At 41.4% G+C, this 143,094-nt stretch overlaps 1 protein-coding gene across 6 annotated transcripts; it reads left to right on the top strand.

Annotated features, from left to right (window-relative positions):
* The first annotated feature begins 31,032 nt into the window (after positions 1 to 31,032).
* PRTFDC1 (phosphoribosyl transferase domain containing 1) lies at positions 31,033 to 142,060 on the top strand. Of its 6 annotated transcripts, none has more exons than XM_024253878.3 (10): positions 31,681 to 31,826; positions 33,070 to 33,126; positions 42,258 to 42,364; positions 47,289 to 47,472; positions 118,382 to 118,447; positions 132,280 to 132,297; positions 133,691 to 133,773; positions 135,308 to 135,354; positions 139,225 to 139,301; positions 140,792 to 142,060. In XM_024253878.3, the coding sequence occupies exons 3-10, from the start codon at positions 42,261 to 42,263 to the stop codon at positions 140,837 to 140,839; spliced, it is 627 nt and encodes a 208-aa protein (XP_024109646.1). In that variant the 5' UTR covers positions 31,681 to 31,826; positions 33,070 to 33,126; positions 42,258 to 42,260; the 3' UTR covers positions 140,840 to 142,060. The 6 variants fall into 6 exon arrangements, 5 of the variants coding, with proteins under 5 accessions (XP_054378071.1, XP_024109646.1, XP_024109645.1 ...); XM_024253879.3 differs by lacking the exon at positions 31,681 to 31,826 and adding an exon at positions 32,036 to 32,149; XM_054522096.2 differs by lacking the exons at positions 31,681 to 31,826; positions 33,070 to 33,126 and adding an exon at positions 31,033 to 31,059.
* Positions 142,061 to 143,094: the final 1,034 nt, after the last annotated feature.

Below are 143,094 nucleotides of genomic sequence, written 5' to 3'. Positions count from 1 at the left end.
AAGTATTTTGAACTGGAAATAGTAACACGTGCCTTCTTGCTACTCTAAAGTGTCTCCGACACGTTGTTTCTGAGCTCCACAAATGCAAAAGATGTATTTTCCTGTGGCCCATGACATTTGCAGTTATTCCCAGTGAGAAATATTTTCAGTATTCATAACACTGTATATGATGAAAGGCTTCTATTTGGAGGAAGAAGAATTAAGAAGACAACTTACAAAATCAAGATGACAACTTGTAAAGGCATCATTGAGGATGATTAAGGAGAATAGCCTCCTTTCTAGCATACCAACTTCGATACTCTTATTTTATTCCACAACTCACTATGCATATCTTATTTAAATGTTTTTTTTCCTTTTGGTCCTTTCTACTTATCTATTTTGTGAATTCTAAAGTTACATTGGTAAGATTACATAATCTATTAAGCAATAAGTTTATGTTAGTAGAGCTGTTTTCAACCCAAAAATAAGAAAAATAGCTCTAAATATCTAAGAGGAAAAGGTTATTTTATGAAATTTTAAATTAGAAAAATTTGGTAAAATATATGCAACTATAAAATATCAGAGAAATAACAATTTCTACTGCTTACACTGGTTTTTATCCTCTGGAAAACATAAAAAACAAAATTTGGGAGTCTTTCAAGCTTTTTTCACAAACATAGAATTTGGAAGCCTTATAGAAAAGCTTATTTTGGTTACTTAAAGAAAAGTAGTTTATATACAATTATTTTTTGAAAATTCACTTGAAACTTGTCCATATGAGTATCTTTATTCCTTTATTAACTTAGGGCAGATATAAAATAAAGGATAAGATATGATAAATTCTCACTTATCAAGAATGGTTGGTTGCTATTTAGGGTAGGCTAACAGCTGTGACAGTATGCTCCAAAATGTATAATTACATAAACACATATTCAATTCTTGCTAACATAGCAGTACTTTGCTGTGAGCAGGTCAGCAGGAACCCTTTTCTGCAGTCACTCAGGTACCCAGACTTACAGAGTGGGTAGGATGCATCTGATCCAGAGTTAGGGAGAGGCACGTACAGGCCAGGCCTAGAAATGATGCATGTCATTCCCGTTTGCATTGCTAAGTAAGCAACTTAAGTTGCTTTAACAAACTAACTACAAATATCAGTTGCCTGATAAAGATACATTTTTCATGTACATCACTGTGCAATGTGACTAAGGGTAGGGGTGTAAGTCTGTTCCATGCAGTCACTCAGGGACCCAGTCTCCTTTTGTCTGGTGACTCTGTTGATCCAGGCAGCCTTTCTCTGCCAATTCAGGATGACATGTTTAGGTAAGTATTTTATTTGTGAAATGATTGCTATACATACTCATTTTTAAATAATTCAAAATCAGTAGCAATGCAAAAATATTCTGATTACTTTGGCCTTATGGATATTATGCTTTGAAGTCATGAGTGGGAGTTGCCTTAAGTGTTAAAATGAAAACTTTGTGGTTTTAACAGCTAATTCTTTTGCTTTCTGTAAATTTCTACTAAAGAATCTAGACTTTTCTCTATGGTCTACAGTGTTGTCCTAGATGGACATTGTTGCCTTTCTTTCACAGAGCCTTCAGAGGGAAACATTCCCATCCATTGTTCCTGGAAGGGTGATCCCTACCATGGGATCCCAACCTTGGATAGAGCCAGTTCAACCTCCCCCAATCCATACACATACATACCTAGGTCATCCTATCACCCAAAAGAGGGACAAACACCTGACTTGGACAGCTGGCCAGTGACTGATCAGATTCTCTCTCTCTTGAGAGCATGAATTAAGAGACATGGAGACTGCAGTCACTTGGGAGTAGACACCTGAAACTAAAAAGTCAAACTTCATTATGCAGCTAGTTTGACTTGGTTTCTCTTCCTGTTCAAAGGAAGAATGGGTAGAATAAAGATTTGATGTGGTCTGGGGCCTTGTCTATGATCTTTTTAGCTTGATTTCTTGAAATGCTGCTTCTTCCCTACCCACTGTAACTGGCATTCCCATAGTACTGAGGTACTAGAGACCTCCAAGATCTGCACACATGGTTCCCTCCACCCAGAAAACTGCCCTTTTCTTTCTCTTATCCTACATAGCTGCCTGGCAAATCCCTAGTCTTCATCAGCTCACATCACATTTCCATGACAATCCCCTTTGATTCCTCAGAATCTGGCCTTCCTTTATAGCACTGGTCATATTGTATTGTGCATATCTGGTTATTTGCCTGTTTTCCATGAAATTGCAAGCTTGTGGGGGAGAAGACACTGTATACCTTTTCATCTGCATTCCTTAGAATCTGCGTAACAGCTGGTATAGAGAAGGTACTCAAAAAATCCTTAATGAATAAAGTAATGGGTCGTACCCAAACATGTATTTTAATGATCTCTTGACATTATTATCATGACATATGTCAGACTTGGAGGATAGAGAATTTGACTGCTAAACCAGTTGATTCCATACCAATCAGTTAATACAAAATCAAGGTAGGAGGAGGCAATTTCACGTGGTGCTTAAGATCTCAGGTACTAAAGTCAGGTAGCCTCCAGCTTGCATTCCAGCTCAGCTGCTTACTAAGTATGCTACATAACCTTTCTAAGCCATGTTTTCCTTTTCTGTAAATGGGGTTGCTAACCCATTCCATGATCTGTAGAGTTATGAGAATGAATGGAACAATATGTGTGTAACAGCATAGTTCCTGGCATGTAGAAAGACAACTTAATACTATGACTTATTATTAAGAACTCTCAATTCCGTAGTCCTTTTGTCCAGTTGGTGCTAGGCCCATTAACATACCATCAATAGAATTTACCACACCCATAAAATCTGGTTGTAGGAGAGGACTTGTTTGAACCACTTAGAAGTTCTAGCCTGAGATTAGCCTAGCCTGGTTAAGCTCTTCAGTGGCACACATAGATGATAACTATATTTGGTAACTTTTATCTCTAGTAACTGGCACAAATTTGGCAATACTTCCTAAGTTACTCAGCACAGGCATTCAAAAAAGAAAGATAAGCTTAAATCAGTAATGATGCCAGAGAGTCACTGAGGAGAAAGGTCTGCAAGGTTGTGTCCAACAAAGCCTCATGGGTGATATTTATTAGTGAATTAATGTGGCCCAGGACATGACCTGATGGCCCATGCTTCACTGTTCTCAGGAACTCAGAGTCAGATGCACATGAATTAAAGTCTATGTGAGCCTGAGTTATTGCCTGGACATCGATTTTTAAATTAAGAAATACCTCTCAGCTAAATAAATCCCCATAATCAGTGCATTCTGTCCCAGTTGTCAAACTATGTGGGAAGATAAATCATAATCAAAAGGTACTTTGCGCCAGGTGCGGTGGCTCACGCCTGCAATCCCAGACTTTGGGAGGCTGAGGTGGGTGGATCACTTGAGGTCAGGAGTTCGACACCAGCCCGGCCAACATGGTGAAACTCTGTTTCTACTAAAAATACAAAACTTAGCCAGGCATGGTGGCACGCACCTGTAGTCCCAGCTACTCAGGAGGCTGAGGCAGGAGAATTGCTTGAACTTGGGAGGCAAATGTTGTAGTGAACCAAGATGGCACCGCTGCACTCCAGCCTGGGTGACAGAGGGAGACTCTATCTTGAACAAACAAACAAAAAACACCCAACAGGTACTTTGGCTAAAACAGAGTCAAGAGAAAAAAAATTTATTTTATAAAAAGCCTGTCAGCTGACATAGCTCTCTCGTTGTCATTCAACACATATTGACTGTCTGCCATGTGCCAAGAACTGTTCTAGTTGCTGGGCATATAATAGTGAACAAAATAGCTATGTTGGGAAGACAGAAATAATCACACAAATATAATGCATTTATAATTAGAAATTGAAATTAGTGTTTTGGAAGAAAAAAACAGGATGCTATACAAGAGCATACCAAGGGAATCCTAAATCAGATTTTGTAGGATCTGACATTTTAAATGAGACTGAAGAATTAGTGGAAGTTGGGAAAAGTTGAGAAGAAAAGGGTTGCAGATGGGAAAGAACTCCAAGCAGAGAGAGAAGAATGTGTGAAGGATCTGGGGCAGGAAACACTTGACGGATAGGCAAGGCAGCCATGGGGCTGGGGTGAACTTAGAAAAGGGGAGAACGGTGCAAGATGAAGATGAGGAGGAAAGCAGGCACCACTGATGCATTTTAAGCAGAGAGGTGGCACGAGGCAATCAGTATTTGGAAATTATCATTCGCTACGTGTACTGAAGTGGAAGATCAGATGAGCATGGGAAGACTAGTTAGTGGACTAGTTGGTAAAGAAGATAGTGGCACAGATCAAGGTTGTAGCAGTGCAGATAAAGAGCAGCTGTTGGCTTCAAGAAGTATTTAAGAGATAAAAATATAACTTGGTGATGGATTCAACGGGGGAAGAGGGAGGTTTCAGAATTTACAACCAAATTCTGATTTGAGCAGCCAGGCAGTGGGGCGGCAGGGGGCGGGGCCGCCATTTTCTGAACTGGGGAAACCTAGGGGAGGAGCAGTTTAAGAGAAGATATGGTGAAGAGATCAAGAATATGATTTTAAACATGTTAGGCTTATGACAATTGTGGCATCTAGTTGGAAATTTAGATCAAGAGATGGAAAGATGATTAAAAGAGTGACAGATTTGGATCAAAAGAGATGTGGGGTAGACCTGTATGTTTGGAGAGTCATCAGCCTGAATGAGATCACCTTGGGACAAAGTGAGAAGGCAATGAATGAGCTCTCAGCAACTATCATTTAGAGGTAAGGTGGGAGAGAAGGAGTCAGTAAATGAAAGGCCAAAACAATGAAAGTTTAGTGTCCAGAGAGGTCAAAAGAAAACCAGGAAGCCAAGAAAATTCGAGAAAGGAGCACCTTTTCCCTAAAGTAGATCCTTGACAATGGGAATGACATTCTCAACACCCTGGCCAAGACTTTCTCCTAGCTCTGAGTAGGACACAGGTCAACATCTACATTGGCACCCTGGCCTCTGTTTCATTATTTGTAGTCCAAACTCTTCCATTGAATCCTTTTCTCTCTCTAGATATGTTAATGCCATTAATACCAGCCACAACATTAGCATTGGAACCATGCCTATTAACACAGTTCACAGTAATATAGTATGAATACCAAATTGAAGGAAACTTTTCAAAAGGTCAAGGAAATTTTTTGGCAGTTAAGGAGGCCAATGCTGGTGAACATCATAAGTAATTCTCAAGAGAACAATCTAATTTCGCTCCTTTCCAAGTTCTTAGTAAACCTCAGGTGATTTATTCGTAAACACTGATTACTCCAAGTAAGTAAGAGACAAACACAGATCACGGGGAAGAAAAGAGCAAGACAATTTTTCTGGAGGGTTAGTTTCTTTCTGCTGAAATGTGCTATGGTTTAAAAAAAATCAGCAGGTCTGACTGACAGCAAGTTATGTAACTGTTGGAAAATCACTTAGTGAGCCTTAGCCTTATTTTCCTTATCTGTAATACAAAGAAACAGAACCAGATTTTGTCCAACCCTCCTTCTAGTCCTAATGGTGTATAACTATAAAACTCTAAGACTATTTCAAGTAACTGCAAACAAGAGTTTGGTCTCCAAACTGATCAGAATGCAGGAAAGCTCTGGCGGATACAGAACCAATGATTTGCACCAACACATATCAACCCAAGAACATCATTTGACAAACTAGAAAGAATGTTAAGTAAAACAAAAATTGTCACTAATTTTTCAAACTTTTCAGATGAAAACTTCCTTAACAACAGTCCTTGGAGGTTTTCAACCACAGAGTGTTCCTCTTCTAAGGACTTTAAATACATGGTCTCTCTAGGAAGCCAGTGCTATTATTTATAAAAAGAGAGAGAGAGAGAAGGAGAAGAAAAGAAGAAGATGGAGAAAGAGAGGGAGAGAGAGAGGAGAGAGAGAGAGAGAGGACAGGAGAGAGGAGAGAGGGAGAGGGATGGGAGAAGAAAAGTAAAAAAAAGGAATGACATATGTTCTTTTATCTAGAATGAGAGTTTCCAATGATAGAAGAACATTCTATGCTCTTAGGACAATGTCTGAGGCCACCAACAACAAAAAAAAACTATGTGTTCATAATTTTAAAAATTGTTGAGTGAAGCCAAAGGTAACAGCATTTTTTTTTCTTTCTACATAATATGCTTGATGAAAAGGAATTGAAGTTAGCAACAGAGTAAGTGAATACCAATTATAACTGCAAACTGAAAGATAGTGTTTCACAGGACTGGTGTAAAAAGGCCATGCACATACTAATTTTTAAAACTGCACACGCAGATATGGCCTGTAGATGTAGATTTTTTATTCTAAAGGAGGTGCCTATATAGGAAACAAGAATAGGTGGTAGTATATTTTTTGTTAAAACTGCCTTACCTTAGGCACTCAAGTCAGTGATGTCTGTGAAGCAAGAACATAAACTTATCTAAATGATATTGCTGATGTGAAAAACATGTGTGGAATTCTTTTGGAATAAAAAATATCCATCCCATTCCTGAACTTCTGCTACCAAGTTCTCCTTTCCTGAGATAACTAATGTTATCAATTTTTAATGTAACTTTTCTATAAATATTGTATAAAAACAAATGCATATATATACACACATACATAATAATTACATACGCATATATATATTCCTCTCACTTTTTAAAATTTAAATGAGAACATGCAATAACATTTGCCTTTTTCAGTAATGCTGTAAAGCTCATTTTTTATTAATACATATTCTTCATTCCTTTTTGTAGATACATAGTGTTGAATTGTGTAGGCGTATATAATAAATTTCACCAGTACCCTATTGATGGACATCTAAGTTGTTTTCATATTTCCTATTAAAAGCAATGTTGCAGTGAATGAGACTGAAAATTGCACTTGTTGATTGTATTAGGAACTATTTTTTACTTTGCTGTTTTTGCCTGTGTGTGATTAGGTAACGTATATACATGACCCAAAAGGTATAATTTACCCAAGGGTAAGTAGGAAGAAGACATCTTTCTTATGTCCCTTTCACATAAGCAACCACTATGACCAGCTTCTTATTGTTCTAAATTTATACATTCTATGCATATAAGTATCCATAGTATGAAAATAATTATACATATATCTATAGAAGAATTACACCTATTTGACAGATACTTGGTTTTCTTCTGTCACAGCCTACAGAGATCAGAAGACTCTTGTCATAAAAGGCATCATGTATGAGTGTAAGCCTTTATGTTAGGAATAGCTTTTTTATTATTTCATTCTTTATCAACCACACACCATCAATATTGTGGATCTCATTAAGAAAGCAATGCTTTCATTGATTTTTAATGCCTATGTTTTTATTCCGGATGGAAGAGGGGCTATGGATATGGGACACTCCCTGCCCTGTCCTTGGCCACACTGTATTGAATTTTCCAATTTGGATTCATTGGTAAATTCATTGGTTTAATCTGGATAAATGCTTTAAAAGAAATTCCCTGGCTTTTTTGCAGAATTATTAAGATGACAGGCAGCTGCCACCCACTTAGTAAGATGATGTTCAGTACTAACTAGTAAGAATGCTTTATAGCTGGGCGCGGTGGCTCATGCCTGTAATCCCAGCACTTTGGGAGGCTGAGGCAGGTGGATCACCTGAGATCAGGAGTTCGAGACCAGCCTGGCCAACATGGCGAAAACCCTGTCTCTACTAAAAACACACAAAAAATTAGCTGGGCGTGGTGGCAGACACCTGTAATCCCAGCTACTTGGTAGGCTGAGGCAGGAGAATCACTTGAACCCAGGATGCAGAGGTTGCAGTGAGCCAAGACCACGCCATTGTACTCTAGCCTGGACAACAAGAATGAAACTCAGTCTCAAAAAAAAAAAAAAGAAAGAAAAAAAGAATGCTTTATAGGTATAGATGATATAAACAGTGAGATAGACGAGTTAGGCTGCAAATTTTAACATTGCAACCATCTGAATTCTGCTTTCATTATCCCAGTGATGGGGTCTGCATTGGGTCGGCTGCTTCCTGTGTTTTGTGTTTTTCTCTTTCTTGGTTGTATTTTTCCAGTGCTGAGAGTCTACTTGTTTATTAACTCTCGATTGCAGGTTGCATGCAGAGAGACCCTCCCTTCACACACAATAAAATCTCCACTATACACTTACATCTCTCCATGCAAACTGTACGCTTCTCGCCTGAGTCCTTCTCTTCCATATGATCTTGCTGAAAGTACTTAGGAGCAGTCGTTTTAACCCACCACAATATTCTGAGTTTTTCCAATCAGTCTCCCAGGAAAGGGTAGAAAGGCATGTGGCTTCCCTTCTCTGACAGTGCATGTGACAATTTTACCAAATGTTTTGCCATGGAATAACAAGGTCAACAGCTTTACAGCCTGCCTAACAATCTTTCCCATCACTTAGACGTCACTTTATTCAATAACTATCATGAAGAATCAAATTATGACCCTTTCTAAGATGTGGAAATTCTATCAAGTCTTATCTTTCATAGGATTTTGTGCCAAACATTTAATGTAGCTATTGTATTACCTAAGTAGACATCTGTATTAGTCTGTTTTTGCACTGCTATAAAGATACTACCCAAGATTGGCTAATTTATACAGCGAAGAAGTTTAATTGACTCACAGTTCCACATGGCTGGGGAGGCCTCAGGAAACTTACAATCATGGTGGAAAGGAAAGCAGGAACATCTTACATGGTGGCAGGTGAGAGAGCGTGTGTAGGAAACAAAAGGGGAAGAGGCTGTTATAAAACCATGAGATCTCATGAGAACTCACTATCATGAGAACAGGAGAACAGCATGGGGGAAACCACTCCCATGATTTAATCACCTCCCATCAGTCTCTCCCTCAACACCTGGAGATTACAATTCAAGATGAGATTTGGGTGGGGATGCAAAGCCTAACCATATCAACATCATAACCACAGTTTGCTATTGTGTGCTCAGGGCCACTATTCACCACTAGAGTTAATCAAGACAAAGTTAACTGTCCAATTCAAGTTTCTTTCAAGCAAGCAAAACGAAAAACAGAAGGACCCAGCAGCTGTCTACTTTCCTTTCTATCCCCTGACTTTTCTGAGGCCAATACTGAGGACAAATCTTAATCTTGTGCAATTCCCACCCTTGAGCTGTGCTGTTTTGGACTAACATAGGTTTCTTTTATCTTTATTGGCTTTGAGAATGCAGTGCATTTTTTTTTTTTCTGAATAAGCTCGATGGCTCAACACAGCCAGCAGGCTTAGGCTTTAGGCCCAGAGCACCCTGGAGGCCACATGTGGTTTAATCTGGACAAATGCTTTAAAACAAATTCCCTGGCTTTTTTTCAGAATTATTGAGATGACAGGCAGCTGCCACCCACTTAGTAAGATGACGTCCAGCACTAACTAGCAAGAATGCTTTATAGGTATAGATAGTATAAACAGTGAGATGGATGAGTTAGGCTGCAAATTTTAACATTAGCTTAGAATTTGGTTCACCACCTCACTGTACCATTAAATTGCTGTAATTCTTTTGTAATGTACCCAAAATGTTATTAAAGATAGCTTTGGCACACCCTTTATGGAATTAAAATACAGTTGTAAATCCTGAAAGTCTGTTTTTTCTAAGTATATTTTATAACATAAAAATAAAATAATGTGCCAAGATTCTAAATCTTCAAAATTTCTAGTTATTTCAGTATTAACCAAGCAAGTTGATGACAACTGACCATTATACTTTTTATAAAGTGAAAAAAAAGTTTTCAAAAAGCAAAAATATAAGCCAAATGCCTTAATCAGAATAATCCACTTTGTAAAATCTGCATTATTATATTGTCATTTAGTCTTATGTTTCCAGCATTATCTCATAAGATATATTTAAATAGTATCTGGCATTGATTCTTCATAAGACGTCTACTTTCTTTAAGAACTATTGTATTTTCCATGTAAATACAATTAAAGTATAGTGAGTGAATTTTCAGACTGGTATTTTATTATTCCCGACTGATATTTGATTATTACAATCCCCTTAATACACATATTGGGGCTAATTTTCTTAACAATAGATTTTTAAACTATATAGAAATTGTTAGTTTTTTTAAAAAAATCACATCAGAATTCAAGCGTTCTAGACAATTTATTCAAATGTTTAAGAGAAAACAAATTCTAAAATTGTTAAATTCACTAATATTTTTCTGAGGATCTTATGGAGTTTGATTTCTGCCCCATTCTCATCTCATTGAACTTCTGCTCTCCTATAATATGTTCTAATATCATACATACTGTGCTTATTCAATTTTTTTACATGTCTGTATATCATTAAACGTAAAATGTCATGGTAAAAGATTACAGCCTATAATCCCAGCACCTTGGGAGGCCGAGGTGGGTGGATCACCTGAGGTCAGGAGTTTGAGTCCAGCCTGGCGAAAATGGTGAAACTCTGTCTCTACTAAAAATACAAAAATTAGCCGGGCGTGGTGGTGAACGCCTGTAATCCCAGCTATTCGGGAGGCTGAGGCAGGAGAATCACATGAACCCGGTGAGCGGAGGTTGCAGTGAGCTGAGATCACGCCACTTCACTCCATCCTGGGTGAAAGAACGAGACTCTGTCTCAAAAGAAAAAAAAGAGTTATCATTATCTTAAATCAAAGGAAAAAAAACTTCTAACGATTAATTGTCATAATGTTTCCTTCTCTCTTAGAATTTTATACTTGCTGAAAGAGCCCTTTTCGACTTGATACAATTTTTTTCATGTATTCTTATAATTTTTTTCATGTATTCTCATAAAAAGATTAAGGACAAGGTACAGTGGTACAGTAGTCTTCCTGTATCTGTGGTTTCAGTTTCTGTAGTTTTAGTTACCTGTGGTCAACATGGTTAGAAAATATTAAATGGAAAATTCCAGAAATAGCAATCCATATGTTTTAAACTGCATGCTGTTTTGAGTAGTGTGATGAAATCTTGCACCGTCCTGCTCCATCCCACCTGGACCTGAATTGTCCCTTTATTCAGCAGATCCACACTGTCTACACTCCCTGCCCATCTAGCAGCACTTAGTGGTCTCACTTAGTTGACCAGGCTGTCAGATCGACTGTTATGGTATCACAGTGCTTGGGTTCAACTCTCAGTTCACCCTCATTTTACTTCATAATGTCTCCAAAGTGCAGGAGTAGTGCTGCTGGCAACTCGGATATGCCAAAGCAAAGCCATAAAGTGCTTCCTTTAAGTGAAATGGTGAAAGTTATGGACTTAATAAGGAAAGAAAAAGAAATTGTATGCAGAGGTTGCTAAGATCTGTGCTAAGAATGAATGTTCTATCTGTGAAATTGTGAACAACTTGTTGTTTTAATTGTTCTATTTTATTATTAGTGGCTATTCATCTCTTATGTGCCTAATTTATAAATTAAAGCTTAATTTAGATATGTACAGAAAAAATGTATAGTATATACAGGGTTGAGTACTATCTGCAGTTTCAGGCATTCACTGGGGGTCTTAGAATGTATTCCCCGCTGATAAGGGGGACTGCTGTAATCCTAAAATATCCTTATATTCATAGCTGGACTTATCTTGATCACTTTCTCACTCACAATTGTCAGTGTCCATATTTTACCATATTTTCTGCACTGTCAGGAGTGTTACAACTTTTCACACAAGAGGACTCCAGCATTGTCTCTGGGATTTTGTTCCAAGCTACCAACTCCTCATCTGCATTTTGATATTGGTCTTTCCTCCTAAGACAACCACTTCCTTCAACTAATATCAAATTCTGCCACTCTGCTCAGTTTTGGCATCTTTCTGTATACATAAAAATGTTTCCTTTCCCAGGACAAATAGTAGTGCAATTATTATTATTATTATTTTTTTTTTTTGAGACAGAGTCTTGCTCTGTCACCAGACTGGAGTACAGTGGCAGGGTCTTGGCTCACCACAACCTCCGCCTTCTGGGTTCAAACAATTCTCCTGCCTCAGCCTCCCAAGTAGCTGGGATTACAGGCACCCGCCACCACACCTGGCTAATTTTTGTATTTTTATTAGAGATGGTGTTTCACCATGTTGGCCAGGCTGGTCTCAAACTCCTGACCTCAGGTGATCCACCCGCCTCAGCCTCCCAAAGTGCTGGGATTACAGGTGCGAGCCACCACTCCCGGCCTAGTGTAATCTCTTGTGAAGCTTTTTTTTTTTTTTTGAGACAGAGTCTTGCTCTGTCACCCAGGCTGGAGTGCAATGGCGCCATCCTGGCTCACTGCAACCTCCGCCTCCTGGGTTTAAGCGATTCTCATGCCTCAGCCTCCTGAATAGCCAGGATTACAGGCACCTGCTACCACGCCCGGCTAATTTTTTGTATTTTTAGTAGAGACAGAGTTTCACCATGTTGGCCAGGCTGGTCTTGAACTCGTGACCTCAGGTGATCCGCCCACCTAGGCCTCCCAAAGTAATGAGATTACAGGTGTGAGCCACTGTGCCTGGCCAAGACATTTTAAATGTCAGTTAAACCTAACATGCACAGAGCCAACAATAGACAAAACTCAGTTGAAATGACAATAACCAAGTTTGCTCCTCCGTGTATGATGTTGCATACATCACAACTGCCCCCTGGTTGATAGTGACTGTGAAACACCATTGATTTTAGAGATGTTCAAACATGAAAACAGCACATTGTAAGATAAATGGAATATGCTCTTCCACCAAAACATCCCACTGTTTCCTAGATGTTACCTTTTTTAAAATCTGTCTCAAATCCAGCTCATTGTGCAAGCTTTCATAATTAAAACCCCATTTGACACTTGGTATTGCTTACAGAACTCTATGTATCCACTACACAGTGGTATGTCACATTTGCTCCCTTCTTCACAATAAATGCTTATGAGCCAGGCTATAAGAATCCTTTTTGATATTGCTTGGGAGGGCTTTCCAGATAGGAGCTGGTATGATGCCCTCCTAGGAAGTTAGAGCTGAATTAAAAAGCAATGGGTGACCAGGTACTGTGGTTCACACCTGTAATCACAACACTTTGGGAAGCCTAGATGGAAGGATTGCTTAAGCCCAGGAGTTCAAGACCAGCCTGTGCAACATAATGGCACCCTGTCTCTACAAAAAATAATTTTTAAAAAATTAGCCAAGTGTAATGGCTTGCGCCTGTAGTCCCATCTATTCAGGTGGCTGAGGGGAGAGAATTGCTTGAGCCCAGGGTTTGAGGCTGCAGTGAGCTATGATTGTGCCACTGCACTTTGGCCTTGGTGACAGAGCAAGACCCTGTCTCAAAAAAAAAGCAGTGAGTGTCAAAGTACCCTCTTTGGTGGTTTGTTTAGTAAACATGTAGTTTGGCTGTTAGATGTGCAAACTTTTTTTTTGAGATAGAGCCTCACTCTGTCACCCAGGCTGGAGTGCAGTGGCATGTTCTCAGCTCACTGCAGCCTCTGCCTCCTGGGTTCAAGTGATTCTTCTGCCTCAGCCTCCTGAGTAGCTGATATTACAGGTGAGTGCCACCATGCCTGGCTAATTTTTGTATTTCTAGTAGAGATGGGGTTTCACCATGTTGGCCAGGCTGGTCTCAAACTCCTGACCTCAGGGGATCCTCCTGCCTAGGCCTTCCAAAGTGCTGGGATTACAGGTATGAGCCATTGTGCCCTGTCCCAAACTATTTTTTTTTCAATTAATAGAGACAGGATCTCAAGCTGTCACCCAGGCTGGAGTGCAGTGGCACAAATATGGTTCACTGCAGCCTTGAACTCCTGGGCTCAAGTGATCCTCCTGCCTCAGCCTCCCAAGTAGCTGGAACTACAGATGTACACTACCACACCTAGCTAATTTTTAATTTTTTTTTTATAGAGACAGGGTCTTGCTATGTTGCCCAGGCTAGTCTCCAACTCCTGGCCTCAAGTGATCCTCCTGCCTCTGCCTCCCAAAGTGCTGAGATTACAGGTGTGAGCCACCACACCCTTCCTGGATATGCAAATATCTTAAAGGAAGGATTCTGTCTACAATTCCTCTCTATCTATCATCTGCCTATTTAAAAGAGTGTGTAAATATGCATGCAGTCAGTTGGATTTGACTCCCAACCAATGCTTAATTTGTGTAGCTTAGACATTTGTGTGGAAATTTGTGACAGTGATTACCCTTCCATTTAATGGGAAAAAAAAATTGTTCCTATGGTAACTGTTTCAGAACAGTGCATACTTACTACACTTCTAAAATATGCAGCCCATCCTATGGGAGTACAGCTCATCTTGAAAGGATTTTCCCTCCTTCAATAAACATTGATTTTTCCTCCTCTTCATGTGATTTCAGAATAAAATAAAACTTTGTAAGAACTGCTAAAGAAGAGCTTCAGGAAATGAGAACCATGAATGGGGCTGGCCCCTGGCAGCTCTCATGGGGGAGCAAAAACACTGTCCTCAAGTGGTTTCTGGAAACACAAGCTGGTCCCTTCATAGCTGTATTTCTCCCAGACTCTTTTTCCTTTCCATGTATCATCATGTTTGCTGTGTTTGGGATGTTGCTATGCAAAATGATATAAAAGAGTGGGTTTTTTCTAAGGCAATCAAGCTTAGCAGATGCAAGTTCAAGATGATGCAAAAGTTTCGTAGAAAAGTTTTAGACTTCCTTAGGGAATGTTTTAGACTTCCTTAGGGAATGTCATAGAAATATTCAAGATAAGAGAGGATAAATATCGATGAAGGCCTAAAATGTCGTTCCACATGATAAAATTCATCAGCTACAGGGGCTTTGTAACTATGGACAGCACTTAAGTAGCCATTTTGAAACTGCTCTTATTTGTATTTTTGCAAACAAAGGGCCCCCTCCAACTTTTTTCTTCAAATTCACTGCTCTCTGTGAATTTTTTCCTTTAAAAACTATATCCTACAATCTTATTAAAGCAGAGAAATAAGTACACCAAACAACAGCTTGTAGTATTTGTTAGAAAAGTCAGCATCATGGTCTCCTTTTTCATTTTTTCCATGTTATATGATTTTTTCTTCAGAGCTCACTTATAAAAAGAGACCTATTGATTCTCTAGTTCTGTGATGGACATACAGAAAAAGAGTTATGAAACGTTCATAATATCTTAAGTACGTAACACCCATCCTGAGCAAACATGACTTACAGACTCTAAAACTGTGAGTCTTCACAGCCAAATGAGTAGCATGGGCTTACTTAAGGACTGAAAACATTCATCTTGCTACTTATAAAGTAGTCAAATGTGGCCGGGCGGTGGCTCATTCCTGTAATCCCAGCATTTCGACAGGCTGAGGCGATTGGATCACTAGAGGTCAGGAGTTCCAGACCAGCCTGGCCAACATGGTGAAACCTTGTCTTTACTAAAAATACAAGACTTAGCCGGGCATGGTGGCACATACTTGTAATCCCAGCTACTCTGGAGGCTGAGACAGAAGAATCACTTGAACCCGGGAGGCAGAGGTTGCAGTGAGCAGAGGTCGCACCAGTGCACTCCGGCCTGGGTGACAGAACGAGACTCCGTCTCAAGAAAACAACAACAACAACAAAGAAGTCAAATGCAATAGTTGGGAAAATAGAGACAGAATGAGTGATCACATGTGATTCGACTTCTGTCTCTCCAAAGGTAGCAAGCTCTGTGTACACCAGAGCCTTGAGTAACATACAGAGTACCTAGGTGAAATTACGGGTTTTCGAACAATTGGTCTGCTTTTGTCAACTCACTACAGTGTCTGAAATCCCACCATCAAATCTTTTCCGGCAGTACTGAATTCACTTAACCAAATATGCCAAGGATAGAAAGGCCGCAGCTGAAGGAGTCAGAGGCACACAAAGGAGCAGAAGAGGCAGTGTAGGGGCTGAGAAAAGTCGTGGGTGTGCAGCGATACTGTGCAAGGCAGGTCTAAGTACGGCACCACTGGAAGGATCTTAGACAACAAAGGATGCTTTCTAACACCCAAGGAGGATGTTAGCTCCTGGATGAGCAAGAGGATGTTGGCACCTGTGAAGGAGAGATTGGTTGAAGATTGGTAGATTCCTATTTTTCAAGTCTGCCTTGTTGGCTCAGCAAGACATCGAATTTGTGCCTTCTCAGACTTCACGGGCAGGAGCACCTCAGAATGGCTAGGCTTATGCTTTGTTTTCCTTGTGCATCAGCCCTGGAAAAGGACTGATGTCAGAGACAAAGGAAAAAGGCAACAGAGAGAGAGTTCTTTCCTCTGGGCCTGGGAAAACCTTGCTCCCTATGTTAGAATCAAAAGTAAGAAGGAATGACAGCCCAAGCTCTTACTTGCAGATAGGTTTTCAAAAATCTATCAGGTAATGACATTTCCTACTAATATTTTGCACTCTTTGCAGCATCCCAGTGATGATTTAACTGGTGGCCAGGACTACCAGCAGCCTGTACACACACGCACATCATACACACATATATACACACATATATACACACATATATACACACACATCATACATACACACACATCATACAGAAACATCATACACACATATACACACATATATACAAACATCATACACACATACACACACACATCATACACACATATCATACACACATATACACACATCACACACACACATATACACATACATCATACACACACATATACACATCATACATATGCACACATCATACACATACATCATACACACATATACACCCACATATACGCATACAATACACACACATCATATACATCATACACACACATCATACACACATCATATACACGCACATATGCACACACACATCGTACACACATACACATACACACATGCACATACCTACATCATATATACACATATCATACACACATATCACACACGTATACATACATCATACACATATATAGACACATATCATACACACACATATACACACACATCATATACATCATACACACACATCATACATACACACATCATATACATGCACATATACACACATACACACATCATACACACATGCACACATATACACACATCATGCATATACATACATCATACATACACACATCATACACACATATCACACATGTATACACACATCATACACACATATACACACATCATACACACATATACACACATATCATACACACACGTACACACACATGCACATAGGAGTCATTACTATCCAATCAAGGTCATCAAAGGCATAAAGGAGCGTTAGGATTACAGCGAGACTGATGAAAAGTCTGTTGTAAAATTTGTTTGAGGACCTAAACGTTGAATTAAGCAAAGAGTAACACAATGAGAACTATAAACCTTCACTGAAAGAAAGAGAAGAACTAAAATTCCCCATCCTTCCCCCACTACCTCCATGGTGAGTACTCAGCTCATTTGGGGGTTTATTCTCAGTTGTAAGAGCCAAAGCCTTTCATCATTTCTGGGCAGAACATCCATTAAAGGCAGACCAGGTGGTACCAGCTGCACCTGATGAAAGAAATCACACGGTTTCATTATGTAGAGTAATGACAGAAGAACAGGCAGTCTGGACCAGCTGGATCTGTCTCTGCCACTCTTTGGAGCATGCACACACACACGCACACACACATGCACATGCACACACACACACACACCAGAAAAAGAAGACTTGGGAGCTCTGAATTCGTGGAGGCCAGAAACTGAACCTGGTACCCATGGAATCTGGAATCTTTCTGGCCTATTATGATGTGCAAAGCAGCAGGTCTTGTTCATAACTGGCAGTAAATCTGCTTATTTAGTTAGGTAAAAAAATAAATAAATTGTTATGACTTTTCAAAGCCATGAATAGCCAATAAAGTGAAAAACAGAGACACTGCCACATTTTCTTCTCTGTTGTAGTAACAATAGCAAACATATATAGCTCTTACTAGGGTCTGTGTTATTCTAAGTGCTTAATCTAAATTAACTCAGTCCTCATAATAGCCTTATGATGTAGATATGATTATCATCCTCTTTTACTGATAGGGAAATTGAAGCATGGAGAGGTTAGGTAATTGTCCAAGATCTCACCATCAATAATTCGTAGTACAGGTGTTGATGGGTGAGAGTGTGGATACCCATAAATAAAGGAATATACTCAGATGCCTAAAAAGGTACAGGAAGTACTCTTCACTAAGATTTCACTTAATCTCCAGCATCTTTCTTGTACCATATTCCATCCGTTTAATCCTTACACATGTGGAGTGACACATTCTAACAGAGTGTGATTCCATTAAGAGAATAATGAAAACGGTGTTGGGGCACCGGGCTTGCAGCCCAGGCTGCTCAGTTAATGCTGGAAATTGTCTCAGAGAAAAGGTGTTTCTGATGTCCAAAAAAAGGCCCACAGCACTGGGAGAAAGAACTGAAGAAAGCAAGAGGGTATTGTGGTCTCAGCAAAAGTTGGTGCTGCTTTCAAAGTTAATGAGAAGGCTGCATGTACAACACATTGGGGTCTCTCCTTTATTAGCCACTTTATTATTAAGGCCTTTCTTTGCACACATTTCATTTTTTCTTCTTTAAATATAAAGGTGGCATTGATGCCAAAATGGCAATGTGTAAGTGACATATTTGATTTTCTGTTTTCTGGATGCAGCAGAGAGGTTCCAGTTTCTACTCTCCTTGCACTGTGCTTCACACTTATTCTTCAGGAGGGAGGTGATGAATCTGGATGTGTTCTTTGCAAAGTATTCTTATGGGCATCCTCTATTGAGTCAATATCCAAATACTATTGCAGGCAAAGCCAAATATAACTTATTTTCTCTGCCAGTTATATCTCTTATTCTGAAATTTTAATGTTCATACTTCATAAATTGTTTAACTAAAGAATCAGGTCAACCTCCCAAGTTACACAACCTCTACTAAATGCAAGAAACAAGACCAGGTTTCAGGTGGTTGTGTGGCTGCGGAATTCGTTTCATTATTTTGTATTTGACGTATTCTCATATAAAATCTTTAAATGCAGCAAGTTTATAGGCCCAAGACTTGCTGATTTCTGTAGCTCATTAATGAACAAGGAAAGAGATTCAACCAGTGTTGTTCCAGAAGAAAAATCAAGAGGAAAGTATACACTTTTCAATAACTAGAACTGCTCAAAAATGAAATGGAGTGCCCTGTAAAGGACTGAGTATCCATCCATAGAGGAATCCTTGCCAATATTCCTTCCACTCAACCCAAAGGCATTTCTAATTATATTTCACAGAAAACTTAATTTTCCATATTCGTAGACATCTAAGCACTTGGAAATTTAAAGAAATCATTTCAAGTAGTAAGAAATTGAGAGAGATAATTTGATGAAGCATGTAAGCTTTTCCTGAAAACTCTGCAGAGGTTTGCGTAATCTCTCTTTAGGGGTGGGGCTCAGAATCAGGGCTGGGCAAGTTAATGAGGGCTGTGGCCTCTGGAGGCCAGTGAACCAGACACAAGAGGAGAGGAAAGAAGGAAAAGGAGGAAACGCAGAAGAATAAAGTGGGTGGTGGTGATAGTGATAATAACATAATCATCACAACAGTCGCATCAATCAATTGCAGTTGTTCTCATTTTTCACACAAAGGAATTGAACCTTAGGGTTGTGAGTCCCAAGATCACACAGTAAGTGACAGAGGCAGGACATGGTAGATTTCAGGGTTGGGATTCCTGAATCCAGGTTTTCCCACAATAGCAGGACATGGCTTGTTCATCTTAGCCTGGATGGTTCTAATTTTTTTTTTTTTTTTTTTTTTGAGATAGGATTTCGCTCTGTTGTCCAGGCTGGAGTGCAGTGACATAATCATGGCTCACTGTAGCCTCAACCTCCTAGTCAAGTGATCCTCCCACCAAAGCCTCCTGAGTTACTGGAACTGCAGGTGTGCACCACCAAGGCCAGCTAAGTTATTGATTTTTAGTAGAGAAGGGGTTCTGCCATGTTGCCCAGGCTGGTCTTGAACTCCTAGGCTCAAACCATCTGCCCACCTGGGACTCCAAAAGTGCTAGGATTACAGGCGTGAGCCACGCTGCTCAGCCTGGACAGTTCTATGTTAAAGGCAGGTCTAAGAAGGGAAGCTCACTTCTGGATCCTGCTGTAAGCTTCATGAATTTAAAATATCATTACTGTGGATAGTCATAAGTACATTGCTTAGTCTCCCGAGAGTCATCTTCCTTTATATGAAATGGAAGTAATATCAATGAATCTTGGATGTCTATTAATATTATAAACTCCAAATTCCAATTTTGAAAGACTAGGAGAAAATGGAAATGATTGATTTTATATTAAAAAGAAAGTGCAGTTCTCTAATTTTGGCTTTGCATTTTGACCTGAGCTTCATTTAACTTACGTTTCTCTATGTTTGAAACAATTTATATTTTCTTTGTGTTTATGTTTTTATTCCAGGAAGCATGAAAGAAAGAACCCCCCACACACAAACTTTTCTCTCGTTATTCCCATATTCAAGAGAGCTACAGACCTACTGTCTATGGGTCTATCAGCTATGAGCCTAACATTTTCATTTACCTCCTAAAAACAGAGTAGGAAACAGCTGAGGTAGGTATAAAGGCTGTTACTCTAGGGCAGTGATGTTTAAGAATAGCAGGGGATGAGTTTGGGCTATCACCCTCTACCCCCAGCCACCAGGGACATTTGGCACTTTCTGAAGACATTGTTGATGGTTACAATTGGGGGTGCTACTGGGTTCTAAGGGGCAAAAGAAGCCAGGAATGTTGTTAAACAGCTTACAATACACAGGACAGTTTCACACAAAGAATCATGGAGCTCCAAGTGTCTATATTGCTAATATTAGGAAACCCTGATCTTTATAAAATCAGGTAAAATGCATGGCGTTTTACAAACCTGGGTACTTCCATTGGCAAAATCTTCTAAGCTCCCAAACCTAGAGAATGACAGCATGATAGAGCTGTCCACAGCTTTTGACAATGGATAGAGAAGCCTTTCCTGCATGCTCCATTAATCTTCAGACGTTCCTAGAATGTGCTGTGTGAAATGGGGAATGTTTCTTAGATCATTATTTCTACCATTTTTATTTTTCTCTAGGAAAAAGCAAACTGGCTTTTGGGAATTTTTGGTTGCCTGATGTTTTACATCATTTTTCATGGTTTGCTTTTAATGTCAAAATTTTTCTTTTTATTTGTCTTTTGCAAGAAAAAAAAGAAAATATGGAAGGAGATTTGGAAAAAACTTTTAGAACATGTGTAATGTCTCTAAGAATAAGAAAAATCATCAGAACCGTACGTTCCAGGTTTTCCAAACCAACTGAAAGAGGTTCCTGAATAATAACAACCTCAATAACCATTCTTCATATTTGCCATTTTAAAAAGTCTGCTACTTTTAAAAATCAACCCAGTTGATTAGGCAATTGGTCTGAACCTGAGAACTATGCCTAAAGCAAGAGCTCAGAAACACAGACTAGTTTTAAGACTTAGAAAATAAATGTTGAAAAAGAATACAGAAAGGTCACAGGTAACACTGCACACACAAAAACAGAATATAAAAGGTAATACGACTTGACTAACAAGGTGAAAGGTAATGAGTACAGAGTCCAGGTATAACTTTCACAATTGCTAAGGCATTCTGTCTATATTGCTTAAGCTTTGGCAAAATACGCAGACCCACAGAAAAGTCTGAGTCACCCATCTCTCATCCCTTTATTCTCTGGAAAAGGTGACCCAGGTGTCAGCTGTACTCTGTGGCTGATTGTAATGAACATGCTGAGAAATCTGAGAATGGAAAGCCAGTGACATCAATCTTGGAGTTAGAAAGAAATTATTATTTCTGGGTTCAGCATCTGGCCTTACCATGCAAACTAGATTTTTCTAGTCTCCTATTCTTTGAATTGCCTTAATTTAAAGTGTGTTGAAAAGTTCTCACCTGTGTGTGTGACTTTTAGGGTTGTTTGCTTTGTGTGTTTGATATGAACTGAAGAGAATCTGAAAGTTCTTTCTCAAGCCAAGAGACAAATTGAGATAATGACAATGTTGGCCTGAGCTTTAGGTTCAGAAGGATCATGATCATTTTGCTGAGCTAAGACGCAGAAGAGAATCTAAGGTAAAGTGAGTTCTAAGGCAAGAAAACCACTGACCACAGTAACCAAACAGCATATAAAATGGCTATGGAAAGAGAACACTGCTTCAACCCAAATGCCAAATTCAATGCCCACATCTGCATTGAGGGACAATTGTTCAACATGTATGTTACACTTCTTCTAATCCTTTTTACAGATGCTTAGAAAAATGTTTAAATGATTTTTAAAATTCGATCCATTTACATTTGTTCCTTAGAAATAAACTATAAATACTGAGATTTAGTGATGTAGTTATGTTTGCTATAGAGCTTATTTTAAGTATATTCATTGATTTTGAAGTTAATGTGTATTGTTGTCCTTCATATTTCAAACATTAAGAGCATCAAATCAGACTAATATTTTCTTCCTAATGTAAGATAAAAATAATAAAGCAATAATTTAAAAAATCGGGCTCTTAATTCAGAATCCATCACTATTTATACTAACTAGACAGATTTTCTTGTAATTTACTTTTGTTTTACATACCCACGTATAAATATATGATATAACATGTATAGAACGAGTTGATAACACAAGACATAAATATAATTTCATGGGAGAATGTTAGCTCATCTACATGATGAAGCTTTTACAGATTGTAGGTTTATTTTCTTAAACTGCTAACTGACCTGTTTATCATTAACAACACAGAACTTCTAACTGACCAGGAATTCCACTACAATAATTCTATTTTAATATTGGGTAAAAGGTTTTGAGCACTCCTTAGGTACTCAGCACTCTGAATACATTATTTTCTTTAATCCTCACGGTAACCCTAAGAAGCAGGAACTGGCATGATCTCCGTTGAACAGATACGAAAAATAAGGCAAAGAAAGTAAGAAACTTGCTCACGGTCAAAATCAGGTGGTAGGTGGTGGAGTCTGGTTTTAAAGCTGAGTCTGCCGAGTTGGAGCCAAAACCCTGAAACACAGCACCATAAACTTTTCATTAGTCTAGGTATTACTTTATGGAGTACAACGATAAAACCACATTGTTTTAAAATAGTGTATAGTAAAGAATGAATCACAAATTCAAACTGACTTTTTTTATTAGTTCCAATTACTATGCTTTTAACATATATTAGCTAATATTCTTTTCTCTCGAACCTCAAAGTGTTTTCACAGTAAAATTTAATTCACTTTCAGTGAAAAATCTTATAAGATTTACTGTATTCTTCTGTTGAAAAAAAAGACACTAATATTGTAAGCTAAATTTAGCAATATATATATCAAGAGCCTTAAAATATTTATACTCTCTAACTTAGAAATTCCATTTCTGGAGAGTTTATTCTCTAGAAATAGTTAAAATGCATATAAATGGTTTATTACAAATACATTTATTTATATATTTATACAATCAAAATTTGGAAGTAATATACTTATACTGGGGAACAGTTAAATAAGTGATGGCATTGCTATTTCAAATGATGTTTATAAGGAGTTTATTATACTATGGAGAAAACACTTGTGTTACATGTTTATTTTACTTAGAATATGAAGCAGAGAAGAAGGGAACAGAACTACAGCCTGTGCATTTAGTTACAACTAGGTAAGATAAACTTTCCAGAATCACAAAACTGGAAGAAGGCACCAAAATATGTTTAACATGCTTTTCTATTTTACTTCTGTTTTTCTATATTTTCCAGTTTAAAACAATTTGTACATACTAATTTAAAATGGAAAACTACCTTTGCACTGTCTTTTAAAAAGTTATAAACAGAATGGCTGAAACATAGCAGATTTGACCCTCTATGAGTCATGTTCAACTTGTCATGGATCCTACAGTCCCAACTGAGGAAGGGAGTGTAGGTAAGAGATGCCTAGTTAGAAAACACAAGGAATGGCAAGGTGTGGTGGCTCATGTCTATAATCCTAGCACTTTGGGAGGCCAAGGCGGGAGGATGGCTTGAGCCCAGGAGTGCGAAACCAGCCTGGGCAACAGAGTGAGACCCTGTCTCTATTAAAAAAAAACAAAAAACAAAAAATAGGCTGGGTGCAGTGCCTCATGCCTGTAATCCTCTGGGAGGATTAGGCATGGTGAGGGAGCACTTTGGGAGGCTGAGGCAGGTGGATCACTTGAGGTCAGGAGTTCATGACCAGCCTGGCCAACATGGTGAAACCCTGTCTCTACTAAAAATACAAAAATTAGCAGGGTGTAGTGGTGCACGCCTGTAATCCCAGCTTCTCGGGTGGCTGAGGCAGGAGAATCACTTGAACCCAGGAGGTGGAGGTTGCAGTCAGCTGAGATTGCTCCACTGCACTCCAGCCTGAGCAACAGAGCAAGGCTCCATCTCGAGAAAAATAAATAAATAAAATAATAATAATAAAATAAATAAAACACAAGGAACCCAGTTCCTTCAAGTGCAACCCATAGGACTATTAATGTGGGAGCTGCAATAGATTCCCACTGGGAGAGTTCCTTAAAAGGAACCATGAGCCCAGTATGCCCATACCTTTGTATGACTTTTAATACCACATCCCAGCTCTGCTTCTTGGTTTGCTGGGATATTCCACATGTTGGCAATGTCTAAAAACAAACAATTACCTTTGCAAGCTACCACACGGTCACTGAGAGAGACAAAAGGGAATTGCCACAATGAGATGGCTTTCATCTCTCTTGCTATTCAGAAGGCTGATTTTGTTCACACATGAGGGAGAGAAAATGGCAAAAATGGGAATGGGGATGGGGGATGGAGGTGGGGGTAGGGAGGTGGAAATAAGTTCCTTGTCTTCTAGGAAAATACCAAGTTGCATATCAACCTGAAGGATAACCCAAATTGCAAATCCAGGATATTTCACAAGATGAGAAAGGCTTTAGTCATTTTCATTTAAATTCCTATTATATATTTTTACAAAGAAAAAATATCTATGCACAGTTTGAAAACAGTATTATATATAAAATATTTAGTCCTTTTAGTGTATCTTTAAGAATATATAAAACCTCTTACTTGGAGAAAACATTAAAAACATAAATTTAAGCATTTCATAATACTGCAATATTTTTAAAACCTTTATAAAACACCTTCCAGAAAGGTTTGCATAGACAAAAAAAAAAAAAAAAAAAAAAAGCTTGGGAAACATTGCATTACATTGCATTTTGCAACAGTCTTCCTGAATATTGACAGTGCATATTGGCATAGTAAAGACTCCTAGAAGACCTACAACATAGAAGTTGGCTTAACTTTGCTTATTTAATTGTTTCTCAAACCTAATGAATCAAAACGCCATTTTCTTCAAACGTAAAGTGGATCAAACCCACAATTAGGGAAGTGTTGGTGTATGTAGATCAGTGTCCAATTTCTTTTACTTTCTCCATCTCTCCTACTCTCAAGCCACATCTCTCAACCTCTTTCCCAAGCTCCTCTCACCTTAACTCTAAGATGCAACCCATAACCTGGCAATCACTGGATCATGTCTTGGGATATTGCCAGTGGCTGTTACACATCAGCTCTGATCTGAAGAGAATCCATGTACAGCTAAGAGAATAAACAGCTCCATTCCCATTCTAGTTGGTCGTCTCCCCAGGACACCAGCCAAAGTTGCTGCTAAGAAGGCCCCCCTTTTTTTGTTTTTGTTTTTGAAGTGGACATCTTTCCTTTAGAAACTCAGCACTGGCTGAGGCACCAATTAATTTTGCATAAGCTGCCACAGGACCATCAGATGCTAATCCGTTTGTTCATAACCACAGAGTATTGTTTTAGGGTCACGTACGTAACTTCTGCCTCCAGCCCTGTGGATTTATTTACTGCTTAGTCCCTAGTTCCTGCAGCTGTGTCCTTTCAATGACTGCTTTATGATGGCCAAGAGAGTTGAGGTCGACTGCCAGGACTCTGAGATCTGGAGGAACACATGGACACATTATTCTTTTGCTCTGAAGCTATCCAATTCCTGTTCCGGTCAGATGGGGAGATAGTGGGAGGATATCTCTGAAACTGTTCAGCACTTACTGCTGATATTTCTCATGTCTGACATTATTGCAAGAGAACAAACTTAGATCTACCCTCTGTGTGTTCTTCAGTGGAAGGTGAATTACTAATGAAAGTGTAATAATACAAAACACAATTGAGTGTAGCCTTGGGTTTATTTGTAAGACCTACTCTGGAGACATTATTTTCTTTACTCCAAGACTACACATTGGATCCAGTCTGCTTCAAACAAGAGACCGGGAAAGAGGGGTTACTATGCTAATTGAATACTAATGAGGCCTTTGCTTAAGTTGGGTTTTGTTGCAATTATTTGCCACTACATTTCTTTTGTATTTATGTAGCGGGAAAAATAAAGTACTTCAAAGGTAGCAAGAGTCTTACTTAGCCTGAGCACTTGCAGAAAAAATGTCTTGCTACTCTTTCTTTTGTACTTGTAACATTTGTAAAGAGTTTTGTTCGGCACTATGGAAAAGCAAAATATCATCATCGTTATTACTGGCCTTTGTCCACAGTGGATTTCATCCAGATTCTAACCAGTGACTCTGTGACTAACAATCTGAGTCACTAAGTTTCAGATGTTTATGGATTTCAACACAATTCCCAGACTGAAAGTTTTTTTTTAAATTTATTTTCATGTTTCAAGACTCAGAAAGAATTAACTGCCTTTCTGTATTTCCAGTCTAGTGCAGAAAGAATTAAATGCCTTTCTGTATTTCCAATCTAGTGTCACTGAGTGATGGGCTAGGAGCAATTCAGTGGATAGATTGAACTGTTCCTTCAATTACAGATTTGTATTGACAAAAGTCAATTACCAAAATGTCAAAAAAAAAAAATTAGTATATACTTCCAGGACAAAAGTCTCCAGGCTGGCAGAGAATTCAGTGAATTATAAATATTTGTGTTTTCACCATGGTAGTGGCAAAGGATAATTACAGAATTTAAAATGCAGAGAATCACGGTGCTGGGAAAACTGAATATCCACACGTGGAAGAGTGAAACTAGACCCCTCTTTCTCACCATATACAAAAATCAACTCAAGGCCGGATGCAGTGGCTCATGCCTGTAATCCCAGAACTTTGGCAGGCCGAGGCAGGCAGATCACTTGAGGTCAGGAGTTTGAGACCAGCCTGGCCAATGTGGTGAAACCCCGTCTCTACTAAAAGCACAAAAATTAGTCAGGTGTGGTGGTGGGTGCCTGTAATCCCAGCTACTCAGGAGGCTGAGGCAGGAAAATCACCTGAATCTGAGATGCAGAGGTTGCAGTGAGCCGAGATAAAACCACTGCACTCCAGCCTGGGCAACAGAGCAAGACTCCACCTCAAAACAAACAAACAAAAAAAATCAACTCAAAATAAAGACTGACATGTAAAACCTGAGAGGATGAAACTACTAGAAAGAAAACATAGTGGAAACACTTCATGACATTGGTCGAGGCAAGGATTTTTTGGATAAGACCTCAACAAAAAGAATGAAATCCTGTCATTTGCAACAACATGGATGAACCTGGAGGACATTATGTTAAGCAAGAAAAGCCAGACACAAAAGGCAAATACTACATGATCTCACTTATATGCGGAATTTTAAAAAGTTGATCGCATAGAAGTAGAGAGTAGGATACTGGTTAGCAGAGTCAGGTGAAAGATGGGGAGGAGTGGCAGGAGTAGGAGAGGTTGGTTAGTAGGTACTAGGTTATAGTTAGATGAGAGGAATAAGTTCTGGTACACTAATGCAGTAGTCTCAACCTTTTTTGCACCAAGGACCTGTTTTGTGCAAGACAATTTTTCCACGGATTTTGAGGGGGGATGGTTTCGGGATGAAACTGTTCCATCTCAGATCATCCGGCATTAGTTAGGTTCACAGAAGGAGCATGCAACCTAGATCCCTCCCATGTGCGGTTCACCATAGGGTTTGTGCTCCTATGAGAATCTAATGCGGCTGCTGATCTGACAAGAGGCAGAGCTCAGGTGGGAATGCTCGCTGACACTCACCTCCTACTGTGCAGCTCTGTTCCTAACAGGCCACAGGCTGGTACCAGTTTGCAGCCCGGTAGTTGGGGACGCCTGCTCTATGGCACAGCAGAGTGATATATTTAACAATAATGTGTTGTATATTTCAAATCAGCTAGAAGAGACGATTTTGAATGTTCCACCACAAAGAAATGAAAAATGCTTGAGATGATGGGTATGCTAATTACCCTGAGTTGATCATTATGCAATGTATACATGCAGTGGAATATCACATTGTACCCCATAGATAATATGTACAACTATTATGTGTCAGTTAAAAATAAAACTAAAAAAAGAAATGTAAGTAAACACAATATAAACACTAAAAAAAAAAAATAAAATGCAGAGAAACTACTGCTAAAAGGTAATAAAGAGAATGATAGAAAAATGCAAGTATATTGACTGGTTATTAACTTTGCAAAGATGCACATCTTTATTCTTATAGCTCCTTCAGAGGTATATTAGAAAATGGACAGTCTGACCAGGGCCTACTTGAGGGTGGAGGGTGGGAGGAGGGTGAGGATCAAAAAACTATGTATCAGGTACTATGCTTATTACCTGGGTGACGAAATAATCTGTACACCTAACCCCTGCGACATGCAATTTTCCCAAACAAGCAAACCTGCATGTGTACCCCCGAACCTAAAATAAAAGTTGGAAAGGAAAAAAAAAGAAAAGGAAATGGACAGTCTGAGCTAAAATATCCCTTTTTATGAAAAATCTCATTATTTTAATAATTTTATCATTTTTCTGTATTCATTCTCATACCAGCTCTAGATTATCCCTAGACTATAACTATCCCTGATTGGTCTCCTTACATCAATCTTTTATTATTATTATTATTATTATTATTATTTATTTGTAGGGACAGGGTCTTGCTCTGTCACCCAGGCTGGAGTGCAGTGGTGCAACTATGACTCAATGCAGCCTCAAACTTCTGGCCTCAAGCAATCTTTCCAGCTCAGTCTCCCCAGTAGCTAGGTCTACAGGTGCCACACTACCACACCTGGCTAAGTTTTTAATTTTTTATAGTGATGTCGTCTTACTATGTTGCCCAGGTTTAGTCTTGAATTCCTGGCCTCAAGTGAGCCTCCTGCTTTGGCCTCCCAAAGTGCTGGTATTACAGGTGTGAGCCATGGTGCCTAGCCCCATCAACCTTAAAAGACAATTCCTTGTCATTTTCACATGGAATAATTTTACAAACATTTGGTCATACATTTTTACAGCATCTCAGGTTAATAATATCTTACAGTTTTATAGCATTTTGCAAAGAATTCTCTTGCATGTTATCTCACATTCATCTCATCATCATATGCAATAGAGAATAAATGTGTTGCTCCATTCTACAGATGAGAAAATTGATGTATATTACACTGATATAATTGGCTTAGACTCATTGGCTAAAGTAACATGGATTGTTACAGAAAAACAGAGGTCCTAGTCCAAAGCTATTCCACTAGACATGTGATATGGTTTGGCTCTGTGTCCCCACCCAAATCTCATGTTGAATTGTAATTCCCAGTGTTGGGGGAGGGATCTGGTGGGAGGCGATTGGCTCATGGGGGTGGATTTCTCCCATATTGTTCTCGTTATAGTGAGTGAACTCTCATGAGGTCTGATGGTTTAAAAGTATGTGGCACTACACCCTTCCTCTCTCTCTCTCTCCTGCTCTGCCATGGTGAGACGTGCTTGCTTCCCCTTTGCTTCTGCCATGATTGTAAATTTCCTGAGGCCTCCCAGCCTTGCTTTCTGTACAGCCTGCAGAACTGTGAGTCAATTAAACCACTTTTCTTTACAAATTATCCAGATCTCAGGTAGTTCTTTATAGCAATGTGAGAACAGACTAATACAACATGTAACAGAAATTTGAGGTTTAAAAAGAATTTTTGCCTCTAAATCCTCATAAAGCAAGATTAAGACTAAAGCCTGGACAGATGATCTGTTATTTCTGGATACCAGTCTTTGCAAATACTATTTGGGTTATCAAGTATTATTTTGTATTATGTTAATGCTCTCCAAAGTATCAAAGTGTAATCAGACCGCACAAAATATTATCAAAATATACAAATAAAGAAAATGAATTAGATTTTTAAAAACTATTTACTCATCATTCTGTGCCCTTTATAGGATGACCTATATAAGTCTATGTAGGATGTTCTTGAGCACACATTCATAAGATTCCTGTTGTCTTTCAAGCAAGTTACATTTTTCACTGTGAACTTGTTGGATTTTATGTTTAAACTAATAGCTTTTCTAAGGGAAGAAGATTTATCTACCATTTCCCTTACATCTTCCACAGTATCTAGGCTGGAACCAAAATTGATGCTTTTTGACTTCTGTACGGCAACTACTCCTGTGACATATTTTGAAGTTCCTTGTACCCCCCAATCTGGCCCTGCATCCACACTGAGCCTCATGGCTAAGTTTTGATATCCAAGCAGTAAGATGGTCTAGTGGAATCTCCTAAAGCGTGGGTCATGAGCCACCCACATCACACCCATCTGGTGTCTGTCAGCAGGTGCAGGATTCTAGGTGCTTCCACAGATCTTCCCCCACCCAGTGAAGCTGCATTAACCAGCTCCCCAGGAGAGTCTTGTGAACTCTAAAGTTTGATCATCATCCTAATGATAGCACTTTTCTGTTCCTGGAAATTTTAATGATGTTGCTTGTGAATATGGTTCCTGGGCCTGTTCTTTGAAAATGAAAATGGAAGATGGTGCTTGACTTTGGGGAAAAGAAGTGAGACGCAGACTGCAAAAATGGCTCAAAACAACGCCCTCTGACAATTACTAAGAGAAAATGTTTACCTGTGCGCTGGGAAACAACACCCCCCATTTCTGTGAGGCAGTTGCCAAGCAGATGCCTGATTTCAGGGATCTCTGGAGCTGCACCCTCCAAGGCGCTGGCACTTAGAAACGACATGAAGAGCCAGCCCTGCTGAGCAGGACCAGGGCGCCAAGTCCTGCTCAGCAGGACAAATATTTTTCCAACCTAGACTATGACTAATATTTTTCCAACCTAGAACGTCATTAACCGATTGATAACTACCTCCCCTTTAAAATAGGCAAAATCAGCATTCCTCTCCCCTCTGTGTGCCAGAATTCGAAGACGAACAAAAGAGGCCTGCATCAGGAAAACTGTGTTCAGTTCTCATGGATTCAGGGCTTCGATCCGAATTGGGCTGAGTGAATGAAGACGCTGGTGAGATGTCAGGGACCTGGGGAATGAAGCCATACCCAGAAAAAGCAGGAACCTGCAGGAGTGGACAAAGAACCGGAGCATAGGGATGTGAGAGGGGTTGAAATGAACAACAGACTCATACAAGAAGGATTTCTAATCAGAAAAGAGCGATTGCTTTAATAAAGCTGCAACCTGGAACAATTACAATCTGACCAGATGTTCTTGCAAAACTGGTAAAGCAGAGAATGTGTAAAAATCTCTGCTCCCCCCTTCCCCTGAATGCAGTTGACGAAAGGCCGAAAGGCTGGATCCTCAAAGCCCAGATCTGATCACTGCAGATCCGGGCCACCCTAAAGGCAATCGGGTGTAATCTTTCCAGCTCCAGGCCCTGGGATGAGGGAGGTGGGGGAAGGTGGAGAAAGGTGGAGGAAGATGGAGGGAGGTGAGGGGAGGTGGAGGGAGGTGGGTGGCGGCTCCAAGGTTTGAAAACACATCCAGGACACTTCCCATCCTCCAAGAGCACGCTGGCTCACAAGCACATTCACGCTTCTGCTTGGGACAATCGCGTGCATGAAATCTGGCAGGGAGGAGTCAAGGAGATTGTTAGCCCGAGGGCTGGGACGGTGGATCTGGGAATCAGGGGCCTGGGGGACACGTTCTCTTCCTGCCGCGGGCTTCCTGCTCCGGAGTCCCCGCGGGGCCTGGCGGCGGGGCCGGGGGCTGCAGGCGACCATCAGGCAGGCGGCAGGCGGCGGCGGCGACAGCGGCGGCCGCAAGGGACGCGCCAGGTGCCCGAGCTCAGGGGGAGCGGTAGCGGCTTGGCAGCTGCTCCCCGCGCCCCCGTGGCCTAGCCAGGGGAGGGGGCGCAGCGCCGGGGCCGTGGATCCGCGCCAGGCCGCTGCTTCCCGCCGGCGGGCCCGGGGCGGGGCGGCCCCGTCCCCGTCCCCGTCCCCGTCCCCGTCCCCGTCCCCATCCCCATCCCCACGTCCCATCCCCCACGCAGCCTTCGCCCTCCCTGCTCCTTCCCGCGCCGTCTTCCCTTCCCGCGTTCCCCGGGAGAAACATGGCCGGGAGCAGCGAGGAGGCGCCAGACTACGGGCGAGGCGTCGTGGTAAATGCAAACTCCCGATTTTGGGGCTCTGCCCGCTCCCCTCCCTCCCTGGAACCCTGCTTGTAGATTAAATGCTTGCCGTGCGTCGGGGGAGAGAGAGGGCCACCGCTTTGTTCTCCCTCCCGGCGGGGATCGCTTCCATCCTCAGACCCGGGCCTCCTCTCCCCGCCCCCAATCTGACGAAACGCTGAGTCCCGTCCCTTCACCCCGAGTTCCCAGCGTCCCCCCGCGTCCTCCGGCCGGTAGCTCGCTCCTGCAGCGTCCCGCCGGCGCCCAGCCGTCCCCATCCCCGTGAGCCACCGGGAGCCGCTTCTGCGAGCCGGGCAGGGCCCCAGAGACCCCCGCGTGCTGCTCTGGAGGCCTCCTTCTTCCTGGGCCTCCTCTTGACTCCTCCAGGGCGGGCTTCAAGTTTTGTTTTTAAAAAGGACACTGAGGGGTTTTGAAGGCAGCTAGGAAATAAAGCAGCTCAAGTGGACAGAGCTTGAGCTTTGAAGCCTTTGGTACCCAGGTTGGGGGCTCTCTGGCAATGGAGGCCTCTGCAGGAGCTCTAGGACACGCTGGCGGCTCCTGAGTGACCTATGGCTTGTCTGTAAAAGGGAGCAACAGCAAGCTGGGCTCTGGAGCCAATTGGGAGGATGCATGTAAAATATCTAGCAGTGTGTCCGGATGGGAGGGTGTGGGGTGCTGGTTTCCCAGAACTAGGCGTCATTAACCCTGAGAATCCTGACGGTGTCAGCCAGAGGGTACCCATCTCTCAGTGTGCTAGGATCCAACCCGTTCTTGACCTGGTGGCCACGTCCTCCCTGCTCCCTGAGAAGTGGTTTTCCTAGAAGGTGGTGGTTATAACTTGTGTCAGGTTCAATGTGAAACTCAATGGTGGTGAGGATGGTGGGTGGGGCTAACTTGCCATCTTTTTCCAGGGATCAGCTTGTCATTCACAGATAATCTGTTTATGAATATGAATGGCCTGAACTAAAGTAAGTGGGCTGGGGAGGGAAACGTGTCACATTCAGACAGAACGGGTCAGGTTGAAATGTGGGGCTCAGTGCTTAATTTAACAGCAGAACCTTTCCTTCTTAAAGGATGAGTTGATTTATTCATTCCACACGTTTGTTGTCCTGCTGGGTTGTAGGAGGTGTTGTAGGCTTTGGGGTGCAAAAGACAAAGGCCTTGTCTTCATGAGCTTGCATTCTAGAGAAGACACAGGCAACCAGTGTGTAAACAAATAGAGAAAATTTCAAATAGAGATATGTGCAATAGGAGGAGGGTAACAGGATAGAGGGTAATTGGAGGAGAAGCGGGGAGTGATGCTTTTGCTCGGGTGGTCATGGCAGCCTCTCTGCGGTGACCTTTGAGCCAAGATCTGAAGGGTACACAGGAGTAGCCATGTGGACTGCAGGCAGAGACCCGCATACCAAATGCAAAAGAATCATTGTATCCGATTTATGCTTTTACAAAAACCATTCCAGTTGCCCCAGGAGGAGGGGCAAGCCTAGTGGTGTGATGGATGGGAGGGGGACTAAAACGCAAAAAGGGCAATCTTTAAGTTCATTCCGGACAAATTGAGTCTACAGTGCCTGTAAGGCCCACAGGTTGGCCTGCACTGTAGGCAATTTGAAATTCACATTTGGAATTCAGGCGAGTGATTGGAGAGATTTGGAAATCATCAGCAAAAAGAATAATATTTAATGTTCGGGAGTGCTCAGTGAATATGGAAAAAACAATTAAAGCAACTGTTAAGGATGGAAGCCTGGAAAGTCCCAAACCTAAGATGCTGCCTGTGGGGGAGAAGCCGGTTGAAGGAACCCAGAAAGAACGTTGAAGGGTGGGAGGGCAGGCAGCGTGGTGGGTGCCTTGGGAAAAGAGCATTGTTGAGCAGGAGGGGCAGGGTCAAGAGGTCATCAGAAGTGTCAGATGCTACAGGGACAGCAAGTTGGATACCAAGATGGAAAACAGCCACTGTATTTAACAATTACAAAGCCATTAGCAGGGAGAATCTTTTAAACAACCACTGCATTTGTAGAGTGTTTAAAATATAGTACAAGTTGAGCATCCCTAATCCAAAAATCCAAAATCCGAAATGCTCCCAAATCTGAAACTTTCTGAGCACCAACATGATGCTGAAAGGAGATGCTCACACTGGAGCATTTTGGATTTTGGATTTTTAGATTAGGGATGCTCAGCCAGGAAGTATAATGCAAATATTCCAAAATCCAAAGGAAAAAAAATCAGAAATTGGAAACACATCTGATCCCAAGCATTTTGGATAAGGGGTACTCAACTTGTACTACCGTAACATACTATATCCTTTTAGAAAAGAATAAGGTGAATCTAGATGCACTGATAGAGTAGGTAAATTGTTGAAGTCTAAAAAACAAGTGAGAGAACACTGTAAATAGCCCAGTCTATTGGTGTCAACAGAGGTCCTCTTGGAAGCAAGGTAATTTTTTGAAAGATGCAAAGAGGTAGTGAGAGGGGTATAAAGAGAGTAGAGGGCCAGGTGAGGTGGCTCTTACCTGTAATCCCACCACTTTGGGTGGCCGAGGTGGGTGGATCACCTGAGGTCAGGAGTTCAGTACAATCCTGGCCAACATCATAAAACCTTGTTGCTACTAAAAATACAAAATTAGCTGGGCATGGTAGTGCATGCCTGTAATCACAGCTACTTGGGAGGCAGAAGCAGGAGAATTGCTTGAATCTGGAAGATGGAGGTTGCAGCAAGCCAAGATTGCACCATTGCACTCCAATCTGGGCAACAAGAGTGAAACTCCTTCTCAAAAAAAATAAATAAAAACATAAATAAATAAAAAAACAAAAAAAAAATGAGTATAAACTGGACCAGCTGCCAAGGGGCTTGGTGCTTGCATGACAGCCCACAAAGGTGGGAAGTAATCCATGTATAATGGAGATAGTCCCTACATTTACATCCTTTTCTCCTGTAGAACTTGGAATAATTAGATTAACCTCAAGTTGGATATAAGCAGGCAATTTCAGAGCGAATTGAAGCTGCTGGTAGAAGGCAGCTCATGGCATGTAAGGCAGGAGGGAAGGGAGAGCTGGAGAGGGTGAGTTTACTGGGAGAATAGAAAGCTCTCAAGGATGGGATACAAAAAATCAAATTAGTACCAGTTTTAAAAAGGGGCAGGTGGCTGGGAGTGGTGCCTCACACCTGTAATCCCAGCACTGGGAGGCCGAGAGGGCGAATCACTTGAGCCCAGGAGTTCGAGACCAGCCTGGGCAGCCAACCCTCTCTCTACAAAAAATACAAATTAGCCAGGCATGGTGGTGCATGCCTGTAGTCCTAGCTACCAGGGAGGCTGAGGTGGGAGAAGCACCTGAGCCCAGGAAGTCAAGGCTGCAGTGAGCCATGATCGTGTCACTGCATTCCAGCCTGGGTGTCAGAGTGAGACCCTATCTCAAAAAAGGGGCAGAGGGCAGGTAATAATAGCAAGCATTTCTTGAGCACAAATCTGTAAGGGAGGTCTAGTGTACTCCCCATTTTACAGAAGAGGAAACTGAGGCACTGAGAGATTAAGTAAATCACCCAGGTCACATAAGTAGCAAATGGCAGAAGCGGGATTTGAACCAGCTTTCAATCACTATACTACATAGGAAGCTGTGATTCCAGGACGGAATTTCAGGGTTGGGGCCGTCTGTAGGACTGGTCTGGCTATGTGAATGTATTGCTAAATGGGGAATAAAGATGTGGTTTGAGCTAAGGATGTAGTTTGAGCTAAGGCTGGTGAAGGAGCTACAAGATGAAGTCGTTGGAAGGATCGCCAAGGTAGGCATTGGAGTAAATCACCCAAGGAATTGTCCAGGAATGAGGTAGAGAAGAAAATTCCGAGTTGGTAGAAATTTGTTGATAAAGATGGCAAGGGATGTAGAGTCAGATGATATAAGCATAAAATGAGAAGTAAAGCTTGTGCAAGAGAAGGGAATATGAAGAGATTTAAGATGGCTCTTGCCTATAAATTGACTTTCGGTTGAACTGGGGAGGTAGGACATTTATATCATTAACAATAAATGGTAGCAAATGCTAATTGCCACATAAGAGAGGTAGATACTAAGGTCAGAAATTTTGCTCGGAGTTGGCTTGTCACTTGATCTGGAGCTAATAAAGTCACCAGATCCCTGGTTGATACCTCTTTGTTACTTCTCAGGGAGAGATAAAGATCTTCTCTATCCACCTGGCTTTTGGGGATCAGGTTATTAGACATGTTTTTGTTTGTTTGTTTTTGTCTGGTTTGGTTTTGCCAAAGGATTATCAACTGAGCCATCGTTAGTACTTACCTAAGTGAGTTTGGTAGGAATCAGGAGAAGAGAGAAATCTGAAATGATTGTTGTGTTTCTGTTATGGCTGGCTTCCCGTCACCCCCCATGAAAATACGGCAGTATCAGAGATAAGTAATCAGGTAATATCAGAGATAAGTAATCCATCGAAAGCACAGCTCTGCTAGGTGGTAATGAGTTTTCCTTCTGAGGGGCAAACCCACCACAGAAGAGGAAGGCACGTGGATAGGAGGTGGTTGGCCTGTCGAGCTTCCTTCGTTCCTCTGTGAGCAGAACCTGGGAATCTTTTAGCAAACCACTTGTCTCCACTTTTCAAGATGTGTGGCTGTGAGGTGGGGCCCTTCCCAGGGTACCTCCGTCCCTGGCTATAGGGCTAGGACAGGAATCCCAGAATTCCTGTCTGGGATTCTTTGAATTAGAGTGAAGGGATGAGACCCCCTTTCTCTTGCTGGTGGAGGACAGATGAGCGCTATGGCCTGACGGAGACGATGGGGCCAATCTGTGGAGCTCATCAGGGGAGAGGAGCAGTGATTAGCTTCTTATATGTGTTTTCTCACTCAGGGAGAAAAATAATGCAAAAAATAGTCCAAGCACAAAAAAATTATTTTTAATGACTTACAAAGTTTTCAGTGCATCTTCAGTGCAAAAAAGAGAATCAGAATTAGTTCTGGGATTTGGATGTTGCATAAAATGACTCAGTTAATGGGTTTGTCACTTCCCCCAGCTTGGCTATGTTTTGCTGTTTTGAACAGAGAAAGCATTGTACTGAATACACTTAGAGCATATTATCTGTGATACTGAAACTATCTATAGACTCTGGTTTTGATTTTTTAAAAAGCAAGTGAATAACAATTATCTACAGTTCATAGCAACCTCCATTCCTGCAGGTTTTGATTTATTTACAACACGATTTGCATGCACCATTGAAGTTAATAAAGCATAAACCAGTATTTCCATCATCTTGAATTGACTTTCATCTCAACAATGAAAACTCACTATTTCAGATTAATTGAAAATAATGGCCAATTTGGATTACAGAACAGTTTTAGAGAAATATATTTCTTCTACTTTTATACTTTTGTTTTGTTTTCTTAAGACAGTCTCACTTTGCTGCCCAGGCTGGAGGGCAGTGACGCGATCATGGCTCACTACAGCCTTGACCTCCTAGGCTCAAGCAATCCTCCCTCCTCAGCTTCCCAGGTAGCTGAAACTACAGGCACACGCCATCACACCAGAACAATTTTTTTTTTATTTTTTGTAGAGATGGGTTCTCATTATATTACCCAGGCTGGTCTCACACTCCTGGGCTCAAGTGATCCTCCCACTTCAGCCTCCCAAAGTGTTGGGATTACAGGCATGAGCCAATGCGCCAGGCCTCAAATGTATAGTTTTAACTGAGATAATAACACTGGCATATAGGTTTGAGGCACTTCTTTAGATGAATTAAAACATATAACTTGTTGTTAAATGATTGATGTTTCAGTTCATCTAAATGATTAGCATTTATTGCATAAGTACTGTAGACCAGAAACTGATATGAATCTTACATTCATTATCTTATTTAATGCTCACCATAGCCATATGAGGCAGGCACTAACTCCATTTCATAGATGAATACACTTAGACTTAGAGAATTTAGTATGCCCAAGGTCTCATGGCTGGCAGGCTTGTCCCAGGTGTGTGAGGCTTCCACGTCCATGCTCTTAACACATTACTCTATGCAGCCTCTGGGCTATGGATCCATGTTACAGTTTTAATCTATAGGTTTGTTTCATTTGTGATTTTCTTATCATTTTTTTTCCTATTTTTGGCATTCATTTTTGGCACTTTTAGTCTCGTTCCTTTCTTTGGCATTATGCGTCAAACATCGTGTATTATACACCATGCAGTGTTCCAGGTATTCTAAGTACATTATCCTTACAATAACCTTATCCATAGGTTTTATTGTGTCTTATTTAAAAACAAGGGGAAACTGGATCTCAGAGATGGTAAGTCATCTCCCTAACATCACAGTAGTAAATGTCAGAGCCAGACTCTTGAACACGGAGTGGAGAGTATGCTCCGAGATTCAATGGGAATGGGGGCAGTAAAGGATTGATGTGGTTGGAGGACTGGATTCAGAAGACCACTAGTTAATGGTGCCACTGGTGGAGGAGTTCCAGAAAGTGGGGTAGATAGTACATGTGGTCTGGAAGGTGATCCAGAAAGTGCTGTACACCTGGATGATCCCCCTGGGGCCTGGAGCCAGTCAGGGTTCTCCTGGTCTGGTCTTTACTGTGGCCTGCCAGAGGCTCTCCTAGAGTCTCCTCATGTACAGCTGGTAGTCTAGATTCTGGCCAGCTGCTGTAGTGTTAGAGGTTATAGGTACAAGGAGTTCTCAGGGTGGCAGCCAGAGGAGCTTGGTGGAAATCCAGCAGTCCCACCAGCCAGTTTGATGGTAGAGGGAGAGCAAACGAGACACTTTGCAAATATGCAGATGGACTGGGCATGGTGGCTCACACTTATAATCCCAGTGTTTTGGGAGGCCAAGGTGGGAGGATCCCTTCAGGCCAGGAGTTTGAGACCAGCCTGGGCAACATAGCCAGACCTCATCTCTACAGAAAAATTTAAGAAAATAAGCTGAGCATGGTAGCTGAGCTCCTTATCTCCAGCTACTTGGGAGGCTGAGGTGGGAGGATTGCTTGAGCCTAAAAGTTTGAGGCTGCAGTGAGCTATGATTGTGGTACTCCACTCCAGCCTAGGCAACAGAGGGAGATTCTGTCGCTTACAAAATAACATAGATGATATACACCATGTGGCCATCAGTCAGCCAGTGGATATGACACATTGGAATCTCCAGAACCTTGAACAGTGGTGCTGTTTATCACAAGGAGACAAACTGAAAGTTCAGGTTGGAGTTCAGGTTTTTAGGTAGCCAGAGGATAGAAACTGTGTCATCTATTCATTCATTTAACATTTTTGAGCACTTACCATATTCCAGATCAGCATTCTGGGCACTGAGGGATTCAACAACGAATCAGAAAAAGTCTCCGCCAGAAGGAGCTCATGTTCCGACAGAACACACCCACCCACACACACGTCATCCAGTGGTAAAACAGGCTATGAAGGTCAGAGAAGGCCTCTTTGCAGAGGTGACATTGAATGGAGACTTGAAAGAAGTAGAGGACAGCCATGTGGAAATCTGGAGGAAGAGTGTCGCAGGCAAGAGGAGGCGCCAGTGCAAAGCTCAGGAGGCAGGGATGTGATTGGCAGATCAGAGGACTTGAAAGAGAACAGCTGCTGAAGCAGAGGGAAGAGGAAGAGTGCCAGGAATGAGTCAGACAGGTAATCCCTGGTGAGCCACAGTGAGGACTCTGGTCTTTACTTGGAGTAAAGTGATAAGCCCTTGAAAAAAATCTAAGCAGAAGGCTGCCATGATAGGATGTCCTTTGTTTTTTATTTTTATTTTTTGAGAGACAAGGTCTTGCTCTGTCACCCAGGCTGGAGTGCAGTGGCACAGTCATAGCTCACTGCAGCCTTGAACTCCTGGGCTCAAGTGATGCTTCTACCTTGGCGTCCTGAGTAGCTTGGACTACAAGCAGGCAACACCTTGCCTGGCTCATTTTTTAATTTTTTGCAGAGACAGGATCTTGCTGTGTTGCCCAGGCTGATCTCTAACTCCTGGCCTCAAGGGGTCTTCCTGCCTCGGCCTCTCAAGTGCTGGGATTACAGGCATGAGCCACTGTACCTGGCTATGATGTGCATTTTTAAAGGAGCATGCCCGCTTCCATGTGGAGGGACTGCAAAGTGGAAGCAGGGAGGCAAGTGTAGTGGCTCCTGGGACAGTCCTGGGAGAAATCATGGTGGCAATGGACTGGCCTGGGGGTGGGGGAACAGCAGTGGAGGTGCCGAGAGGTGGTCCTGGATAAATTTCGAGGGAATTGAAGATAGTTTTCTGCTGTGTTGCCTGAGGGGGATGAAAGAAAGGAGTCAGTGACAATTCCAAGGGACAGGAGCCTTCTCAAGGATCCTGCATGGGAGCCTTGGGTAAGACAGAGAGCTACAAGGGGCACCAGGAATTTGGGAAAGAAGATCAGAGGCTGGGGGCAGTCAGCAAGACCTCCAGGAAGAAGTGGGGTGTGACCTGGGCTTCTGAGTTCAGAATACAGAGGTAGAGGAGGAAAGGGGGAGAGAGAATGAAGGGGTGCACGGCAAATGAATGAATGAAACCCAGAGCTGGGAAGGATCCTGACTTGACAGCAAACCATTCTGAAGGCAGGAAGCAAAGGTGTAGGGAGTTGAGCTGGAAAATTAGGGTGGGTCTGCATTGTGAAAGGCCTCAGAAGCTCAAAGGTGGACAGAGGAGTCAAAGTGTGCAAGAGTGAGTAAAGAATGGGAAACTGAGGCCAGTTGTGCTGGCTAACACCTGTAATCCCAGCACTTTGGGAGGCTAAGGCAGGTGGATGGCTTGAGTCCAGGAGCTCAAGACCAGGCTGGGCAACCTGGCAAAACCCCATCTCTACAAAACACACATAAAAATTAGCTGGGCATGGTGACACACACCTGTGGTCCCAGCTACTCAGGGGACTGAGGCTGGAGGATCAGTTGAACCTGGGAGGCAGGGTTGCAGTGAGCAGAGATCGCACCACTGCACTCCAGCCTGGGTGACAGTGCAGGACCCTGTCTCAGAGAGAGAGAAAAAAAAAAAAAAAAGAATGGGAAACTGGAATACAGCTAGAGTATGATCTGAGTGTGTAACACTTCATTGTTACATCTTTTCTTGATGTTCCGAAAGTAAAAGTAACTCCATCTTCACCTTCCATTCCTCCCCCACCTCTTTACTATTCTAACTGTAAAACTAGTACATCAAGTCCTAAGAGAGAAGGAGACTTACTATCAGTCCATCCACTATGTGAATAGGTCAATTTTCTGGACCATCAGTTTCTAATAGGACGGTTTAAGTGTCCAACATAGTACATCCTTTTAAAGTCTTTACTATAGTGACTAGACACTCAAAAGTTTGGGTCTACTCTGATCCCAGGAGATACATACTTTTAATAAGAAATCTTTTCCAGGCAGATGAGGCACTTACAATGAATAGAAATGTAATAGTATGTATAATATAATAATGATACTGCATGTATTTTAGAATTACAAATATGTTGTTTATTATGATATATTTACATTTAAATATATTATATATTAGAAATATAATATATAAATACATAATTTGGAGACAAATTATATATTACACATATGCCCTCATAAATAATACTATCGGGTTAGCTATAAAACACTGACTTTATATTTGTATTGTATGATAGGCCAGGCATGGTGGCTCATGCCTGTAAACCTAGCACTTTAGGAAGGTGAGGCAGGTGGATCACTTGAGGTCAGGTGTTCAAGACCAGCCTGGCCAACATGGCAAAACCTCGTCTCCACTGCAAATACAAAAATTAGCTTGGCGTAGTGGCACATGCCTGTAGTCCCAGCTCCTCGGGAGGCTGAGGCAGAAGAATTGATTGAACCTGGGAAGCAGAGGTTGCAGTGAGCTAAGATCACCCCACTGCACTCCAGCCTGGGTGACAGAGAAAGACTCTGTCTCAAAGTCTCAAACAAAACAAAACAAATATTTTATGATGCCAATAGTTGGGAATGGAGTGCTCTGTTCACTTTAGTACTGCGCCTTGTATCAGGTTGTGGAAACAAATAACCTTGTTCCACTAAACTTTTCATAGGTTGAGGGAATTCTGCTTTCAAATGATACTCTTTTATTATGTTTTAAACAGAAATTTCTGATGAAAAAATACCATAACCAAAATAATTTGATTTGCAGATTATGGACGATTGGCCAGGGTATGACTTGAATTTATTCACGTACCCACAGCACTATTACGGAGACTTGGAATATGTCCTCATCCCTCATGGCATCATTGTGGACAGGTGAGTGTGATTACCTGTGTCAATCTTGGTCCTGCAATGGGCTGGCCCACACTTGGGTGAATCCCACAATATACTTTAGGACCCTATTCCTGAGCTGCTTTTTATAGTGGTAGAGAGAACTTTTATATAGGGCAGTGAATTTGAAATAAAATGAATGTATGCTTAAACTGAATGGTTTACCTGGACATTTGTTCAGGCGGTATGGTAATATGGTAAGAAGGATATACATACATAAGCTATTATAAGTAACAGCCTCAAAATAACAATGTCCTAAGATGGCTTTTCCGTGGCATAGAAGTCCCACTCTCGCAGAGGGGGGACAGTTCCGTGATCAAATAAACGTTGGAAATTTTGTATCTCCCATATTTTTGTCTCTCAGTTGACAAATCAAAACAAACATTAGCATATTGAAAATATGGAAATTCCAGCCAAAAGAAAAGAAGGACACAGAAAAGAAACCTGCTTGACTTTGACAATTAAACCAACCATTTTTTGTGCAAAGGGAGACTTTGTACTCAGTTTACCTATTTATAACTCTCAGAAGAGATTTCCCTTAACACCAGTTTGGGAAGCTCCTAATTTAAACAAATTCTTGCATTTCTTACCTGAATTTTCTGATTTAAAATTAATTTAAAATCAGTCAGAACATGATTGACTCCTGGGTAGGTGGTAGGGTTACCCTAAGCCTTTTCTTCGTACAAGAGAATCATCCAGTGAACTTGTTAAAACCCATATTCTTAAGCTTTATGTCTAGAAATTTCAAATCGATATTCTAGGGTGGGGCCCAAGAATGTCCGTCTTCACCATTAAAATAAATTTATAAGCCAGGGGCTATGGCATGCACCTGTAATCCAGGCTACTCCAGAGGCTGAAGTGGGGGGATCACTTGAACCCCAAAATTTGAGACTAACCTGGGCTAGTTTCAAATAGTGAGATCTTGTCTCAAAAAACAAACAAAAAAAATTAAGATGTAATTTACAGGGCTGGGTGCAGTGGCTCGTTCTGTAATCCCAGCACTTTGGGAGGCTGAGGCAAGAGGACTGTTTGAGCCAGGAGTTTGAGACCAGCCTGGGCAATGTAGTGAGAACCCGTCTCTACAAAAAAATAAAAAACATTAGTCAGGCATAGTAGCACGGGCCTGTAGTCCCAGCTACTAGGGAGGCTAAGGCGAGAGGATCACTTGAGTCTGGGAGGTCAAGGCTGCAGTGAGCCATGATCACACCACTGCACTCTAGCCTGGGGAACAGGGCGAGACCTTGTCTCAAACACACACACACACACACACAAGATTAATTTATATACTACTGTACAAAATTCACCCATTGCAGGTGAACGACTAAATGATTTTTAGTAAATTTTTATGGTCAGGCAACATCAGCACCATCCAGTTTTACATTTCCATCGTCCCCAAAAGTTTGTTTGCAACCCATCCCTGCTCCTACTTCCAGCATCCTTCTCTGTAAATTTGTCTTTTCTGGCCATTTTGTGTAAGGAAATTGTACAATAGCTAATTATTGATTGACTAGTTGATATACATTTGGATGTCCCATTTTTGGCTATTGTGGAAATGCTTCTATAAACATTCACATATAAGTTTTGTGTGGACATATCTTTTCATTTCTCTTGGATGGATTTCTCAATGTGGAATTCTGGGTTTTCTGGTAAGTGTAAGAAACTGCCAATTATTTTCCAAAGTGGCTGCACCTTGTTACATTGCCACCAGCAGCATATGAAGGTTTCAGTTTTTCCACATACTTGCCAACATTGAATATTGTCTGTCCTTTTGATTATAGCCATTCTTGTGGCTGTCTAGTGGTATCTCACTGTGGTTTTAATTTGTATTTTCCTAATCATTAGTATACTTGTTAGCTATTCATATGTCTTCTTTGGAGAGAGGTCTTTTCAAGTCTTTTGCCAATTTTTAAATTCAATTGTTTGTCTTCTTATTGAATTGTAAGAGTTCTTTATATATTTTGGATAATAGTCCTTTATCAGATATATGATTTGCAAATATTTACTCCCAGCCTATGGCTTGTCTTATTATTTTCTTACTGGTATCTTTTAAGAAGAATGTGTATCCTGCTATTGTGGGGTAAAGTATTGTATATGTGTTAATTAGATCCAGTCAGTTGATGGTGCTTCTCAGTTCAACTATATGCTTACTGATTCTCTGACTGTTGGATCTGTCAATTACTGATAGAGGGGATGTTAAAGTCTCCAAATAGTGCATTTGCCTGTTTCTCCTTGCAGTTCTATTAGGTTTTTGACACTTTGTTGTTAGGAGCATATATATTAGGAATTGTTATGTCTCTTTGGATAATTGACCTCCTTATTATTGTGTAATGATGCTCTTTATCCCTGCATATTCTTTACTCAGAAGTCTGCTCTGTCTGAAATTAAAATAGCTACTCCAACTTTCTTTTGATTAATGTTAGCATGGCATGTCTTACTCCATCCCTTTAATCTATCTGTGTTTTTATATTTATTTTTAAAGTGAGTTTCTTTTTCTTTTTGAGATAGAGTCTCACTCTGTCACCTAGGCTGGAGTGCAGTGGCGCAATCTCGGCTCACTGCAACCTCCAACTCCTGGGTTCAAGTGATCCTCCTGCCTCAGCCTCCCAAGCAGCTGGGATTACAAGCATGCACCACCACACCTGGCTAATTTTTTGTATTTTTAGTAGAGATGGGGTTTCACCATGTTGGCCAGGATGGTCTCGATCTCCTGACCTGAAGGGATCTGCCTGCCTTGGCCTCCCAAAGTGCTGGGATTATAGGTGTAAGCCATAAAGTGAGTTTCTTGTAGGCAATATACAATTAGATCTTTTTTAAATCCACCCTGACAGTCTGTCTTTTAATTGCTATATTTAGACCATTCATATTTAAAATGAGTATTGATATAATGTTTGGTATCTATCATATTTATAACTATTTTCTATTCATTGCTGTTGTTGTTTCCTTTTTTTATCTTCCACTCTGTGAAATTCTACTTTTTTTTTTTTTTTTTGAGACAGAGTTTCACTCTTGTCACCCAGACTGGAGTGCAATAGCACAGTCTGGGATTACTGCAACCTCCGCCTCCTGGGTTCAAGTGATTCTCCTGCCTCAGCTTCCTGAGTAGCTGGGATTACAGGTGCACACCACCAAGCCCGGCTAATTTTTGTATTTTTAGTAGAGATGGGGTTTCACCGTGTTGGCCAGGCTGATCTCGAACTCCTGACCTCAAGAGATCCACCCACCTCACTGTGTGACTTCTGATGTCTGCGAGGTTTACTTTTCTCTTGTTTTTATTTTTAAGCCTCACTTACTAGGGATCACCCTGTGTTTGAATAGCTTAGTGTTTGGCCTAGAATTGGTTAGAAGTTGTGCTCAAACACGTCAAGCCAGTAACTCTTCCACTCTCTGCTGATGGGGGTGTGTGGGGACTTGAAAGTAGATTCAAATTTCCAACTATTTTCAAATCTTTCTGACGTTTACTTTCCCCTGAGCTTCTTGTGCCTTCTCTGCACATGTACACAGACTGCATTGTCCAGGGATGTGTGGGTGGCTTGAACTCACTCTGCTGTGCATATGTACAGCCTCTGGTCAGTTGAGATGCATGAAGAACTTATTGTGTGCCCCTGTTCTATGACTGTCTAACCTCCTCCCTGGAACTTCCTATCAAATCCCCAGCCAGCCTGCCAGTGCACTGCTCAGCAGGGACTGCACCTCAGGATAATGGAGCCCTGCCACCAAGGTGACCATTTTAGCTTACAGTGTTCCCAATCAGGTGAGCTCCCTCTGGCAGTGCACCACCTTGGTGGAACTACCTGTTTGAACAACAGAGCTGGGGATGGGGGCTGGGGGGTAATAAGAGCATCCCCACACAAGAATGCCCCAGACTCATGCTGTTTCTACCCAATATTCAGTGTTTTCAGAATTAAATGCTTCTCAGTTTGTTGTATGCCTTTGGTTGATTTCCAACATGATGAGATGGTTGTTTTTGGCAGTTTTGCCCAGTTTTATAGTTGCTTTTCTGGAGAGGATATGTTCACCTCCTTACTTCATCATGTTGGAAACAAATGTTCCTTCTTTTTTTTGAGAAGGAGCCTTGCTCTGTCGTGCAGGCTGGAGTGCAGTAGTGCAATCTCAGATCATTGCAACCTCTGCCTCCTTGGTTCAAGCGATTCTCCTGCCTCAGCTTCCCAAGTAGCTGGGATTACAGGCACCTGCCACCATGCCTGGCTAATTTTTGTATTTTTAGTAGAGACGGGGTTTCACCATGTTGGCCAGGCTGGCCTGGAACTCCTGACCTTAAGTGATCCACCCGTCTTGGATTCCCAAGGTGCTGGGATTACAGGTGTGAGCCACCGCTCTTGACCCAAATGTTCCTTTTTAAGGAGCATGCCAGATATTCTGATGTACATTTTTTATGATCATGTGTCTTCTTTAGAATTCAGTAAATACTGCCAGGCATGATGGCTCATGCCTGTAATCCCAGCACTTTGGGAAGCCGAGGTGGCCAGGTCACCTGAGGTCAGGAGTTCGAGACCAGCCTGGCCAACATGGCAAAACCTCATCTCTACTAAAAATACAAAAATTAGCTGAGCATAGTGGCGGGTGCCCGTAATCCCAGCTACTTGGGAGGCTGAGGCAGGAGAACCGCTTGAACCCAGGAGGTGGAAGTTGCAGTGAGCCAAGATCATGCCACTGCACTGCAGCCTGGGCAACAGAGTGAGACTCCATCTTAAAAAAAAAAAAAGTATGTTTTGAGCACCTTATGTTCAACCTTAACAAAGCTTTTCTGTCTGTGGGTTTCTGTTTCCCAAGCTTTTCTCTATATTCCCCTGAGTAATCGAATATGTACAATACATCTTGCATTTTCATTAAAGCAACATAAATACTCAGAAGTAGTTGTGCCTTAATATATCTTTTATCCTTCTTTCAGAATTGAGCGGCTGGCCAAGGATATTATGAAAGATATAGGATATAGTGACATCATGGTCCTGTGTGTGCTTAAAGGAGGTTACAAGTTCTGTGCTGATCTTGTAGAACACCTTAAGAACATCAGCCGAAATTCAGATCGATTTGTCTCGATGAAGGTTGATTTCATCAGACTAAAAAGTTACAGGGTAAGTTATTACAAGTTCTGTTTTATGATATTTCATTTAACAATGCTTTAGGATAAAAGAATCAATAATGTTATGAAAATGAAGAGTGCAGTTTTTAAAAATGGAGATGAAAATGAAGGGTAATTTTTTTAATTTGCAAGAATACTGCAACCTAACATAAGAATTCAAATGATATTATTTAGGGTGTGGGGTGGGGACCTTCTCTCTATTTTCACATATATGGGAAGACTCAGCAGTAATGATTTGTGCTTTCTTTTATGGTGATAAAGTGAGTGGTTATATCCTGGTGCCCAGCCCCACAACTGAGTGTGGTCAGAGTGTGAACACTGATTTGTTGTTTCTACTCTGGATGTCACTGTGGGTCCTGGGGACCTGTGGAAGGGTGTCCAGCCCAGAGAGGAGTCTTAGTACTCGGGTGGCTGCAGTTGTGGCCTGGAAGTAAAGAAGGGAAGGCTATAGGGACAGCACATTGCCAAGTGTGAGGAAACAAGGCCAGGGAACTCCAGCAGAAGGCCCCTCCACCAGTTTACTCCATTAATTCTGGCTTTCTGTGGGCATCACTGGGCAGAATTAATGGAGTTACTCTCCAAAGATGTTTCCTAACCAGATGCAGTGGCTCATGCTTATAATCCTAACACTCTGGGAGGCCAAGGCAGAAGGATCCCCTGAGGCCAGGAGTTCGAGACCAGCCTGGGCAACATAGTGAGACCGTGTCTATATACAAAAAGAAAATTTTTAAAATTAGCTGAGTGTGGTGGCATGTGCCTATGGTCCCAGGTACTCAAGAGGCTGAAGCGGGAGGATCGTTTGAGCCCAGGAGACGGAGGCTGCAGTGAGCTATGATGGCACCACTGCACTCCAGCCTGGATGACAATGAAACCTTTGCCAAAAAAAAAAAAAAAAAAGCTGTTGCTTCCTTAGTCTCCCTCCTCCTCCCTCTATGATGTTAACTTCTTTGATGCTTTTTGATTTCATGCATAGTAAAACTTTAAAAATAACTTACTATTGGGTGAGGAGCTCTTGGAGTCAAACCATGAAATATTCTCATTGACTAAACTAACTTGACACATTTTAATTCATGAATCACTCTTTGAATTGGCCTTCTATTGCTGTGTGGCAAACTCACCACAAACGTAGTGGCTTAAACCAACATACACGTGTATTATCTTAAAGTTTCTGTAGGTCAGAAATCTGAGCATGGTGTAGCTGGGTTTTCAGCTCAGAACCTTACAGGGACGAAATCAATGTGTTAGTTGGGATTTTGATATCATCTGAGGTTTTCAAGATCACTGACTGTTGGCAAGCTCAGTTCCCATTTCCTTGTTGACTGTAGGCTGGAGTTGGTAGACTCTCCACTCCTAGGGGTTGTCCCCAAGTGTTTGCTTCAATTACCCCACAGGTCGTTCACAACACCATTAGCTGTTTGCTTCTTCAAGTCTGATGGAATAATCTTAGCCCTTCTTTTATAGCTCACCTGATTAGATCATGTTTACCCAGGTAACCTGCCTTTTGATGAACTCAAAGTCACCTGACTAGTCACCTAATCTTTGGTGCGAATTCCCACCACGTTTACAAGTCTTACCCACACTCAAGTGGAGAAGATTATGCAGGGTGTGTTCACCAGGGGACAGCGGTCTTCAGGGCCACCCATCTGTCTTCCACATTCCTCATATGACTCTCAGTTGCCTCAGTTCTAGAGCAGCTGGAAATTAGTTCTGATTTCTTAAGATCCTCTGTGTTTTCCTGATGACCTCTCAGGCCAGAGTGAAGCTGGTTTTTGAAGACATCTTAGCTCTGATTTCTTGGTTTTATCTTTTCCTGAGAATTTTTTCTGTCTTTAGATTATCTTCATTCTGGGTTAAATCCCTGTGCTTCCTTCATACCAGATTTCTCTCATTCACTTGGCCCTGACCCTTATTATATTTGTCTCTGGTTAACAGCATTTTAAAAACCTGTAACTTTTTTTTTAATTAAAGTCAGGTTTATTGAGCCACCGTTTACATGCAGTAACATCCATCCTTTTTAGAGTTCAGTGAATTTCAACAAATGCATACAATCATGTAAATCACCACAGTCAAGATATAGATCAATTTCCTTAACAACGCAAAGAATGTCCTTGTGTCCTTCATAGTCAACCTCCTGAACCCCCAAGCCCTGGAAACCACAGATACGTTTTCTTTTCCTAAAGTTTTGCCCTTTCCAGAATGTCTTACAGATATAATCATAGCATGTAGCTTTAGTAAATCCATAAATCAAAATATAATGCATTCATCCATATTGTGTGTATTGTCGATGAAAAGAGTCAAACTCTGTAAAATATTTCAATGGATTTATTCTGAGCCAAATATGAGTGACAAGTAACCTGTGACACAGCCCTCAGGAGATCCTGAGAACATGTGTCCAAGGTGATCAGGGCACAACTTGGTTTTATACATTTTAGGGAGACAGAAGTCATCAATGAATACATGTACAGTGTACGTTGGTTCGGTCTGGAAATGTGGGACACCTGGAAGTGGCAGCTTCCAGATCATGGGTAGATTAAAAGATTTTCTGACTGGCAATTGGTTGCAAGGGTTATCATCAATAGAAAGGAATGTCTGGGTTATGATAAGGGGTTGTGGAGGAGGCCAAGGTTTAATCATGCAGATGAAGCCTTCAGGTAGCAGGCTTCAGAGAGAATAGATTGTAAATGTTTCTTATCAGACCTAAGGGGTCTATTCTATCAGCAATTCCTAAAGGGAGGAGGGCATCATGAGGCATGTCTGGCTTCTTCTTCCCATCATGGCCTGAACGAGTTTTTCAGGTTAACTTTGGAATGCCCTTGGCTGAGAGGAGGGGTTCATTCCCCACAGTTGGGGGGCTTAGAATTTTATTTTTGGTTTACGGTATCAGTAGTTCTTCTTCTTCTTTAGTATCCAGTAGAATTTGATTATATAGATAGAGTGCAGTTTGTTACTCCATTCATCAGCTGAAGGATATTTGGGTTGTTTCTATTTTGAAGCAATTAGAAGTAAAGCTGCTATAAATATTCACATGCAGGTATTTGTGTGTACTTATGACTTCACTTCCCTTGAGTAAATATTTAGGGGCAAGATGGGAGGTCATATGATGAGTGTATATAATAAATTGCCTGGCCAGGTGCGGTGGCTCATGCCTGTAATCCTAGCACTTTGGCAGGCCGAGTCGGGCAGATCACCTGAGGTCAGGAGCTCAAGACCAGCTTGGTCAACATGGTGAAACCCCATCTCTACTAAAATAGAAAAATTAGCCAAGCATGGTGGCACATACCTGTAATCCCAGCTACTCGAGAGGCTGAGACAGGAGAATCACTTGAACCTGGGAGGCAGAGGTTGCAGTGAGTCGAGATCGTGCCACTGCACTCCAGCCTGGGCAACAGAATGAGACTCCATCTCAAAAAAAAAAAAAAAAATTGCCAAACTCTTTTCCCAAAGGATTGAATCATTTTGAATTCCCACCAGCATATGTGACAGTTCCTGTTACTCCATATTTTCAATAACACTTAGTATTATCAGTTTTTCCTTATTTTTTTCTTGATTTTACCTGTTCTAATAGGTGATGATATCACATTATGGTTTTAATTTGCATTTCCCTAATAAATAATGATTTGAACATAGTTACATTTGCTGGTTTGCTATTCATATAGCTTTTTTGATGAAGTGTTTGTTCAACTATCTTACCCATTTAAAAAATTGGGTTGTTTTCTTATTACTGTATTTGAGAGTTTTAAAAAATATATTGTCCGTGAATTTTTTATTAGATATATGTTTTGATATATTTTCCAGTCAGTGAGGTTTTTTCATTTTGTTTTTCAAAGAGCATTATTAAAAATTTTTTTAAGTCCAGTTAATCTAGTGTTACCTTTTGTGGATCATACTTTTGGTGTACCTAAGAAATCTGCCTAACTCTAGATCACAAAGATTTTCTCCTTTTTTTAAAAAAAGAAGTTTCATAGTTTTAGATTTAAATTTAGGTCTATGAGACATGTCATGTTAATTTTTTACTACGATATAAAGTATGGATTGCGATTCCTTTTCTTTTCACTTTTGCATGAAGTGTTTGATTATTCTAGGATTATTTGCCAAAAAGACGATCCTTTTCCATGGAATTGCTTTTGATCTTTCACTGAAAATCAGCTTACTTTATATGTGTATGTGGGTCTATTTCTGGACACTATCAGGTCTGTTCATCTACACTGTCACTGCTTTGATTACTGTAACTTTATAATAACTCTGTAAATTAAGTAGTATGTGTCCTCCAACTTTGTTCTTTTTCACACTGCCTTGGCTATTCTTGTTCTTTGTCTTTCCATATAGATTTTAATATCATGTAGCTGATTTCTACAAAATAACACATTAGAATTTTATCAAGATTGTTTTGAATCTATAGATCAATTTGGGTGGAACTGACATTGTAACACTATTTAGTCTTCCATTCCATGAACACGGTATATCTCCTAATTTATTTAGATCTTATTTCAGTGTTTTCTGGTTTTCGAGTGTCAGATCTTAGGCATATTTGTTTAGATATATACTTAAATATTTAATGATTTTGATCCTATTATATTCAGTAAGTTTTTATTTGAATTTCAAGTTCCAATTATTTATGGGTAGTATTTAGAAATACTATTAATTTTGTATATTGAATCCTATGACTTATGAAACTCACTTATGAGTTCTAATAGCTTTTTCACAGATTCTTTTGGGTTTTCTATGAAGATAATAATTTCTTCTTTAAATAGAGATGATTTTGCTTCTTCCTTTATACTTACAGACCTTTTATTTTTTTTTATTGCATGATCATGCCACTTAGGACCTCCTATGCGCTCCTGAATATGAATGGTGGGAGAAAACATCCTTGCCTTGTTTTCAGTCAGTATAATACTGACTGTTGGTTTTTTGAAGATGTTCTTTATCAGGTTAAGGAAGCTCCTTCTATTCTTAGTTTTCCAAGAGGTTTTTTGGTATTTTCTTAAAAAATTATGAGTGAATATCATCAGTGCTTTTTCTAGATAAGTTGATATGGTAAAATACATTGATTGGTTTTCTAATGTTGGACTATCTTTCCATTAATATAATATAATGACATATTATCCTTTTCATATATTGCTGGATTCAACTTGCTAATTTTTTGAGGAATTTTGCATTTAAGTGCTTGGAGGATATTAAACCATAGTTTTTTGTTTTTGTTTGTTTTTTTTCTTGTGGTGCCTTTTTCTGATTCTGGTATCAGGCTTATATTGGTCTTTTAAAATATATTGGGAAGTATTTTCTCCTCATCTTTTTTTCAAAAGAGTTTGTGTAGAATTAGTACTAATTTGTCTTTGGTATTTGGTAGAATTCACCAGTAAAATCATCTTGACATGGAGCTTTCTTTGTTAGGAGATTTTTTTAATTGGAATTAAGTTTATTTAATAGATATGGGAGTATTCAGGCTAATAGTTTTCTTGAGTGAACTTTAATAGTTTGTGTCTTTCAAGGCATTTGTCCATTTTATCTAGTTTTCACATTTCTGGACATAAAGTTGTTTATAATATTCCCTTATTATCTTTAATCTCTGTAGTGATAGTCTCTCCTTTATTCCTGATATTATTAAGTTATATATTCTGTCTCTTTCCTTTTCTTCACCAGTATGCCTAAAGGTTTTTCAATTTTTTTATTCTTTCAAAGAACCAATTTGTTGCTTTCTTGATTTTCTCTTTTGTGTTTATGTTTTCAGTTTCATTGATTTATGCTTTTATGTTATTTCCTTCCTTCTGTTTGTTTTGGGGTTAATTTTATTTTCCTAGTTTCATAAAATGAAAGTTGAGTTCATAGATTTGAGATTTTCTTATTTTCTAATACAAACATATAATGCTATAAGTTTTCCTTTAAGTACTTCTTTAGCTGCCTCTATACATTTTGATATATTGTGTTCATTTTCATTCAATTCAAACTATTTTCTAATTTCCTCTTTCACTCACTGGTTGTCTCATGTTTAATTTTCAAGTATTTGGGGGATTTTCCATACATAATTCCTGTATTGTTTCTAGTTGAATTCTGTTGCAGAAACTGTATTTTGTATGATTCCAATTCTTTTAAATTTTTTGAGGCTTGTTCTATGGCCCAGGATATATTTTATATTGCGGAAACTATCACCATTGTAATCCATGTCAAATTAAATACTACTATTTCTTTCTAATTTCTCATACCTTTTCCTTGTGTATTTCTCTAAACAGTACCTCTTAAGGGTGACCACTGAAAAAATAGGAATGTTATTTATAACTTTTCAGCCAGTAAAGAGGATGAAAAGGAATAAAGGAAACTCCAAACTTGATTAATTCAATAGTAGACACAAAATAAGAAACAGGTAGCCTTATTATATTTGTATTACAGATAATGAAACGGAGACCTGAGATGTTCAGTAACATGCCCAAGGTCAAGCAGCATGTAAGTGGTGGATCTAGTATTTAAATCAAAGTTCGACGCCAGAGCCCAAGATTGTGACCACTGGAGCGTACAGTCTCCTTAGAGATGTGTTGAGATAAATTAGGCTAAAAGGAAGAACATTTGACCAAATGAATCAGCATTATTTTTTCTTGAGCTTTATTTTGACGTTTACCTAACCCGGCTAAGCCAGCTTTTATAATTGCTGGAAGAATGACAATATCCATAAATAGACAATTACCTGCTTTTCTTTCTGAAATGTTTTATATGTTGAATTAATAAGCTATCAAGTAGTACCTTCTAAGAAAATGAGTATTAATATTAACACTGGGTTTTTCTGTAAATTATGGAAAACTATGCTTTTCTTTTCCTCTTTCTGCCCTGCACCATGGAGATACTCCACAAGACATGAACTTTCACTCTACCTGCTTGTTCTCTGGATTCACTTAAAGCTTGCTTGCTGCTTTTAGGAGGCCAAATCCAGAAAAATTCGGAAAGAACCTTGAGCTTCAGGCTTCATACTAACTCCTGAGCATATAGAGACTCGAATCAAAAAGAAACAGGCATAATTCAGCAGCCCCTTGAGCTACCCGATTGTGTGTGTGTGTGTGTGTGTGTGTGTGTGTATGTGTACATGTGTTTAGAGGCAGGGTCTCGCTCCATCACCCAGGCTGCAGTACAGTTGTGTGATCATAGCTCACTGCAACTTCAACCTCCCTGGGATCAAATGATCCTCCTGCCTCAACTTTCCAAATAGCTAGGACTGCAATCAGATTTAGTGTGTTTTGAGAAAGCTCTATCAGGGTAGAAGTGGGAGGCCTTTTGGGATATCTATTCTAAGGGACTTTGAGTGGAAAAACAGGAGGATTTGAGGCAAGTATTGTTAGGTGCCAGCAAGTGACTTTTCAGACAGCTTTTTTGTATGTGGATGCATTATTTGCCAAGTTTTTCCCTTTATTCCCTCTCAAATGTTGCCCTGGTTTAAAAGCTCATTAATTTATATGCAATCCAATGTGAGGATAAAGTGTAATTCAGAGGTGCAACATTCTGATCTCATTGTTTTCCACCAATTTGGTTGGCTAACCTCTGTACAAAGTACAATCTTCAAACTACAACTTCAAGGCTTTAAAAATTGAGGATGAATGTTATTTTAGGCAAGCCACAGTTGCCCTAGATCCCACCCCATGTTGTTTGAATGTGCCCTGCTTTGTATGAATAATTCCTGCATGTTGGCAACACCAAGAGATTTTTTGGAGCTAAAATACAACTCGCAGCGTAACCACAGTAGGGCCGAGAGATTTGCCACACAGGGGATGTGGGCCCCTGGGGAAGCTGGCGTCGGTATTAAAGAAGCTCATTAGAGCTAAGGGTTAGCCACAAACCTGCTCCCTTGAGGGAAGAGAAACGCTAAATACATTTTTTCTCTCTCATTCCCACAGTTCAGAACAAAGGGTTTAAATCAGTCAGCTCTTGTTATCTGTGCTAGTGAGGAATGGGAACAGAATGGATAAGCCAGGTCCAGTGTCTTTAGTTTTAGTGAGTAGTCTTCACCCTACACCAAGGTGAACTTTTGCTGAACTGTTTCCAAGTAGCAAGGGTGCCTGGAATTGAAAGCCTCCTTTTCTTTCTTTCTTTCTTTCTTTTTTTTTTTTTGAGACGGAGTCTGCCTCTGTAGCCCAGGCTGGAGTGCAGTGGCGCGATCTCGACTCACTGCAAGCTCCGCCTCTGGGCTCACGCCATTCTCCTGCCTCAGCCTCCCGAATAGCTGGGACTACAGGCGCCCGCCACCACGCCCGGCTAATTTTTTTGTAGTTTTTTAGTAGAGACAGGGTTTCACTGTGTTGGCCAGGATGGTCTCAATCTCCTGACCTCGTGATCTGCCTGTCTCGGCTTCCCAAAGTTCTGAGATTACAGGCGTGAGCCCCCGCGCTCAGCCGAAAGCTTCTTTTTCTTTGCTGGGCACGGTGGCTCACACCTGTAATCAATCCCAGCACTTTGGGAGGCCGAGATGGGCCAATTACCTGAGGTCAGGAGTTCCAGGCCAGCCTGGCCAACATGGTGAAACCCTATCTCTACTAAAAATACAAAAATTAGCTGGGCGTGGTGGCGGACACGTGTAATCCCAGTTACTCGGGAGGCTGAGGCAATAGAATCACTTGAACCCGGGAGGTGGAGGTTGCAGTGAGTTGAATCGTGCCACTGCACTCCAGCCTGGGCAACAGAGCGAGACTCTGTCTTAAGAGAAAAAAAGAAAAAGAAAGCCTCCTTTTCTTTTTGAGATAGGAAATCTGTGTTTAGCAGAGTCTCACCTTGGGCTTTGGGTGAGGAAAAAAGACTCCAATTCTTTGAAGATAGTAGAAGAGTTCCTCAGTTTTCGGGGGTGCCGGATGGGTCCAAAGTAGGTTTATAGGTAAGCACATGCACACACACATATATATTTTTAAGTAAAAATGGAGAGGAAAAATAAAGAAATACGAAAGTAGAAGAAAATAAAGGACTAGAAGAGGGAAGATGAGAGACCAAAAAAATTCTAAGACTTACCATATTTCGTTAAATCTGAAGACATCACAGATTGTTACTTTATGTACCACTATGAAAGAAAAAAATGCTCTAAATTAAGCCATGATTTGACATGGATTGTATGTAAGATGCATCTTGATTTGGGAGATATTATAATATAACAAAAAATGTGTAACTTGGAGTTAGTGAAAATTGGTAGCTCCTCATCTTTTTCAGCAATTTTATTTGCAAGTGTTCGAATAGCTGAAATATAACAGAAAACATTGTCTTTACTCTTTGGTCATTTAAAAATCTTGGGTCCTGTGCCGGGCGCGGTAGCTCACGCCTGTAATCCCAGCACTTTGGGAGGCTGAGGCAGGCAGATCACAGGGTCAAGAGATAGAGACCATCCTGGCCAACATGGTGAAACCTCACCTCTACTAATAGCACAAAAATTAGCTGGGCATGGTGGTGCACGCCTGTAGTCCCAGCTACTTGGGAGGCTGAGGCAGGAGAATCTCTTGAACCCGGGAGGTGGAGGTTGCAGTGAGCCGAGACTGCGCCACTGCACTCCAGCCTGGCGACAGGGCAAGACTCTGTCTCAAAACAAAACAAAACAAACAAACAAAAATTGGGTCCTGCAATATCACTTCAATACTCTTTTGCAAACAGTTGGGTATTTCCTTTGAAGCTACAGATTTTTTCCATGTTAGTGTCTAAAATATTTTTTAACATCCTCAAAACATTTTTGCAGACTTCAAACAGTTATTAACTAAAGAGTACATCAGGAATAGGCCTGGGTGGTTTGAATCAGTTCACATAAATCATTAAATATTAATCAGAAGTATTTATGAAAACCAGAACATAATTTCTCTGTGACCTCTGGATAGAAACGCTGAAACATCTGTCTTGTTCCTATGTGTACTGAAACAAAGAGTATTGACGGTCCTGTTTTCTCTTTGACTTTTGGTTTTTAAGACGTATTTACTATGGGCTTTCAGCAGGGCATGGATGAAGAAACATGGCATGAAACAAATATCTAGTTTGGCCTAAAAAGAGATCATCTAGCATTGCTCTAGGCAAGTTTACTCTGAGATAGTTAATTCTATGAAGTGAAATTTTTTTTTAAAGTGAAACCAAAGCCCATTTATGTAATAAGGTTAATCTCAGTATTTTTTGTTACCACTCCTTACAGCCTTTTAATTTTATAAATATCCATGCATTTTCTTAATATACATTCTTTATATTCAAATTTATTCCTCTAGAGAGATTCTCATTAGAGTTTATTTTTCCCTGTGAAAAGCAAACACTGAGAGGGAAAATAAGAGAATGATGCAGAAGTAATTATTAAATTATAGTATCAATCCAGTGTTGAGAGATCACTCTGGGGACAGAGCTGTGCTTAACTCAGCTGACAACAACAGGCTGGGGTTGAATCCAGGACCAGGAACAGGACCCGGCCCTGGAGCGGACATCTCGGGGAATGGACTCACTCTGCTACAGATGCGAGTTGAAGTCCAGTGCAGCAGGGGTCATAAGTAGTTGAAAGATGGATGAAATGGCCGGACACAGTGGCTCACGCCTGTAATCCCAGCACTTTGGGAGGCCGAGACAGGCAGATCACTTCAGCTGCAAAGTTTGAGACCAGCCTGGGCAACATGGTGAAATGCCAGCTCTACTGAAAATACAAGAATTAGCCAGGTATGGTGGCGGGCGCCTGTACTCCCAGCTACTCAGGAGGCTGGGAAGTTTGCTGTGAGCTGAGATTGTGCCACTGCACTCCAACCAGGTTAACAGAATGAGACTCCATCTCAAAAAAAGATGGATGAAAGATCACAGCCTTCAGAACGCCAAGTATTAGGTAGCCAGTATCAGCCCACTTGTGTATGTTGGTACCACTGCTAATAAAACATAATATTCACTGAGTACTTAGGGCCAACTATTGTTCTAAGTGCTTTATATCTATTAGCTTATTAAGCCCTTGCAAGATCCTTATAAAGTTTCACAGGTAAGAGCATGGAGGCCAGAGGGGTTAGCTGGGTTCCCAAGGACACACAGCTAGGAAGTGACGTCCAAACTAGGTCCTTTAACACCACGTCTGTCTCCTGGATCTGTGGAAGAGGAAAAGGACTCCAGTCCCTAGGAGGTGGACTGGCAGGAGAAAAAAGCCCTCTAGTTCTGCAGCAGTACTGGGCAAGCTCCCAGGAAGGGACGTGGGCACGGGACAAGGGACAAATCCAGAGCACACAGTGGATACTGGAACTTGGAAACAGAGCAGAAAGACCAAAACCATTGTGAGAGACATAACATTCAGTTGCTGGGCATCAGACGTCCAGCTGGCTGCCTAGGAGTTCCACAGAGTTCCAACCCCACCTAAGGTCGGATTTCTTCCTAGCGATTTGATGAGGACGAGCCAGTAGATGAGGTGGGGATAGGATAGGGAGCAAGTGACTTAACAGTTAGGAGGGAGGAAGCTGGAAACTAGGAAGGGTCAGACCCACAAGAAAGTGTATGTGTTATTAGTATTAATCACAACAGATGCCTGAAGATATCAGTTGTATTTCATGTTCTCTGCATTTCCTCCGTTTATCATTTGAAAGCTCGCGGGTCCCATGAAACTTAAGCATGCTATGTGTATATACAAAAAATATGCTTGTATTAATCTGTTCTCATGCTGCTAATAAATACATAACTGAAACTGGGTAATTTATAAAGGAAAGAGGCTTATTTATTTATTTTTTAATTATATTTTAAGTTCTAGGGTACATATGCACGACGTGCAGGTTTGTTACATAGGTATACATGTGCCATGTTGGTTTGCTGCACCCATCGACTCGACATTTACATTAGTTATTTCTCCTAATGCTATCCCTCCCCCAGCCCCCAACACCCCCCTCCACAGGCCCTGATGTGTGATGTTCCCCGCCCTGTGTCCATGTGTTCTCATTGTTCAACTCCCTCCTATGAGTGAGAACATGCAGTGTTTGGTTTTCTGTCCTTGCGATAGTTTGCTGAAAATGATGGTTTCCAGCCTCATCCATGTCCCTGCAAAGGACATGAACTCATCCTTTTTTATGGCTGCATGGTATTCCATAGTGTATATGTGCCACATTTTCTTAATCTAGTCTATCATTGATGGACATTTGGGTTGGTTCCAAGTCTTTGCTATTGTGAATAGTGCCACAATAAACATATGTGTGCATGTGTCTTTATAGTAGCATGAATTATAATCCTTTGAGTATATACCCAGTAATGGGATCCATGGGTCAAATGGTATTTCTAGTTCTAGATCCTTGGGGAATCACCACACTGTCTTCCACAATAGTTGAACTAGTTTACCCTCCCACCAACAATGTAAAAGTTTTCCTATTTCTCCATATCCTCTCTAGCATCTGTTGTTTCCTGACTTTTTAATGATAGCCATTCTAACTGGCGTGAGATGGTATCTCATTGTGGTTTTGATTTGCATTTCTCTGATGACCAGTGACGATGAGCATTTTTTTTCATGTGTCTGTTGGCTGCATAAATGTCTTCTTTTGAGAAGTGTCTGTTCATGTCTTTTGCCCACTTTTTGATGGGGTTGTTTTTTCTTGTAAATTTGTTTAAGTTCTTTGTAGATTCTGGATATTAGCCCTTTGTCAGATGGGTAGATTGCAAAAATTTTCTCCCATTCTGTAAGTTGCCTGTTCACTCTGATGATAGTTTCTTTTGCTGTGCAGAAGCTCTTTAGTTTAATTAGATCCCATTTGTCTATTTTGGCTTTTGTTGCTGTTAGTCTGATGGGCTTCCCTTTGTGGGTAAGCCAACCTTTCTCTCTGGCTGCCCTTAACATTTTTTCCTTCATTTCAACTTTGATGAATCTGACAGTTATGTGTCTTGGGGTTGCTCTTCTCGAGGAGTATATTTGTGGTGTTCTCTGTATTTCCTGAATTTGAATGTTGGCCTGCCTTGCTAGGTTGGGGAAGTTCTCCTGGGTAATATCCTGAAGAGTGTTTTCTTTTTTTTTTTTTCTTTTATTGTAATTATTATTATTATTATTATTATTATACTTTAGGTTTTATGGTACATGTGCCCAATGTGCAGTAAGTTACATATGTATACATGTGCCATGCTGGTGCACTGCACCCACCAACTCGTCATCTAGCATTAGGTATATCTCCCAATGTTATCCCTCCCCCCTCCCCCCAACCCACAACAGTCCCTGAAGTGTGATGTTCCCCTTCCTGTGTCCATGTGTTCTCATTGTTCAATTCCCACCTATGAGTGAGAATATGCGGTGTTTGGTTTTTTGTTCTTGCGATAGTTTACTGAGAATGATGATTTCCAATTTCATCCATGTCCCTACAAAGGACATGAACTCATCATTTCTTATGGCTGCATAGTATTCCATGGTGTAGATGTGCCACATTTTCTTAATCCAGTCTATCATTGTTGGACATTTGGGTTGGTTCCAAGTCTTTGCTATTGTGAATAATGCCGCAATAAACATACGTGTGCATGTGTCTTTATAGCAGCATGATTTATAGTCCTTTGGATATATACCCAGTAATGGGATGGCTGGGTCAAATGGAATTTCTAGTTCTAGATCCCTGAGGAATCGCCACACTGACTTCCACAAGGGTTGAACTAGTTTACAGTCCCACCAACAGTGTAAAAGTGTTCCTATTTCTCCACATCCTCTCCAGCACCTGTTGTTTCCTGACTTTTTAATGATCGCCATTCTAACTGGTGTGAGATGGTATCTCATTGTGGTTTTGATTTGCATTTCTCTGATGGCCAGTGATGGTGAGCATTTTTTCATGTGTCTTTTGGCTGCATAAATGTCTTCTTTTGAGAAGTGTCTGTTCATGTCCTTCGCCCACTTTTTGATGGGGTTGTTTGTTTTTTTCTTGTAAATTTGTTGGAGTTCATTGTAGATTCTGGATATTAGCCCTTTGTCAGATGAGTAGGTTGCGAAAATTTTCTCCCATTTTGTAGGTTGCCTGTTCACTCTGATGGTAGTTTCCTTTGCTGTGCAGAAGCTCTTTAGTTTAATTAGATCCCATTTGTCAATTTTGGCTTTTGTTGCCATTGCTTTTGGTGTTTTAGACATGAAGTCCTTGCCCATGCCTATGTCCTGAATGGTATTGCCTAGGTTTTCTTCTAGGGTTTTTATGGTTTTAGATCTAACATTTAAGTCTTTAATCCATCTTGAATTGATTTTTGTATAAGGTGTAAGGAAGGGATCCAGTTTCAGCTTTCTACATATGGCTAGCCAGTTTTCCCAGCACCATTTATTAAATAGGGAATCCTTTCCCCATTTCTTGTTTTTCTCAGGTTTGTCAAAGATCAGATGGTTGTAGATATGTGGCATTATTTCTGACGGCTCTGTTCTGTTCCATTGATCTATATCTCTGTTTTGGTACCAGTACCATGCTGTTTTGGTTACTGTAGCCTTGTAGTATAGTTTGAAGTCAGGTAGCGTGATGCCTCCAGCTTTGTTCTTTTGGCTTAGGATTGACTTGGCGATGCGGGCTCTTTTTTGGTTCCATATGAACTTTAAAGTAGTTTTTTCCAATTCTGTGAAGAAAGTCATTGGTAGCTTGATGGGGATGGCATTGAATCTGTAAATTACCTTGGGAAGGATGGCCATTTTCATGGTATTGATTCTTCCTACCCATGAGCATGGAATGTTCTTCCATTTGTTTGTATCCTCTTTTATTTCCTTGAGCAGTGGTTTGTAGTTCTCCTTGAAGAGGTCTTTCACATCCCTTGTAAGTTGGATTCCTAGGTATTTTATTCTCTTTGAAGCAATTGTGAATGGGAGTTCACTCATGATTTGGCTCTCTGTTTGTCTGTTATTGATGTATAAGAATGCTTGTGATTTTTGCACATTGATTTTGTATCCTGAGACTTTGCTGAAGTTGCTTATCAGCTTAAGGAGATTTTGGGCTGAGACAATGGGGTTTTCTAGATATACTATCATGTCATCTGCAAACAGGGACAATTTGACTTCCTCTTTTCCTAATTGAATACCCTTGATTTCCTTCTCCTGCCTAATTGCCCTGGCCAGAACTTCCAACACTATGTTGAATAGAAGTGGCGAGAGAGGGCATCCCTGTCTTGTGCCAGTTTTCAAAGGGAATGCTTTCAGTTTTTGCCCATTCAGTATGATATTGGCTGTGGGTTTGTCATAAATAGCTCTTATTATTTTGAGATACGTCCCATCAATTCCTAATTTATTGAGAGTTTTTAGCATGAAGGGTTGTTGAATTTTGTCAAAGGCCTTTTCTGCATCTATTGAGATAATCATGTGGTTTTTGTCTTTGGTTCTGTTTATATGCTGGATTACATTTATTGATTTGCGTATATTGAACCAGCCTTGCATCCCAGGGATGAAGCCCACTTGATCATGGTGGACAAGCTTTTTGATGTGCTGCTGGATTCTGTTTGCCAGTATTTTATTGAGGATTTTTGCATCAATGTTCATCAAGGATATTGGTCTAAAATTCTCTTTTTTTGTTGTGTCTCTGCCAGGCTTTGGTATCAGGATGATGCTGGCCTCATAAAATGAGTTAGGGAGGATTCCCTCTTTTTCTATTGATTGGAATAGTTTCAGAAGGAATGGTACCAGCTCCTCCTTGTACCTCTGGTAGAATTCGGCTGTGAACCCATCTGGTCCTGGACTTTTTTTGGTTGGTAAGCTATTGATTATTGCCATAATTTCAGCTCCTGTTATTGGTCTATTCAGAGATTGAACTTCTTCTTGGTTTAGTCTTGGGAGGGTGTATGTGTTGAGGAATTTATCCATTTCTTCTAGATTTTCTAGTTTATTTGCATAGAGGTGTTTGTAATATTCTCTGATGGTAGTTTGTATTTCTGTGGGATCGGTGGTGATATCCCCTTTATCATTTTTTATTGCATCTATTTGATTCTTCTCTCTTTTTTTCTTTATTAATCTTGCTAGCGGTCTATCAATTTTGTTGATCCTTTCAAAAAACCAGCTCCTGGATTCATTTATTTTTTGAAGGGTTTTTTGTGTCTCTATTTCCTTCAGTTCTGCTCTGATTTTAGTTATTTCTTGCCTTCTGCTAGCTTTTGAATGTGTTTGCTCTTGCTTTTCTAGTTCTTTTAATTGTGATGTTAGGGTGTCAATTTTGGATCTTTCCTGCTTTCTCTTGTGGGCATTTAGTGCTATAAATTTCCCTCTACACACTGCTTTGAATGCATCCCAGAGATTCTGGTATGTTGTGTCTTGGTTCTCGTTGGTTTCAAAGAACATCTTTATTTCTGCCTTCATTTCGTTATGTACCCAGTAGTCATTCAGGAGCAGGTTGTTCAGTTTCCACGTAGTTGAGCGGTTTTGAGTGAGATTCTTAATCCTGAGTTCTAGCTTGATTGCACTGTGATCTGAGAGACAGTTTGTTACAATTTCTGTTCTTTTACATTTATTGAGGAGAGCTTTACTTCCAAGGATATGGTCAATTTTGGAATAGGTGTGGTGTGGTGCTGAAAAAAATGTATATTCTGTTGATTTGGGGTGGAGAGTTTTGTAGATGTCTATTAGGTCTGCTTGGTGCAGAGCTGAGTTCAATTCCTGGGTATCCTTGTTGACTTTCTGTCTCGTTGATCTGTCTAATGTTGACAGTGGGGTGTTAAAGTCTCCCATTATTAATGTGTGGGAGTCTAAGTCTCTTTGTAGGTCACTCAGGGCTTGCTTTATGAATCTGGGTGCTCCTGTATTGGGTGCATATATATTTAGGATAGTTAGCTCTTCTTGTTGAATTAATCCCTTTACCATTATGTAATGGCCTTCTTTGTCTCTTTTGATCTTTGTTTGTTTAAAGTCTGTTTTATCAGAGACTAGGATTGCAACCCCTGCCTTTTTTTGTTTTCCATTTGCTTGGTAGATCTTCCGCCATCCTTTTATTTTGAGCCTATGTGTGTCTCTGCACGTGAGATGGGTTTCCTGAATACAGCACACTGATGGGTCTTGAGTCTTTATCCAATTTGCCAGTCTGTGTCTTTTAATTGGACCATTTAGTCCATTTACATTTAAAGTTAATATTGTTATGTGTGAATTTGATCCTGTCATTATGATGTTAGCTCGATGTTTTGCTCGTTAGTTGATGCAGTCTCTTCCTAGTCTCAATGGTCTTTACATTTCGGTATGATTTTGCAGTGGCTGGTACCGGTTGTGCCTTTCCATGTTTAGCGCTTCCTTCAAGAGCTCTTTTAGGGCAGGCCTGGTGGTGACAAAACCTCTCAGCATTTGCTTGTCTGTAAAGTATTTTATTTCTCCTTCACTTATGAAGCTTAGTTTGGCAGGATATGAAATTCTAGGTTGAAAATTCTTTTCTTTAAGAATGTTGAATATTGGCCCCCACTCTCTTCTGGCTTGTAGGGTTTCTGCCGAGAGATCCGCTGTTAGTCTGATGGGCTTCCCTTTGATGGTAACCCGTCCTTTCTCTCTGGCTGCCCTTAACATTTTTTCCTTCATTTCAACTTTGGTGAATCTGACAATTATGTGTCTTGGAGTTGCTCTTCTCGAAGAGTATCTTTGTGGCGTTCTCTGTATTTCCTGAATCTGAATGTTGGCCTGCCTTGCTAGATTGGGGAAGTTCTCCTGGATAATATCCTGCAGAGTGTTTTCCAACTTGTTTCCATTCTCCCCATCACTTTCAGGTACACCAATCAGACGTAGATTTGGTCTTTTCACATAGTCCCACATTTCTTGGAGGCTTTGCTCGTTTCTTTTTATTCTTTTTTCTCTAAACTTCCCTTCTCGCTTCATTTCATTCATTTCATCTTCCAGGGCTGATACCCTTTCTTCCATTTGATCGCATCGGCTCCTGAGGCTTCTGCATTCTTCACGTAGTTCTCGAGCCTTGGTTTTCAGCTCCATCAGCTCCTTTAAGCACTTCTCTGTATTGGTTATTCTAGTTATACATTCTTCTAAATTTTTTTCAAAGTTTTCAACTTCTTTGCCTTTGGATTGAATATCCTCCCGTAGCTCGGAGTAATTTGATCGTCTGAAGCCTTCTTCTCTCAGCTCGTCAAAGTCATTCTCCGTCCAGCTTTGTTCCGTTGCTGGTGAGGAACTGCGTTCCTTTGGAGGAGGAGAGGTACTCTGGTTTTTAGAGTTTCCAGTTTTTCTGCTCTGTTTTTTCCCCATCTTTGTGGTTTTATCTACTTTTGGTCTTTGATGATGGTGATGTACAGATGGGTTTTTGGTGTGGATGTCCTTTCTGTTAGTTTTCCTTCTAACAGACAGAACCCTCAGCTGCAGGTCTGTTGGAGTACCTGGCCGGCCGTGTGAGGTGTCAGTCTGCCCCTGCTGGGCGGTGCCTCCCAGTTAGGCTGCTCGGGGGTCAGGGGTCAGGGACCCACTTGAGGAGGCAGTCAGCCCGTTCTCAGATCTCCAGCTGCGTGCTGGGAGAACCACTGCTCTCCTCACAGCTGTCAGACAGGGACATTTAAGTCTGCAGAGGTTACTGCTGTCTTTTTGTTTGTCTGTGCCCTGCCCCCAGAGGTGGAGCCTACAGAGGCAGGCAGGCAGGCCTCCTTGAGCTGTGGTGGGCTCCACCCAGTTCAAGCTTCCAGGCTGCTTTGTTTACCTAAGCGAGCCTGGGCAATGGCGGGCGCCCCTCCCCCAGCCTCGCTGCCGACTTGCTGCTTGATCTCAGACTGCTGTGCTAGCAATCAGCGAGACTCCGTGGGCGTAGGACCCTCTGAGCCAGGTGCGGGCTATACTCTCCTGGGGCACCGTTTCCTAAGCCCGTCGGAAAAGCACAGTATTCGGGTGGGAGTGGCCCGATTTTCCAGGTGCCGTCTGTCACCTCTGGAAGGGGAACTCCCTGACCCCTTGCGCTTCCCGAGTGAGGCAGTGCCTCGCCCCTGCTTCGGCTGGCGCACGGTGCGCTCACCCACTGACCTGCGCCCACTGTCTGGCACTCCCTAGTGAGATGAACACGGTACCTCAGATGGAAATGCCGAAATCACCCGTCTTCTGCGTCGCTCGCGCTGGGAGCTGTAGACCGGAGCTGTTCCTATTCGGCCATCTTGGCTCCTCCCCCCTGAAGAGTGTTTTCTAACTTGTTTTCATTCTCTCCATCACTTTCAGGTACACCAACCAAACGTAGATTTGGTCTTTTCACATAGTCCTATATTTCTTGGAGACTGTGTTCGTTTCTTTTCACTCTCTTTTCTCTAATCTTGTCTTCTCGCTTTATTTCGTTAATTTGATCTTCAATCACTGATATCCTTTCTTCTACTTGATGGAATCAGCTATTGAAGCTTGTGCATGCATCACGAAGTTCTTGTGCTGTGGTTTTCAGCTCCATCAGGTCATTTAAGTTCTTCTCTACACTGTTTATTCTAGTTAGCCATTTATCTAACCTTTTTTCAAGGTTTTTAGCTTCCTTGCGATGACTTAGAACATGCTCCTTTAGCTCAGAGAAGTTTGTTATTACCGACTTTCTGAAGCCTACTTCTGTCAGCTCCTCAAACTCATTCTCTGTCCAGTTTTGTTCCATTGCTGGTGAGGAGCTGCAATCGTTTGGAGGAGAAGAAGCGCTCTGGTTTTTGGAATTTTCAGCTTTTCTGCTCTGGTTTCTCCCCATCTTTGTGGTTTTATCTACCTTTGGTCTTTGATGTTGATGACCTACAGATGGGGTTTTGGTGTGGATGTCCTTTTTGTTGATGTTGTTGCTATTCCTTTCTGTTTGTTAGTTTTCCTTCTGACAGGCCCCTCAGCTGCGGGTCTGTTGGAGTTTGCTGGAGGTCCACTCCAGACCCTGTTTGCCTGGGTATCACCAGCGGAGGCTGCAGAACAGCAAATATTGCTGCCTGATCCTTCCTCTGGAAGCTTCGTTCCAGAAGGGCACCTGCCTGTATGAGGTGTCTGTTGGCCCCTATTGGGAGTGTCTCCCAGTCAGGCTAAATGGGGGTCAGGGACCCACTTGAGGAGGCAGTCTGTCCATTCTCAGAGCTCGAACGCTGTGCTGGGAGAACCACTGCTCTCTTCAGAGCTGTCAGACGGGGATGTTTAAATCTGCAGAAGTCTTCAACATGTTTAAGTCTGCAGAAGTCTGCTGCCTTTTGTTCAGCTATAACCTGTCCACAGAGGTGGAGTCTAGAGAGGCAGTAGGCCTTGCTGAGCTGCGGTGGGATCCGCCCAGATTGAGCTTCCCAGCCACTTTGTTTACCTACTGAAGCCTCAGCAATGGTGGACGCCCATCCCACTGCTCGGCTGCAGTGTCACAGGTTGATTTCAGACTGCTGTGCTAGTAGTGAGCAAGGCTCCATGGGCATGGGACTGCTGAGCCAGGCACAGGAGGGAATCTCTTTGTCTGCCAGTTGCTAAGACTGTGGGAAAAGTGCAGTATTTGGACGGAAGTGTACAGTTCCTCCAGGTACAGTCTGTCATAGCTTCCCTTGGCTAGGAAAGGGAAATCCCCCAACTCCTTGTGCTTCCAGGTGAGGCGATGCCCCACCCCGCTTTGGCTTGCCCCCTATGGGCTGCACCCACTGTCCAACCAGTCCCAATAAGATGAACCAGGTATCTCAGTTGGAAATGCAGAAATCACCCATCTTCTGCATCAATCATGCTGGGAGCTGCAGACTGGAGCTGTTCCTATTCAGCCATCTTGGAAGCGACCCAGGAAAGAGGTTTAACAGACTCACAGTTCCATATGGCTGGGGAGGCCTCACAATCATGGCAGAAGGCAAATTAGGGGCAAAATCGTGTCTTACATGGCAGCAGGCAAGAGGGCATGTGTAGGGGAACTCTCCTTTATAAAAACCATCAGATCTCATGAGACTTATTCACTATCATGAGAACAGCATGGGAAAACCCCACCCCTGTGATTCAATTACTTCCCACAGGGTCCCTCCCATGACACATGGAGATTATTACAATTCAAGGTGAGATTTGGGTAAGCACACAGAGCCAAACCATATCAATGCTTTAATCAGTTTAACTCATATATACCTGATCTTTTCCAAAAAGGATCTAATGATGTATTTTATTAATTATGCCCAGATAATTTCTCATTTTCTGCAGGAAAATAATTGCAGGCAGCAAAATATTAATAATTATCCTTATTTTATGTTAGGTTATTTTTATCAACATTTTGTAACTGATGTAGAATGTAAAATTTAGCATCAAGACCATGAAAATCTTTTTGAAATTACACATTCCATTTGTATTTTATAAAACACATGCACTTTAAAGGCTAGGAAAGTTACCAGGAAATAATTTGTATTTGGAGGGAAAAAGAAACACAGTTGGATATATAATAAAATGGTTTGGGGAAAATATTTATGGAAAAATAATGCCTTTGACAATTGTTTATGATGCTCATTGTACTATAATAAAGTTTGAGTTTAATGGTTTTATTGTCGTTTTAACCCATAGTGTATATTCCTTTCTTGCATGAGTTTGCCATTATTAAACACGGTATTATTGTTAACCACTTAGGTAATTCAACATGCTTACAATCTGTAGCTTCCAAGGACAAGAATTATTTTATTTTCTACTTATTAATTTGGGATTCATTTGGAGGAGGACAGTTTTGAAATTTTATTTGCCTGGCTTTTTTTTTTTTTTTTCCTAGAGAACAGAAATGAACTCAAACAGACATTGACGAATAGGAGAATAATGTCATTAAAAACAGGATGACTCTTGGTGAGGAAAAGGGCACAACAGTACGTCAAGAGCCCCCGCAGCCCACGCCACAGAGAGGAATGACTAGGCAGGAGTGGAAAGGAAAAGGCCAGCAGTTGGTGATGAGTCAGCAGTACTTTTGCTAAAAATGCTAATCTAATACAGCAGTGGGAAGTGTTGGTGAGCATGTGATCATCGAGGCCGGGAATGACTCCTTCCTCTCTGCAGCTCTCAGGAGTCCCTGTTGAAGGACCAGGATGGGCTTTGGTGCCCTATAGACCTCTGTGTGTTGTTTTGGGGTGTGGATCCTCCTCTAATTAGGAAAGACAGCTAGAAGGCAGGCTCAGAAGTCTGCCTCAACTCGCACTTCCGAAATTCACATTGGCCTGTGTGTAAGAGATCTAAGAAATGAAAATGTGTAATATTCTCCCTCATCTTCATATTAAGATAATTTCTTAGGACAAAAATGATTTTTAAACACATCCCTTACTCCATCGATATCTGAGCCTGATCACTCAGGAAGTGATAATGACACCTTTGTTTTTTTTGTTTTTTTTTTTTAATCACTTGTAACCGCTGTGTTGTAGGCAGGGAAATACTTAACTGTGAAAGTGACATATTCTTGTTTTATTCCTATACTTAAAGCAAAAGCTACTTACTTAGAGTGTAGGTCAATTTAGATCTGCAAAATAGAATACCATTTTAGATGCTTTGAGGTAGTGCTCCTGTAACAGAATTGTTAGTAATTTTAGAAGATTAGTGAAATATTTTATTTTGAAAACCATTATGGAATTCCATGTTTGTTTCTTTTAATGGATAAATTTAAACATATATCAGATGGATAGATTATTGTAGACTTTTTCAGGGATAGTTATTTTTCCATCAGCAGTACTGTTAGACTACTCTATGCAGAATACATCTACTAGAATGACTTATTTCCTTTTTTGAAAAAAAAATTGAATTTTAAGTTCCAGGATACATGTGCAGGACGTGCAGGTTTGTTACATAGGTAAATGCGTGCCATGGTGATTTGCTGCATCTATCAACCCATCACCTAGGTATTAAGCCCCACATGTGTTAGCTATTTATCCTGATGCTGTCCCCGCACCTTCCATCCCCTACAGGCCCTAGTGTGTGTTGTTCCCCTCCTTGTGTCCATGTGTTCTCATTGTTCAGCTCCCACTTGTAAGTGAGAACATGTGGTGCTTGGTTTTCTGTTCCTGCATTAGTTCGCTGACTATAATGGCTTCAAGCTCCACCTATGTTCCTGCAAAGGACATGATCTCCTTCGTTTTGATGGCTGCATAGTATTCCATGGTATATATATATATATATATATATATATATGACATTTTATTTATCCAGTCTATCATTGATGGGCATTTGGGTTGATTCTATGTCTTTGCTATTGTAAATAGTGCTGCAATGAACATAAGTGTGCATGTATCTTTATAATAGAATGTTTTATTATATTCCTTTGAGTATATACCCAGCAATGGGATTACTGGGTCAAATGGTATTTCTGATTCTAAGTCTCTGAGGGATTGCCATACTGTCTTCCATAATGGTTGAACTAATTTACATTCCCACCAACAGGGTAAAAGCTTTCCTATTTCTCCATAGCCTCACCAGCATCTATTGTTTCTTGACTTTTTGATAATCACCATTCTGACTGGCGTGAGATGGTATCTCATTGTGGTCTTGATTTGCATTTCTCTAATGATTCATGATGTTGAGTTTTTTTTCATGTTTGTTGGCCACTTAAATGTCTTCTTTCGAGAAGTGTCTGTTCATGTCCTTTGCCCATTTTTAATGGGGTTTTTTTAATGTAAATTTGTTTAAGTCCCTTGTAGATTCTGGATATTAGCTCTTTGTCAGATGCATAGATTGCAAAAATTTTCTCCCATCTGTAAGTTTTCTGTTCACTCTGACGATAGTTTCTTTTGCTGTGTGGAAGCTCTTCAGTTTAATTAGATCCCATTTGTCAATTTGTGCTTTTGTTGCAATTGCTTTTGATGTTTTTGTCATGAAATCTTGGCCCATGCCTATGTCCTGACTGGTATTGCCTAGATTTTCTCCTAGAGTTTTTATAGTTTTGGGTTTTCCATTTAAGTCTTTAATCCATCTGGAGTTAACTTTTGTATAAGATATAAGGAAGGGGTGCAGTTTCAATTTTCTGCACGTGGCTAGCCAGTTCTCCCAGCACCATTTATTAAACAGGGAGTCCTTTCCCCATTGCTTGTTTTTGTCTGGTTTGTCAAAGATCAGATTGTTGTAGATGTGTGGTCTCATTTCTGAAATCTCTATTCTGTTCCATTGGTCTATGTGTCTGTTTTTGTACTTGTACCATGCTGTTTTGGTTACTATAGCCTTATAGTATATTTTTAAGAGAAAGACTTATTTCTAATATATCCTAAGATATCTTTCTAGTTTAATAGTACCAGGTATAGGATTTTTAAAAGTTGAATTTGATTTACTTAAACCAATAATAATATATTGATTGATTACTATTGAAAGTACTATTTTAAGTGCCTTATAAATATTTTATTAGTGCCCACCACAACCTGATAAGTAAAGTAACTTATTATCCCCATTTTACATGTAAGGAAAGTGATCCACAGACAGTTTAAGATAGAGCTGGCCAAGAATGGGGCTAAGATGCAAAACTAGACAGGCTGATTCAAGAGCATGGAGGCCACAGTCTTTCCACACTGCTTCCCAGAAGGAGGGCCCCATTACCACCATTCACTTTGGCAAGGAACTCATTTTTATGGGTTTTTCTTCGTTCATTTGTGAAATGATGAGGTTGGATTTCAAGATGTGTAAGGTCCCTGACAGATTTGAAGTTATATAATCTTTAATGTCTTGGAACGTCTATTGAAAAAGGACAGATTGGACCAGGCATAGTGGCTCACACCTGTAACCCTAGAGCTTTGGGAGGCTGAGTGGGGAGGATTGCTTGAGCCCAGGAGTTCAAGACCAGCCTGTGCAACATAGTGAGACCCAGTCTCTACAAAAATCTAAAAATTAGCCAGGCATAGTGGTATGCATCTGTAGTCACAGCCCTTGAGAGGCTGAGGCAGGAGGATCCCATGAGCCCAGGAGTTCAAGACTGCAGTGAGCTATAATCCTTACTGCACTGTAGCCTGGGCAACAATGTGAAACCCCATTTCTTAAAATAAAAAAAAAATTAAAAAAAAGATATTAACCACACATATTTGATTTGCATTCTCCACTAAAATGACATGGATATATATAATATGATATGATATGATATAGTTAAAAGTGACCTCATATGACAAACTGGACAAGAGAGAAGACAGCAGGTCCAGAGATCATGAATGTAATGGCATGGAAATAAGTTGGACCCAAGTACCTGCAATGAATGACACCAAAGAAGAACCCAGTTAAATGAGGCCTTGAGAGACTCAGCGCTCCAGCAATGTCAGGGACAGCAGGCAATGAGATGATGTCATTGTAAAGATCATTGGGACTTCCTGGTCCTCCACCCCACTTCCATTGTTGGAAGTCAGGTGACAGCTCTCCTCCCCTCCCACCCAGCCTCATCCCCTTCTACCACTATTGCAGGAAACTGAAGATTAATTTTTCAGAAAAAAATGAGCCAAAAAAGTACCAAATACACGAACACCAGGTAAAACAGGGGCCTGGGGAGATCCAGCTAAACTTTTTATATGAGATTCTGAGACCATCAGCTATCTTCCTTAGCAGCCAGGCATGTGACCACTCGTAGCCCCCACCAATGAGACACTGAGGTTTGACAGTGAATGTTCTTTGAGGAAACTGAATGGTTGTAAAGAAAATACCTCCATCTATTGCATTTGGGACTCCCCCACTGAAAAGGACATCTGTCTTCATGGGAATCCACTAGTAAATACATCTGGCATCAATCTCTGCCCCCTGATGGACACATAACTCTTTCCCATCCCCTCTTTTGGTGTCTCACTTAGAAGCAAGGAGCACAGTGTCTAGCATGAAACACCAGATGAAACAGAACAAAACAAAACTAACAAACCCTAAAAAAGGAACCCCAAGAAAACAGAGCAAAACCAGAGAACAGAAGAAAACATCAAAATATTATGTTTAACATTCCCATGGAGACAGAATAAAATCTTGGTATCTCTAAAGTAAGAACAAGAGTCTGTAACAGAATAAGAGAAGACAAATAAGGGGAGAAGAAAAATTTCTTGGAAGTTAAAAATATATGTACTGCAACAGACACACTTGCTTTTTCTATCCAACAACCATCCCTACCCCCACCACACTTTCTGCATCCCATTGCAGAGGCTGCTCACACCAGCGGCTTGCTTTCCCAGCTTCCCTTGCAGTTAAAAAATGGGGCATTTGACACAGTAAAGGGAAGACTACTGAGAGTCCTCCCAGAGGGAATGGTTTACTTCCCTGATGAAAAGTAGATTATGGGAGGAAATCTTGCTCTCTTTAGCAAAATGTTATTTTGTCTTTAAGTGACTCCTGGAACTATGGCAATCTCCTTGGGTCATTGAAAAGACAAGCATATGAATGCAGCTAATTACTGAGGATGGCAAAGGGGAAAGGGACAGAGCCTGGATCCTCGAGTACACCATTGAGCTGAGGATCTACATACAGGGCAATGAGAAGATACACATATATGGTAATTGGACTGTAAGGGAAAATCTAAAGTTTAGGTGGAAGAGATAGCCTTGTCGGGAAAGAGATGATGTTATTGAGGGTTCCAACAAGCCCTAAATTGCATAGCCCATTCACTCGCCAAATAGTTACACTCGTATGTCAGTTTACATTCCAGGTAAAACAGACAGGAAATTGAAAATAAAACAAAACAAGAAAACAAGAAATATACCAAAAAGTGGAAAATGCTATGGAGAAAAAGAGACAGAGTAGGCTGGAGGGGTTGTGGGGAGTGGTCAGAGAAGGTGTAAGTAGCGCCATTGAAGCAGAGACTTGAAAGAAACAAAGGCTCCCCATACAGACAGGGGAAGTCAGTCCCAGGAAGACGAAGCAGCAAATGCAACGGCCCTTAGGTGGCAATGTGCTTGACACATTTGAAGAAAAGCAAAGGAGGCCAGAGAAGAGTGAGAAGAAATTAGTCAGAGGTGACTTGGAGAAATAATGAGAGGTGAAATCTTGTAGATTCTGTCAGGCCATTGTATGGAGTTAGCCTTTTTCTCTGAGTAAGTAAGAAGATTTTACTGGGTTTTGAGCAGAATGTCATGATCTGACTTATAGTTTAAAGAATAAGTCTGTGTGTGGTGCTGAGAATAGAATGAAAGGGGTAAAGGTTGAGCAGGGAGATGGCTGAAAAGATATTGCCGTAATTGCAGTGAGAGATAACGATAGCTGGAACCTGGATGGTCACAGAGGAGCTGGTGAGCAGTATTTGGATTCTGTATATATCTTATAGGTAAAGAGAAAGCCATCACCCATACGTGCTGATGAATTTTACGTTAGTGGACATTGACATGGCTGTAAGGTTTCTGGCCTGAGCAAGAGTATAAACTGAGTTGCCATTTACTAAAATGGGGAAGATTGTGAAAAGAGGAGCTTTGGAAAGAAAACCAATGGTATGGTTTTGGAATATTTTTCCTCCTAAACATCCAAGATAAGCAGGCAGTTGGATATACCAGTCTGGAGTTCAGGGAAGAGAGGCAGAGGATTAAGATGTTTGTTTAAAGGTGGTCAATGTATAGAAGGGATTTAAAGCCATGCTAAAGAATGGGTCATCCAGGGAGTGAAGGTGGATAGAGAAGAGCTCTAAGGACTGATACCTGGAGCTTCCCACTATTTGGAAGCTGGGAGGACGAGAAGAAACTAGTAAAGGACTCTGAGGAGGAGCAACCAGGGAATCATGTCCTGGAAGCTGAGTGAAGCAAGGGCTGATCAGCCACTGAATGCAGTTAATAGAACAAGTAAGAAGACTGAATGTTGACCACCATAGTTAGCAAGATGGATACTGTTGTTGACCTTGATACGGGCCCAAGTGTCTTTAAGAACAAAGAACCAATCAGGTTCAGCCAAGGATGATGTGTCAGCAGTAGCAACCTATCTGGACACCCAGTTACGGGAAGTGGAGTGAAACAGTGAAAGGACCCCTTGCCTAGGGAGTGGGCACAATTCCAACATTGCCTATAGGGATATGGAAGCCAAATGTGAGAAATGGTCATGAAAAGGAGAATAAGAAGCTCTGATTTTACCATTTAAGTCAAGCAGTTATGCCTTTTGAAGCTGTTATTTATTTGGAAGCATGTTAAAGGAAGCTAGAGGACCCATTTCCCTGTCCAAATGTCAGGAGTCTTTGAAAAGGCAAGCATAATGAAGAGAATATGGAAACCATAAACACAAAATTTAGAATAAAGACGCATCTGGTGCAAATTCAAATATCACATGCTAATTTTTGATACCAAGTTACTGAAACTTTCTGAATCTTAGTGTTCTCTTCTATAAAATAAGGCTAGCCATGTGTGTCTCATGAGATTGTTTTTTTCAACTTTCATATTAAATGCAAGGGGTACATGTGTAGGTTTGTTACATGGGTATATTGCATGATGCTGAGGTTTAGGGTTCGATTGCACCCATCACCCAGGTAGTGAGCATAGCACCCAGTAGGTAGTTTTTCAACCCTTGACCCCTATGAGAAGATTTTTTTATGAGTAATAATTGGATGGCATGTGGAAGGCCCCTAGAACTGTATCATCCAAACAGGTGATCAGCAAGTAACAACTCTGATTATTCTTACATCTTAGCTAGGCCTGAGGTAGAAGCTACTTGTTTTAATGTGAGAAAGATGAAGCATTTGTTGACATGAACCTAGTCAGAGAAGGAGTTGGCTAGAGCTGTAGTTTTAATAAAGTTCTTTAAAAGGCATTTATTATGGCCTAGACCTTAGAAGAAACAGAGCAGAGGTCTCAAGGCCTTATTTTCTTGATATATTCCAAAATAAATCTCACTGACTTCTCTTAAACTCTGCCCTTCAAACCAGATCATAGCATGTATAAGGTTAAGATAATATCACACCCATGGGATGCTGAGGGCAAAAAAGTTCACCTTGCTGCCTGAGAGTGTTGCCAGATGCCAAGAAGTACATCTTTGTGAGGCACAAAATGGCCTTAAGCTCACCTTTCTTCTGTGTTTTTCTTCTCACCCTTACGTATTTTTACTTTAGAGCTCTCAGTACACATGGGTGTTGGCTTTATTCTCCCTAGTTCACAAAATAGAAAGCAGATAGCAAATGCCTAAGAAATAATTTTTTGAGAGTACACTATGACTCTCTTTTTATTTTCATAGTAACTCAGACCAAATTGGAATACTTCTAGTAGAAATAGTCACATTCCTCACTCTTGAATAAAATATTTAGATATTTAGCAAATGGATTCTGTGTCCTAAAACAATGTTTACTTGTGGCAATGATTAACTACATTTTCTTATTTAAATATATGATTTTGAGTCTTGGTTCTATGATTTATTATTTATTTTCTATCTGATTTGACTGTGAAACTTGATGGCATGAAAGCACTTTGGCCAAGATATTCATAGGGCAGTGTTAGTTTTGGATTTCACTTTTCCTACTAGAGTTCATGGTCATTCAGTTTATCAGTGTACAAAAAATTACACAAAGTGGATATTTCCCAGAAGTCAAGCAATTTCCCCAGAGGGAAAATAAAATTTCATCAGTCCCTGAATTTAAAAATCTCCAAACCCCATTTAAAAATAACCATAGAAATCCTGTTTCTCCACATAAGACTCAAAGATTTGTTTGTGCATCTTGAATCTACAACTTCTCTGTGTGTTTCCTGACCTTTACTTATATAAGTTCTAGTCCCCATTAGAGGTAAATGGATTCTAAAATTTGCTTTAAAATCATTGCCAAAGTGGCCTTATCTTTGTTAGTTTCTGACTATGTGATCTGAGTGAGAATATATCATAATAGGGGCATTGAAAATCATTGAGATTAACTTGAAAGGATTATTTCTGGCAGAGATGACAATTTCTAAATACTCAGATAAGAGATATTAAGCTTAACTTGATTCTAACCTCTTTGTTGTCATGATCATGGTGGAAATTTACTTAACCAATTCTCTGGGACAAAGAAATTGTCAGTTTGGGCCTGAAATAGGTTAGGTTAGGAATTACAGTAAGAAGCATGTCACTAATACCCAATAGAGAACTTTATTACAATTTAAAACTGTGCAATGAATCATCTTATAAACCTAATAAATACAGATGCAGTTACCCAAAGGGTCAGCTAAAAGAACAGTAAGAACCTCAAGACTGCCTGACATTATTCCTTGACAATATTACACCTTCCAAAATGATAGCTAACCTAAGCGAACCAACATGGAGAAGCTAATTACAAGGTTATCTCAGCTTCGGCATTGAATTATTCTGCTCAGTGACTTTGCTGTGAAAACTGGGCAGCCCTAGTGAAGTTCGTGTTTTCCCCATAGAGTGGCTGCCATTTCAATGGCCAATGGGGCTTAGAACTTGCAGTTGCCGTACTTGAAATCCATTGTATTTTATTTAGTGAAAGTATTTTATTAAACTGGATTGTCAAATCTGATTTCAAAAAATTGTAAGTGGAATTTTCTCTATTTCTGTGTCTGTATTTTTTGACTTAGTAAAGGGACGGCTTTGGAAGTTTTTGAGTGGAAAGGTGACATGATATGATTTACGAGTTAAAAGGCTCACTCAGGACACCACGTTTAGGAGGGAGAAGCAAGGCCAGTTCAGTGGTGACTGCAGTAATCCAGGTGAGAGCTGATGGATCAGGGTGGCTGAGTGGAGATGGTGAGAAATGTCAGATTCTGGATACATTTTAAGCTACAGCCAGGAGGACTGGATATGAGGTAAAAGAGAATGAGAGGTGTTAAGGATGACTTCAAAGTTTGGGAGACTAATTGGGAGAAAATATTTGCAAAACATATGTCTGATAAAGATCTTATATCCAGATATATGAAGAGTTCTTACAGTACATCTGTAAGAACACAGCCCAATATTTTTAAAACAGGCAAAGGATTTGAATGACACTCTACCAAAAATGACATATGAATGGCCTATGAGAACATAGCAAGATTTTCAGTATCATTAGTCATCAGGGAAATACAAATCAAACCACAAAGAGATGCCACCTCACACCCAGAGGATGCCTATAACCAGAAAGACAGATAGGAACCGTTGTTGGTTGAGGAAGTAAAGTTGGAACTCTCCTACACTGCTGATGGGAATGGAAGACGCTGCTGCCACTCTGAAAAGCTCTTCAGCAATTTTTTCTTTTTTTTTTTTTGAGATGAAGTCTTGCTCTGTTGCCCAGGCTGGAGTGCAGTGGCCTGATCTCTGCTCACTGCAACATCCGCCTCCTGGGTTCAAGCGATTCTCCTACCTCAGCCTCCTCAGTAGCTGGGATTACAAGCATGCACCACCATATCTGGCCAATTTTTGTATTTTTAGTAGAGACAGGGTTTCGCCTTGTTGGCCAAGCCAGTCTTGAACTCCTGACCTCAAGTGATCCACCCGCCTCAGCCTCCCAAAGTGCTGGGATTACAGGCATGAGCCACAGCACCCAGCAGGCAATTTCTTATACAGTAAACCCACACTTATCAATGTGATCTACAATCATACTCTCCTATGTATTTATCCAAATGAAATGAAAACAAGCTTTTTTTTTTGTTTTTTTGAGATGGAGTCTTGTTCTGTCGCCCAGGCTGGAGTGCGGTGATGTGATCTTGGCTCACTGCAACCTCCGCCTCCTGGGTTCAAGTGATTCTCCTGCCTCAGCCTCCTGAATAGCTGGGACCACAAGCATGTGCCACCATACTCGGCTAATTTTTTGTATTTTTAGTAGAGACGGGGTTTCACCGTGTTAGCCAGGATGGTCTCGATCTCCTGACCTCGTGATCCACCTGCCTGGGCCTCCCAAAGTGCTAGGATTACAGGTATGAGCCACCACACCTGGCCCGTGAAAACACTTTTTACACAAAGGCTGGTATGCAAATATTCATAGCAACTTTATTTGTAGTAACTCAAACTAAAAACAATTCAAATGTCCACAAACTGATGAAGGAATGAAAAAACTGTGGTACATCCATGAATGGTGTACTACTCAGCAATACAAAGCAATGGACTGCGTACAAGGAATGCCAGCAGCAACACGGGAGAATCTCGAGTGCACTGTGTTCAGTAAAAGAGCCACATTTGAAAGGCTACATGCTGTGTGATTCCATTTAAATGAACTTAATAACAGTTCAAAAACTTTCATAACAGAAAGCAGAACAGTGTTTGCCAGAGGCTATAAATGGAGAGGAAGAAAGCAATTAAAAAGGGGCTCAGGAGAGCTTTTGGGGGTGATGGAATTATTCCACATCATGATTGTAATGATAGATGACTGTGCATTCATCATAACTCATTGAATTATATTCTCAAAAATGGCATATGTAAAAAAATCGAAAGAGCTGATTTTTTTTAAACAAGTAATTCTAACTATCACTGTTTTTATTTTTGAGGTCAGCACATTTTAATTGGAATTCGATAAAGAAATAGATGTACAGTGCTTAAGCGGTCTTGAAAAACATTACTTAGCTGCTGGGGATGCTAAGGTGGGAAGATCACTTGAGCCTAGGAGGTGGAAGTTGCAAAAAAAAAAAAAAAAAAAATTACCTAACTCTCTAGGCATCTGTCTCCTTAGCAGGAAGATGGAGATCAGGGTGCCTGATTCAGTAATTTTTTTTAAATTTTCTTTTTGATTTGTTTTAATCTGAAAAGTCATGTGTAATCACTATTTTTGTAAATTGTATTGAATTTTAATTGCCTCAACTTCAGCTTTTATTTAATGAAATCCAGTGGTTGTTCATTTTATTAAGTATCTTTTTATAGTGAAATAAGTGGGCTTGCATTATTTTGTAAGCTTGTATTTTTGTATGCTGGGTTCTATTAAAGCTAGATGGATCTATAATTACATATTTCTGAAGGGAGAAGAATGCTTGCTCTTATACTGACAGCCTAAAATTCTGGGTTTTTAGTGATTCACTCACACTCAACATTGATTATGATGTTTACTAAGATCATACACTGTATTTTCATGTGCATTATCTTAATTGTCCAGCAGCAATTTGAAGTAAGTCTCCTTACCTCCATTATACATGAAATGAGACAAAAATCTATCAGTTGTTAGATGACTTACTTGTGGTTGGCCAGCTTTTAAAACGAGAATTCAATCTTAGGTTTCCTGGTTTTCAATGCAATGTTCTTTCCTCAACCAAAGCTGCCTTCTTCCCCTAGTTCTTAAAATATGTGTGAGCTGTCAAGATTCTGATTGTCTTTAATTTGCTGAATCTTTAGCTTCCACCATTGTTCAGATTATTGGAAAAATTTACTTATTTTTGAGATAGAGTCTCACTCTGTCACCTAGGCTGGAGTGCAGTGGCACAATCTCGGCTCGCAGCAACCTCTGCCTCCTGGGTTCAAGCGATTCTCCTGCCTCAGCCTCCCGAGAAGCTGGGGTTACAGGCATGCACCACCATGCCTGGCTATTTTGTGTGTGTGTGTGTGTATTTTTAATAGAGACAGGGTTTCCTCACGTTGGCCAGGCTTGTCTCAAACTCCTGAACTCAAGCGATCCACCCGCCTTGGCCTCCCAAAGTGCTGGGATTATAGGCATAAGCCAATGCGCCTGGCCAAAATTTATGTATTTCGTTGGAATGTTTCAGTAAGGTCAGGTTATGGGCATTGAGAAAGGCCCTACACTGCTAGATTAGACCCCCACCTAATTACTGAGGTGCTAAGGGCATCATGAAATTTCAGTAGGAGGTGAGATAAAGCTAAATGGCATTTCTCAATGTAGAGGATAAAGTCTGGAATGAGAACATTTGAAATCTAAACTTATTGCCAGGTATAGCATATTCGTCTTTAACTATTGGAACAAGGGGCTTTTTTTTCCTATACAAAGCTATACAAATTAAAAATATATATGCAATATTTAAAAATGCATCCATTCAGCTAGCATTTGCTGATATTCTCTGCATCAGTGATTCTGCTAGATCCTGTGAATTAGGGGGACAATAAAAGCTATATACAATTCTTGTCCTTAAAAGGATCCATAGCCTAGTAAAGGAAGCTGACTTGCAAACAACTAAATGAAAGCTGGACCATGAGATAAGGCGTAATGGATATTTTTTAAATAAAAAGATAGCTTATAGCCACATATGTATTAAAAGTTCTACAATAATTCTTTCTTACCTTTGAGGTAGATAGTCCCCTTTTTTTTGAGATGAAAGTCTCACTGTGTTGCTCAGCCTGGAGTGCAATGACGCAATCACGACTCACTGCAGCCTCGAATTGCTGTACTCAGGCAATCCTCCTATCTCAGCCTCCCAAGTAACTGGGACTATAGGCACACACCACCATGCCTGGGTGTTTTTTGGCTTTTTGTTGAGATGGGAGTCTTACTGTGTTGCCCAGGAAGGTTTTGAGCTCCTGGCCTCAATCCATCTCCCAAAGTGCTAGGATTGCTGGCATGAGCCACTGCACCTGGCCTGAGGTAGTTATTCTTATCTCCACTTAACACAGAAGGTAACAGAGGCTCAGAAAGGTTGGATGCCTTGTTTAGATCTGATCTTCTTAGGATGAGACTTTACATTTAGAACAACTGACCTCCATCCTGCATTCTCACCCCAGCCAGAGGTCTTCTGGTTTTCTTGAGGTGGCTGGAATAAAATGGGCTATTTGGAAAAGGGGCATGTGAGGGCTATCTGGCTGTGACATCAGTCACCCCATTGATCGCTAGGGTTGATCAGGCTGATCTGGCTGGCTAGGCGGGTGTCTCCTTCCTCCCTCACTGCTCCATGTGTGTCTCTCCCAAAGCTGCATGCTCGGTTGAAGAAGACAACCATCTGTGATAGAGGAGGACTGGCCTTCGGTCGAGGGTATATGAGTAGCTGTGCTCCCCTGCGAGAATCTCCAAATACCCTCTCAAGCAAAAGAGGTTACCTCCAAGTGCTCATTCCCTGTTTCCACATCCAGTTTCAGTTACCAAGATCAGAGCAGAATTAGGTCTGAGATCCAGTGAGGTGTACAGTAGCACCTGGATCATTCTAGGGCTCACTGTCTTCAAGCCCTGGCTGTGCCCACAGTCTTCATGAAGAAACTGGACACTATGTCTGCTGGATGATGTATTTCTTCTTGCTTGAGGTTATGAAAAATATCAGAATATATAAAGAAACATGCTGGATAAAAATATTGCCTTGAAATACAATGTGGTAGTCTTCTAGTTCTTTATTCCGTAAAAGACAGAGGGCACGGCATGTTCAGTTCAATGCAACGCAACAAAAATGTATCTGCCTCAATGGTGGGGATACGAGAGTATGATGTAGCCCCGGGCCCTGGGGGACTTTGGTGTGGATCTCGCAGTACTCAGTGAAACTTACTATAAAAGGCCCTATTCAACATTCATTTTAAATGTCTTGGACCATATCCTAGAAAGCAGTGTTGCCCTCAAGTAAAAATTTCCCACATTTTAATGTTCCAAACACTTGGTTGCTAGAAAACTTTATAAAGAAATTTTACTGAAAATCAAACTCTTAGGACAAAGGTCATGCCATTTTGTTGCCTAGCCCTAGAATGAAATAGTCTTTTATTCTGTGTTCTCTATTTATATGAGTTAGAATACTTCACTTTGAAATGAACTTGATTGTAGTTTTAAAATAAAAAAGGACAGAAAGTAAAAGAAAGAAAACAATTATTCCAATTTTTTTATTCTAACAATAAATGCCTAACACATTACATTTAAAAGAATGTAACTTCTTTAATAGTGTTGGTGAAGCTACCCAGGATATTCAGAACTCAAATGAAGTGTAAAAATGCCAAAAACGATTATGTTGCTATTTCCATAGATGTTTTCTGAGGAATTTGCCTTGAAGTGATTTAAGATGAATACTTGATTTTTATTTTTTTGAGACAGAGTCTCACTCTGTTGCCCAGGCCAGAATGTAGTGGCGTGATCTCAGCTTACTGCAACCTCCATCTCCCGGGTTCAAGCGATTCTCCCACCTCAGCCTCCCAAGTAATGGGGACTACAGGCAGACACCACCACCCCCAGCTAATTTTTATATTTTTTAGTAGAGATGGGGTTTCACCATGTTGACCATGCTGGTCTCAAACTCCTGACCTCAAGTGATCCACCTGCCTCAGCCTCCCAAAGTGCTGGGATTACAGGCATGAGCCACCACGCCCAGCCTAAGGTGAATACTTGTATTCTACAGAAATTCTAATTCATACGAGTCACTGTTAGATCTCATTTCCTGAGTAATTTTCCATTTTTATTTCATTTTCTTTTAGAGACAGGGTCTAGCTCCCTTGCCCGAGTTGGAGTGCAGTGATGCGATCATAGCTCAGTGCAGTGTCTGACTCCTGGGCTCAAGCGAATCTCTAGCCACAGCTTCCTAAATTGCTAGGATTACAGGCGTGAGCCACTGCACCTGGCCCCATTTTTATACTTATCTATACTATCCCATTTTTCTGTAACGTGTTCATATGACTTTTATATTCAGGAAAGTAAAACATAAGTTGCTTTATATGCTAAATGTATATAATGATATGCCTATATTCCAAACATATAAAGAAAGATGAACTAATAGTAAAACCAGTAACAGTGCCACAGCCTCCTGACAGCTTGTCCATTTCTCTCCTCTTTGGCCCTGTGCCTTTTAGAACCAAAGATTGTGATGCTTAAGTGGGAGCAGGTAGCTCAGAGCCTCAAACCAGCTCTCAAGAGCAGGTGAGGAAAACCTACACATGGGCTTCGTGGCCACAGTTGCTCCCGTGAAATGAAGTCTTATAGTAATCTCCTTTTTATTTCCTTGATAAGTAAAAATGTTCCAGTTAACTGGTCCCTTAGCAGAAATGCCACAGATATCAAGCAATAAAGACAGCTTTTTGTGTGATCTACGTTCTATCCATTTTTCAAGGGAGCGCTCTTTGTTCCACATGGTAAGGCACATCCATTCATTCATTCATACAAGTCATTTGTTCATATATCAGCATACTCCCTCTGTGTCTGGGACTGTGTGTGTGTGGGTGTGTGTGTGATGTAAGCATTCAAATGACACCATGTTTTTGTAATTCTTACTATTTCTTCATATTCAGTATATCAGAGTCCTCATAAGCTGTGGGTCCAGGTGTATCTTGACCTCAGAGAGTAGCTGGCACTTGCAGTGTGATCAGAACCATAGTGAAGCACAAGCACAAAGCATGGAGACAGAGGCAGAGGCTTTTTCAGCTGAGTTAGGAACGTGGAGTGGGGCTCTCTACGCAGCCAAGAGGAGCTGGGGAGTCAGAGAAAGCAATGAGAAAGCATTGAGAAAGCAATGTCTATAGTTGCTGAAGATTACAGGAGGAAGCCTGATCTGGGATGGAAGGAGCACTCCATGCATGGGAGGTGACAGGAGCAGATCTACAAAGAACAGCCTGGACATCCTATCATTTACAACATGGATGGCACTGGAGGACACTCTGTGAAGTGAAACAGGCCAGGCACAGAAAGACAAACTTTGCATGTTCTCACTTATTGGTGGGAGCTAAAAATTAAAACAATTGAACTCATGGAGATAGAGTAGAAGGATGGTTACCAGAAGCTGGAAAGGGGAGGGGTGAGAGGAGGGAGCGGAGATTATAAATGGGTACAAAAAATAATTAGAAAGAATGAATGAGACCTCAAAATATTATTAAATAAGTAATTAATAACTACTAATTCCTCTAGGTGATTAAATTAATAGATAACTGATGGAATACAGTTGACAAAAGGAAGAGACTTGTGGTTTCCAGCTTGGGCATATGATGGATAATGTGTCATCACTGAGATAAGGAACAGAAGAGAAAGAAACCATCCAGCAGGAAAGATAAAGATGGCAGACAAGACACTTTCAAAAAAATTTCTTGGCCGGGCACGGTGGCTCACCCCTGTAATCCCAACACTTTGGGAGGCCGAGGCGGGTGGATCAAAAGGTCAGGAGATTGAGACCATCCTGACCAACATGGCAAAACCCTGTCTCTACTAAAAATACAAAAATTAGCTGGGAGTGGTGGCACGTGCCTGTAATCCCAGCTACTCGGGAGACTGGGGCAGGAGAATTGCTTGAACCTGGGAGTTGGAGGTTGCAGTGAGCCAAGATCGCGTCACTGCACTCCAGCCTGGCGACAGAGTGAGACTCTGTCTAAAAAAAAAAAAAAAATTCTTGAGACAGGGTTTCACTATATTGCCCAGGCTAGAGGGCAGTGGCATGGTCTCAACTCACTGCAGTCTCAATCTCCCAGGCTCAAGCAATCCTCCCACCTCTGACTCCTAAGTAGCTGGGACTACAGGTGCACACCACTGTGCCTGTCTATTTTTTTTTTTTTTTTGGTACTTGTAGACACAAAGGGTCTTCATGTTGTCCAGGCTGGTTTGAAACTCCTGCGCTCAAGTGATCCACCCGCCTCAGCCTTCCAAAGTGCCGGGATTACAGGCATGTGACACCACACCTGGCTAGCATAGACTTTCGTACATAACAACTTTGAAGGACCCATGGCACACCCATGTGGAGACTTCCAGCAGGCCATTAGGAAGATGAACCTTGGTACTGTAGAGATATCTTGATAAGAGATAAAAGTGAAAGGAGGAGTCATTGGCATAAGGTGGAAATTGACACTATGGAAGGGATTGACTAGGGAATATGAAATGGGGTTGAAGGTGGAGGATAGGATTTGGGATGAAATCCACAGAAGGTGTCAGGCTGGTGCAGAGGGGCACATGGACAGGATCAGTAGCATAGGTAAAGGAACAAGTAAGAGTGGTCTCTCTAAACCATGGCTTAGTCTTTTTTTCAGGATTCTTAGAGATCCCTAGAAGTTCAGATGTATTCTTAAGGTGTTTCTAGAAGAGAAGGCTCTGGAACCTTAAGTCAGGGAGCAGGGGATCCAAGAGGTGGCATTGAAGGTGACAAGTTCACGGGGCTGAAGTGTCCCCAGGCTTCCATGTAGCAGACTTGCCTGCCTCCCTGACATGCTATCCCAAAGACTAGCACACCTACCTGAAGACTTGCAGGAGCCCTTTTGTACTTTACGCCTGATGGAAATGCATGATTGCGCAGATGTCTTTGAGGGGGGACATCTCAATAAAGATATAAGTTAATGTGACCTGCTCCTCACAAGTGGGTCATTCCCACAGACTAGCTTTTGTCAGCTTCATAATAAGAATATTTGCAAGTCTGAGATTCCGTGTGTGTGTGTGTGTGTGTGTGTGTGTGTGTGTGTATAACATTTTAGATGAAAGAGAGTCTTAGTGGTATAAATGTGCAGCCCACTCAGGGCCGGTACTGAAACAACTCCCTTTGTTCCCATCAGATAAACTTCATCCACACAATCTACCTCTGTTAAATTTTAGTGCTTCACAGTTTAGTTAGCCCAAAGAAAGACTAAAATTTTCAGTTTACAGTTTAGAAAGAATAGAACAAGGCCAAGAAGGAATAAAGTGATATTTTTTTCTCAGTGACCCTCTTCAAATATAGTTCTTAGAATAGAACTCCAGCTGGGTGCAGTGGCTCACAGCTGTAATCCCAGCCCTTTGCGAGGCTGAGGCAGGAGAATCACTTGAGCCCAGAAGTTTGAGACCAGCCTGGGGAGGTTAGCGAGACCTAGCCCTATAAATTAATAATAATAATAATAATAAATTAGCTGGGTGTGTGGTTGTGTTCGCTTGTAGTCCCAGCTACTTGGGAGGCTGAAGAGAAGATCGGTGGAGCCCAGGAGCACTGCACTACAGCCTAGATGACAGAGCAAGACCCTGTCTCAAAAAAAAGAATACAACTTCATCCTGAGAAGGAGTGAATACACAAAATTAAGAGACTATCAAACCAGAAGACCAGCTCCTACTCCTGGCTCTGCCCAAGCCAGCTGTGAGCCCTCTCTAGACTTCAGTACTCTCCTGGGACTTCGTTTTCCATAAATAGTGTAGGATGATTGTATTAAAATAGAAGCTTCTTAGGAACTAGGGCTGTGCCTACTAATTTCTTCCTATACTTGGCACCTTTTAAAAACTTTGAATTGAAGTGCAATATACATTCAGAAAAGTGTCCATATCATGAGTGTTCAGCTTAATGAATTTTCCACCAAGTGAACAACCTTGTGTATAATCATTACCAGTTAACAAATAGAACATTACCAATCGTTGGCTTTATTAGTCTTCACTTTATAGGGGATGCCTAATAAATAATTTACTTAGTAAATGCACCTTAGTAAAAGGTGCAAACATGTTTTCTCACAACAATTCCTATATTTTCTTTTTTCTTACTTTTTTTCTTGAGACTCAGTTTCACTCTTGTCACCCAGGCTGGAGTGCTCACGATCTCAGGCACGATCTCAGCTCACTGCAACCTCTGCCTCCCAGGTTCAAGCGATTCTCCTGTCTCAGCCTCCTGAATATTTGGGATTACAGGTGCCTGCCACCACACCCAGCTAATTTTTTGTATCTTTAGTAGAGATGGGGTTTCACTATGTTGGCCAGGCTAGTCTCAAACTCCTGACCTCAGGTGATCCACCCGCCTTGGCCTCCCAAAGTGCTGGGATTACAGGCATGAGCCACTGCGTCCGGCCCCTGTATTTTCTTATTAAATTCACAGGAGAAAACATGAGCCAAATAATCTAACTCAGTCTTTCACGACCTTCTTAAAATCAGCAGATATTTGACAAAAGAATAAATGAATAAATATCCAAACCAATAATTATGTCAGAGTACCAAGGTAATGAAGAAGAAGGAAATCTAACTGTAATCTTGTTAGATTCCATTTTACTTTCCTTCTTGTTACCTTGTCACTGGGTGATGAGAAAAGACAGTTCTCTGAATTTGTCATTCTCTTTGCTCTAAGTTTGAAGAAAAATATAAAAGTCAACTTTCTCTGGAGCACCTAAAAAATAGCCTTTCCTAAGATAGTTTGCACTGCAATGGAATTTATGAGGAGGAGATTCTAGTCTTGGTTCTGATATAACCCACCAAACCACCAGGTCTTGGACAGAAGTTGACTGGGTCTTTCCTTTGTAAAAGGCCTGAACTAGACATTTCCTAGAATTAATTCCTGCTCAAGGTTCCAATGACATGCACTTTTTCAAGATGACCAACTGTACTGAAGGTTACAGTCTGTGGCCCTGGAGCAGATAAAAATAAACTGGGGCCCTGTAATAGTGAGTCATTGGCATCCATCCACAGCTCTATGAGTTGGCCAAACTAACCAGGCAGAGATTAATGTCTAACTAGAATGTGGATTGCTGCTTTGCAAAAGAGCAGTTGAAAGACTAAGGAGAAAAAAAAAAAAAATCCTGGACAATCACCTCCCTCCTCCATCCAGCTATGATGGCAGCTTTGATGAGTAATCCATTGATTGCTATGAGCCATCAGTTTCCTTCTTTCCCTCCCTTTGCTGCAGCAGTTTTCACTGCCAGTAACCACTACAGCTGTGCAAGGATTGTCACCAAGACACACCCCTCCACTCTGTTCCTCACCACCTCCTAACAACCAACCACGCCTTAGATAAAGGGTGCAGGAATTGCAGCAAGGGGCTTTGGCCCCTTGTGAGTGGATACCTGTGGCAGTCACCGTGCCTTTAGACCATCTGTGGTTGGGGAGTTGGCTGTTCATGCATGTTCTGGAAGAGAAATTCACTGCAAATGCAGAGTGAGCCAACACAACCGTAAGAGATTCTCTGTGTGACTTAGTATAAAAACATATGAAAGATAAGAAATGAAGTCGCTTTGTTTCAGCCTCTGTTTATCTGTTTACTTACTTACTTATTTGAGACTGGGTCTCTCTTTGTCACCCAGGATGGAGTGCAGTGGCGAAATCACAGCTCACTGCAGCCTCCTCCTCCCAGGCTCAAACAATCCTCTCGCCTCAGCCTCCTGAGTAGCTGGGACTACAGGCATGTACCACTATGCCTGGCCAATTTTTTTTTTTTTTTTTTAACTTTCTGTAGAGACAGAGTCTTGCTATGTTAGCCCAGGCTGGCCTCACACTGCTGGACTCAAGCAATTCTCTCGCTTTGGCCTCCCAAAGTGCTGGGATTACATTTCCTGTTTCAGCCTTTAAAATAAAAAACATTTTAGGGTATGTTAGTAAGTGAGGTGGTGGTGGTCATTTCTCTTTAAATGAGACTTTCCATCTATAATTTCTATTTTTATTACACTCTCTCAGGCCTGCTGGGTTCCTTCACCCTTAATTGCTGACATTCTGCCAACAAAGAAACACCCACTTAGTTTCTTTCTTACATAGTTGCAGGTTCCTTTTTTCTTATTGACTTGATGTTACCCTGCTCAGCCATTCAAAAAACAAGAAACAAGAGCATGATCTGGCCATGTGAGAAACAGAGGAATTATAATTGTGGCCTTGTGATACACATACATATAGGAACCAAGACACAATTTTCTGTTAGATTTGTAATGATGTCTGAAGCATATGATTCTGAAAAATTCGAGAAAACTAGGCACATTTCCAATGCTAGAATATGATTCTGGGTTGTACTTACTTTGTACTTTGACAGTTTCAGGTTCCATATTCAGACCACAAATTTCAAAATCTAATTGCAAACACCTGTTAGTGACAAGTTACCACAAAATAGTCTCCTTTCTTAGGGACATGCCTGGGAAACAGAGCTCTTCCTTTTTAGGTACAAGCTTTATGCATAGATTTTTATGTATATATAATGTTTGGCCCAAGTCTTTGTAAACAGTACTTACCCAGCTTATTTATTTTTTAATTCTAAATATAAACATGTGCAAAATGTAGGAACTAAAATTTCCAAACTAACTGGCTTGCAAACAATATTATATAGATTTGTTGATTTGGTTTGTAGAATGAAAAATAATTCATTGAATAAAAAACATTCAGTGAATCACTTTGATGAGAATATTTAAAAGAATAAAGAGCTATGTACCAAAAAGATCATATTTTTCAGCAAGTTATCCTTTCACAAAATTATTCCACACATTCCTTCTCCCTGTTTCCACTCAAGATTCTAGAAGGATCTGAGATGTTGCCTTTCTGTTAATAAGAGTAAGAGGATAACTTTATGGAGCTGCAAAAGTTGATAGGAAAAATTCAGATGCAAAGGTTCTAAGTTACCTAAGGCTAAAATATCAGCCACAGAGCTTCTGAGTTTCTGGCTTGTTAGTTTCTCTGCATCTTTGAGCCTAGACATGGAACAGTGCATAAACTACACACCCAGAGCTAAGCTACTGGGAATCAAGACCAGGGCAATGTTCCATTTCTCACATCTGCTCAATATTGGCTTAGGTTTTCTCAAGAATTTATATTCGGGAGGAAATTCTGTAGGGGTGAAGTTACTTAAGTTCTCCCAATCCAACAGTGTGGGAAATGGTATCAAATAAATAAGTAGGCCACTTTTCAAAAGGGAGAGGTTGCATCAGTAAATTAAGAGAACTGTGGAATTCTGCCCATTGATGGAATAGCTTGTTTTTTTTAATTGATTTTTAAACTGTCATCAGCTAGCAGTCTCCACATATCTACCACTTTCTTCATAAATAAAATTTGTGAGTTCTATAAAATTTCTGAGTTCTTTTCCAATCCATTTTCCACCAATGCCCTAAATCCCCCAATAATGGTAGATGATAGTCCACAGATAGCCATATCTGTAAAATAAAGAAATCCACAAAAGCAGCATTATTGTTCAACTTGGAATACTTCCCGCAACATTGTTGGCTGTTCTCTAACTGAATTAGAGCATTTTATTGTTGTGGGAACATGTTTAAAATGACTATCATTCATCATCGTCATCTGTCTCTATTATCTTGAAAACTTGGATTTTTAAAGAGCCATGTTGTATTTTTTCCTTGTCTCTAAAGTATATGGTTCAGATGTCAGATGTGGCATCTCTGATGATAGCATGGTAGAGTCCACTTTCTGGTTAGTTAAAAATCAGTATGCTCTAGAAATGCTCTGCTTGATTTCCATACAATGGGTAAATTGTTATTTCCCAAAATCAATTCCCACCCCCTAAGTTTTGTGGAGGATGCGGTCGTTGGTCAGTGGCGGCAGGTCATTCTGTTTGGTCCCACTCAAACAGTATAGCCGGGAATAGTCATACACAGCTCCAAGCGTATAACCCCAATCCAGTTGATCTCAGAGCATTTCCCAACCACATAGTCACAAAGGAATGCCTTCACTTGCAATAATATAAGACAAGGTTGCACTTTAACCTCACAAGGAGGAGAGGTCCAACTACTGTGGAAAGAAAGCATTGACCAATAATATTATCAACTGAAGTTGTGGGAGACACAAATTGGGGGGTGGCTCCCTGGTTCCAGCAATTTCCTCAGTCGCCCCAATGGTGGTATTCCATTCACTCTACTGCTCTCACAGGGGATCCACATGGCTCCTTGGTCACAGCACTTGATGGAAGGGTAGGTATTTTAGTCGGTTTGGGCTGCTGTAACAAAGTGCCACAGACGGTTGACTTATAAACAATAAAAATTTATTTCTCACAGTTCTGGAGGCTGGAAGTCCAAGATTAAGGTGCTGGCATGGCTGGGTTCTGGTGAGGGCTTCCAGTTTGCATGTGGCCAGCTTCTTGTATCCAGAAAGACAAGCATTCTGGGGACTCTTTTATAAGGGAAAGAATCCCATGACTTAATTACCTCTCTGAGGCTCCCCCTCCTTATAGCATCACATTAGGGGTTAGGATTTCAACGTGTGAATTTGGGGGAGATATAAATATTCAGTTCTTAGCAATTTCTCATACACCCTAGGCTGATCCTTGTGGTTCACGTATACTTGGCCACAATGACTGGTCCAAGGGTAGATGTGTCATCCAAGCCAGACCAATCAAGTCTTTCTTGGAATTTTTCACACTGGAGTTTGGAGGGGGAAGTCCTTTCTTCTTGGGTAATGAGGCAAGAATGTGAGCCTAAAGATGGAGGAGAAGCAGAGACAAGAAGGAGAAAAGGAGAGGGAGACCCGAAGCCATCTGGGTTCCTGGTTCTATTATAGATTGCCACTGTCACTTGAACTGCCTTCCTAAGCCTGCTTGTCCAACTCTTCATTCCTTTTTTTTTTTTTTTTTTTTTTTTTTTTAGGAGACAGGATCTCATTCTGTCACCCAGGCCGGAGTACAGTGGCACAATCCTGGCTCACTGCAGCCTCGACCTCCCAGGCTCAATTGATTCTCCCATCTCAGCCTCCCGAGTAGCTGACACTCCAGGTGTGTGCCACCAGGCCCAGCTAATTTTTGTGTTTTTTTTTGTTTTTGTTTTTGTTTTTTGTAGAGACAGGATTTCCCCATGTTTCCCAGGCTGGTCTCAAACTCTGGTTTTAAGAGAACTGCCCACCTCAGCCTCCCAGAGTGCTGAGATTACAGGTGTGAGCCGCTGCGCATAGCCTCAGCTCTTCTTTTCAATCAGTCACCTTTCTGTTTAAATTAGTTCAAATGGAGTTCCTGTCACTTGCAGTTGAGAAAATCCTGAATTGGACACTTATCAAAAAAAAGTACTTTACAAGATCACTGTTAATGGCTGGTAAGCATCCCATGATATGCACACCTTTACATACTTTTCAAGTAGTCTTCTATTATAGGGCACTTAGATTCTTTAAAGACTCCCTGCACCATAAATAATGCTGTGATAAACATCCTTATTCATAAAATATTGTACACCTCTCCGACTGTTCCATTCGACTTGCTTCTAACACCACATGCACTTTGAAAGCTTTTGAGACCTTATGATCAAATTTCCCTGCCAAACAGTTGCATTTAATCTATATATCGGACAGTCATTCATGAAAGAAAGCGTCTATTTTTTCACGTTGTTGCCACATATTAGATATTATCACTATGTTTCTTTAACATGTTTCTCGATGTTATAGGCCAAAAGTGCTACCTCATTGTGTTTTTAGTTTGCACTTCTTGGGAAAAACAGTTATTCTTACAAAGAAGCCCCGGATTTCCATCAAGTTGTGGAGTGTCACGCTGGGGACACTCTTATCACTCCCTTGAAGGCCTCAATGGCTGACTCACTCTATCAAAATGCTAACAGGGTTTCCTGCCATCAAAGGGTTTTGCCAAAACATCACATTGCCTCGTTTTTTATCCCAAATACCACAACCTTCTTAATTCCGAGAGAAAGGGAAGAGAGGCCATCAGTGAACATCCTAGAAGAGGACAGCAGGTAGTAGGAGTACCTTTTTATTTTGTTTGGTTTTTGTTAAGTTTAGACTTAGGGATAGGGATAGACTTACGGATAGACTTAGGAATAGGAATGCCTTTTAACTGACTCCGAGGAGGGGACTTCTACTGGTTCAGGATGTTCTCCATTTGGGGGATTGTTTTTTTTTTTTTTGGAAACAGAGTCTTGCTCTGTCAGGCTGGAGTATACTGGCTTCATCATTGCTCACTGCAGCCTCAAACTCCTGGGCTCAAGCGATCCTCCTACCTCAGCCTCCTGAGTGGCAGGGACTACAGGCACATGCCACCATGGCCAGCAAATTTTTGTATTTTTTGTAGAGATGGGTTTTTGCCATGTTTCCCAGGCTAGTCTTGAACTCCTGGACTTAAGCAATTCTCCCACCTCAGTCTTCTGAGTAGCTGGGACCATGGACTCGCACCACCACACCTGATTAATTTTTAAATTGTTTGTAGAAACAGGGTCTTGCTATGTTGTCCAGGCTGGTCTTAAACTCCTGGCCTTAAGGGATCCTCCCTCCTTGGCCCCCAAAGTTCTAGGATTACAGGTGTGAGGTACACCCAGCCTTTTTAACTTTTTAGAAGAACACGCTGAGTGGTATGCACTTTTGTTTGGTATTGGAAAGACCTTGAATTTCACAGAGGACATTTCAGGATTCTTCCAGAGTGTTTAGTGCTTGACAACCCAGTGCTCCTCACAACAGACCGAATGACATACTTTCTGTCTTTCCTCTGAAGTGCCTCCAAATAAGATGCATTTGCTTTCATCTTTTTCTCCCTTTCCATTAAGAAAAGACTAAAACTAGCATTGCACTGTCAGCAGTTGAGCTAGTGAACTCTGGGATTCTCGTGAGGAGGCCCAGTGAAGAAATGGCCTTTCTTCCTAAAGACTTGGGGAAGCACCCTCTAGAAGAGCAGCCCACAACCTTTTTGTCACTGGGGACCAGTTTTGTGGAAGACAGCTTTTCCATGGACTGGGGAAGGGTTGGGGGATGGTTTCAAGATGAAACTGTTCCACCTCAGATCATCAGGCATTCGTTAGATTCTCGTAAGGAACATGCAACCTAGATCCCTCGCGTGCACAGTTCGCCATAGGGTTGTGATCCTTTGAGAATCTCATGCCCCCACTGATCTGACAGGAGGCGGAGCTCAGGCAGTAATGCTCCCTCTCCTGCCACTCACCTCCTGCTGTGTGGCCCTGTTCCCAATGACCACAGACCAGTACCAATCCACAGCCTGGGATTTGGGGACCCCTGTTCTAGAACACCTACTGTTGACTTCTGTGCCCCAGTTTCCCAGGACCAAAAGCCCTTCTCTGTACATGTGTGGTGGGAGCACCATGTGGCCGAAGAGTTAGCTGAGGCTAGAGATGTTTCACTGTGTCGGTGCAGTGAAAGAAAGAAGCGGGGGGGAACTAGTTTTATTTTGTTTTTAGATTAAATATGCGTTGACATAACTTCCAGGTGTCTGAAAATTATGTGAAAACATTTTTATACAGAAAGGTCTGTACTCATATCATTATTATTGTTGTAATGGGTTAAAAATTGCATCAAGGGATATTGATTTCCATTTTTTAATCAGTCTCCCTCTCTAGATATATGGATAGAGAATGTATGTATGCATGTGTATGTATTTACAGAGGTATATATATATATATATATATATATATATATATATATATACATATACATATAAATCCACCCCAGCTCTTGCCATCCTAGGTTTTTAGGTTTTCTTTCACTTCTATTCCAGTGCTGTTCCTTTTCTCTAAGCTCATGCCAGGCCCTTCATGCACCACCCCCCACATTCTCTAAGGCGTAGAAAACTAATACAGCGGAGGCTGGGCGTGGTGGCTCACACCTGTAATCCCAGCACTTTGGGAGGCCAAAGCAGGTGGATCACCTGAGGTCAGGAGTTTGAGACCAGCCTGACCAACATGGAGTAAACCCCATCTCTACTAAAAATACAAAATTAGCCAGGTGTGGTGGTGTATGCCTGTAACCTCAGCTACTCAGGAGGCTGAGGCAGGAGAATCTCTTGAACCCACGGGGCAGAAGTTGCAGTGAGCCAAGATCATGCCATTGCACTCCAGCCTGGGCAACAAGAGAGGCTCCATCTCAAAAAAAAAAAAAAAAAAAAAGAAAGTGGATGGAGATTTCCAGAAGAAGGAAAAATCCTACTCGGATATAAAAATAGAATGTTTTGCAGGATATAGCTTTCTAATTTAAACCTGGTACAAAGCACAACTTCCTCAGACCTCAGTTTTCAGTTTATAACAAGACAAGGATTGCCTTTTCTCTAAGGTGGCATCCAGTTTTGTGATCTTAGGAGACATTGACTGGTACGACGTAGGCAAACCCCTCTCTGCTTCAAACCTGTCTGGGAAGCCAAGCCCAGGGTTTTCTTTCATGAACCACTAGGCATCTCTGTCTCTGAGTTTAACCTGGTTTCCCTCTATCTCACCACCCACGGATAGGGCCAGACAGTGGTGTGTGTCGCCACCACTTCCTGATGCCCACTCTGAGCCAGGCTGCATTTGGGGCTCAAAAGGGTTAATTTGCCCAAGGCATACACAATCCACAGGATCGGAGCCTGGATTTGAACCCATGTTGTTAAACTCCAAAGCCATGATCTTAACCACTATCCTGTGCTGTCTCCCAGGAGGAGGGTGGTTTTCAAACTTTTTTCAGCATTGAAACATTTTAAGTGATGTCTTCCATAAAACCTCAAAAATAGAGCTGCCCTGGGGATCGCAGAGCAGGAACCTGGTTGTGAGCCACTTTGCCTCATCCACAAACCGAGACTGGCTCCCAGGTGCCTTCATAGAACTCTGAGCTACATGAAGTGGAAAAAGAAACCACTCTCCTCCCCTGACTACACATGACCGTGACAGACAAAACCCACCTTGCCTGTCCAGAGCCTCCTGGTGATGGTCAGTGGTCAGCATCCACAGAGGCCAAAGCCCAAGAGCATGACTCACAGCTCATGCAGCACTTCCCACGGCCAAAGGGCCAGCAGCGCGGTCCTATTTTCTTTTCTTTCTTTTTTTTTTTTTTTTGAGATTGAGTCTAGCTCTGTCGCCAGTCTGGAGTTCACCAGCGCAATCTTGGCTCACTGCAACCTCCGGCTCCCAGGTTCAAGCAATTCTCCTGCCTCAGCCTCCCAAGTAGGTGGGGTTACAGGCACATGCCACCACGCCCAGCTAATTTTTGTATTTTTTAGTAGAGATGGGGTTTCATCTTGTTAGCCAAGCTGGTCTCCATCTCCTGACCTCATGATCCCCCCACCTTGGCCTCCCAAAGTGCTGGGATTACAGGTGTGAGCCACCGCATCTAGGCCTGAAAATAGGCCAACGTGGTCCTATTTTCAGGACCACAGTAATGTTATCAGGAGAGAAGCAGTTTCTGCACCTCCTCTGCCTTGACCCAAGCACATTCCAATAGACGTCATAATGTGACAAACTGTGGGTGCCCATGGTGAGCACTGCTACCGCCAGCATTGCCAAGTTGATTTGTGTCGATTTGTGTCATTTCCCTGAAGTTCAACATAATGGTCAAACAGGAGGGCTCTGCTATGGGGCAGACCTGGGTTCACATTTAGGCTCTGCCAATTACTGAGTGAGCTCGGACCAACTATTTAATTAAGATTCCATTTTCTCATCTAGAAAATGAGATCAAATAAGTACAACTCTGCACAGTATCCATCACTATAAAGGTTAGACTAGTTATTATTATTACTATTATAAGCTAATGAAATATATTCTTCTAGTTACAAGAAAATGAAGCTGGGCACGGTGGCCTACGCCTGCAGTTCCAGCACTTTGGGAGGCTGAGGCAGGAGGATCACTTGAGGCCAGGAGTTTGAGACCAGCCTGGGCAACCTATTGAGACCCTGTCTCTACAAAACAAACAAACAAACAAACAAAGAAAACACTAACTGGTTGTGGTGGCACTCACCTGTAGTCCCAGCTACTTGGGAGGCCTAAACAGGATTGCTTGAGTGCAGGAGCTCAAGGCTGCAGTGAGCTATGGTTGCATCACTGCACTCTGCCCAGGCAACAGAGCAAGACCCTGTAGAAGAGAGAAAGAAAGAGAGAAAGGAGGAATGAAGGAAGGAAAGAAGGAAGGAAGGAAAGAAAGAAGAGAGAGAGAGAAAGAACGAGAGAAAAGAAAAGAATCAGTGTTTTCAAAAACTGTATGACTATACATTTCTATCTAGTTATTAAGAGATGGACTCATGAAGACTTTTTTTTTTAAGTTTGGATACCTTCCTTTTAAATTGTGCTTGAATTTCAAGTGAGTTTTCATTCTCAAATATATAACATTATGTAACATAGGATGTGCTACTTCTATTTTTCTTTCAGTCAGGTGTGCTATTACAAAGACTGATGCGGTATGAGCAAAATTTGGGTGGATTGTCTTATCTACAGAGAGCTAGATCCCAGGGTTTTAAGAGAACTTAGAAACTCTTTCTCCTCATACTCCTCAGCCAAATACAAACTGGAGTGATAAAAATCAAACATTTTATGTGGCAGTTTTGAAAATCATTCATGTATCCTTAATATGTACCCATGCTTGCCAGTGGTACCAAAATTGGCTTTTAGGTCTTTAATGCCCCAGAAATAGGAATCTAAAATGCCAGTTTTCTACTGAAGAATACTGACTTTATTGCCACTTGCCTTGTGAAATACCCCAGTCTCTTTCTGCTTGTGGACCAGTGGATTTATCATACGCACAATTTGTTACTAAATTTGAATTGTTGAGTTAGGAGTGCTTGAGAAATATGTGACTGCAGACCAGGACTGTGTCACCTACTTGGCCTCGGTGTCATTTTCCCATAAGAATCATGAAAAGATTATTTTTTCTGTTTCTGTGAAGAATGTCACTTGTATACGAATGGTCAATAGGTACATGAAAAAATGCCCAATGTCACCAGTCTTCAGGGAAATGCAAATCAAAACCAGATGGGATACCACTTCACACCCACTAGAAGGGCTATTATGAAAAAGACAAAAAATAAATCACAAATGCTGATGAGGATGGAGAGAAGGGAGACCCTTATACACTGTTTTTGGGAATGTAGCATAGCTGCTATGGCGAACAGTATGGGGGTTCCTCAAAAAATTAAAAATAGAACTACTAGGTCAGTTGCAATGGCTCATGCCTGTAATCCCAACACTTTGGGAGGCCAAAGTGGGTGGATTGCTTGAGCCCAGGAGTTCAAGATCAGCCTGGGCAACATAATGAGATCCCGTTTCTTAAAAAAAAAAAAAAAAAAAAAATAGAACTACCATATGATCCAGCAATCCCACTACTGGGCATTTATCCAAAGGAAACAAAATCAGTATGTCAAAGGCATACCTGCTCTCCCATGTTTATTGCAGCATGACTCACTATAATAGCCAAACTAAGTGTGCATCAACAGATGAATGAAGATGATGTGGTAGATACACACTCAGCCATTAAAAATAATGAAATCTTGTCCTTTGTGACAACATAGACAAACCTGGAGGAGGTTATGTTAAGTGGCCTGAGAACTCTAGCAGGACAGTAAGCTGAGGCAATCATAGGACCCACCTTATTTATCTGTCTTGCAAGGATTTCTGTCCTTTATTGCTTGATGTCTAGTATCTTGAAACTGTTGTTTCATATATTTTGTCTCTTTTGTTGCTGTTAATGAGACAAGTTCTCACTCTGTTGCCCATGCTGGAATGCAGTGGCACGATTACAGCTCACTGCAGCCTCCTGGGCTCAAGCAATCCTCACACCTCAGCCTCCCGAGTAGCTGGGACAACAGCTAATTTTTTTTTTTTTTAAGAGACTGGGTTTCATGTTGCCTTGGCTGGTCTTGAAGTCCTGAGCTCAAGCCATCATCCTGCCTCAGCTCCCCAAAGTGTTGGGATTATGGACATGAGCCACTGCACCCAGCCTGAGCCTGTCTTTTTTATTTTTAAGGAAAGAGAATAAATCTGGTCTTTGTTACTCCATCTAGGCAAGAAGCAGAAGTCACAGAGGCTTATCCAAAGTATAATGACATTTTTAAACTACAGCAATAAAAGTCATTCCCTTCAAATCATTTAAAATTAAAAAACAAGGTTTTGTTATATTAGGAAACAGTTTTATAAACTGCATTAGGCTAAGGGTATATATCCTGTATATGTAAGGATATACACCCATACTCAGTGGAGTTTCATGATATATCATGAATTTTACAGCAAATGAAATTTACATGATCACAAGAATAAATCGATTCTGAATAAGTTACTGAAATTTCTAACACCAATTGTCATTTTCTGTGTAGCTTCAACCCTTGGCATAACTGGTCAGTAAATACAAAATTGGGTCCTTTTACGACTATGCCCGAAGTACATTGGATTTGGGTTTAACTCTCCCCACCTTCCTGAGAATTTCTCAGGGTTCCCAAATGGGTCCTCCCTTGCATCCACAAATGAGCCTGTCAGCTGCAGTTACCACGGAGCATCTGCCACCTCCTCCGCCAATCCCTGCTGCAGTTCCTGCTTTTCCTGGTTCTCCCTGAGAAGCCTCTTCTAGGATCCTTAGTGAAGCCTTTGCTGATGGCACCTTTTGAGGGAGTGCCCGTGTAAATGCCAAGGGCTGCCCAAAGCTTCCAGGCAGGGCTAGGTTTCTCACAGAGGCATGCGACCCTGAACAGTTCTGAATATAACCTGCTTCTGGCCTTTAACTCCTCCCAGGATCTTACAGTCTCTGATGAAAGCAGTTCAATCAATTTATGGGCAAAGGAGCCAGACAAGGAACAGAGTTCATACAGCCCTCCCTCCTGTTCCCTCTTCCCTGCCACCCTGACTCAAACTTCTCCTCCCTCCCTTACAAAACAGAAGCCCTCATGCTCATCAGCCAACCACCAGAAATATTTGATGGGGGCAGAGGGAGGGAAGAGTAGATGTTTTATGTGCTAGCAATATCTGAATGCAAAAATTGGACAACCCACGTGCCTTGTTCCATAGCCACTGGCCCTTGCTAGGCCATGTAGTGTGGATGTGCCTGACATTTGGAGCTCAGTGGTTACCCAGTATGTAGCCTCAGTGGAATGTCTCATTGAGGAGCTGTTCTTAGATCCTCCCACAAAAACCTAAGAGCAGAGGTCATCTTCCCCAGGTGATTTTGCATTGCTCATCAGCAGCCTAGACTATGGTACTCAATAGTAGCTTCTGATATCGAACCTCACATTTCTCATGCTCAAAGAAGGCACAACCTAAGTCAGACACAGCTGTGGTTGGCTTCCTTCTCCCACTCCTCTTCCAGGCTTCCGCCAACAAATTGGTACAGCAGAGTCTCATTTCCTTAGGGGTCCTGGAACTTCCTTTTCACTGTGATTACAAAAACATTTATTAGAGGATACATTTATTCCTCAGCACATTAATGGAGTCCAGATTCTGCTTGGATAATATGGACAGACAGATGTGCAGTGTTTTGTGCTACTCTTAGATGAGCAACGCTGTTTACACAGAATTTGCCCGAGACCACCCAACTCATCTCACATGTAGCCTCCAGCTTTCCAAGCCCTTAGCCTCCAGAGGAAAAGAAAAAATTTAATAACTCAGCACCCCACCCAGTTTTGAAGACATGACTTAATACTGAAGGAATTTGCAAGCCTGCACTGCCAATCAACATGCCTACATCAAATAAGCCATCTTTTCTTATTCTGAAAAATGGAAGGTGGTTCTAGAAACATTCTGCTCTCTGACTTTCTTCCACAGTGTTCGTGTCTCATTTGAGACCTGGAGAAGTCTGAACAAAGACCTTAAGCCTAAAAAGTAATAACAATGCATGAAACACTTGACATTTGCCCTTCAAATCTTCCACTTTCTATCTCACATCAATTGCCTTTTCCCCTTAGCTCTATATTATGCCTAATGATATTGTTAATAATTTTTTGCATAAAGTTTCTTACATTTTTCCTAGCATTTGCATATATCAGTAATTTGTTGGCTTCTTATGTAACTTTGAGAAGTGGGTAAGGTGGTGTCTTAGTCCGTACAGGCTGCTGTAACAAAATACCATAGACTGGGTGGCTTATAAACAACAGAGATTTCTTTCTCATGGTTCTGGAGTCTGGGAATTCCCAGATCAAGGCGCTGGCAGATTCAATGTGTGGTGAGGGCCCACTTTCAGATGAGATCGGGCGTGTTCTAGGTGGTATGGCCATAGACGAGGTCCCACTTTCATGTCCATAGATGGTGCCTTCTTGCCATGTCCTCACTTGGCGGAAGGGGCAAGCAAGCTCTTTGGGGTCTCTTTTCTAAAGGCACTAATCTCAATTCACGAGGGCTCAGCCTTCATGACCTAATCACCCCCCAAAGTCCCCACCTCCTAGTAGCATGGTGATTCTATTTCAACATCTGAATTTTGGGCAGGGTTGGGGAGAGGGGTAACAAACATTCAGACCATAACAGGCAGGTGGTAGCAGCATTTCCATTTTCCAGATGAAGTAAATGAGAAATCAAGTGAGTTTGCCACAGTGTCCCAGAAAGTAACTGGTTAAGTCAATTATTCCAGCTGATCATAATAATTTCTTTTTCCACATTGCACCTGGAAACCATTGCCTGCTTTTAAGTTTTGTTGTGTTGAGTTACGTAGAGATACCACCACATTATTGATGTATATTATATATTATGTTACTTTACGGCTTACCAAGACCTAAGGGTACATTGATGCCTTTTCTTTCTAAGCCCTATCTGAATTTGGTCAGTGATTTGTATAGAAAATGTGAACCCAGTAAATAACATTCTAGTGTTTTTCTATAAACACCAACAAATTTTAGCTACATGAATGACAGCTACTCATAGAATTAAAAGGCAGCAAAGCTTGGGAGAGTGGAAAAAGTATTGGAATAAAAGCTAAGACACACAGTGCCAGGTCTGGTTTTGTCCTTAATTCACTTCCATGTCCGCTCCCTTCCCTTTTACAGATAATACAAGAGGCAAATTCAATCCAATAGACATTTATCAAGGGCCTATTGGGTAAAGCACTTTACATATGACATTTAAATTAAACCTCACAACAACCCAAATGGGTAGGTGTCACTGTACTCATTTTCTAGAAGAGAAGACTAACATCAGGGAGCTTAAGACAGGGGCAGGGCAGGGTCTGAGCTGCTCCTTGAGCCCTACACCATGTTCCTTTCTATGTCCAAGGCCCTGTTCAGTGTTAAGGAACCTTGAAGGAGATAGGTGTAAAGTCCCTATCCTCGAGCTGCTTTCAAAACAGCAGAAGTGGGCCTGGTGCAGAGGCTCACACCTGTAGTCCCAGCATTTTGGGAGGCCAAGGCATGAGGACCACTTGAGCCCAGGAGTTTGTGACCAACCTGGACGACACAGCAAGGCCCTGTCTCTATAGAGATACAAAAATTAGTCAGTCCCAGTAACTCAGGAGGCTGAAGCAGGAAGATTGCTTGAGCCCGGGAGTTTGAGACCAGCCTAAGCAATATAGTGAGACCCTGTCTCTACAAAAACTACAAAAATTTAAAATTTAAAAAACACAGAAGTGAACAGATGCATATGCAGTGAACAAGGGGTAGCTGATATAACAAGGAAGTAACCAGTGCTGCCTGAACGGGTGCTACATGCAAAGGAAGTGGGTTGGCTGGAGAGATCACTTCTGGCCAACAGTTGTGGTGGGGTGAGGTTCAGGTGATAGTTTATAATGAAAGTGGAACTTAATTTGGATATCTAAGCATGATTATGATTTTGACAGGCAGAGATGTGACAGAGAGCCATGCTGGATAGAGGGTGTATTAGTCCGTTCTCATTCTGCTATAAGGACATACTGAGACTGGGTAATTCATAAAGGAAAGAGGTTTAATTGACTCACAGTTCTGCAGGGCTGGGGAGACCTCAGGAAACTTAGTCATGGCAGAAAGGGAAGCAAACACATCCTTCTTCATATGGTAGCAGCAAGGAGAAGTGCAGAGCGAAGGGAGGTGGGGGAAGCCCTTATAAAACCATCAGATCTCGTGAGAACTCACTATGATGAGAACAACATGGAGGTTGTTCTCCATGATAATTGAATCACCATGATTCTCCACCAGGTCCCTCCCGTGACACGTGGGGATTATGAGAACTACAGTTTAAGATGAGATTTGGGTGGGGACACAGCTAAACCCTATTAGAAGGAGTATTAACAAGATACAAAGATGTAAAATACAAAGATGGTAAAATGCAGGATACGCACTAGATTTAGCCCGCAAGTTGATGTGTGTGGCACATAGACCCTGGCTACTCAAAGGGTGGCCTGTGGACCTGCAGCACCCCCATCACCTGGGAGCTAGTTAGAAATGCATAAAAAATTAGCTGGGCATGGTGGCACACACCTGCAATCCCAGCTACTCTGGAGGCTGAGGCAGGAGGATCTCTTGAGCCCAGGAGTTCGAGGCTGCAGTGAGCTATGATAGCACCATTGCACCCCAGCTTGGGCAACATGAGACCCCGAGTGTAAGGGGGTAAAAAAAGAAAGAAATGCAGACTCTCAGGCCCCACCCCACACATACAGAATCACAATCTGCACAAGTGATCCACGCACAGTGGAACACACTGGAGTGCAGGTCATACTGAAAGGCAGATTGTGATCAGGCCAGTAGAGAAGCTGCCGAACCTGTTGGTCAGGTGGAGGCTTTGGAGCAAGATGGGGTCATGTGTTAAATCTCCAGCCTGGCTCCAGCAACATCACTTCCCAGCTGTGGGAACTTGGGCGAAGTTACTTAACCAAGTTACTTAAATTGGGGTGATAACAGTACCTGTTACTTGCCTCATAATATTTAAAATAGACTTTATTTTTTGGAGTAGTTTTAGCTTCACAGCAAAGCTGTCTGGGAGGTACAGGATTTCTCATATAGCCCCACATAGACTCCTCGCTTATCAACATCCCCTGCCAGAGTTGTACATTTGTTCCAATAAAACCTACATTAACACATCATTATCACCCAAAGTTCATAGTTTGCATTAGGGTTCACTCTTGGTGATGTATATTCTATGAGTTTAGATCTGTATGATGATATCAATCCACTGGAGTAGTATCATACAAGATAGTTTCACTGCCCTGAAAATCCTGTGTTTTTCCTCTTTCTCCCTGCCTCCTACCTAACCCCTGTTGACCACTGATCTTTTTACTGTCTCTGCAGTTTTGCCTTTTCTAGAATGTCATTTAGTTGAAATCTTACAGTGTGTGGCCTTTCAGAATGGCTTCTTTCACTTAGTAATATGCATTTAAGTTTTCTTCATGTCTTTTTATGGCTTGATAGCTCTTATTCTTATTTGCACTGAATAGTAATACATTGCATAGATGCATCATAGTTCATTCATCCATTCACCTACTGAAGGACCTCTGGGTTGCTTCCATAGTTTAGCAATTACAAATAAAGCTGCTGGCCAGGCGTGGTGGCTCATGCCTGTAATCCCAGCACTTGGGAAGCCGAGGCAGGCAGATCACTTGAGGTCAGGAGCTTGAGACCAGCCTGGCCAATGTGGTGAAACCTCATCTCTACTAAAAATAAAAAAATTAGCCTGGCATGATGCGCACACCTGTAATCCCAGCTACTCAGGAGGCTGAGGCAGGAGAATCACTTGAACCTGGGAGGCAGAGGTTACTGTGAGCCAAGGTCATGCCACTGCACTCCATCCTGGGCAACAGAGCAAGACTCCGCCTCAAAATAAATAAATAAATAAAGCTGCTAGAAACATCTAGGTAACTTTTTGCAGACATAAGTTTTCAACTCATTTGGATAAATATTAAGGAGTGTGATTGCTGGATCTTACCTCATAGGACTGTGTTAGGATTCATGTAAGTAATGTGCTTACAAATGTGCCAGGCACTTGGTAAATTTAAATGCTCAGTAAATAATTCTGAGAGTCAGGCTTGCCCCTAACATTTACAGGTCCCAGGACAAGAATACAAAGGCAGACCCACATACCCTTTGCCGAAATAGTTAAGGTTTTGAAACTTGATAGCTTTGTTCATGGCCAAGCTCAGGTTTTCACTCGACCTGGAGATTGACTAAAGGAGCCAGGCTCATCCCTATAGGCTGCAAGCCTGGGCAGACCATGGTATTTACTGGGCAAGGCTGGGCATGAGCTGAAGACAGGGCTCCCAGGTGGGGACAGGACCCTCCTGCACCCTGGATGGGACTGACCCAGGAAGCTCTTAATAGCGCTGGGAATCCTGGGTCCTTCTCCTCCATGTCCCTCTTTTCCAACTCAGATGCCTCCAAGACTATACCTTCTGAGCCAAGGGGCTGAAGGGAGCGTCATTATCTGGGGAGGCTGTCCTGCTGAGACCCCTACCCTGGGTGATTTAGGGTGGCCAATATCCCCTTCTCTTTGCCTGTTTCCCCAGGTAGGCTATTCTTTTCTCCACCACTGCCCCTAACTCTACCCTGCAAAGAGGAGGGGAGGCCTACTTCAGCATACATGTCGTCTTGAATAATTCCATTAGCTCAATCTGTTACAGAACTTTCTAAAGAAAATTTTCTTTATAAAACCAAAAAGAAAAACAGCAACAATAAATGTCTTTGTGTTTTGGTATTTGTGATATGCAGGGCTCCTCTTGCCTGGCTCTGCGGGTGGCTCTGCCCATTGTTATGACAAAACCAGACTTTTGCAGGCATGGGAATCTTCAGAAATATTTTGAGCTGAGAAGTGACATACAGAGCTCAACTTTTTGGGCCCAAATACGGTTAGCATGGAAATGAAGATAGATTCAGTCAAATGCTGGAAGGTGGGTGAGTGTTCTAGAAGTTTCCATGGCTCCGTGGCACAGAATCTGCTGCCACTTCTCTCCCTGGGCCCTTCCTCAACATTATGTCGTCCTCCTGGCAATCTTAAAACAGTTTCATGAGAGCTAGTTTAAGATGTTGTTACTTTTGAACAATCATTTTCATTTAATTATTTAAGTGATAATTCTAAATCTTCCTTTTTTCTTTTTTTTAATAATTGTGTGGAGAAAATGGTCTCTTGGCCGGGCACTGTGGCTCACACCTGTAATCCCAGCACTTTGGGACGCCGAGGCAGGTGGATCACCTGAGGTCAGGAGTTCTAAACCAGCCTAGCCAATATGGCAAAACCCCGTCTCTACTAAAATATAAAAATATACAAAAATTAGCCAGGCATGGTGGCGCATGCCTGTAGTCCCAGCTACTCGGGAGGCTGAGGCAAGAGAATCGCTTGAACCCAGATGATGAAGGTTGCAGTGAGCCAAGATCGCGCCACTGCACTCCAGCCTGGGCAACAGAGCGAGATTCTGTCTAAAAAAAAAAAAGAAATGATCACTGCTAGGATATCATCAACTACATTTTAAAACATAAACTTTGCTGGAGTCTTTGGGGTCATTCAGATGTGTCAAGAGGCTCCGCGTGTTTGTCCTTCTGCCTCACGATTTAAAAACATAATTTAAATCAAAACAAGAAGTCCATACCAAGGTTCAAAACAGAAGGATATCCTGCTTCAAGGTTTCAAACAAAGTTCATGTAAAGCAATGCGGCTGAATCTGTTTTTAAACTGAGTTTCCTCTTTTCCTGGGGTCATCTATAACTAAACTGAAATAAAGATCCATTCCCTCCTCTCCTCCCCTTTTTCCTTTTTCGTAGTGGCCTTTCTTTCTTCCCACTAGACTGTAGCTTCTCCACATCATTGTGTCCCTCCTTCTAACCCATCCTCCCTTTATTTCTCATAAAGAAAAGCGCCTTTCTCTGTGCAGTGGGGATTACGCTTAGCTAACCAGGACCCCTCTTGGAAACTGGGTGGAGTAGAATACCAATCACAATACAGTGATTAATCATTGTCATTAAACAGAAAGCCATTTTGTCTTAGAAGAAAGTCACATCATGTTTGGAGAGTTAGGCACACCAAAGTGAGGAAATGCAAGATGAATGTGTACTTTCAAATGAACTAAATTGTACAGGTGAACATATATATATAATATTTATATTATATTATATTATTTATAATTAGAATACATTTATATTTATATTCTATATGTTTATATATAAATATTGGTTATATAAATTATGTATATATGTTTATATATAAACATATTTGTATATATGTAATTACATATATATAGATAAAATTTTTTTCCTGGCTAAAATTGCTAGTTTCACATGAAAACTGTATCCTTTACTCATTATCCAATGAACTACTGGTATTAAAATATCAAGAATTCATATTTTTATATTTTCAATGTTCAGAATTCACGTGGCTTTTTGCATTTAGGGTTTTTTTTACTTTTTTTATTTTTTTTTAACATTTTGAGGATGTTGGGCGTGGTGGCACACGCCTATAGTCCCAGCTACTTGGGAGGCTGAGGTGGGAGGATCACTTGAGCCCAGGAGTCTGAGACCAGCCTGGGAAACATAGTGAGACCCCCATCTCTAAAAAAAAAATAAAAATAAAAAGTATATATTAAACAGGCTTTTCAGGAACTGAGATAATAAAATAATAGTAATAAGGATAAAGACATGTAGTTTGGGTGGGAATCACTCAGACATAACAGGAAGTGTTGCTTGCCAACATTTTGTGGCTAAAGTGGGTGGGGAAGAAGCATTAAAAATACAGCTAACATGCACGCTTACAAGCTTCAGTCTGGCTCAACAAACGCTGAATGCTACAACGTGCCAGCCACTGGGGGTACAATTAGGATGAAAGTCGGCTGCTGTGCTGAAAGAGTTTTCATTCCATCGGCAATTGCTACATTCACAGAAAATTTCAGTCGGATGTGCTTTGTTGACATCCAGATATGCATAGTGTGATTGAGGCACCCATGCAGAGGAAGCCAGGGGGAGTCCAGGAAAACTTCCTAGAAGAGATGATGCCTGAGTCTTTCTCTTTTTCTTTTCTTTTCTTTTTTTTTTTTTTTTTTTTTTGAGACAGATCTGCTCTGTCACCCAGGCTGGAGTGAAGTGGCAAGATCTCAACTCACTGCAACCTCTGCCTCCCGGATTCAAGTGATTCTCCTGCCTCACCCTCCCTAATAGCTGGGATTACAGGCACGTGCCACCACACCTGGTTAATTTTTGTATTTTTAGTAGACACAGGGTTTTACCATGTTGGCCAGGCTGGTCTCGAACTCCCGACCTCTGGTGATCCACCTGCCTCAGCCTCCCAAAGCTCTGGGATTACAGACGTGAGCCACCATGCCCCGCAAACTGAGCCTTGAAGAAAGAATAAGAATTACCCACTTGAAGAGAGATGGAAAGGTGTGGTATGAGCTATGCCCAGCCAAGACCAAGAACCAAATTGCATTTCCTGTACCCAGAACTCCAGGACCCTCAGTGCAAAACGGTGGTCGGTGTTCATTGGCCATGGTGAGAGGGGTTGCAAGGAATTGGTAATTAACAATGTTTATCAAAATTTGTGGAATATTGACTTTTCCTGTAAACTAGAGTGATCATTGAGGTTCTTTTGTTTACAAGTAGTGAATTCTTTTTTAAATTCCCACAAGCTAAAATGGTGGATTTATAGAAAGGAGTTGACCTGATCCCCAAGATAAAAATGCAGCCAGACCTGGAAAAATATCAGGAACTCCATGCTCATGTTCTACCACAGATCTTCTACCTCCATCCTGCAAAGCAGTTTCAGGATCACTCCATGCCCTGCTTACTGTAAACAGCTTCCTAGAAAAACCATGAGTCCAGGGAGAGCCAATAAGTACAAACGTGGGTCAGAGCATGATCTCCAGGTGACCACTGTCCATTGAGAAAAAAAGGATGAAAACAGCAAAGTGGGACCAGGTGTTTTGGAAGGCCAAGGCGAGAGGATCACCTGAGGCCAGGAATTCAAGACCAGCCTGGTCAACAGAGTAAGACCCCATCACTAAAAATAAAAATAAAAAAAATCAGCTGGGTGTGGTGGTGCACATCTGTAGTCCCAGCTACTTGGGGAGCTGAAGTGGGAGATCGCTTGAGCCCAGGAGTTTGAGGTTGCAGTAAGCTATGATTGCACCACTGCTTTCCCACGTGGATGACAGAGTCAGGCTCTGAGAAAGAAAGAAAGAAAAAGGAAAGAAAGAAAGAAGAAAGAAAGAAAGAAAGGAAGAAAGGAGGGAGGGAGGGAGGGAGGGAAGAAAGAAAGAAAGAAAGAAGGAAAGGAGGGAGGGAGGAGGGAGGACGGAAAGAAAGAAAGAGAAAGAAGGAAAGAAAGAAAGGAAAGAGAGAAAGAGAGAAAGAAAGGAGGGAGGGAGGGACAGAGAGAAAGAAAGGAAAGAAAGAAAGAAAGAAGAAGGTAGGAAAGAAAGAAAAGGGGAAAGAAAGAGGGAAGAAAGAAAGAGGGAAAGAGAGAGAAAGAAAGAAAAGAAAGAGAGGGAAAGAAAGAAAAGAAAGAGGGAAAGAAAGAAAGAAAGAGAGAGAGAAAGACATAAAGTGGAATGATGGAAATTTTGCCCACGCAATGGCTCAGTGTAAACATCAGACACTGCAGCATGGGAACTGGGGGTTCACTGAGAAACCCCAAAGGAACACACAGATGAGTGCATTTCCAAGGTGATAGCCAATCAATAGATTGGCACCAGAGGGACAGCAGCCCTTCTTAACCATATGCCTCATGGGGTCAGTCCACCTCAGTAAACCCTAACCACAGAGCACATGGCTTACATGTATGTGTTATCTGCTGTGTGAATGAACAAAGAATAAATCACAAAACCAATGTCAGGAGACTCACACAGATGTGTATCTTTCTTAAGATTAAAGGCAAGACTAAAGACATGGTGAAACCCCATCTCTACTAAAAATACAACAACAACAAAAAATTTAGCCGGGCCTGGTAGCCTGTAATCCCAGCTACTTGGGAGGCTAAGGCAGGAGAATCACTTGAGCCCAGGAGGCAGAGGTTGCAGTGAGCTGAGTTCACGCCACTGCACTCCAGCCTGGTCAACAGTGCAAGACTCTGTCTCAAAAAAGAAAAAAGAAAAAGAAAAAAAAAATACTAAAGGCAGATGTCAAGAAAACAGAGCATACTTTATGTACTATTTATTATAAAATGCCAGGCACTTTTCTAAGTGCTTAATACGTACTAATTCATTTAATCCTCCCTATGCTCCTATGAAGTAGGAACTCTGAATATACTCTTTTTATTCATAGGGAAACTGAAGCGCTGAAAGGTTAGGTAACTTCCTCAAAGTCAGTGCACAAAAAGTGGAGCTGTGGCCAGAACCCAGGCAGCCTGGTCCCTGAATTCCTGAGACGCCAGCTGCCTATTCGCTTGGTCTCCACATTCTCCCTTCTCCCGACTCACCCCACAGAGATTGCAAGCATGAGTTTCTCCACAAAAACAATCTAAGCACCAAATGGGTATTTAAATGAACAGGAAACTGAAAAGAAGGTAAGTTGATTTCAAGGAATAAAAACATTAACACGATATTAGGTTGGTGCAAAAGTAATTGCAGTCCTTGCCATTTGAAAAAAGGCAAAAACTACAGTTACTTTTGCACCCACCTAATAGTTTTCAAACTTTTGGGTTTTTTGATAGCAGAACATTTCCTCCCCAGTGTCTTCTTTAGAATTCAGTAAATACAGCCAGGCACGGTGGCTCATTCTTGTAATCCCAACACTTTGGGAGGCCAAGGCAGGCGGATCATCTGAGGTCAGAAGTTCCAGACCAGCCTAGCCGACATGGTGAAACCCTATCTCTCTACTAAAAATACAAAAATCAGCCAGGCATGGTGGCATGCGCCTGTAATCCCAGTTACTTGGGAGGCTGAGGCAGGAGAATTGCTTGATCCCGGAAGGCAGAGGTTGCAGTGAGCCAAGGTTGCACCACTGCACTGCAGCCTGGGTAACAAGAGCGAAACCCTATCTCAAAAAAGAAAAAAAAATTCAATAAATACAACAGAGACGGGTAGAACAGCTCTGGTGGAAGCAAGGGACAGTGCTAGAGCTTCACTGACTCTGGCTCTGCATCAACTTCCACTTTGGCTCCCTGCAGCTTAAAAGACTGAGGGACTCAATTACAAGTTACATCTCACATCAACCACTGATTGGAAAACGAATACTGGAATCAATTCACCTGTCCTTATTATCTGAGCTGGTATCAAATGCTCAGAGTTTTGAAAAAAATCAATTCGAGCCATTTGCAACATTTTAATTAGGAGTTCTCCAGCTTGATCATTAAATCATCTTATAATGAAATGTTTCTGACTCTGTTTTGCATCTCTGTCCATTTGATAGAGTATCAGCGACCTCTCTGAGCACAGGAGAATAGCTGAGAGGAAGGATTAGGATGAAAAAAGGGGAAAAGCAAAGTTAAGGCCTCTGTGGGGGTGGAGAATATTGAGAGCCTTTGTGTAGAGATTTTGAAGCAAGTTGCGCTCTGACTCTTGAAATGAATGGCTTACAGGATGGTTCTCTTGTTTATTTGTTTTCTTTACTTTTCCTCTTCTGGTTCCTCAAAAGGACAGGATATTTAGGATATTTATTCTTCCTCAGTTTGTTTTTTTCCTGAACGTTCTCAAAGCAGTCCAAATTGTCTGTTTGGTGAGGAATCGTCTCCCCTGCTGCGCTATCTGGCATGCTCTATGGAGTACCTAGAGACCAGGTCACCTAATATTTCCAAAATAGTTTTTCCAAAGATGCGTGACTAAAGGTCAGAGGTTTCCTTTTGTATTTAAGTAAATCCACACATCCTCTGCCACCAGCATTCCTATGGAGAAGTTGATTTCTCCTGTCCATTTCAACTTATGCCTCTGACTTCACTGATGCAGCCAGATCCTGCACCCCTTGGTGTTCCTCTCCAGGGAGGACCTACTATGTGCTTCTTTCCTCCAGGAATACTGGGGAGGGCCAGGTGCTACACAAGAATGTTGTGCAGTCAGGCGAATCTAGGATTGAACTGGGCTCGTTCGCTTACCAGCAGCACCTCTTTGGGAAAGTTTCTATCTTTTTTTTTTAGACAGAGTCTTGCTCTGTCGCCCAGGCTGGGGTGCAGTGGTGCAATCTTGGCTCACCACAACCTCCACCTCCCAGGTTCAAGCGATTCTCCCACCTCAGCCTCCTGAGTAGCTGGAATTGCAGGCACGTGCCACCACGCCAGGCTACTTTTTGTATTTTTAGTAGAGATGGGGTTTCACCATGTTGGCCAGGCTGGTCTTAACCTCAAGTGATCCACCCGCCTCGGCCTCCCGAAGTGCTGGGATTACAGGCGTGAACCACCACACCCAGCCCTCTTTGGGAAAGTTTCTTAAACTCTTATTGTCTCTGTTTCTTCATTTGCAAATTGGAGATTAAATAATACCTATTCTGGCCAGGCACAGTGGCTCACGCGTGTAATCCCAGCACTTTGGGAGGCTGAGGCAGGCAGATTGCTTGAGGCCAGGAGTTCAAGACCAGCCTGACCAACATGGCGAAACGCCGTCTCTACTAAAAATACAAAAATTAGCCCGTCATGGTGGCGCACACCTGCAATCCCAGCTACTCAGGAGGGTGAAGTGGGAGAATCGCTTGAATTGGGGAGATGGAGGTTGCAGTGAGCCAAGATTGTACCACTGCACTCCAGCCTGTGCAACAGAGCAAGACTCTGTCTCAAAAATAAAATAAAACAAATGAAACTATTTCTGAGCTCTACTGAACATTAGTGAAACAGCTAAATCCATTTATATACAGAATCTTCTAGTGCATAGAAAAACCAACTTATTACATGAAGCTAGCATAACTTTGCTTTAAAAATACACAAAGGTAGCAAAAGAAAATAAAACAATGGACCAATCTGACTTATAATATTTTATTTGGGATTGTTCATCTATCTTCAAACCAGTGACGTTCATTAAAAACACACAAACGTCAATCCAAGAAATATAGGATGATTTTGAACCATTAGAAAAATATGGTTAGGCCTGGCGGGATGGCTCACGGCCATAATCCCAGCGATTGCAAGGCTAAGTCAAGAGGATCACTGTAGCCCAGTTGTTTGAGACCAGCTTGACCAAAATAGTGAGACCCAATCTCTACTGAAAAAAAATAATTAGCCGGGCATGGTGGTATGTGCCTGATCAAGGAAGAATACTGACTCAGCCGAATAGAGAAAATGAACATCAAAATGCTGGTGGAGGGGACTATCAATAAGAAGTAGGGGGGTCGTGCCACAAATTCCTGGAAGGCTCAGGAGTAGGTTTTTAGAAGGTGAAGTAAGGAGGGAATGGAATGAAAACAACAAGGTTGGTTGAAAGCCTTTGAATGGAGAAGCTGAACCTCTAAGTTTCCTTCACCATCCCAGTGGGAAATAAAAGGCTTATTTTTCTGGAGTGTTTAAACCAGGGGAGCTCTAGACTCCAGTGGAGGACTGAGGAGTAGCCATTTCCTCAGGGGCTGAGTCGAGGAGCGGGGGATTGGGGGAAAGAAGCAAAAGAAATTGGGAGACTGAGGTGGGAGGATTGCTTGGGCCAGGAGTTGGAGACCAGCCTGGGCAATACAGTGAGACTTCATCTCCATAAATAATAAAATAAATAATAATAATTTTTTTTTTGAGATGGAGGCTCGCTCTGTCGCCCAGGCTGGAGTACAGTGACGTGACCTCGGCTCACTGCAACCTCCACCTTCCAGGTCCAAGAGATTCTCCTGCCTCAGCCTCCCAAGTAGCTGGGACTATAGGTGTGCACCACCATACCTGGCTAATTTTTGTATTTTTAGTAGACATGGGATTTCACCATATTGGTCAGGCTGGTCTTGAACTCCTGACCTCGTGATCCGCCTGCCTTGGCCTCTCAAAGGGCTGGGATTACAGGTGTCAGCCACTGCCCTTGGCCATAAAATTTTTTAAAAAGAAATTAATCCTGTCTAGCATTTACTGAATGCTAACCATGTGCCAGGTTCTGTTCTAAATGTTCCACATGCATTAATTCAGTTGATCTTTGTACAGCCTACCAGACAGGAAAAAAATGTACAAAAGTAACCAAGACAGTTTTGGGTTTGTTGGGTTTTTTGTTTTGTTTTGTTTTGTTTTGTTTTGTTTTGGTAGAAATGTTGGTTTCACTATGTTGCCCAGGCTGGTCTCAAACTCCTGGGCTCAAGCAATCCTCCTGCCTTAGCCTCCCAAAGTGCCCGCCTCTGCAGGCATGAGCCACCACCCTCAGCCTCAAGGCAATTTTTAAAAAGAACTGAAAAGTGGACTTGCCCTATCAAATATTAAAACATACTAAAAAGCTCTGATAAGTCCATGCATGGTGGCTCACACCTATAATCCTAGCACTTTGGGAGGCCAAGGCAGGAGGATTGCTGGCAGCCAGGAGTTCGAGGGTGCAATGAGCTGTGATTACATCACTGCACTCCAGCCTGGGTGACAGAACAAGACCCAGCCTCTTAAAAAAAAAAAAACTATGAGAATTATAACAATATGATTTGGGTGTTGGAAATAGATAAGTTAGATTAATTAATTGGACATGTTAGATTAATTAATGTTGAAGTAGACATGTTAGATTAGAAAATTATAGAAACTGACCCTTACATATGAGAATGAAAGATAAGATCAAAATGATGTTTCAAACCAGTAGGGAAAAATAATAATTCCGTAAGTTATATTGGAACAATTGACAATATACCCACTTGGAAGATATAAATTCCAGATGAATTAAGGGCAAATCTAATATTAAAAACATGTATATACATGAAAGGACTGAGAACATTATGCTGAGTGAAATAAGCCAGGCACAGAGTGATAAATACCATATAATTGCATTTATATGTGTAATATAAAAAAGTTGAACTCATAGAAGTAGAGAATAGAACGGTGCTTACCAGAGGCTGGGGGCAGCAGGGAAGAATGGGGAAAAGGGAGAGGTTGGTCAGTGGGTGCAAAGTTACAGGCAGATAGGAGGAATAAGTTCTGGTGTTCTATTGCACAGTACAAAGACTACAATTAATAATAATGTGTATGTCAAAACAGCTAAAAGAGAATTTAAATGTTCTCAACACAAGAAATGATAAATATCTGAAGTGATGGATATGCTAATTAGCCTTATCTGATCATTCCATAATGTAGAAACGTATCGTAACATCACATTGTACCTCATAAATATTGTATTAGTCCATTCTCATGTTGCTAATAACAACACATACCCGAGACTGGGTAATTTATAGAGGAAAGAGGCTTAATTGATTCACAGTTCCACAGGGCTAGGAAAGCCTCAGGAAACCTACAATCATGGTGGAAGGGGAAACAAACATGCCCTTCTTCACATGATGACAGGAAGGAGAAGTGCAGAACGAAGCGGGGGGAAAAGCCCCTTAATGAAACCATCAGATCTCGTGAGAACTCACTCATTATCATGAGACCAGCATGAAGGTAACTGCTGTCATGATTCATTTACCTCCCAGTGGGTCCCTCCCCATGACACATGGGAATTATGAGAACTACAGTTCAAGATGAGATTTGGTGGGGACACAGCCTAACCATATGAAATATATACAGTAATTGTTGGTCAATTAAAAATTTTTTAAAAACATGTTTGTACACTTGGAAGGAGTAAGACTTTCTTAAGTAACACTTGCTTGGTAACATACTCTATGACTTTTAGCACATTATTTAGTTATCTGATGTTTTTTGGTTTTCGGTTTTAATCAGTAGAATGAAGATGAAAATAGTAGAATTACTGTGAAATTTACTCTGATCTGACAGACTATAAATCTCACTGGTTACATTAAACTTTGTGGTTTAGTAGTTGTATTCAATTCTGTATAACCGAGTCCCTGGAAGTACTGAAATTTTAATTTTCCTGCTGCTATTAACAACATATTTAAGTCTAATGTGCAGAAATTCTTCCTATGTTAATTCCTGTATTTCAGCATCTCTAGCAGTGACAAGAAAATTTTCTCCTTTGACATTTTTGACAAGTCCTTAACCACTTTCATGACTACTTGTGAATATCTGATGATATATGAACAAAAACAGCAAAACATCTGTAAATTCTGAATATCCTTTGATTTTTCTCCTTTTGACATCAATTCCCATGAGGAGAAAATCACTGGTTTTATCTAACTTAGTGGACCATTTCAGGATGAGCTAGTGTGTGAAGCCTCTCTCCTTGTCTGCCTGTGCTCCCTCCAACCATCCATGGTAACGAGTGAATGCTTTACCAAGCAGAAGTAAAAATATTTGGCCAGGCATAGTGGTATGCACCTGTAGTCCCAGCTACTTGAGAGGTTGAGGCAGGAGGATCGCTTGAGCCCAGGAGTTTGAGGCAGCAGTGAACTATGATTGCACCACTGCTCTCTAGCCTAGGTGACAGACTGAGACCATGTCTCTTAAAAAAAAAAAAAGGTAAAAAATTATAAGGTCTTTTTTTTTCGTTTGAGCAGCAAGGTAAAAAGACAAACGGTGTTTCATTGTCAAAACTGTCCTACTGGTGGTTTGGCTGTTTTTTCCCTTCCCAGATGACCAACTCCATAACAAAGTAACTGTACCTCTAGATAGAGACTCAGTTACAAGTGAGAGAATCCAATTCAGACCAGCCCAAGAAAATTCCTAAGGGAATTGGCTTGAGGAGCTGGGAAGTCTGAGATTGGATATAGCTTCAGGCCCAGCTGGTTGGCCTGCACTGCGAAGGCCTGGCCCTACCTGAACCACGCGGAATGGACTCCCCCCCAGGAAGAGGGAGGGCCTCTTTAGGAGGAAAGGTGCTGAGCTAGCAAAAGTGACAGCTGTCCACAGCAGTAACTAAAGACGTTTCCTGGTTCAGCATGTAGCACATATGGTGCCTATATTGTCTTTTTCTCCCCAAGGTTATTGTTAGAATCAAGGGATTGCAACATCACAGCATTCTTGCTTGGTCATGAAGCAGACTGCCTGAATATATCGGCTTTGGTTCCTTTAATGTGGGTCGTAATGAGGCTGGGAGACAAGTGGCTGGTTCTGTTTCTTGTTTTGCCTCTGTGTCATTCTATTATGATGGTCACTATGTAACAATCCACTTTGTTTGTTTGTTTGTTTTGTGAGGTTTCATTAGGACGGGATAATATACCATACATAAACATGATGAAAGTAAATGATCATAAACTCTAACAGGATTTGAATGAAAAGTCTTCTAAATATGGCTCTGAGGCCAGGCATGGTGGCACCTCTCTGTAATCCCAGCACTTTGGGAGGCCAAGACAGGAGAATCACTTGGGCTCGGGAGTTCAAGACCAGCCTGGATGACATAGCAAGACCTTTTCTCTACTAAAAATAAAAATAAATTAAGAAAAAAAATTAGCCAGGCACTGTGGTATGTGCCTGTCTGTAGTCTCAGCTACTTGGGAAGCCGAGAGGGGAGGATTGCTTGAGGCTGGGAGATTGAGGCTGCAATGAGCTATGATCAGGCCACTGCACTCCAGCCTGGGCAAAAGTGAGACTCTGTCTCAAAAAAAAAAAAAAAAATATATATATATATATATATACACACACACACACATATGTGCATATATATTTGTATATATATTTTGTGTATATATATATTTTGTATATTATATGTATTTTGTGTATACATATATATACACACACATATATAGTTCTGAGTGTCATATTCTTAAGACTGCAGAAATTGGCTGAGGCCTCATCATTCATGTCAGAAGGTCTAAGTACAATACTTCTTGATTCATGGCCTGTTAAAATTGCCCTGGATGTCAGATGAGGGGCTGGATCTCCAATGGTAGGGAGTAGCGGAGGCCTCCAGTCTCTCAGGGAACCAGAATCTGACTGTTCTCCACTGCAGATCTTTAATCAGGGCTTGGTGGCAAAGCTGACACATAACTCGGTCCACCCCTAGGTAAGCAAAGCACAGAAGCATGACTGTCTTCTCCAATTTTCTCTGCTCCAGGATAGGCTCAGACACCTTCCAGAGTGTTTTGCTTCATATTAGATTTGTCTGTCCTCTCTCCTCTCTCCCATTCCCCCTGCACACCCAGCCTCTCCCCGCCAGCCATTAGAAAGCTTTGTCTCAAGGGCAGTAGCAGGAGTGTGGCTCTTGGTAACCACAGGCAACCATGAATCCCTATTAGCTATTTGTGCTATATTTGTAAGGCACATTCTGGCCACTAACTGGGTAGACAGGAAAATGTGCTTTAAAGGTTTTCTTGTGCAGTAAAATTGTCTCCCTTTTTTTACTTCTTTTTTGCAGAATGACCAGTCCATGGGTGAGATGCAGATAATCGGAGGCGATGATCTTTCAACGCTGGCTGGAAAGGTTTGTTCATGTAACTGTGCTCAGACCGCATTGATGTCTGGGGGCATCGGTGACCTGCATTTCAGGTCAGCACTCACAGGACATTTCAGACACGCTCCCGGGTTTTCCAATTCATACAAATGGCTGCGTGAATCATTTTAATGATCTCCCCTTTCTAAAACATTCTTTTTAGAATGCTTCCAAGACACCATGCAGACCAAATCTTTCTTCTCCAAGCTTCCTTCCAATCTTATTTCAGACAGCAAAAACCCTTTGCCCACCTTGTTCTAATCCTTTTCTACTCATCTTTCCAGGCACCTTCTGAAAAGGAAGCTTTCCCTTTATTTATTCGTCTGCCTTTTTTTTCTTTTTTCATCCATCCTCCGCACCTAGGCACGTCAGTAAGACATTTACACAGGTTCATTGACATGTACAAAATCTGGGAAGGGAAGAGAAAAGGAACTCTTAAGAGTGCGTTTTCAGCACTTTGCCTTTTTTTCTATTAAAAACAATGTAAACTATTAGATAATAGGAAGAACACCTCCGGTTTTAACTTGGAGTTCCAAATATGCCAGTGCTTAATAATTAAGTGAAAAGACTGTTTAGATTCTAACATAAATACATAAACTGGAAAGAAGAGTTGTTTCCTAACGAAGATGATGTTGGTGGAATGTTACTTGAAATGCACATTTGCTGTGAATAAAAGCAATCCGGAATTTGTTTTTGTTCAGCCGTACTGACCTAGCTTGTATTCCTTATCCCTGAACAGCTTGGCTTTCTAAGTTAAATGGATTAGTCTATTACACAAGCTTAATCTCTCATACTTGTGGTTGTTATTGTTATGCAATGCCCGGGTAGGGAAAAAAATAGCAGCCACATTTAATAAAAATATGTGTAATAATCATAGGATGGCTATAGAGCCACAAGGACTTTTTTTTTTTTTTTTTTTTTTTTTTTTTTAGGCAGAGTCTTGCTCTGTCCCCAGGTTGGAGTGCAGTGGCATGATCTCAGCTCACTGCAACCTCCACCTCCTGGTTTCAAATGATTCCCCTGCCTCAGCCTCCCAAGTAGCTGGGATTACAGGCACCTGCCACCATGCCCGGGTAATTTTTGTATTTTTAGTAGAGACGGGGTTTCACCATGTTGGCCAGGCTGGTCTCAAACTCCTGACCTCAAGTGATCCACCTGCTTCCGCTGCCCAAAGTGGAGCCACAAGGACTCTGACTACAAAACAGTGTACTTCCCTCTACTCTGAAGACAGCATAATAGATCTATGTGTTAAATGGCTATCTAGCAGTAAATTGTGTTCCATAAAAACAGGAATTAACTTGTTGCTGTTAATGCATCACTAAGCCACCATTTGATGTTACTGTTACATTGGTGCATAAAACAACATCCTAGAAAGCTAAAATACTCAAAGTAATTTCCAGAAATTCATAAGTTTTAATGACCCTGGAGTGGTCTTTAGCTAATACGTCATTTTAGCATTTTATTGTAGGACACTGCCTTACAGGTTTATTACACAAAAGAAATAGTTTACCTTGTGCTTTTGCTATGCAAAGTGACAACTCTAAAATTCCCAAATGAATGCCAAGAAGAAATTTGCACATAGACGGCTGGGCATGGTGGCTCATGCCTGCAATCCCAGCACTTTCAGAGGCTGAAGTGGGCAGATCATTTGAGGTCAGGAGTTCGAGACCTGCCAGGCCAACATAGCAAAACCCTGTTTCTACTAAAAATACGAAAATTAGCCAGGCATGGTGGTACACACCTGTAATCCCAGCTACTTGGGAGGCTGAGGAGGAGGATCACTTAAGCCCAAGAGTTAAGGCTGCAGTGAACTATGATGGCACCAGTGCACTCCAGCCTGGGCGACAGAACAAGACTCTGTCCCTTAAAAAAAGATAATAATAATCTGTATATCCATACCTTGTTTCCACTAGAGCCCTTTCCACAAGTTGCAATGTTTACCTTAGGGCTTATTTTTTATTTGCCTCTCTCCCCAACCAGGAAGTCAGCTTGAAGTGGGCAGAGACCATACCTGGTCCATAACAAATTGGAATAAATATTTGGTGACTGAACAAGTGGATGGTCCTCTTATATAGAAATTAGAAAGAAGTCTTCGATTAATTTGGGGGAAGAGAGGACAGGGCAGAAGGAAATGGTAAATAAGCCCACCTGGTCACACCCAAGGACTCACCCACCAGCTGGTTAATTGAGAGGTGGAGAGGAAGGTGCTGAGTGAGGTAGGAGCACCCTCTTTGTTGAGGCAGAAGGGCTTCCTCACAGGAGATTCAAGGGGGACTGAGGAAGTGAATGCAACACAGCTGAGGTGGAATAGTGAAAAAAATTTCACTTAGCTTTTAAAATTTCCTTTTCCTTAAAAAAGATAAAGGCCTTCCAATATGCCTTGGCATAACACCAAATAACCATCAGAAGTAGCCAGAGCCCAGTTTGAACATCACAGCTGTAAATGTTTTAGAAGCTATTGCTGGTGTGAGTCAACGGATCATGTAGGAAGAGGCAATGTATTGTTTGTGGAGTTTTTCAGCTGTAGGGGAACTATTAAAATCCAGTTGTTTCCATTCGATAGGTAATAAAAATCATTAGTTGTCACTGGGTTTGGGAAACTTAAATGCCCATTACAGCCCTGGGGAAGGGTTTTTGGTCTTATGGAGTGAGTTTGTTAGCATTTAAGTTATAGTTGCTGCCTTAGAATAGTAGGCTGCTACCATGACTTCTTTGGGTAGCCATTTTCATAAGAAATAAAATACAAGATATGAGTAAGTTTAAAAAAAAAAAGATAAAGGCCTTCATATGAGCCACTCTGTTCACTCATTCTTAATTCAGCCTCTCCATGAAAGGTTATCAATTAAGTTAGATAGAACAAATAAGCCCCACTATTCAATGGCAATGTAGAGTGACGATGGTTAACAGCAATGTGTTGTATATTTCAAAGTAGCTAGAAGACTTGAGATGTTCCCAACACATAGAAATGACAGACAGTCAAGGCAATGGCTACCCCAAATACACTGACCTGCTCATTACACATTCTGTGCATGTAACAAACACTCATATGTACTCCGTAAATACATAAAACATTGTGTATCAATGAAAAAATAAAATTTTTAAAATAAGGATTGGCAAGATTTTACAGATAAATTTTAGAGGCTCTCCAAAATCTTTCCATCATGCAGAATATACACTAGCTGGAAAAAAAAATGTAAAAGGAAAAGGCACCCAACAGTTAGTGGGTACTTGTTTTAGTGGGTGTAGAAGAAAGTCTGAAACTGCAATAAATATCTGCAGTGGATGAAAGGATTGTTGAGGACAGGAGTTTGAGACCAGCCTGGGCAACATAGTGAGACTGTGTCTCTACAAAAGAAATTTAAAATTTAGCCAGGCATGGTGGTGCACGCCTGTAGTCTCAGCTACTCAGGAGGCTGAGGTGGGTGATCACTTGGGCTCAGGAGGTTGAGGCTGCAGTGATTTCTCCTTTCTCCTGTAGTCATAATACAATTTGTCAGTCATTCAGTAAACTTACATTTAAAGTACATTTATCATCGTGTTATTACTCTGCCAGGAATTTGTTCCCAGGAACACACCTTCTCTTATTTCATGCTTGGCACTCTAAGAAGAGCCCCATAGGTCTTTCCACACAAGACTCTTTCCTTGGATTTAAAGAAATCCAAAGAATGAAGGATTCCTTAGGATTCAGATAGTCTTAGCGAGGGGAGGGTGAGCTTTTGCCTGGAATAGAAGGGTTTGTGACTAACACAGAAGAGAAAGGAAGGGTCTCCCAATGGCAACAGTTGACCCCCAAGCCTCAAGGTACTTCTACATAGCTATCACTGTCTTGTACCCAAAACCAACGATCATTCCCTCCAAATAAATTTTAAAAACCATTAAGCCAGCCAGGCACAGTAGCTCATGCCTATAATCCCAGCACTTTGGGAGACTGAGGCGAGTGGATCACTTGAGGTCAGGAGTTTGAGACCAGCCTGGCCAACATGGCAAGACCCCAGTCTCTACTAAAAATACAAAAATTAGCCAGACGTGATGGCACACACCTCTAATCCCAGCTGAGGCAGGAGAATTGCTTGAACCCTGGAGGCAGAGGTTGCAGTGAGCCAAGATCATGCCACTGCACTCTAGCCTGGGTGACAGAGCAAGACCCTGCCTCAAAAAAAAAAAAAAAAAAATTAAACCTACAAAAACCCCACCAAAATTTAATACAATACCACAACCTATCCCGCACTAATAATTAGCCCTAATCCTCCATAAATAGGTGACGGCTTCGAAGAAAATTCCACAAAGCCTACAACAAGAATAATACTTAATAAAAATAAAAATATGGAATGGGGTAATCGAGAAAAGAGCAGGATCACTGGACATAAGTGGACCAGCATGACTGAAGGAAATTAATCAAAAATGGGGAAGTAATAGGAAAAAAAAAAAACATAAACACGGGGTTTGGTGTGTAGAATACATTGAAAGTCGCAATGAAGAGCTGAACTTGCTCAGCAAAGCAGACAAGAGACACAGAAGTATTTGAGCAGAGATGACATCATGGAGCTGTGTTTTAGGAAAATGAAACTGACAAGAGGGAAGAATGGCTGAAAGAGGGGAGAGAGCAGTTTGGAGGCGGGCGGGGTGGGCGGAGCCTGCAGGAGCACTTGAACTACAGCAGCCAAGTTAGGGTGGAAGAGAAGGAATCGTGGCATCAGGAGCCATGACAAGAGTTAAATGAAGGAGGGAGGGCTAGAAAGGATTTTTTAAAATTAAATTTGTGTATGAAAGAACTCTATAAAACATAGGGAAATAGCTCACCTACATAATCTTGTCATGCTGTGAGTTAGAGGCATTATGAACCCGTAACTGTATAATACTTCTGGAGCCCTTGAAGACATGAGATTAAAATATTTAGAAAAAAAGGAGACTCTACACAGCCACCTCTCTCTCTCTCTCTCTCTCTATCTCTGTCTTTTTCTTTCTTTCTTCCATTTCTTTCTCCCTTTCTTTCTTTTTTTAAATAAAACATTTTTACTTTGAACCCCGAGAAACTACCTTTCTTTCTCATCTCTTCCTTTCTTTTTTGTTCTCTTTCTTTCTCTCTTTTTCTTTCTTTCTTTTTTTTTTTTTTTTTTTGCTTTTTTTTAAATTCCTTTCTCTCACTTCCTTTCTCTCTCTTCTTTTCTCTCTCTCTCTTTCTTTTCTTCCAAGGAAAGGAAGCTCACAAGGGAAGCTGTCTGAGTCATGGTTCTAAATAGGTCATTGCTGTTGAATAAAGTGAGCCCTCAATGATTAAGTTAAATGGCCTCTTCAGTTCATAACGTTAAAAGCATTTTATTTGGTGTGTTTAAGCTGTCTACACAATGTACTCTCTGGCTGATTTTTTTTTCCAAAGTTGATTTAATATTGGCACTTCATAAAATGTGTGTATCTATTAAAGCAAGATTTTATTCATATTCACGAGGAACCTCTGAAAGGGTGGAATAAAACAAAATGCATGGAAACAGGCTCAAATCTGGCAACATGAAAACACAGGCAGGTTAAGCCCAAGATTTTGGGAGACATGCCCCCCAAACCTGCCCTCAAATAAGTTTTTTTTCTTTTTTTTTTTTGAGGCAGAATCTTGCTCTGTCACCTGGGCTGCAGTGCAGTGGTACAATATCAGCTCACTGCAACCTGCACCTCCCAGGTTCAAGCGATTCTCCTGCCTCAGCCTCCCGAGTGGCTGGGATTACAGGAGCACACCACCACACCCAGCTAATTTTTGTAGTTTTAGAAGAGATGGGGTTTCACCAAGTTGGTCAGGCTGGTCTCGAACTCCTGATCTCAAGTGATCCACCCTCCTCAGCCTCCCAAAGTGGTGAGATTACAGGAATGAACCACTGTGCCCAGCCTAAGATTCTAATTAAATGCCAGAATGAAGCATCGAACCTGCCAAAAGTTCCCCCTTGGCTGCCTTAACAGTTTAAATCATTCTTTTTTTATTGCATCTGACTAAGCTGAGAACAATAATGGAAAGACCCACTGACTGATGATTCTGGAAATTTTGTGAATTATCACATAAAACAAAATGCTAAACTACATTCCCTTTTCCATGGGGTTTATATTCACATTTCTACTCATTCTCCACATCCCCAATACAGCTCATTGTCATTGCTGCCATTGCTCTTGATTAGTGTGACCACAGCCCCCAAACTACACTGCTGCAGATGAGACAGTGTGGTGTGCAAATCACTGTGTGCTCTAAAACGCTAGAAGGAGGAATAACCTATTTAAGAATATCATGTACATTTGTGCAATTCTTTCCTCCCTTCTTTTCTTCTTTCTTCCTTTCTTTTTCTTTTTTTGTTGGGAAACCCCTTGTGATTAGTTTTGATCAGAATCATGCGACAGCAAAGAAAGCACACTCCAGAGATTCCTCATAGAGTTTTAGCCTGCAGCTTCTAGGCTGCAGATTTTACTGGCTTTCTGGGAGGAAATGAGCTAGGTGTGATGAGATGACTAAGACAGTAACTGGCAAACATCTCAGATGCAGTGATCAGAGTTATCAGATTGGAAGTGTTTAGGAGGCATAGTGTGTACTGAAAAGAGAAGTTGCCCACTCAAAAAACGTGAATTTTAGGAAATTGCTTAGTGCAAAATTAAAAGCAATAGATATCGATGATAGCTTGGTTAAGGAGGAATTGGAGATTGTTAAGGAAAAATGGAGGGGATGAATCAGAAATACAATGAACCAGAGAAAGTGAAAGAACTGAGGTCAAAATTGTTGATTCACTACACAGGTATTTCTTGAGCACCTACTAGATGCCAGTCTCTATGTTATGTATTTTTGTTCGTTTGTTTTGTTTTGTTTTGTTTTGTTGAGACAGAGTCTCACTCTGTCACCCAGGCTGGAGTGCAGTGGCACGATCTCGCTCACCGCAACCTCCTCCTCCCCATTTCAAGCAATTCTTGTGCCTCAGCCTCTCGAGTAGCTGGGACTACAGGCGTGCACCACCATGCCTGGCTCATTTTTATATTTTTAGTAGAGACAGAGGTTCACCATTTTGGCTAGGATGTTCTCAAACTCCTGGCCTCAAGCAATCTGCCTGCCTTGGCTTCCCAAAGTGCTGGGATTACAGGTGTGAGCCATCGCACTCAGCCTCCATGTTATATATTGATTATATAAAGATAAATAATTTTGGCTCTTTAGCTCTTTGAGCTAATCTTAGGCACGGCCATATCTCAGAGTTATTGTGGATTTGGTTCCAGACCACCACGATAAAGAGAGCCACACAAATTTTTTATTTTTCAGTGCATATAAAACTTATGTTTATACTGTATGGTAGTCTACTAAGTGTGCAATAACATTGTGTCTAAAAAATAAGGCACATAACTTAATGAAAAACTACTTCATTGCTAAAAAAACAATGCTAATGAACATCTGAGCCTTCAGTGAGTCATCATCTTTTTGCTGTTGGAGGGTCTTGCCACGATGTTGATGGCTGCTGACTGATCAGGCTGGCGGGTGCTTCAGAAGGTTGGGGTGGCTGTAGCAATTTCTTAAAATAAGACAACAGTGAAGTTCGTCGCTTAGATTGACTCTTCCTTTCATGAAAGATTTCTCTGTAGATTATGATGCCGTTTGATAGCATTTTAACCACAGTAGAACTTCTTTCAAAATTGAAGTTAATCCTCTCCAGCCGTGCTACTGCTTTATCAACTAAGTATATATAATATTTTAAACCCTTTGTTGTCATTTCAACAATGTTCACAGCATCTTCACCAGGAGTAAATTCCATCTCAAGAAACCACTTTCTTTGCTCATCCATAAGAAGCCACTCCTTATCTGTTCAACTTTGATCATCAGATTACAGCAATTCAGTCACATCTTCAGGCTCCACTTCTAATTCAGGTTCTCTTGCTATTGCCACCACATCTGCAGGTATTTCCTCCACTAAAGTCTTTTTTTTTTTTTTTTTTTGAGATGAGTTGTCACTGTGTCACCCAGGCTGGTGTGCAGTGACATAGTCATGGCTCACTGCAGCCTCAACCTCCCCAGGCTCAGGTGATCCTCCCACCTCATTTTTTGTAGAGACAGGGTTTTGCCATGTTGCCTAGGCTAGTCTCAAACTACTGGGCTCAAGCAATCCACCCACCTTGGCCTCCCAAAGTTCTAGGATTACCTGCAGCAGCCACCACCCTTGGCCTCTCCACTGAAACCTTGAGTCCCTCAAAGTCATGCATGAGGGTTGGAATCAACTTCTTCCAAACTCCTATTCATGTTGATATTTTAATCTCCACTCATGGATGACGAATGCTCTAAATGGCATCCAGAATGGTGGATCTTCAGGTTTTCAATTTACTTTACCCAGATCCATCAGAGGAATTACTAACTATGGGCAGCTATCACCTTATAACATCTATTTCTTAAATAATAAGACTTGAAAGTTTAAATGACTCTATGGGCTGCAAAATGGATGTTGTGTTAGCAGGCATGAAAATAATCTCCTTGTAAACATCTCCATCAGAGCTCTTGGGTGACCAGGTAGATTGTTAATGAGCATAATATTTTGAAAGGAATCTTGTTTTCTGCACAGTAGGTCTCAAGAGTGGCCATAAAATATTCATTTCAATAAACCATGCTGTAAGCAGATATGCCTGTATAAACAGGCTTTGTTGCTCCATTTATAGAACACAGGCAAAGTCGATTTAGCATCATTCTTAAGCACCCTAGCATTTTTGGAATGGTAAGTGAGCATTGGCTCCAACTTAAAGTCACCAACTACATTAGTCCCTAAAAAGAGTCAGTCTAGGTGGGGCACAGTGACTCACGCCTGTAATCCCAGCACTTTGGGAGGCCGAGCAGGCAGATCACCTGAGGTCAGGAGTTCAAGACCAGCCTGGCCAACAGGGCGAAACCCCTTCTCTACTAAAAATACAAAAAAATTAGTTGGGCATGGCAGCGTGCACCTGTAATCCCAGCTACTTGGGAGGCTGAGGCAGGAGAATCGCTTGAACCCAGGAGGCAGAGGTTGCCATGAGCTGAGATTGTGCCACTGCACTCCAGCCTGGGCAACAGAGCAAGACTATGTCTCAAAAGAAATAAAATAAAAACAAATAGTACATTAAAGATCACTGATCCCAGATCACCATAACCACAATGACAATGAAAATGTTTGAAATATTGCAAGAATTTCCAGAATATGACACAGAGACACAAAGTGAGTACACACTGTCAGAAAAACAACACCAATACACGTGCTCAACACAGGGTTGCCATAAACCTTCAATTTGTAAAACAAAAACAAAACAAAACAAAAACACAGTCTCTGCAAGGTGCAATAAAGAGAAATTTGGGAGGCCAAGAGGGGCAGATCACCGGAGGTCAGAAATTCAAGACCAGCCTGGCCAACACGGTGAAACCCCATCTCTACTAAAAATACAAAAATCATCCATGTGTGGTGGTGCACACTTGTAATCCTAGCTACTCGGGAGTCTGAGGCAGTAGAATCACTTGAACCCAAGAGGCAGAGGTTGCAGTGAGCCGAGATCACGCCATTGCACTCCAGCCTGGGCAATAGAGTGAGACTTCATCATAAAAAAAAAAGAGAAATGTAAAAAACAAGGTATGCCTATACAGCAAAAGAGACTGTTCTAAATTACAAGAGAAGAGAAGATCCAATCCATGTTATAGGTTGGATAAACCAGCTACAAAGGCCATTTTAAGGACAACTGGGGAAATTTGAATATATAGTAGGCTTTATATGATGTTAAGAAATTATCACCATTTTTGTTGGATGTTGTAATAGTTTGGCTATACATAATAAAGAATGTCATGATACCTTTAATCTATTTTAAAGCACATAAAAATTTTATATACTTTAAACAGTTAAGCATGTATCAAAAATTTAGAAAGTCTTTAGACTTTTCTGGTTTTCACACATTTTATAATGTTTTATATTTATATATTATAGAAAGTACAAACTTTCTTTGACAGGTATATATTTATATATAAGGAAATATATGCACTTTCTATAATAAGAATGAATACATGGCTGGGCGCAGTGGCTCATGCCTGTAATCCTAGCACTCTGGGAGGCTGAGGAGGGAGGATCACTTGAGGCCGGGAGTTCGAGTTTACAGGGAGCTATGATCGAGATCCTGTCTCTAAAAAATAAAAATAAAATTTAAAAATATGCATTTATACTTAAACCCTTTTTAAGAAACAAGCAACCTAAAAGTCAATAAATGATTTAAATATGTTTTTAAGTACAGAAGTAGCTATATGAAACATGACTAAATCTATTTTTTAGAAATAAAAAAGTAACAATCGGAAAAACAGCTAAAAGAGTTAAAAGTGACTGTCTCTGGGAGACAAAATTGGGAGCAAACAGAGGTGAAGTGATGGAGGATGGTTTTTCTTTTAAAAACCTTTCAATCTATTTGTTTTTTTTTTTTTTTTTTTTTTGAAATGGAGTCTTACTCTGTTGCCCAGGCTGGAGTGCAGTGGCACCATCTCAGCTCACTGCAACCTCCACCTCCCAGGTTCAGGCAATTCTCCTGTCTCAGCCTCCCAAGTGGCTAGGACTACAGGCGTGCACCACCAGGCCCAGCTAATTTTTATATTTTTTGGTACAAAAGGGGTTTCAATATACTGGCCAGGCTGATCTTGAACTCCTGACCTCAGGTGATTTGCCCACCTCGGCCTCCCAGAGTGCTGGGATTACAGGCGTGAGCCACGGCGCCTGACCTCAATCTATTTTAAACATGTGTATGCATTACCTTGATCTGAAAATGTATTTGAATAATTTTAACAGTGTCTCTCAATATCAGTATACATCCAAATCCTATTTCCCACCTACCACTGTATCTTAGAATTGAAGCTAATCTTTTCAAAGATGACTCTATTGTTTGCAAGGTTCTGTACTGTCAAAAAAATAGTTAATTACATTCAATACATACACTCTACTTAATTAGGCAGGAATGCAGACTAACACATTTTAGAAAGGTTTTTCTTTATAAAATTGAAACAAAAAGAGATTGTGAGCCAGAAAATTTAATTAACCACAACATTCTCCAAGTATTCTGGTTGGTTTATAGGTCTGATTGGTAAGCCTTGATCAAACTAAAAATGCACATCTCAAGTAACTACTGCAGATTGGTCGTTAAGATCATAGCAACTCGTGCTCAAAATACCAAGAGGACTCCCCTGGCAGCATGACTCTCGTATTTTTTGTTAGAGAAGGGGTTTCAATATACTGAAATATACTGAAAGAGTGGAGGGTACCGTGGCATGCCCTGCTTCAAAAATGGACAAAATAATCTTATACATTTCCATGATAAAATTAAGATTTTTCAATGGATTTGATGAATAAAAATGTCATAACTGACAGAAAAACACTTCCAAGAAGATATTTTCACATAAGAATGCATTTGACATATGGTGCAAAGTTAACAGAGTTGTTGGTCGGCTGGTTTGGTGGGTGGGTGGTTAACATTTTTATTAATTAAATCTTGCATTAAATATAAGTAAGTTATCTAATGTGTAGTATTTGATCTGATTTTTTTTTCTTTTGAGATGGAGTCTTACCCTGTCACCCAGGCTGGAGTGCAGTGGTGCAATCTTGGTTCACTGCAACCTCCGCCTCCCGGGTTCAAGTGATTCTCCCACCTCAGCCTCCTGAGTAGCTGGGATTACAGTCACCTACCACCACGCCCAGCTAATTTTTGTATATTTTAGTAGAGACCGGGTTTCACCAAGTTGGCCAGGCTGGTCTCGAACTCCTGACCTCAGGTGATCCACCCTCCTCGGTCTCCTAAAATGCTGGGATTACAGGCGTGAGCCACTGTGCCAGGCCGTGATTCTTAAAGTATTGTATAAATCATAGAGATAAAGGAAAGGTCATCTAAAGAAAGAAAAACACCATTATGTTGAAAGAATAGTCTCACCATTTAGTAAACTGGAATGGCATATTAACAGTTACATTTTAATTTGGTGGGGCAGCATTAACATGTCACAGCTAGTCCAATTAATCAGTCAGTTTTAACTCAGTAATAAGTTTAATCAGTTATTATTGCTTTATTCAACAAATAATTATTGAGCATTTATATGCAGGCATTATGCTAGTTTCTGGCAATGCGGTAGGAATCAAGACAAACGTGATCCCCACCTCTTGGAGATTAGAATACAGTGGGGAAGACAGATAACAAACAAGAAATAAAATGCAGTACAATCATCGTGTATTAGTCCTTCCTCACACTGACATAAAGAAATACCTGAGACTGGGTAATTTATAAAGAGAAAAGGTGTAATTGGCTCACAATTCCGCAGGCTGTATAGGAACCATGATGCTGACATCTGTTCTGCTTCTGGGGAGGCTTCAGGAAACTTGAAACTGTGGCAGAAGGTGGCCGAGTGTGGCGGCTCATGCCTGTAATTCCAGCACTTTGGAAGGCCAAGGAGGGCAGATCACTTGAGCTCAGAAGTTTGAGACCAGCCTGGCCAACATGGTAAAACCCCATCTCTACTAAAAATACAAAAATCAGCCAGGCGTGGTGGTGCATACCTCTAATCCCAGCCACGTGGGAAGGTGAGGTGGGAGAATCACTTGAACCCGGGAAGCGGAGGTTACAGTGAACGGAGATCGCACTACACTACTGCCCTCCAGCCTGGGTGACAGAGTGGGACCCTGTCTCAAAAAAAAAAAAATTATGGCAGAGGCAAAGGGAGAGCAGCACTTCACATGTCTGGAGACAGATATGGAGCAAGAGAAAGAGGGGGAGGTGTCATACACCTTTAAACAACCAGATTTCAGGGCAACTCACTATCAGGACAACAACACCAAGGGGCAAGATGATGCTAAACCATTCATGAGACTCACCCCCGTGATCCAGTCACCTCCCACCAGGCCCTGCCTGTAGCACTGAGGATTACATTTCAACATGAGATTTGGGCAGCGACACAGATCCAAACCATATCACAGTATTCTTAGAGGAGAGGTAGAGGGATACCTTGAGAGCTTGCTGCAAAGAATCTAATCAGCTCACTAAAAATACAGACCAGGCACCTCCCAGCCCTTTCTCTAGCCTACCCTCTTCATCTAGGTTGACAATCCAAGAGGAAATCCTGAGTCCCCAGGGATTTTGGTGGCTGTGCAAGAGTAAGGCTGTCACAGCTGAACCCATGATGCATTTACCGAGCACGGTCTCCATTAGCAATGCAGTTCATGTTGCATTGTTTTCCTGGTAAACTCTCAACAGGCTTTGCCTCCCAAGGGAATGCTGGGGGTGGGAGGCCCTTGGCAGAATTACTGAGATGGGATGACTTTATGGAGAGCTTGTCAGACAGGTCTAAGATAAGCTTGCTTCTAACCTAAATATAGATACTAATATTGCACCACCTACTAATTCCAGAGGACCTGTTAAAATGAATCTGGAAAACCTAGATCACCTCTAGTCCTTTGAATTAGATGGATGGGGGGCTGGGCGTGGTGGCTCACGCCTGTAATCCCAGCACTTTAGGAGGCCTAGGCAGGTGGATCACTTGAGGCCAGGAGTTCAAGACCAGCCTGGTCAACATGGTGAAACCCTGTCTTTACTAAAAACACAAAAATTAGCCGGGTGTGGTGGCACACGCAGGTAATCCCAGCCACTAGGGAGGCTGAGGCAGGAGAATCACTTGAACCCAGGACGCAGAAGTTGCAGTGAGCCGATATCGCACCGCTGCATTCCAGCCTAGATGGATGGGGTAGGACAGTCTAAGCAAATTGTGAAATTCTAACTGTAAGCAAAAAAATGTGTATGTATCCTGTGAGTTAGATTGGCATCACATTCTAAAATATGGGTTTTGTTTATTTCAGAATGTTCTCATTGTTGAGGTAAGCTGGCATTTCCTTTTCCATGCTTGGAGATTGAAAGAATCTAACGGTGAGTTTTAAACTGTAAACCTTGTTATCAAATTGACCAAGGATTTCTTGAGCTCCCACTGGGTGCATACTCTCCAGATTTAATGAATAGGGGCCAGATAGCATCCCTGATTTCAAATAATATAGAATAAAAGCTTTGCAACACTATTTGTGGACGACTTTATCCTTTTTGTGTATCCAGTTCCACATATCTCTGTGTTGATTCTTATACTTCTTTGTGAATCAGAAAACTTTAGAGAAGAGGAAACTAGCTCACCGAACCAAATTCATTTCACAGTAAAACCAAGGTTAGAACTCTGTTTACCCTGAATTCAGTGTCTTTACTAAGGACCTCTGATGATTTCGAGAATTCTCAAATACTTTCAGCATCAAAATCGTAAACACAATCAATTCGAAATGGCGAGCTATGGGGAAAGCTATTTTTTTTGTTTGTTTTTTGTTTTTTTTAACTTTTGTTTTTCTGTTAAAAAAGAGAGAAAAGAGAACGTGGGATCCCTATGGCAGTAGTGGACTAATACAGCAAATGGCCACGTTTCCTTCAGGAGCACACTTGTCTCATCAAACAGCAAAAAATTCAGAGGAGCTGTTTTCAACCTTTTGTTACACAATTGCCTGTGTGCGCCATGTGTATCTGGAGTTCTTGCTCAGTATAACCCATGGAGTAGACCCTCTAACCAAATGAATTGCCCAACCCTGGCTACATTCAGACCTGTTGTTTTGATAATCATCAGCTCATGACAGCTGATTCCTGTCCTTAGGACAATAAATCGCCGCTGCCCATTTTCCTCTAATTGTGCAGCAGCTCATCAGCAGAGATGAGCCCGAGCTCACTGCAGCCGTGGACCCTCAGAATTCACAGGCTGTCACCAGCTGCTGTCCAGACACCTCTCACTTCCCAGCCATAGAATCCCCCATTGAGTGGGGGAGGAAAAGGGGGAGGCATTTATCCATTCACTGTATTCAGATGTACGTATCCATGAAAATTCATGTGCCTTGTATTGTGTTACATAACCTCAGGGCCAAATTTAGTCCTTGAATGTGCATACACGAGTCCAAGTGTACCCAACGAGGAGTCCCACATGCTGTCCAAAGACTAAATTTGGCCCTTCAACACAGCTAAAGGATTCAAGGAGGAAAGAGTCTCCAGTAGATTCCCCAAACCTTAGCTTCCAGAAAGAAGTGCCTGTCTAAATAAAACAGAACCAACTCTTCCTCCTACTGAGGCTCCAAATTGGATGGCATTTTTAATTACGATGCATTATTAATCAGGAGGATCTCCCTGGATGAAAAGTCTATTGTGCTGCTCAAATGCATTTTGTTGAATATATCTGTCCTTTTTGCAAAGGATGTCGTCGGAACTGGGAGGACCATGAAAGCACTACTCAGCAATATAGAGAAATACAAGCCCAACATGATTAAGGTAGCCAGGTGAGTTGGACATTCATAGCATGGTGATTTCTAGTTTTCCAAGCAAGCCCAAAAGGGATGCTAACACAGGATGCTCTTTCCAAAGAGTGTAATATATTCCGAACTAGTGACCTTTTCCTCTGGGGTATTACAGTTTGACCACACTGAAAAACAGCCCTTGACTGCTAGCCTGAGAGAAGAAAGGGAAGCAGACGTGCTTTGCCGTGTTTCTGAGTTCCTCTTTACTGTGCTTCCATTAGCTGTTTCCAGGAGCAGCTGGATGAGCCCCCGTGCAATTGCTCCGCTCTCTTCATTTTTTTTGTTGTTTGTTTGTTTGTTTTGAGACAGAGTCTTGCTCTGTCGCCCAGGCTGGGCTGGAGTGCAGTAGCACAATCTCGGCTCACTGCAACCTCCACCCCCTGGGTTCAAACAATTCTGATGCCTCAGCTTCCCGAGTAGCTAGGACTACAGGCGCCTGCCACCGCACCCAGCTAATTTTTTGTATTTTTAGCAGAGATGGGGTTTCACCATGTTGGCCAGGCTAGTCTGGAACTCCTGACCTCAAGTGATCTGCCTGCCTCAGCCTCCCAAAGTGCTAGGATTATAGGCATGAGCCACTGCACCCGGCCCTTTTTTTTTTCTTTTCTTTTTCTTTAATAAGAGACAGGGTCTTGCTCTGTCGCCTAGGCCAAGCTGGAGGGCAGTAGTGTGATCATAACTCACTGCAGCCTCAAACTTCTGGGCTCAAGTGATCCTCCCACCTCAGCCTCCTGAGTAGCTAGGACAGCTACCTTTTTTTTTTTTTTTGAGACAGAGTCTTGCTCTGTCACCCAGGCGGAGTGCAGTGGTACAATCGCAGCTCACTGCAACTTCAGCCTCCCGGGTTCAAGCGATTCTCTTGCCTCAGACTCAAAGGTAGCTGAGACTACAGATGCGTACCACCATGCCCAGCCAATTTTTGTATTTTTAGTAAAGATGGGTTTTCACCATGTTGGCCAGGCTGGTCTCAAACTTATGAGCTCAAATGATTTGGCCTCCCAAAGTGCTGGAATTATAAGCATGAGCTACCGTGCCTGGCTGACAGCTACCTTTTTAAAAAGTTTTTTATATTTTATCTACTTTTTGAGACAGGGTCTCACTCTGTCACCTAGGCTGGAGTGCAATAGTGCAATCATGGCTCACTGCAGCCTTCAACTCCTGGGCTACAACAATCCTCCCACCTCAGCCTCCCAAGTAGCTGGGACTACAGGCAGGTGCCACCACACCCAGCTAAATTTTTTAATTTTTTGTAGAGACAGGGGTCTCGCTATGTTGCCCAGGCTGGTCTTGAACCTCTGGGCTCAAGTGATCCTCCCACCTTGTCCTCCCAAAGCACTGGGATTATAGATGTAAGCACTGTGCCTGATCTGCTGTCTTCTTTTTATCCAGAACCATCTATATAGTGCCACAGTAGCAAAATACGTATTTCAAGTACATCTTTTAATGATGCTTGATTCTATTTACAATTCATAGAGATTTGATTGGGTTCACTAAAGCATGTCTTTTTTAATGGTAGTTTGTTGGTGAAGAGAACTTCCAGAAGTGACGGCTTTAGACCTGACTGTAAGTGTTTTTTAGTTTTTTGTTTGTTTGTTTGTTTTGTGCTTATGGTGTTTCATTTTATGTCTAAGGATCTTTGGTTTCCTATTTGACAGCATTGCTTGTGGATTTGAAACTGTGTAGGGCTGATAGTCCCACAGATTCCTCATGATTTTCCCCACCTTGATAGGGAAGACAGAACCCTTTAAAATGAGGGTCTTCAATGTTCTAATTTGCATCTTTCACAGGAACTCTGTTCCTTGCATTGGGTATTTTTATTTGTATGTTTCACACAGCACCTTAACTACAGAGAAATCAGCTGAAAAGTTTCAGGGAGTAGAGGAAGACCTGATCCCGCTGGACTGACTCAGACACATAGGATCCCCATCTTGGCCTCTATTCTCACCAGTCAGACAAGGAGAGGTGCTATGGAGGTTTAGAGGGATTCTTATGCCATCATCCAGAGCTGTTACCAGACAATGCACAATGGTGACCTTTAGCAAGCCTGAATTGTAACGCACAGAAGGGGAAATCTAGGACGGCTCCCCTTCACCTCCAAACCAAAGCTCCGTAACACAGAGAATTAGCAGAGCAGGTATCTCTAGATATTATCCTCACACTTGACTTCAGATGTGTGTTCTGTAGGGCTTCCTCATCTAGGACACTCTCCTCTCTTCTCCCCATAATAAGCCTAGTTCTAACACCAGGAAGGATAAACATGCAGCCTGATTATTTATTATTCTAACACTAGAGGCGATTTTTTTTCACTTGCATAGGCAGACTTCAGCTTGATTTTTATAACTTACATTTGCTCCAAAGCTCCTGGGATAATTTGGCTGCAGTTCTCTTCAGCAAGCTGAACAAACATTAGTGGAAGAGAAGTGCAGTATGGATGGGTGACATGCCGGCGACATTTAGCCAGTGACTCTACATTCTAAAAACAAGTTTCATGCCTGTTTTGGATGTGTTAACTCTGGACCATGTCAGTTCTGGGCAGAGAGACCCAGTCGCATGTTCTCATCTATCACTATTATCAAAGGTATAATCTGGATGTACTCAAGGTTGCATGTGGTTACTAAGCAGAAATTGTCTAAGGAAATAGTACAGGATACTCAGTGTATAGATAAGATTTTGACTGAAGTTGAAAAACATTCACTTCAAACATATCCAATTAATGACAAATTTCTTATATCACTTATAATAACAGCAATAAAATAATAGCAGCTAACACTAGGAAGAGGTCGTGATGTGCCATGCACTATTCTAAGAGCTACACAGAGATTAGCTCATTTCATCCACACAATAGCTCTCTAAAGGTAGGAGCTGTTGTTTTACCTATTTTATGGATGAGGAAATTGAGCACAGCAAGCTTAAATAGCTTGCCAAAGTTATGTAGCCGTGAGTGTTAGGCCAATATTAAGCCCAGGCAATCTGGTTTCAGTCACTGCCCTGACTCTTCCACTATATCTGCAAGTAACGTCTGCTATTACAAATGTAAGTAATAGGAGCTGCCCGCATTTACCAGCTAAGGATAGGTCACTCTGATTCATGATTGCCCTACTGATCCATCATCCTTTTATTCTATGACATCTCAAGGTTTGGCCTTCTAAATAGGCTTTGGGCTCTCATTTTCCCAGTGTGAGTTGCCCTGCCTAATGGAAGGATTGCATTGCTCCCTGTCAAGTCGTTATTACAACCCTGGTTACAAACAGGGTTTATTGGGATTTGCTCATATTATTATTATTATTAGAGACGGAATCTGACTCTGTCGCCCAGTGCAGTGGCCCAATCTTGGCTCAATGCAACCTCTGCCTCCCAGGTTCAAGTGATTCTCCTGCCTCAGCCTCCCAAGTAGCTGGGACTACAGGTGCCACCACACCCGGCTAATTTTTGTATTTTTAGTAGAGATGGGTTTTCACCATGTTGGCCAGGCTGGTCTTGGACTCCCGACCTCAGGTGATCCACCCATCTAAGCCTCTCAAAGTGCTGGGATTACAGGTGTGAGCCACTGCACCCTACCTTTTTTTTTTCTTTTTGAGATGGGATCTCACTTTGTTGCCTAGGCTGGTCTCAAACTCCTGACCTTGAGTGATCTTCCTGCCTCAGCCTCTTGAATAGCTGGGACTGCAGGTGCACACCCGGCTTCATATTCTTTTAGCTAGCTCAGAATCTCTGTTCCTTCTTTCTCTCTGGATTTATGAGGCTTTGTACTTTGCGTTCCTTTCTCCTGATTGATTCTTTCTTTTATGCTCAACGTAACTTCTGACCTCTTCTGCTCTTGCTTCTCCTCTCTGATTCTTTTTTTCAAGAACCTCTGCAGTTTGGAGGAATCAAGCAGGTTTCCTAGCAAGGGACTCCATAATGCAACCCTCTAGAAAATAAGTCCCTCATCTCTAGTACTTATTTTCCTAGCAAGGGACTCCATAATGTAACCCCTAGAAAATAAGTACCTCCAGTACTTTCTATGCACATGAACCAGTTGTTTTCTTCTTGTGAAAGCCTCATTGTTCATAGTCACTGTGGAGATGACTTTGCCCAGGCTATAAGCCCTGGCTGTACCCAAGTACAGTTCCATTAAAAGTAAGCAATACATCTCTCACCTATAATACTGTAATAAACAAACTTGTAAGATTCCAAAACACTGAAACAAGTTTGAAAATCATTGGACCAGTGCACTTTTATTCTGTTTCAAGACCTCTGAAGAAGGAGAGCTATTGTCTGTTCCTTAAGAATTCTCTCCAATAAGTATTAGCCAGGCGTAGTTTTGCATGCCTGTAGTCCCAGCTACTCAGGAGGCTGAGGTGAGAGGATCTCCTGAGCCTGTGGAGGTAGAGGCTGCAGTGAGCCATGATCACACCTCTGCACCTCTGCCTGGACGACAGAGTGAGATCCTTTCTCAAAAAATAGCCAGGTTCAGTGGCCCATGCCTGTAATCCCAGCACTTTGGGAGACTGAGGCGGATGGATCACTTGAGGTCAAGAGTTCGAGACTGGCCTGGCCAACATGGAGAAACCCCATCTCTACTAAAACTACAAAAATTAGCTGGGCATGGTGGCACACAGCTGTCTTCCCAGCTACTCGGGAAACTGAGGCAGGAGAAGAGCTTGAACCCTGGAGGTGGAGGTTGCAGTAAGCCAAGATCGCGAGACTCGGTCTCAGAAAAAAAAAAGAATCCTTTCTGATAAAAAAATCGTCATCTTTTCAATGAATTCTTCTTCTTTTGCTTATCATAAGTACTTTGCACTGTGCTTAAATCCATTTCCTCTCATTCTGCCCTCAATAGAGAGCTCATTAATATCCTCTGCATCATGAACCCAAAGACCAGCATTAATGCAACCTCCACATTCTCTTCCTCAAGTTGAACAATCCTGTTGCCTTTCATCTTGTGTCCTGGCTTTTGCTTTCCAGCCCTTTAAACAGCCGAGACACTGAGTACAGCGGGAGAATTGCTTTCTAGTTGCTGTGGCCCGCGCACCTGTTCACATAATGCAGCATCGTAACGCCTTCTGCTTGAACTTTCCTTTGTGTTGTTGAGAGTGTTTCCTTTGGCATCGTATCACTGCATACTGCTTGCTTTAGAACACCAGGGCCACGTGACTCAATTATGCATATTTCTTGTTATGCACCAGGCTTCCTGAGCCCTTTCTCAACTCTGTATGCTAAATCAGTCATTCTTCATTGTAGGTTGGCTTGTTTGCCTTGCCTCCTTCCTCCTGAGTAGTCCTTCTGGTCCAGGTCCCTCTTGGGCTCATCCTGTGCATTGCTCACCATTTCTCACTCCCTCCTGCCTCAATGAAAGGTCCTCAAGTTTGAGTGCCGACAGCAGCATATGGTGACTTGCATTTATATAATCTAAATTTTGTTCCTTTTTTTTCTCTTTCTCTCTCTGCTAAGATGCTGGATTTGAGATTCCAAACTTATTTGTGGTGGGATATGCCTTAGATTACAATGAATACTTCAGAGATCTGAATGTAAGTCTTGCATGCCAATCCCTAACCCCTCTTTTTATAAGAACTTAACAATTTAAAAAAGTATTGAGTGCGTGTTAGTGACGTCTGCTATTGATTATCTTCTATGTCAGGAGTATGGTGAGCACATTGCATCAATCCTCCCAATTAACTCCCACTCTATTCTGCAGGGTAGGTATCAGGATGATAGAGGCAAATTATGACTGTCTCTATTTTGTACTAAAGAAATAGGAAGCTAAAAGCAGAACTATGGTTTGACACTGATTCTTCTCCACAGTCATTGACTGTGCCCAACCAACCGTAACAATAGCCAATATTCTATACACTGGTTTGTGTCAGTGCTTGAACTCTAGCAGGTTTCAATTACAGTGGCATGAAGCTCAAAACTTTTCCCTCTTTGGGGGAAATGATCTCACCACACAGACGTGGACCCCCAGTGTGGACCCCAGCTGTGTGACCCTGGCCAACAATGCATGATCTAGAGGTAGACAACTTACCCAAAGTGGACCAATCAGTCTCTCTCTCCTGGGAATTAGAAACTTAAACCAAAAGTCACAGAGACTGAGTGTATTCAGACTTCACCCACTAGGATAGCAGTGAGCCCAGAGAGTATCCATAGCACCATGGGTGAAAGTCTCTGGAACTGCCCTTGTTTCTGCCTTCCAGTTGCTTCATTGCCCAGCTCGTCCTTGGATTCTGAGAGTTACCCCAGTATTCCACCAATAAATTCCCCCTCCCCCCTTTTTAAAGACACATGGTCTTACTCCAGGGTCTCACCTAGGCTAGAGTGCAGTGATGCAATCATAGCTCACTGCAGCCTTGAACTCCCAGGCTCAAGCGATCCTCCTGCCTCAGCCTCCTGAGTAGCTGGGACTACAGGCACACGCCACTATGCCTGGCTAATATTTTTACTTTTTGTAGAGATGGGGTCTTGCTATGCTTTCCAGGCTGGTCTTGAACTCCTGGCTTCAAATCATGCTCCCACCTCAGCCTCCCAAAGTACTGGGATTACAGACAGGGGCCACTAAGCCCATCCAAATCCTCCTTTTTTGCTTACATTAGCCTGGCCCCATTTCTGTTGCTTTCAATCAAAATAGTCCTAACCCTTTACTTGTTGCCCAAAAAGGGTTGAATAAGAGCTCATGTTGTGCTTGCCACTGTTATTTCTCCATTCACCCAAGCAGTTGTCATCTTACCAGTAGGAGACTTCTGTTTCTAGCAGGGCTAAACATACTGCTCCCTCAGCATTTCTGGATTTTAGGGACCTGGGGAGCCAGATTCAGAATAGGGCTCCAAACTAAAACCACAAAGGACCTTTTGTCAAGCATTTGAATAGGTCTCTTTAGATTTTACCCACACGTATAAATACACACATTTCTATTTAAATGATCAATAGCCAATTACAGGATGGCATTCGATTATTACTGCATCACCTTTTCTGTGTCTCATATTTTGTTAAGAAACTGATGCGTTTAAATCCTTTATTGTTTCAGCACATATGCGTCATCAATGAGCACGGTAAAGAAAAATATCGAGTCTAAAGACATGAATTCTCACCACTAAAGTCCCAGATAACATCATACTTATGCCTGTACTCGGGAAGCCAGCTGTCAAGTTTGTCCCCCCAGACATCTTCACTCAGCAGGATATAAAAGAAAAAAATGTTCAAATGAGAGAGCTTTCTTTTCTGAGGTTAATATAAAGAGTATCAAAGGTTCTTAAGGAAAAGAAAGCAGTGCTTTTATTTGACTTGTTCCAAATTAAACACTCCGCCTTGTGACTCAGCAATGCTATCTACCTTCACACTCCTGAGCTCCGCCTTCCTTTGTTTTGATACAGTCATTATATTTGATTAGTATTCCCAGCAATACCCCCACCTAGTTACTCAAATATTTTTCACTTAACTTTTTATACTCTTATTTTGGTAATAAGCTTATAATATTAAGAAGCTGGGGACTTTTTTTTGACTGAAGCCTTGAGTCCCCTATACCGGGAATGCAACTGTTAATAGATTCCGATATTTTAAAAGGAGGGAAAGGACAATTTAATATAAATTTCTGTTTGTGCATTTCTGACAGGCCATTATTATCTGCTTTGACAAAGCCTTTCTGAAACGCAGTGTACAATGAATCTTAATGATGTTATGAAACGAGCTTTGCTCGGGGCTCTTGATTGGAGCTTCCGGTATGTGATGACGGTATGTCATGTATGCATGGATGTACTCAACTGTGTTTAATACTCTGAATTTTAATTAGAAAAAAATACAATAGCAGCAAGGCCCTGGTTTCTAAGCTGTATCCTTTTATTCATGTGGGACATGAGCAAATGGCAGAATTAGGGGCGAGTGCTTTCAATGCTCGAAACTAAGCAAGTATAAATTTTTCCTCTTATTTGCATGAAAGGACAAGACACTGTTATGCCCTGTCCTAAACGTGAAGACAGAGGTTGAATTTTTTAAAAAATATCTTTAAAAGACTGATCACAAAATCCAAGGTGCCACAGGAAACAAGCACACTTAAGAAAGTTTTTTTCTGAATAACATTTTTTTCCATTTTCTCCATTTTATGAGACATTTCCTAATTTATGGAGATTTTAATTGAAAATAAATTTGAGTCCCAATAGAGCTGTTTTTTTCTCACTTCCTACAAAATGCAAATGCAAAATAAATAATTAAGCAGCTTTTGTTTGGTTCTGAACCGTATGTGGCGTATTGTTACTAGGTTCTAGCTTCCTTTAAACTAATAAAGAATAAGAAAACTTGTTATGTTTTCTCACAGCTTACTGTTTTTCTTCTGCCTTCATATTTTTTAAATACTTTCAGACATTAACATGTATGTGAGTCAGTAGCTTAAATATACAACTGCATGTACCTATCCTGCGGCTTCATTTTTGTTAACTTGGATTAAATCCAATATATGCACTAGCATAAGCAAATGATTAAGCTGGGCTAGATCTGCTGCTTTTTTTTCCCTCAAGCTCATTTGTAAGAATAAGGAATTTTAGTTGTAAAAGAAGATTTTCCTGCATATCTTTGTTTCGGCCAGAGAAGAAAACAAGCCACACCCAAATATCCCAAGGGATAAGTCAGCAAAAGGAATCTCTTCTAGCTTTGTTTCACAGAAGCATTGGTACCCAAGCTTAGATTTATAATTGTGTCTGACTGACGAATTTCTTGAAATATCAAAATTAACACTCTGAACATAGTTTTTTTTCTCACAATGCCATGTTTATGTCAGAGGACCTAGAAAAATCCAGGCACACATTTGGTTTTAAGTGTAAAAAAAAGTATACAATATGAAAATATTTTCTTAAAAACGTTGAATTTTAGTAAGCATCAGTATCCTTTCTGAGGACAGTCTGTTTATTCAAATTAGAAAGGAAATTGATCTACCTCACAAGATTGTGAGAACTTGTATAGTTAATGCTGAAAATTCACTAAATATACAAGAAGTTTAATCATGCTTTCAATTTTTTCCTACCAGACAATATTTGGACAGTGATAGCCAAGAAAGTCATCTTGGGAAAAACAGTATTTCCTTTTCTCTTGCAAAACTCCTGTCTAGTTAATATCACCGAGTTTATTCACTCTAAACCAAAAATGCAAAAGCTTATTACTTGATTAATAACAAATCCATTATTAAGTTAGTGTTCCAAAGCTGATTTGTAAGGGGGAAAATGTGTATGTGTGTGTGTGTGTGTGTGCACGTGTGCGTGTGTGTGTGTGTGCGTGTGTATGTGTGCATGTGTGTGTGTGTGTATTTCACTGGGAAGTTTGGATTCAGTTATAATCAACATA

The sequence above is a fragment of the Pongo abelii genome, chromosome 8 (assembly GCF_028885655.2).
Source record: "Pongo abelii isolate AG06213 chromosome 8, NHGRI_mPonAbe1-v2.0_pri, whole genome shotgun sequence".
NCBI classification, from domain to species: Eukaryota; Metazoa; Chordata; class Mammalia; order Primates; family Hominidae; genus Pongo; species Pongo abelii.
Note: the sequence above shows the minus strand (reverse complement) of the source record. Positions and strands in the feature narration are given on the sequence as shown.

Bases quoted from the DNA above. Each gene is read 5' to 3' on its own strand.
- PRTFDC1 (XM_024253877.3), top strand. From the start codon at position 32,102: ATGGCCGGGAGCAGCGAGGAGGCGCCAGACTACGGGCGAGGCGTCGTG. The intron at 32,150-42,257 runs GTAAATGCAAAC...TTTGATTTGCAG, and splicing joins ACTACGGGCGAGGCGTCGTG to ATTATGGACGATTGGCCAGG. The intron at 135,355-139,224 runs GTAAGTGTTTTT...CTCTCTGCTAAG, and splicing joins TGACGGCTTTAGACCTGACT to ATGCTGGATTTGAGATTCCA.